The sequence below is a fragment of the Amblyomma mixtum genome, chromosome 2, assembly GCF_055824585.1.
Source record: "Amblyomma mixtum isolate Tamu chromosome 2, ASM5582458v1, whole genome shotgun sequence".
In the NCBI taxonomy this organism is placed as follows: Eukaryota; Metazoa; Arthropoda; class Arachnida; order Ixodida; family Ixodidae; genus Amblyomma; species Amblyomma mixtum.
This window is the reverse complement of record NC_143013.1, coordinates 236,290,749-236,410,106: the sequence shown is the minus strand read 5'-3', so window position 1 is coordinate 236,410,106 and position 119,358 is coordinate 236,290,749. Positions and strand designations below refer to the sequence as shown.

General features: G+C 47.2%; 4 protein-coding genes and 1 long non-coding RNA gene across 9 annotated transcripts; 3 read left to right on the top strand and 2 right to left on the bottom strand.

Moving 5' to 3' along the window:
* Nucleotides 1–17,934: 17,934 nt before the first annotated feature.
* Nucleotides 17,935–19,212, bottom strand: LOC149363023 (TNF receptor-associated factor 6-like). Its single transcript, XM_089569864.1, has one exon. The coding sequence runs from the start codon at nt 19,210–19,212 to the stop codon at nt 17,935–17,937; it is 1,278 nt and encodes a 425-aa protein (XP_089425990.1).
* A 3,666-nt stretch (nt 19,213–22,878) lies between these two features.
* LOC149363022 (tumor protein p63-regulated gene 1-like protein) lies at nt 22,879–49,523 on the top strand. 4 transcript variants are annotated; one of them, XM_089569860.1, is made up of 8 exons: nt 22,879–23,124; nt 27,895–28,025; nt 36,849–36,940; nt 41,064–41,240; nt 42,523–42,741; nt 45,441–45,504; nt 48,675–48,956; nt 49,381–49,523. In XM_089569860.1, exons 1-8 carry the CDS (start codon nt 22,899–22,901, stop codon nt 49,462–49,464), a joined length of 1,275 nt encoding a protein of 424 aa, XP_089425986.1. In that variant the 5' UTR covers nt 22,879–22,898; the 3' UTR covers nt 49,465–49,523. The 4 variants fall into 4 exon arrangements, with proteins under 4 accessions (XP_089425986.1, XP_089425987.1, XP_089425989.1 ...); XM_089569861.1 differs by lacking the exon at nt 49,381–49,523 and adding an exon at nt 49,122–49,296; XM_089569863.1 differs by lacking the exon at nt 42,523–42,741.
* Nucleotides 49,524–52,784: 3,261 nt separating this feature from the next.
* LOC149363021 (uncharacterized) lies at nt 52,785–55,709 on the top strand. Its single transcript, XR_016289068.1, has 2 exons — nt 52,785–54,835; nt 54,881–55,709. It is a non-coding gene; the product is annotated as an uncharacterized LOC149363021 (long non-coding RNA).
* Nucleotides 55,710–75,140: 19,431 nt separating this feature from the next.
* On the bottom strand, nt 75,141–82,828 carry LOC149363020 (uncharacterized). The gene is made up of 2 exons (XM_089569859.1): nt 82,694–82,828; nt 75,141–77,174 (listed from the first exon to the last, which is right to left on the bottom strand). Exons 1-2 carry the CDS (start codon nt 82,826–82,828, stop codon nt 75,141–75,143), a joined length of 2,169 nt encoding a protein of 722 aa, XP_089425985.1.
* A 17,024-nt stretch (nt 82,829–99,852) lies between these two features.
* On the top strand, nt 99,853–110,967 carry LOC149363019 (techylectin-5A-like). 2 transcript variants are annotated; one of them, XM_089569858.1, is made up of 5 exons: nt 99,853–100,015; nt 101,979–102,121; nt 105,496–105,601; nt 108,343–108,504; nt 110,639–110,967. In XM_089569858.1, exons 1-5 carry the CDS (start codon nt 99,868–99,870, stop codon nt 110,932–110,934), a joined length of 855 nt encoding a protein of 284 aa, XP_089425984.1. In that variant the 5' UTR covers nt 99,853–99,867; the 3' UTR covers nt 110,935–110,967. The 2 variants fall into 2 exon arrangements, with proteins under 2 accessions (XP_089425984.1, XP_089425983.1); XM_089569857.1 differs by lacking the exon at nt 108,343–108,504 and having other exon boundaries at nt 99,857–100,015.
* The last annotated feature ends 8,391 nt before the right edge of the window (nt 110,968–119,358 follow it).

Below are 119,358 nucleotides of genomic sequence, written 5' to 3'. Positions count from 1 at the left end.
ACTTCTGCTAGTCTCTGCTATACGTAGGGCACACCCTGAGAAAAAGCTTCTAGTGTTCAAAGTTGCGTACAAAGCGCCTTAGACGGTTAACTATATATATCAGGACTTTGCGATACAGAGAACATTCGGAAGACATCGATGCACACGTGTGCAGCCTTCGTAAAAAACATGTACAGCCCACAGGGTTTGCTACTGGGCAGTGCTGCTTGGCTCATTGCGCATTGTTTGCGCTCCAAATGTCTCGACAGGCAAGGAAGCTCCAGGCCTCAGCCCCCCGAAGCCTACGGCTTCCACGTACGCTCAAGAGCACGGCGACACGCAAATCCTTAGAGGTGTGTAATTTTGATATTCGCACTTTCGTTACGTTCGCTGCATGCCGCTGTGCTCTAGTATGCAGTCAGGCTGATCACTTTAAACGCGCAATCGCATTCCCCTTATAAAAGCCGTATCTCTGGGCACTAAAAACGTAAGCGCTTTCTTGTGCTGTAGACTGGCATTGCTTTATGCTAGGCCTCCATGGAGGCCCCATAAGCCTCCATGGCTCAAACCCTGTTATGGAAGTGGCTGAAATCATGCTATTTCGTCTAAAGCTCTCCTCTCTCTTTTTGCCTGCCATCTGGGATCACAAAAGCTATGATGGCTTCTTCTGCCGGGACAGATTCGGCAGTTGTCTTTTGTTGCCGCGTTGTATTTGTTAATCGCTTCGGCCTGGGTCGGGGCATGCACTATTAACTTTCACGCGCACGCACGCACGCACGCGCGCGCACGCACGCACGCACACATGCACGCACACACACACACACACGCACACACACGCACGCACACGCACATACGCACGCACGCACGCACACACGCGCACATACACACACACACACACACACACACGCACCTTGCCCCTCTGGTGCGCATCAGGCCATTGGCCAAAACGAAGGAACAGGAAAACTCGGTACGCCTACAGGTAGCGGGACACCCGCCTCTGCCACGATGTGCGCATCTTGAAGCACACAAGGCTGGTCTTAACAAGATAAGCTTGCATGAGGTTTCTGAAACGTTCACTGGGTTGCGCGCGCATGGCTTTTCAATGCGTATACTATTCATGGCAGGGGAAAATTTAAGGACAGCCGAAGGCTTTTCGCGTCGGAAAAGAAAATAGTAGTCAATGCCGACACGGTTTTCCTACGAAAAGTGTCGAAAGTGTCCGTTTCCGGGTATGTATAGGAGAAGGGCTATTTTGATTCTTTTCAAGACCAAAATCCCAATCTTCGTACCAGGGCAGAGAAGACCCAGCTGAGGAAAAGTTAACCCCAACAGCGGGACGGGGATTTACCGCAAGATTCTTAAGGGTTTGATGGCGTGAACTGGTACGCTACGTGGGTTTTAACGCCCCGGAACTACATATGGGTGGAATGCTTTAGTGAAGGGCCTCACATAAATTTCGACCACATTGTGTTCCAGTTAACACGCACTTAGTTCTAAATAACTGAAAATGTAAGTGCGGAAACCTATATCGCAAAACTTTCACAGACACGGGGGTAACAAAGAGTGGTAAATCGCCATAGCAGGGGGCTCATGGCTGCGGTCGCCATGCCCTTAGTGACTCGGAAACCAAGCCATTCCCAGTAGAATAAGGAAATAGTTTGGTTTAGTTTTAGTTTATGGGGTTTAACGTCCCAAAGCGACTCAGGCTATGAGAGACGCCGTAGTGAAGGGCTCCGGAAATTTCGACCACCTGGGGTTCTTTAACGTGCACTGACATCGCAACAGTACACGGGCCTCTACAATTTCTCCTCCAAAGAAATTTTGCCGCCGCGGCCGGGATCGAACCCGAGTCTAGAATAATGAAATAAGGCAATAGATCAATAAGGCTCAAACTCGCCATGAGTTGAGCAGCCTTGTTTAGTGTTGACGCCACACTGCCCTGGTGCGCAAGGGACCTGCACTTTCATCACATGTAGGCTGTTGTGACTCTACCCCCCCCCCCTAACTCTCTTTGTGTGTTCCCGTCACACCTGTATCCACTTAGGCCATGCCCAGAGGCAGTGCGTGGTTCTGCGAAAGTGGTCTTTCTCCGTGCACGCGCTCCCATGCGACCTGAAAAGACAGGTGGAACCGAACACGAGGGACGCATACGGCTCCTGGACTCCACGTACCTCCACTTCTGCCTAACTGCCACGACGTGTTTTTCCCGAGTTCCCCTTAAACGGCACCCAACGCGGCAGTATTGACCCTGCGACCTGGTGTGTGGAACCGTCAGGGTGACATGACTCAACACCTGCTGTCACGTGAGGAGACGAACGTCTGCCATTCAACCGCGCTTTTGTCAACTGCGCGGGTGACGCCGCTGCAGGTGTTCGCCTTTGGACGTTTCCTTGAAACAAGATATGGGATCCACCTGGCCCGAAAGGACACTTCCGGGAAACTTTATCCAAGTGGCTCAGCCGAGGAAGACGATGGAGCGGGGAACTCCGAGTACCCGATTTCGAGAAGATGACAAAGCCAGCCTTTGAGCGTCGTTAGCTCCACTCAAAGGTGGCGCTCAACACGAACTCCTACGATTGGTCGAAAAAGGCGGGAAGACCTCGGCAGGGTCTATTTAAAGCGCTCGACACGTTCATCGAAGAGCGATTCCCTGAGCGATTCCCTCAGCGTTTCCCTGAGACTTCTCAGCTTTTACCTTGTTTGTCATTGCTTGTAAATAACTTTGTAAATATGTGAATACAGTTTTTCCTCCACTTCCGCTACTCCCCGTCTCCGGCCCATGTTCCTTCCTCCGTCGGCACAGCGGCGGTGCTCCTGGACCCGATGCCTGGTGGAACACGCTACTAGCCCGGCAAAACATATCAAGGGGGATAAAACATGACAAGTTGGCTCAGAAGTGGGTTCCTTGACCTTTCCAGTGATGTCTGAAAAAAGCCGGTTGTCATTATGATAACGCGTGTTACATTGCAAGATATTCTGTGAAGGGTCATGACAAGAGCCAAAGTGAGAGAGACTGTATTAGTGTTTAAGCACTAATCCGATGGATACCAACTCAAAGCAAAATCATCCGTTGTCTGTTTGTCTAGCGTGAACGCTCCGTCCCGCTGCACTGCCCCACTCTTCGTCTTCTTCTGCGTGGCACTAATCTGGTGGTTCTGACCCGAAAAAAATCGTATCCTGCGTGTCCGCAGCTGGCCTAGCGCGAGCGCTCCGTCCCGTGGCTCTGCCCGCTCCTCATCGTCTTCTATGTAGCAAAAATCCGTGCTTTCGTGCTCATTCGAATGTAGTAAACATTATCTGCATACCGTAACTCTTGTCCTAGCCGCTTTTTGTGTTTGTGGCGTATTCAGCTTGACATTCGTGACTTATGTAAGATGCCATGTGTATGTGCAGCAAGACGGGGACACAGCGGTTTGCAGTTCCGGAGGCGGAGTGGTCCAGCTCTGCCACATGTGAGCGATAAATTTGGCGGCGAGTACTGATATGTAGTTAAGGAGTGAAAAGAAGGTGAGGGTAGCGCATGTACTGAGTAGGGAAGAGGACCTGAATTAATTTTCATCCTATTTGGATCTGCACCAAACCCTGGCCAATCCCCCACCGTGGGGGTATGTACCATCGCTTCAGAGGCAACAACAACAGAAGAGGACCGATGGTCCCATAGGGTACCCGCCGCAAATCAGCTCTCTGGGGGGAAGTCTCAGTCTACAACGCGTCCATTACAGTAATGAACTGAATTCCAAAAGAAGGCAAGCTCAGCCGAGGACTGCGGGGTGTCAAGTCAGCGGATGAGGCGATGAAGTTTGCGGGGCTAAAGCGGCAGCATTTGGCACAGGACAGGATTAATTGGATGCCAGCGGCCGTTCTCCTAGAGTAGACGTAGTTAGCCTTCATGAAAATTACTGGAAGCAAATCCCGGTCGCCTTCTCACTGCAGAGAGGTGCATATAAGGATGGCAGATAAATTTTATCACGTGTACGTCGCTTAGGTCGTTTTACACGTTAGGAAGCGCCTGCATGCTTTTCTTTGGCTGTGAAAATGTGATCGTAATGTAACTCAGTACCTACCCTTTCAGAACTTACACCTTTAATGAACTGAGAGGGAAAAGTTTTAACCTCTCATCTTATTTCTTTTTTCTTTCATTTATTGGAAGACAGCGCAGGGCTTTCCTTTAACCAAGCTGACCGAACGTTCCTCAGTGGTCGAGGGATGTCGCTCCCGACTGACGACACAGGGGGCAGCTGATTGATTCTCGGCTCGACCATTTCGAATGACGTCACAACCGGTAGACCAGTGAGGAATTGTGTAGTGCCTCCATCACTGATAGCGGGTGTGATCGTTGTGGGGTGTTTGAATTATCCGCGCGAAGTCATGGGGTTGTCTCATCGCGACCCTCTCGATCAAGGCCATATTAACGCAGATGCCTACACCAACAACTACGCCGGTTTCTCCGATGAGTGGGACCCTTTACGCCTTCGCGTTAAAACGTTTATTCGTGATTTTGGTCTCTGTGGCTAATAGGTACATTAGTCCAAGTATCTATTGGTTTCGTCTGTAGTCCTGGCCCTGCACACCAGCCGTAGCTATATCTCAGGGTCGGAGTACAGCGCCGCCTCCAAGTCCTGCGTCATTGTATTAAAGCGAAAGCCTTTAATGCCTCATACTGTAGTGACCAAGGAATGTTAGCAAATGAGTCCGCGTTTAGGCGTCACTACTTAAAAAAAAAAGTGTGTCGAGGCTGGGAATCGAACCAGAGCCTTTGGCATTCGAAGTGGAGACGCTACCGCTGCGCCCCGAAGGCTCTGGGTTTGAGCATAAATAAAGGCGCATCTAGTGAATGCATGGGTTTCATAAATAAAATAAAGAAGATAAAAAAATACAAATAAGAAAAGAAACAAAAAATATGGGAAATAAAAAAAACAGTGCGCCAGGAAACACTTTCGCCTTGCAGCACGTTAGAGATCCAAAGTGCCCCCTGAATTTTTTTTATTGTTTTCAATTTTAAGTTACCCTGGCACTCCCATGCCATGTGGGAAAGGATGATCATTCTTCCACAGAATATACTGTGCGGTTATGTGTCTCCTGGGTACATATAGTCTAGTCTAGCGGGGCATGTGTTTGATTTCAGGTATCTTAATCTCATTTCTTGTTTCCTGCCGAGGTAAGGGTCCGGTGGAGTGTATCTCCTTCTACCTAATCTGTGATGCTGGAGAATGTCTCTGTACCCAATCACTGCATCCAGTGTGGTATCCTCAGAGTGGTAGGATGCGCGAAGAGTGATGCGTGGGCTGAGGCGTGAGCACCTTCGTTCCCTCCGTATGAAGAATGTCCTGGAGTCCATATGATGGCAGAGGGCTTGTCTGTATACTGCAATGTTTGCAAGATTCGGAACGTCTGTTTTCCAGGGCGTCCTCTCCTGCAAGGACTGTTTAAAAAAGACTGACAGATGATCAGTGTGATTCACGGGGCAGAATATTATATAGCATTAGTGTTCCCCTCGAACGGAGCAGCCGCTGCTGCTGACATGTTCAGACCGTGGAAGCGGGTGGTGAATCCAGTCCACCAATCGTAGTGTGCAGCGCCGTACCCCCTCTCCAATCACCTCACACCTCTGCTCTGAATGGCGAGTCACTCTCGCCATCCGTTGCCTCCCACCCTCTCCCCTGAGAGCGGGGAGAGGACTTCCGGCTCGCCATTTTGCAGCCTGCCAACCAGGGCTTCAAACGTCATGCCGGACACTTCTTGCAAGAGAGAGAAAAATTTATTTCAACGCAACATTAAAGGGAAGCTGAAGAGATTTTCGAATTAAGATGCTCACGTATGGATGTGGGAACCTTAAAAATCATGGGGGTGAAATTTTTTTGCAGATTAATCACTTAGGAGCGACGTAATCGCCGTTTAACTCTTTCGTTACCACGCCACTGTGCTTCGATCACCGGTGATCGAAAAATTCGAAGCGCTACGGCAGCGCGACCGCGGCCGCTACGGACTTGCTGAGTCATTCGGTTTGTTGTTCACACATTAAACTTCAACTTCCTGTTTAGTTTATGTTTTTGCCAAAAAGCGACAATTTTTGAGACGCGCTTGAAGTTGGGTGTGCGGCGTCGGGCGCTCCGAACAAGCCGTCATCATCGGGAATGGCGCTCGCTCGAAAAAACCCCGTTCCACTCAATTCCGCTGCGTTTGCACCACATATTTTTGATGTATCGATTAGCACGGACCCTGACGACGATGCTGTATCGTCAGGTATTGTTTCGAAGCCCAAACTGGGCAACGAGAGCCCAGAACGCTCGCCTGTGCGTTCAGATTCCTCGTTCCGGTCTGTTTGTGCGAACCGAAGCTCCTCATTGTAGCCGTTACGGTGATGTGGCGCCATCTAAGTTGTTCTCCAGAGACTACAGTTTCGGTTTCTGCGTAGAGAGCAATTTTCCCACGACGCGCGAATTTTTGAAACGCCCTTGAAGCGGAGGGTACGGCGCGGACGCTCCGTGCATGGCGTCGGGTGCGCAGACGGCGCGCGCTCGGAAAAACCTTGCTGCGCGCAATTCTACTGCGTTAACTGCAATTATTATCTATGCTACGAGTAGTAGAGTCTCTGGTGACGATGTTGCATTGTCGGATTTTGGTTCAGACGCTGTAACTGCGCAAACCGATCCCGGAACGTTGGCCTGATAGTTTCGCTTTCTTTTTCCTGTCCGCTTGTGCGGGCGCATCTGGTTTGTTGTTCAGACGGTTAGTTCCATTTTCGGCCTAGTTCGTAATTTCCCCGCCAGTCGTGCATTTTTGAAGTGCCCTTGGAGCATAGGCTTATTGCGACATAATACGCGGTGAGGATGGCGTCGCGTCGAGGTCGGGCGCTTCGCGCGCCCGGAAGAGTCCCGCTGCACGTGATTCTCCAGCCTCTGCAGCTGATTTTCAAGATCCTCCGAGCAGCAGTGACTCGGACGAAGATGTTGTAACGTCGGATTTCGATTCTGCAGCTACATCGCAGCTATACTTATCGCATACTATATATCGCAATATCACACCTATACTTGTTGTGTTTTATATTTTTTTTTTGAATTTTTGACGTAAATTAAATAAGTTTTGATTTGTATTTTTTAAACCGCGCTTACCAAGCTTTCGTTTGGCGCATAACATTACACTTCCAATTTTTTTTTGTTGGACTGTAAAAATCATATAAAGGGCACTCTCAAACGAGCCTTTTCAAGAGGCATGAAGAAAAAAAATTCTAGCTCGAAAACTATTCAAGTTATAATTTTCAAACTTTAATGCCATGTTTTAGAAAGAATTTGAATTGTTTTGTAGTTTCTGGAATTTTTTTAGTACAAGTGTTTGGAAAGTTATTGTCATATAAACACAAAACTTTTCTTCTTTTTTACTTTTTGTTGTGTTTACTGATTTTTTTTCACAGCATTTCAAGCAGAATATGTGTTCAAATAAATTTCATTAAAAGTGCATTCTATCTGAATTATTGTTATGCATTTTATATAATTTTATCTATCACAGCTTTTCTAAAAAAAAATTTTGTCTGAGACATGTGAAAAATGGTCGTTTTTCCCGTGGTAAGGAAAGAGTTAAAATTGCGCAGTAGCTCCGCCCCCCGCTGTCCGCCGAGCGCTGCTGATGACACTGACGATGCGAGCCGAAACCGGAAACCGTGGGGTGGTGACGTAAACATTGGTGTTCCGTCGCTTCGCAGCCTCCGCGACCGTGCTTGTTTCTACGTGCGTGCCATCGTAAGCTGCTTCGATCTGCCGTGTGTTCCTGTATTTGTGCGTTTTTTATGTTTGTGGTGACGTACAGAAACGTGTGCAGCATCGAGTGAAGCGGTGGACCACCATGCCGGCGTTCTGCGCAGCCTTCGGCTGCACTAACACCAGCGGCCGCGACGATGTGGTCTTTCATTATTTCCCGCAAAATAAGGAGCTTTCCGCGAGGTGGGTCGCTGCTGTGAAGCGAAGGGATTTCAAGCCGTCAAAGACTACAGTGCTATGCTCTGACCACTTTCGTGATGAAGACTATAACCAGAGCCTGTCGATAATGCGTTCATTGGGCCTGTCAACAAAGTCAGCTCGACTGAAACCCGGCGCAATACTGCCTGTCTTCGCGCACAGGAGCTCGTCACCGCCACCGAGGCCAGCTTTCGCGAAAAGGAGGAAGCTCGAGATAAGAATTTGTGTATTAACTCTATGAGAATTTGACTGCGCGAACCGGTGTTCTGTGTAGTGTATGGCGCGCAATTTCGTGAATTACGTGGCGCGTAATTTCGTGGCGCGTAATTTCGGAAGTAGTGAGATGAACGGCGCTGGAATGAGAACGTCAGCACGGCAGCAAACTGCAGCTTACAAAATAAGTACTTTGCTGTTATGCTTGCAGGCATGCATCATGCATCTCGTACAGCATTACTCATATCAGAGCTCGGCCCTAAATTTTTTGGCTGTATAAAAGTCTTAAACTGCTACTAATACTGCAAGAGGTGGAGCGACGCGAAGTGCGCCTCACAACCGGAGACTGCGCGCCGCGTGTGAACAGAGAACTTCGTTCGGTAAGCGAGCACGTGAAAAGGCGTTATATGCAGCCTCTTTAATCAGTTATGTTGGAGCTCAGATATTCTAGGATTCATGCGTAGCCCTCAGTGGCGAGCACATAGGGAGTAGTACGCGGCACATTTTTCTTCGGGCTCGGAGCGCCGAGAAACCTCTTTGCAGATGTTTCTGGTATACGGGCCCGCGGCGTTTTGTTTTCAATTTGATTTCGCCTGGGGCCTGGCTGATAGCCGCCTCGTCAGCGCCAAATGTGCGCAGTCATGGCGCTTGCAGTCCGGCCCCAATGCGTACACTTTTTTTTTTTGAGCGATCTACGTCGGACGCGCCCGCTGGCGCTGTGTTAGCGCGGGAAGTTGCCTGTCAGGGTGGAAGTTTTTAAAAAGATCTTTTTTGCTTGGCTATAGTGTTTGCAGGAGGTGCTCCAAATCTGCAAATACAACATAATATGAAAATAAAAATTTAATTAAGATATGCAGTTTAGTGAGCTAATGTAAACCTTCTGCCTATTACTGGTGTCTGCCATATCCCTCAATATAGCCCCAGGGATAAAATTAATACAAGGTTAGTTACCCATTTTTTAAAATAAATTTTGGACCTTCTAAAGAAACGCCTGGTATATAATAAACGATCTCACTTTCCACAGAGCTCGCCAATCAACAAAATGGTTTATGAAATAAACCAGAAGATTTTACTCATACTGAAGCACACTCTTTTTCTGTTTGCAACAATAACATCATATGGCTTATGCCTTTCAGGTTCTTGCCGAACTGCTGCAAGATCAACACTGCACACCAGACGATAGTGCACATCAAGAGTGCATGGAAAATGACATCACACCTAGAGGCTGCACACCAGACAGTCAAGAATGCACACCAAACAGCAATACAAATCAGGACTGTGCAACAAGTCGAATGCCACTGGCAGATGCTGCTGAGGACCCTGCATCGAGCTTTTCTAAAAGTGATGATAAGGCTGACAAGTCTGTTCAAGTTCTAATGCAGCCAATACCAGTAAAGTGTTCTGCCAGGAATACATTTATGATAACACATGTAGTCGTAAAAAATTGCCGAGTGCAGCATGGCTTCATACATTAATAATAATATTATATAATTGCGCGCCACGTGTGCTACAGGAAGCCTTGCGATTCGGCCTGCTCGGTTGCAGCACGAGGCCATCGAGTTAGTGAAAAAAATCACTGGCCGCTTGATCTGAGAACAGCACGATGAAGGTGGCCGCAAACGGATGGAGATATTCCTACAAGGGCTTGCAGTATGAAGCAACTCGCCTAAACAAGGATTTCAATTTACTGCCAGATCCCATCTTGGCACGCAGAACGGAAGGCGCACGTCTGTCACCTCGACAAAGTCTGCCGCAAAGCGCCGCGAAAATCTGTTTTACGCGTGTTATGAACCGAGCCGCCATGCAGCGGCCATGAAGCGATGCCAGCATAAAATTTGCGTGCACAAAGAGCCTGATAACTTCTTGCGCATGTCAGTGGTCTGTTAGGATTACAAGCAGATTTGCGGCAGCACCGACAAGCGGCAAGACAGCAATGCCGACGATCGCATCCCGCTTACATTGCATTAGGAAAATTTCGTGGAGCAGTGCTATACTACATTTGCTCGCTTCAAAATTAATTTATTGTATCTCTGAATGAAGTTTCGCTAGAAAAGTATGCTTACTAAAGGACATTTTCAACACGTGGAGAAGCTGACACTTCGCTTTCGTTCAAGCCAAAAGCACCGCTTGCGCCAGCATCGTTGCTTTCTTGGAGCGGTTTGCTCTTTGCGATTGGTTCGTACATGTAAGGGATGACGCCAAGATCCTCCTGGTAATCTTCGATGTGTTCCATCGTTATATAAACATCAAACCAACAGCCCGAACAACCGCGCGCCGCGCTTCATGTATACTTCATCGGCGGCGACCGAGCCGCGATCACCGAGCCAACGCCAGTGTTCACGTCACGAGGCGCCCAACCAATCACAGGCGGCAACGCGGCTGCTGCTGCACTTTTCGCCAAAATAAAATAGGTTTGCGCTTTCCTTTGCCTAATTTCGATGAGAAATTCGAATTCCGAGGGTGGAAAACTGTAAAGTGCATCTCTTCACTCAATTTTTTTGGGAAACCTTTCAGCATCCCTTTAAGGTTTGGGTAAGAGCTTGGAAATGGTTTTCAAGAGTCGACTGTACACCATTTGTCAGTTGTAATAAAAGCTGTGGCTATAAAACTTGTAAGGAGTCTTAAAGATAGACGCAGCTTGCATTAGAGCTCAAAACAAGATTTTAATTTTGTTTATTTTTATCTTTGCTTTCATAGTTTTCTACTACTGTAACTTTTTCTTAAAATCCACTATATGCACAGTGTTCAAATTCTGCACAAGAGTAGCATCTTAAAGGGTCAGTGAGGAGAGCTCTATTAATATTTTTTTACAGCAAAATCCGATAGTTCGGCCTTTCATGGCTTTGTTGCCACTTGGCCGGCAGTGAAAGATGCCTTTGTTTCTAAGAAATTTGGATTCGAAGTTGAAAATTTGATTCAAACTTGGGACTCTCTGTGACGACACAGGACTAAGTGACGTGAAACATGACGTGCACATGACGTAACGCAAACTCTGTGATTTCTGACGGCTAGCAGTGCGGCCTAGCAGCAGCCGAAATGAAAGCTACCGCCGGCCGCACGTTGAAGGCATCTGTCGGCTATTGCGGCCGTCGCTACCGTCGCTTCGTTTACGTTTGCACCGGCGTTTTGCCAGCGTTACGATGGATCCCATTCTCGAAGTCGTCAACGAAGTTCTCGCAAATAGCCACCTTTAGCATACCGTGTACCTTGTTACCGTTAGCGGAATACCGGGAGCCCGCCTACCGCCGGTGAGCAGGCGCTGATTCGCCCCGATGCTGCAGGCGCGCGTGTAGCTGTCGGGTACGTGGCGCCATCTGGACACGTCAAGGAGATTTGCGCATGCATTGGCTGCACCTCAGTGATTTGTGGCGTCTCGTGTCCCAGTGTTGCTAGGACCAGTGGTTCTAGCAACACTGTCTTGTCCTATGACGTCATCACACTTGTACTTGCGAGTTTGGCCTGTGGCGGCGATACCTGTATTTTGGTTCTTGCTCTTTTCTACGTTACAAGAACTTTGTTGTCAATATGAGTGGCGTCTTTGTAATCAGGAGCTGGTATTCTGTCGATACATGCAAACTTAAGTTTCTCCTCAGTGTCCCTTTAAGCTTTTCACAACTGGTGCTAAAATTCTGCACTTCAAACAAAAACGAGATTTATTATGTTATTTTTTTGTAAATTTAATAAAAATTCCACCCATGAGGGTTTTCCAGTAAGAAAAATACGCATAAATTTAACATATTGATCCGGTACCAGTTATGCAAATGTCATTGCTTAACATCTCCGAAAAAATTTGTTAGCTTCCGTCTAATAGTTCCTGAGCAAAAGGTACATGAACTTCCAGAAATGTTGTTTTGAGAAAAATGCGGATGAAGCATCTGAAAATTCGCACATTTCCGCTTGACGCGGCAACGAAAAAAGATGAAAAAGCACTTCTGAAGTGAGAATAGCCACGTGCAATATATTTCTGAAAGCTAAAAACATGCTCCGTTAGAAGGTTCCCAAACCTAAAAGACGCAACCAAATAGCGGTGTGAAAAATTCCAAATAAAGCCTCTAAAAACTACGACATTTCCGCAAGGCGCCACCACAAAAGAAGGTAAAAAAGCATCACTGCGGCCGCGAATAACTAAGTGTATTATATTTTCTGAAAGCTAAAGAATGATCTATAAACACGGTGCTAAATTTAAAATTTAATTTTTGACAAAACACTCTCACCCCACCTTAGTGTCAAGGCTGTACAGGGCCAGGGGGACTGAAGCCAGCTTGTCCGCAACTGGTGCGAGGCTAACCAAACCCCTAAACTGAGAAGGGTACGAAAAATTAAGGGACTGAATGGCAACCAGGCAGAAGAAAAGGCAAAGTTCCAAATTAGCAGGGACGATTGGGGCATGCGGGGGAGTGTGGGACACGGCAAAGAAAAAAACGGGCTGGAGTAAGGAGTGTACACAGGTGTATGCGTCGAAGAATGCGTAGTTGTGTCGTGGTGAGACTAAAGCGAAAGCATCAAAAGGCCCCGGTCACCAGGAAATCCGATGTCGACGTTGTGAGCGATTTATCAAGGGCGTGACTGGGGCAGGTGGTCCCCACCTGCCCTGAGAAAAACGTAGAAGGCAGGCGGCTCATCTAGGTCACGTGACCTTGCGGCGTCATCACAGCCTGCCCACCGGACTGTGAGCAAACTGCTTACCATGGCAGGTAGCAGTTAATTAGTGATTGGTCGCTCGGGAAGAGCAACTTGGGCCCCACAAGTTCTCCCGCTGGTTGCACCTGCGATCGCAGGCAGTGACGCATCGCTTAACCGCTGCACCACAGCTCCAGGAGCGGTACGAGGACTCCTAGGGATCTATGGATGTAAAGCAGAGAATAATCTTCTGCATATATCGTCTGCAAAACGCTATCGCAGCATACCTTAAGTCGGAGCTTAAGTGTCCCCTTTCTGATGTTGTCATCTGGTGCTATCAGGGTTATCTCTGATTTCGTCATAGTGAATATTTGTTTCTTGTTAGTAGTGTAATTAGTGTCCCAAGTGAGTGTATAAGGCCATGAGATCCCAGGTGGCCGGTGTTGAAGTTCGAGGGCGAGGCGATGTATCACATTACCTGAGGTTCCAGCGTCACCAGGGACTAATCCACCTGAGTGTGACAGCGTTGCAACGTAGTTTGGTGAGAGCTTCTTGAAGGTCATCCAGTAGTTGTGGAGGAGTCCTACCCTATTACTTGCGCGTTTAGCCTGTATGGAATCGGCCTGCAGTCGATCTCTTGAAGTAGGCATGGCAGATTGTGCCAGAAAAACTAGCCGCCATCTATACGCAGTGCTTTATGACGTCGAGCGTACCAGAAGATTGGAATAACGCTAACATTATCTTAATTCATAAGAAAGGAGACGTCAAGCACTTCAAAAATTACAGACCGATCAGCTTACTGTCCGTTGCCTACAAGGTATTTACTAAGGTAATCGCAAATAGAATAAGGACAACCTTAATCTTCAATCAACCAAATGATTAGGCAGGCTTTTGCAAAAGATATTCAACGATAGACCGTATTCGCACTATAGATCAGATGAAAGAGAAATGCGCAGAATACAACCCAACCCCTATAAATAGTGTTCATTGATTACGCGAAAGCATTCAGTGGAAGCCTGAACAGTCATGTTGGCATTGCGGAATCAGGGTGTAGAAGAGTCTTATACGAAAATACTGGAAGCTATCCATAACGACTGGACAGCTACCATGGCCCTCATAAAGACAGCAATAAAATTCCAATAAGGAAGGTTGTCAGGCAGGGAGGCATTATCTCGCCAATGCTATTCACCGCCTGTTTACAGGAGGTGTTCCGAGGCCTCCATGGATTGGAAACAGCTGAGGGTAAGAGTTAATGGAGAATACCTGAGTAATTTGCGACTCGCTGATGACAATGCCTTCCTAAGTCACTCTGGACATGAACTGCAAAGTGTGATCAATGAATTAGACGGGCAGAGCAGAACGGTACGTCTTAAAATTGACATGCAGAAAACCAAAGTATTGTTCAACAGTCTCGCAAGGAAACAGCAGTTCACAGTTGGTAGTGAGGAGCTCGAAGTGGTAAGGGAATACGTCTGTTTAGGGCAGGTAGTGGCCGCTGAGCCAGATCGTGAGAGGAAACAACTGGAAGAATAAGAATAGGGTGGAGTGCATTTGGCAGGTTCTCTGAGATCATGAATCACAGTTTACGAGTATCCCTCAAGAGAAAAGCATACAACAGCTGTATCTTACCGGTACTCATCTATGGGGGCAGAAACCTTGAGGCTAACGAAAAGGGTTCAGGTCAAGTTAAGGACAAGGGAGCGAGCTATAGAGAGAAAATGATTGGTGTAACGTTAAGAGACCGGAAGCGGGCAGAGTGTGTGAGGGGACAAACGCGGGATAAAGGAATATAGCCTCCTAACTTGTGTGTGCGCGTTTTCATCTTTGCAAGGACGCGTAAGGTATTATAGATGTATTACCAACTGGTATTCTCCTACGACCGCTAAATAATTTATAATCGAATTTCTTTCTCGTGCTGTTTCGGTTTCTGTTTCAACAACCGAACGATGACTGACGTCAGAGGGAGGTTACAGGTCACTTCAGGCATGAAAAAACTGCAATATAGTAGCTGCTTCCACATTCGTTGTCATTCAGGCTCTTGAGGAAGGCTGGCTTCAGCCCTGTAGTGAATTAGAACGATGAAACAGTGATTATAGCGACGGTTTTAGATGTCTAACGTGACATAAACCACACTCTACGATCAAGGCGTACAGCCGAACGAGCGATGGCGTTCTCTGGACTCCCTGGCAGCGTTGCAAGACGCTGTCGCATTCCACTCGCGAAACTTAACATCTTAACCTGACGTACGTCAGAGCCACCGTTCGGCTGTTAAACCGAAAGCAAGATAGCATGACCGAAAAATACGATTATAAATTATTTAGTGGCCGTAGGTGAATACCACACCGTGATTCATGCGTAATGGTGTCTTCCGCATCATTGTAGAGAAGAAAACATGACAGCAAAATTAGGTATCTATACGTCTCGAATGACATCCTAGTCGAAATCAAGAGGAAGAAATGGGCTTGGACAAGGCATGTAATGCGAAGGCAAGGCAACAGCTGGTTTTTAAGGGTAACGGAGTGGATTCCAAGAGAAGGCAAACATAGCAGGGGGTGGCAGAAAGTTAGACGAGCAGATGAGATTAAGAAATAAAGAATTGCAGGGATACGGTGGCCACAGCTGACAAATCACAGGGTTAATGGAGAGACATGGGAGAGCCTTTGCTCTGCAGTGGGCGTAGTCAGGCTGAAATGATGATGATGCTATTGAAGCAATGGCTTGAAGAATTTCATAGGGTCTCACCTGGACGATGTCGAACGAGTTTGGCAGCCTGATTACGACGGTTTTCAGTGTTGCGACAGGCGTCGTCGGAGTCTTTGGCTTGCCCTTACTCAGGGGGGGGGTAATCAACTCAGTCGCATCAATTTCTTCTTCGGCGGTATGGGCGTGCGCTTTAGCTGGAGATGCATCGGCAGCAACTGCATCGTTTCAATGCAACAAGCTCCGTGGTTCTTCCCGTCCTCGTTTTTTCTTTTTGTGTGCTGTTTCCCACCTAAGTCATGCACTATCTAGCCGAACAAGCTTTATTACAGATTTAAAACCCCATAACGCTCAGTTCGGAAAAGTGCGGCGAGTGACCTAATGAAATAATCTTCTACGGCTTTGAGCCATACGTCTAACGTTCATTTTTGAACTGATTCAATTGTCACGGTTTTTTGATATTAGCTCTATTTCATCCTGACAAGGAAGCTCTGCTCGTGCTCCTCGCTGAAGATTCGTCCATGTGCAAATGTTCTCTATAGATCTAAAATGATTTCTTTTCTGGCTTCAAAGTCATTTAAGGACGAGTTTGGTTGCTTTTTTAAGGGATGCATGAATGTAGTTGCATCTCCCTTGCTAACTTGGAGACGAGCACATACCCACACGCCAGCCTCTTAAACGACACTCACCCTACATTTACCCAAGTACATGACCGCTATGCGCAGAACACCCTACACTGTATCACACTACATGGGCTTGCCAAAGCATGCAGGCCGCGCCGAAAAGTGAGAGGCCGTGCTGTCCAGCTCAAATCTAGAAGCGGGCGCAGCAAACTGCTAAGGTCGTAGGAGCCATCGACTAAAGGCCCCTTCCAGTTCTAGGGGCCCAAAGCTCTTTACTGATTAAGATTTTCACCACCACCACTGCTCTTAGGGATCAATTTGTCGCATAACCTGGCATGCCCATCAATCCCCTTCTGTTCGCTCTCTCTCCGGCCGTGTCGACGCCCTAGATCGTTCCGGGAAGGGTGATGTCAGCATCCTAAGGGAGTCAGTGAGAGCGTTTATTTCGAGATTTCAGCGCGATGAGGCTCGCCTGACCAGGTGCCAAGCAACCCTGGTTCCCTGGCGACTAACTACGCTCGTGCAATGGCCTTCGTTTGGACACCCAGGTCCGAGCTGAGCAGCATGGACTCCCATTGCTTAACTGTAGGTTTTTCTGTGTCTGTATTCGCTTCCTCCAGGCAGTCCAGAGGATGCGATATAAATTTGCTGCCTGGTTATAAAGTGTATAAAGTATTGGCGTGGGAACATGTAGCCTGGAGAATTCATTTCCAAACCCGACTTTGCTGCCCTATACATGCTCTCATCATCGCAAACGCCATCTTGTTATACCCGTCTACCAGACCTCCAAGGTTCACCACTACTTTCTGGTCATCGGCGCCGGTGATGGGGTGGCTAAACAAGGTACACATTTGTTGCCTGCTCTACACACGCCGTTAACGAGCCTCACACACTGCCTTTCTTATCTATACGAAGCAGTCGTCGTCCTCAGCGTCATTTCACCTCCTAGCATGAGTAAATCTTCTCGGCTTTCTAGAAGAAAATAATTTCGTGTTTGACAGGGAGCGGTCACCCCTTCCAGCGTCCAGGACGAAGTGCTTGTGATATACCGATAGAACTAGAAACATCACGGCAATAACGATGAAACGGTGGTCTGAGAATATAGGCTCCCCGCATGTCCTCTAATTCAGCTCGAGCTGCAAATTACAATTTCGGATGGTAAAATTATGGCCTGCGGGCGCAACTCAGCACGACCAGTACTGGAAATTTCGTGAAGGTAACATGCGGAAAGTTACACCTGAAAAGCGGCAATTTGAAGACGAAGTGTCAGCCACCTCCTCTAGAGCTATACGCGCAAAATCATGTTTTCTTTCCCAGCAATATTTCAGCAATACGTTTCGCCTTCCGGAAAAAATCAGGCGAGCAGTCAGGGTCGGGGTGCATGTCTTGGCGCATACATACCAAGCTGCACTGCACGGGCTAAACACATGGATTAAGGTGACTGGAAAGCCTAAAGGGGGTGAGTGAGGCGGTGAGTGAGGCGAGAGAAAATTGAGGGCAGTAGCCTATCTTAATTTGGCTGAGAGAAACCTTGTTTATTGCCTCCACAAGTCATACATGACAGCTGCAGAAAAAAAGGCAAAAGCCTCTGTCCTGGTATGACTGAAAAAAAAAAAGAAGTCGACTGACGCGCACGACAGTGCACAGTTCTGCTTCAGATCACAGCACCGACACGCGTTTGCAATCGCGAATGCAACCCGCAAGCAGCAAGCTTCGTGAAGACACCCGCGCCGTTGAATAGTCTTCGCGAAACTTGATGCCTGCAGCTAGCATGCGTGCTTGCACGCGCCATTAGAGAGAGTGTCTCGGTGCTTCGTGCAATGCATCAGTCGTGATCCTTGCAGGCCTCACACCTCGCACGTGATGAAGTTGATGACGAAGGAGTCGTTGACAACGTACCCGTTTTCCGGGTTCTCGATGTCCTCGAGACTCATGATGGCGGTGTAGCCGATGCCCTCGTTCTCGCCGTCCTTGGGCCGCTGAAAGCAGTGCTCCAGGTCTGGGCCAAGTTCCTCAGGCACGATCTCGGCAATCTTGTGGTACGTGTTGTTCTTCTGGTCGACGATGACGAATGTGCTGCGCCTCTTGTAGGGCCACTCCAGCGTCGGGTCGTATGGGCCCTTAGTGATGTAGACATACAGGCTCAGGCAGGTCTTGCCCTTGTCGTCCTTCTCGGCGAAGTGACCGCCCAGGTACATCTTGTAGCCCTGGATGCCTACATAGAAGTCGTCGCTGAAAAATGACTTGGCCTTGCCCTCGATCACCTGCTCCTTGAGCTTGGAGAAGTTCTTCACGTGCCAGACAAACTTGCTTGAGCGAAAGCGGTCCTCGATGCTGTCTATGCGGCCCTTCAAGTAGCTCTGGATCTTTTCAATCTTGGTGACGATCCGCTTGTTGGCCACCGCAGAGTCTTCACGCATCTTCTTCATCTCATTCTTGACAGTTTCCTGGACGGCGTTAACTGTGCTGCGGATAGCTTCGAACTCGGCGAAATTCTCCTTGAGCGACTTGACCTCGCGACACACGTCATCCAGCTTCTCGCGCACCTCCCTGATCTGGCAGGCCTCGGCGTTGGTGTAGAGGAGGCCGCCGTCGTCCGCGCGGACGAAGCTGGCCATGGCCGACCCTTCTCCGGCTTCTTGCTGCGGAACTGTCCCCGGCTGCTGCTGTGGCTGCATGTTGCGCGGGCAGTCAGTCTTGAGGTGCGCCGCCAGGTCCTGGCGCTTGAGCTCCTTCATGCAAGCGACGCATTGCACTCCGTGGTGGCCGCACACACTCACGTGCTCCTTGAGGCCGCTGAGTGGCCCCACGTGGTCGCAGCCCTTGGTCTTATTCGGGCAGGCGACGCGGAAGCTCTGCAGGATGTCCGCGGATGTCGTGTCGTGGTATACCTGATCCTGGAGACTACGCGCATTGTCGATCGGGCAAACGAAGGTGTCCTCTTCGCGCAGCTTTCCGAAGCACTTGGGGCAGAAGAAGTGCGAGCACTTGGTCAGGTAGAGCTCCGAAGGCACGGCGCCGCACAGCGAACAGATGCGGTAGATGGGTACTTCTTGCTGGAACTCGATGCTCGTGTACTCCCCGATGAAAGGGAAGCCCGTCAAGTAGCGCTGGCTGGTGGTCATAACTGCGTGGTGTCCCGCGGACGTGCGCCTGCCTTCTGCTTTTCAAGACACGGCTCGACTAGTCGCCGATGGAACTGCGAACGTCGCTCAGGCTTACAGGGCGCGTTCGAACGTCGCGAGCAGGGCACGCTCTCGAGCGCCACCACGACAGGCTTCGTCTTCGTCTAAGCGCGTGCTTCGGCGGGTGCGCCTTCTTCGTCATCGTTGAGACTCAACCTTCTTTCTTGCCTGCATATGCGAATTGAATCTGGGGTGCTCAGCTTTTATCGTATATGATATCTCCCGCTAAAATTCAGGCCACACGCGCTCTGTGACCCTGATTCGTGCTCTTTAGACCGCTAATGTTGTTAACCTCGTACAATGGCGCATGCCCACACAGGGAATCGGCCGAGAAGTGGGGTGCACCATGCCTCCATGTATGCATCATCATCATCATCATCAGCCTGACTACGCCCACTGCAGGGCAAAGGCCTCTCCCATGTGTCTCCAATTAACTCTGTCCTTCGCCAGCCGCGGCCACCATATTCCCGCAAATTTCTTAATCTCATCCGCCCACCTAATTTTCTGCCGCCCCCTGCTACGCTTGCCTTCTCTTGGAATCACTCCGTTACCCTTAAGGACCATCGGTTATCTTGCCTTCGCATTACATGCCCTGCCCAAGCCCACTTCTTCCTCTTGATTTCAACTAGGATATCATTAACGCGCGTTTGATCTCTCACCCACTCCGCCCGCTTCCGATCTCTTAACGTTACACCTATCATTTTTCTTTCCATAGCTCGCTGCGTTGTCCTAAACTTAAGCTGAACCCTCTTTGTTAACCTCCACGTTTCTGCCCCATAGGTGAGTACCGGTAAGATACACCTGTTGTATACTTTTCTCTTGAGGGATATTGGTAAACTGCCATTCATGATCTGAGATAACCTGCCATATGCGCTCCGCCCCATTCTTATTCTCCTAGTTATTTCCCTCTAATGATCTGGATCAGCTGTCACTACCTGCCCTACTTCCAGACATATTCTTCTACTACTTCCAGGACCTGGCTACCAATTGCGAACATCAGTTCCCTTGCTAGGCTGTTGAACATTACTTTGGTTTTCTGCATGTTAATTTTTAGCCCCACCGGTCTGCTCTGCCTGTCTAATTCTTTGATCATGCTTTGCAGTTCATGTCCTGAGTGACTACAGCAAGGCAATGTCATCAGCGAATCGGAAATTACTTAGGTATTCTCCATTACCTCTTATCCCCAACTGTACCCATTTCAGGCCCCGGAATACCTCCTGTAAACAGGCAGTGAATAGCACAGGCGAGATCGTGTCTCCCTGCCTGAAACCTTTCCTTATTGGACTTTTATTACTGAATTTTATTACCGCTCTTCGAATGTTAGGGCCATTTTTTTTACCTACACTAGTGTAGCCAGTGTATCATGATTTTATGATACACTTGCTACACCAATGTGCCAGATTAGGTCTTTGGGACGTTAACCCCATAAACCAAACCAAGCCAGATTAGGTAAAAAAAATGGCCCTGTTATCTTCGCTTACGTGCAGTTCGTCTTCTTCCTATAGTAGGATACAACTTATGGTGAATTCCAATGGCAGATCGGGATCAAGTTTTTCTGCTCGGTTTGGATCAGTCGTATTCCAATGGTAAAATGGGAGCGCGAGTTGTATGTTCCAATGGCAGATCGGGATCAGGCGTAAATCCCGGATCGCTCCGTGGAGCAGCGATTCTTGATCTGCCGAAATCGGCGGATTTGACCGGAACCTCGCGTGACGTTTTCTTTTCCGCCGCGTCTGCTTCCGGTCGCGACCGGCAGCAGCCGCTTCGTTCCTGTCGTCGCTACGTGGTGAGCCGGGCGAGCCGGGACAGACGGGCACTTTCCAGTCAACAGTGGACGGCAATGATCTTGCTTCGAGCCGTGCGGCACTAATTTTGCTTCATGGAAGTGACAGTTCCGACTCGGGCACTGAAAGCTCAGAGTCCAGCAGTGAAGATTCGTCTGAAACGGACAGCGAGTGTGAAACTGCCGGCCTGTATATGCCTGCCGCCGGCGTCAGAAAAATGCGCTAATATTCTTTGTTCGCGTTCATAACAAGCCCTGGAGTAGAGGAATGTAACAAATGAATCATTTTTGAGGATCGTTGGCCAATACCGAGTTGCTGGTAGAAGTGATAACTGCGATACAAGCAAATTTCTTCCTGATGCCCAGTGCGGCTGGCCTGCTGTCTGCTAGCTCCGCTGTTGGAGGCGTCGCAGAAATCGATCATGTCTTTATTTTATTATGAGACGAGGAGCACAGTAAAACGGTGACGCGAGTAGCACCTTTACTACAGCGCTGGCCAATTCCGAAGCGCCCTCAGCTGCGGCATCGATGAAAAACAGTTAGGCTTAGCGACGACTACGGCAGCCAGGGAGAAACGTTGGCCGGGGGGCAGCGCAGTTAGTCGCTCGGCGTGTCCGCGGGCGGCGTCGTTGCCGAAAGCTCGACTGTCTCGCTGATTGGTTCAGCGGCTTGCGTCTCGCAGTCGCAAGGCTGGAAAATCGAGCAGCGAGCAAATTGCCTGCGCGTCGTCCGCCACTTCTTTCGTGAACGGTAGGGACAGGCTCACCGGCTCTCAGAAGACCGCGGCCGCATACTCGCGTGTTCACGGAGAGTGGACCATCCTGTACATACGCTTTGGTTTTGGTTTTACATTACGGCCTTCGTACTACCTCCTTTTTGTTTCGCCGAGACGGCGTCTGTCAACGCGGAGATCGCGCCTCGCGCAACTCCTGTCGCACTCGAACACGAAGCTAGCAGGGCGTCCGCTCCGGCGGCGCGCCTAGTTTCCGCGGTCGCCGCTGCGGCGCTGGCGTCGCGCTCCCGAGGGATCACTGGCATTCCAATCGCAAACTGGGAGGTGGCAAATCTACGCGCTCCGACGCGCTCCGTACGCGATCCGACGGAGCGGTCTCGATCTGCCATTGGAATTCAGCATTAAAAAACAGCAGTTGCTAACACTGGGCCGCGGTCCGTGGCTTCTTGTATTACTCCGCTAGCCAATTGCAACTGTAAACGAAATCAGCTTTTTAATGTTTGACTATATCAAACAATCCACGTATCAGAATAATAGAGCTCATAATTCTTTTTCTTGTGATAAGCTTCTTGTTTAGGTAATAAAAAACGTTTAAGCAGTGGACTACTTTTTTGTCGTGGAGGAATTCTGTGCGCAGAGGCTGAATGTGGGCGGAGCTTCACTGCGCGTGAGCAAGCGCCGCCGCGGTAGGGTGGCTACCTCCCTAGCCGCGGCTAGCGGAGGTCGGTGGCGCGGCAATCTGTAGCGACTGTTAGTATATTAAAATTATTTTTACAACGCTTCAGTTTTAATTTAGTTCATGTAAAAATTAGCATATTTTTCGCTCAATGAAATAAATACGAGTAAAGGAATGTGCTTCCAAAACAAAAAGAGAAACCTTGAATAAGCCAAAACCGAAAGTAATGTTTTAATGCCTAGAGTGTTTAACATTTCAGCGCTTATTTTACTTCACTAAAAACACCGGATAGCAAATTATTTTAACAATAAAAGAAAAGCTTTTAACACTGAAACACGAAGACGTTCATATTTGATGAAATCCGTATATAGCCAATCCAAACTGACTCCGGCCGACTTCTCGACAAACATTTCGGGCCCGTCCGTCTGCACGCAATGGCTGGTCTAGGATTGCCGAAATTTAGCGGAAATGCAAATACCGTTCCAAGTCCGAGCGACCTGAGCGACGTGGAGCGTCTCGAAGACTACCCTGAAGCCGACTTCAGAGGCATGACGCTTTCGCTCAGTCAGGAGACGACAGAGGCTACCTCTCCGAGCCAGCCAGCGGCTCAGCAGTGCGGCGCCGACGTTTCGTGCCTGGTTTCCAATCGCTGCCTCGGAGGTCTGTGCAGTTTCGCTGCTTTACGTCCGTTAAGCTCTCACCAATTCACGGAGCTCTTTACCAGCACTTTCAATAGATGTGTTATAAGCACTCTTGCTTTGAGTTCTAAACCGCGCATTGCCGACTGCAGTTACGAGCGTGTAATATGCGTGTAGCATTTTGTTTTGTTATGCAGCGTGTAGTTGTTTGCTTGGGTGGATAAATGAGCTGTGCCTTTTGACTGGCTGTTTGAAGAATCTCTTGATTGCAATGGTGGATTGTGCGTGGAGTAAACTGTTTTACACTGCTGATCGCGCATTAGCAGTTTCAGTACGCCGCAAGCGCGCCTTGGCCGTTATTAGTTCCACTGTCTCCTCCCGCTTCAAACATTAATCGTTCCCAGATTTTCCAGAAAACTGGTATCAACCCTCCCAACGCCTCACTCCACTACCTTTTTGGTTGACCGTTGCCGTTCGCGACCAACTGGTGACGAAAACGAAACCTCAAGTGTCGTGGTTTTCAGCTAGGCACTGTATTTCCAGCCTTTCCAGCGTCCTATGACGTCCATTGTTTCCAGCTTCGCTCCTGCTTTTATTTCTCTCGTTGTATAAGTTGTCAGCGAGTTCTTCGCCGCCTCGTTATTCGCACTATCAGCTTCTCCGGTTTCCTGTCGCTGTAATTCGCACCGTGCGCTGAGGCGGCTGTTCGCGCAGATGTTTGGTCGAGACGCCGAGTCGACGTGAACGCACCGCGCGTGGCTATTCTTACCTGTGGACCTCGATCGCTGCGCGTTGTACTCCGCATTGCTTGCACCTGCACCTCTTTGTACCCAGTAGTGCAGCTGTTTTGTTTTTTTTGTCTTCTTTCAAGGCCACCGGGCGAGCATGTGCAGCCAAATAATCGGAACGTTTTTTTTTTTCCTTTTGTGTGTCCGAAACTGTTCTTCGCATTATTTATTGCGTGTTCTGTTGTCAGTGTTGCATTTCACGACAGTCAACACCCGTCGTTTCACATGTCAGCTTCATCTTGTGAAGTTGTCCATCATAAAGCTTAAAATATGTGCGTTGTGAAATGGACATAGACATACGGAGAAAACATGCGAACACATATGAGCTAGTACTTGTGTTTCCCCTGTCTGCATCCGTTCGTTTTGCACTGCAAGTATTTGAAGCCTTCTAATGGACAAACTAGCCTGCTAGCAAGTACTTTCGGTCGATTATTCCATTATGTAGTTCTGTGAGATGAAAGTAACACGCAATGTATACTTACCTGTACGTCATTCATCAAACTGTCTGTGGTACTTCGAAGAGAGGTTGTGAATGAGGTGTAAGTCTGTGTGGTGCCTCACAAAACGGTGTCTCAGTCGTAAGCGGTAAAGATACTTGCTAGAGTGGGCTGAGAGGAATGAAAGAAAATAATAAACACGAGGGGTTCGTCACTAAAGGTCTTCGTTAGGGTGGCGCTGTCTAAAAAGATTGAAAAATAGTAAGATAGCCAGTTGCGCGTAAGTGGTACAGGTAGTGGCTTATTACTTTTCAAACACTGAAGACAGAAGGAGCTGAATTTGAAGGGATTTGCTGGACTGCTTTGTTGTGAACACTGTATCACATTGTACTTGAACACTAAAAAAGCATTGGCAGAGGTTGAACTTCAGTTTTGTTTTCCCTACACAACACTTTTGGTGGAGAATGGTTTGCACAGCTCAGGTTACAGAATTGAACGGACTCCATAGTCCTTTGTAACGATCTTCTTGCTCGCTTTGCAGTGTTGTTTGCATTGGTGTTACTAATCTTCTTATGTATGCTGCATGCAACATCTGAACCTGTTATTTCTTGTAGCTAACATAATATGTAAATAAGTACCCTTGGCCATCAAGACTATGCAGTAGAGTGTGCATATTATTACAAGAAAACTTCATCCAGTGTCAGTGCATTCTTTTTCAGTAAAATATAAGTGGCAGTAACCTGCGTTTTAACTGCAGCATGTTACAGAAATTAAAGCTGCGCTTTTTACCATTTTTTAGGCTGCGAGAAGTATTTGTGGGACCATCTAACAAGTTGGCCAAAGGTTAAACTGCTGGCTGTGATTACTTGTGAAAATTAGTTTATTCTATGAAAGCATTTGACAAGGGATAACTTTTGCCACTAGGCATTCATGAGGAATAATGTTAGAGCATGTTTTATTGTGGCGTTCACTGTAACTGCAGCAATTATGGCATGTATCCTGATCATGTATAAGCTTCAGAAACAAAGGCTTCTTGGTACTCTCAGCTAAGTGAGAAACGCACACTACAATTCCTAAAAGTGTTGACATACTTTATAGAACACTTGCTGTCTTGGTTTTATACCTGACAAGGCAGTCTACAGCAGCTTCCACAGTGTTGGGAACTAAGAGTGAGGCAGTGTAGTAGCAAGCGGTTGTTCACGCTCAATCTGAAATGAGGTACATTAGTTCGGAGTAGCTTGCTACATACGCATCATGATATGGCCTTTGGTTGAATATGCAAGGTTGGAAGAAGTTAGCAAGGTGTGCGCGGAGTTGGCGCTTGTTTTGTGCAAAGCCTGTGTACTAATCCTTTTACGTACTAAGGAACGAGGCAAAAAAGAAGCATTCAAGAGCACAAAAATGTCTTGCTCTATGCCACCTTGTTGTTTGATTGAACACAGAACTCGGTGTCAGTGACAGGAAGTACTGCTGTACTCAGAAGTCAAGCCTCTAAGATAGTTCGCACCAGTTGTGGCTGAAAGATCTGCGGCGAACCATTGATACCTCTGTGGTGATAAAAAATAGGTGGATTGCCTGCACAGTTGATCCAGGTCTGCAGTGAAATAGTGGGCGGTGCATCTTGTGCTTTAATACAAGATGTAAAAAAAGAAAAAAATGCCTTTGCACTCTACTGCCCTGTGGCTGAGGATGCCCTTGGGCAGCAGTCTGGCTAGGAAGCTTTCACTCGCTTTTAGTTGTGCCGCAAAGTGTGAGGAAAGCTGTGTGCGGAAGCGGTGCTTTTGTGCGCATTTACAACGTGGCGTGATTCACTAAAGGGCACTGTAAAAGAAGGCATGGTTTGGGCTAGTTGGTAACGGTACATTCTTTCCCCATGAGCTGAGTGAAATGGACAAGGACATCAATGCTTTTTGCATCTTTAAGTTCTTGTCTTTTGCATTTTCATAACATGTAGACTTAGCCAGCACATAAGGAGACACAAAAAACAAAAGAGCATCGGACACAGAAAAAGGTGTTCTGTGAAGTAGTGCATTTTTTTTTTTTATGCGTTGTCTCCATCTTGGGGCTTTAGGGGTTAAAACATGACATTCTTGTTACTTAGTGCCCTGTAACTTCTGAATTAGCAATCAAATTAGCCTCGTATTTCGGCGATCTAATTCCACACATATCCTTTAGAAGTGGCTTTAAGGTTGACCGGATTGGTTGCACCTAAGCAGAGAAAAAGCTTTCTAAGCGGGCCATGTTGAATGAGAAATTAGTTCAAAAGACGTGAAATTCTGCACACCTCATTTTTCAAAACTGCACAGCTCAATCTACCTGGCATCCTAGATCACTGCAGGTATTTAGGCAAGGTGATTGTTTATTGCTCATATTGTATGCAAAGTTTAGGAGTTCTAGCGCTTCATGTAATTAAGAAAAAATTATTTGAATAGCTGGTTACTTGTGGGTCAAAACGCCGTGTTGTGCTGTTCTGCAGGGATCACTGTAAGTGCAACCACATTTCCATTCAACACATCTGAGCGAGTGAGCAACAACTGTGGCATTAAAACAGAAAAAGCTACGAAGAAGGCAAGAAACTCAAGAACATCACGTAACGAGGCTGTACACAGAGCCCGACTATAGTGGGACATAGAACAAAACAGTACCGTGTTCGGTTTGAGTACACTGTCTGCCATTCAAATAGGCTCACAAAGATTGTCTAGATGTCTTTGAAGCCAAATTGGAGTGCATTTATTGCAAGGATGAGGGATGCCTTGATTTTGGAAGGGCGTCTTCTTTTGTCTCATGCACTGTCTCATTTTGCTTATGGGTCGGAGCAAAATGCGTCGTTTTGAAGTTTTGTGTTTAAATTTCAGTGTGTTGCTATTCAGTTGTACTTTTCATATTTAGTGATCGTGCGGTCAGGACAGTAGGGAACAATTAGGTAGCACTTGTTTTCCTGTAATAAATAATAAAGGCGACGCTTTGCAAATTTGTGTCGCGTTTTGCCCCAGTCTCCCCTGTGTCTCAATGAGGCGGGCAGCAAATAGTTTATTCTTACACTATTTTTGGTGCGCTGTTATTGCTCTCTTGCCTCAGGTCTCATTGGGTGCTCACATAGTAGCAGTTTAGGAGAATCTAGGAGAAGTCAAAAATGAAAAGCTTGGGCCTAGTATTCAGGTGACATTAGGGGGATAGCCCCTAGCTAGCATAGTGCTCTAATGTTCTGTTTGCCCAAATGTGATTGCTTGCAAGGCTTCATATGAATTGCTTGAAGTTGTTGTTGTTGTTATTCTTTCTGTTAGTGGTGTATCTGTGCAAATTCAAGAATATTTTCCAATTCATAACCTTTCTTGGCTATAATAAAGACTAATTGAGGTACATCTTTTCTTTTCAATGAAATACATCCATGAAACTTAGGGGACACCGATAATCACTGCACTGTTGAATTTCCATTCTTCTTGGATGTGTTACTTGTAGCAGTTCAATTCCTCTTTGCACTGTTAGACTACTCAGTCTGCTCTCTGACTTGCACAACACTTGCACAAATTTGGGCACGAAAACTTACACAGTTTCTGTCTTGAGCAGATGCAAGCAGCCTGGATGGGAACACTGGTAGCCCTGCTGAAAATGCGTCCACTGCGTCAACATCGAGCATTGTGCGGCAGTTCTCGCGGGAGCTATCGGTGGAGGAGACGAAGGAGTACTTCTCAGTGCGGGTGAGCCCAGACTACTTGTTGGTTGGATTATATAGTGCACGGAATTTTTCGGCTTGCCTCTTCTGGAGGGAACCAGAGGCCCCAGGGTTCCGTATTTTTGCAATTCTTTAACTTCGGGATTTATCATGCATCCACGCACTGAAGGTTTCATAATTTGTGCCTTACCATTCACTTCACTCCTTGAAGCTCTAGTAGTTGCAGACTGGTTTTGGTTCAAGGAGTGAAGAACATGCATGTTGACTGTGCCTCGAAATCAGAATCTGCCAAAATCTATCCTAAATAGATTTAAAAAGGGAAGTTTAATATAAATTGGTGATATTTTGAAAATAAAAGGCTAATTTTGCTGCCGTGTAGCCATGTTGCCTATAGAGACATTCTATGCCCCCTTGGCAGGGGTCCATTCCATGCTTCCGCAAAGTGTTCTCGAGTAAAAAGTTTTGCTTCTACATTTCAGTGTTTTGTCATTCACCATCATCTTATGTGTGTGTGCTGGGAATCAGGTGTTAACTTTGCTGGGTGCATTTAACAATCTTGTGCCAAAAAAACAGGTTGTCTTGTCCTGTCCGACTCATTGAGAGAGGGTTACATGCATGAGATTGCACATGCTCTAAATGCCTGATTTTGCTTACCTGATTTCTACCAGAACTGACATTTGTCATTTTTTTTTCTATCACGGAGCTTCAAAACCTTTTGAAATTCTTGACATCTTGAGAGCCGACATGGGCAGGGAAGTGAGGAGCGCATAGTGACATATATATGTGGAAAGCCAACAGCTACTGAAACTGAGGAGCGCAGCGGAACGTTTCTATTTTTTTTTAAATTTGTAGTGTTGATCAATAGGAGATTAATAGTCTGGTTATTTTATCGCATAAAGATAATTGATTAGAAAGTAGAAGAAAAAAAACAACCACATGGAGCTGATGGGATCCGAAGCCACAATCTCCGAATTACACGTCCGGTGCTCTACCAACTGAGCTACGGCAACGGCTGTCCAACCTTCTGCTTTCGGCAATGTTTAACTTGCATTTAAACCAATCTTGAGAGTGTTCACCAGTGCCACCCTCGTCCATAGTGGCGGACGTAGTATATCCTGTATAAATGTGACATAGAATTTCATCGAACAGTGGGGGCGGAAGCTGTGAAAGATCCCTCTTATGCTACCTGTGGCATCAAGACCGCCAGAGCTGAGGCCCTTGTTAAGCTATTCACTTTCTTTTTGCTTTCTAATCAGTTATTTTTATGCGATAATATAGTTCAAGTATTAATATCCCATTGATCGACACCAAAAAGAGTAAAAAAAAAACATTCCTGTATGCTCCTTGGTTTCAGTGGCTGTTGGCTTCCGTCATACATTTATGTCTTTAAGGCACTTTGAGAGAGAGACTGTACGCTGTAACTTTAGTATGGACTAACACCATCAAATGAAACCCAAGCGAGGCCACTGAAATCAGAACAGCAAAATGCGAAGATTTCAGTGGAGGGCAACTGAGTATTAGTGCACGTGATTTTTACTTGAATGGGGAGAGGATGGGTACATGGAAGTGTTAATGGACCTTGCATGTAATGCTTCCCTGGCAGGTAGTTATTTTTGCCTTCAGTTTGCATTGCTGTTATCCTGTTCGCATTTCATTCGGCACTGACAGTACACCGTAATGTACAGCCCAGCTTGGAAGCAAGAAAAGCAGGTTCTGTTCACACGCAAATTTGGAAAGTCACCTCTTTCTTGGCCAGTGCGTTCTGCAGTAGTTGTTTAAAACATCACTGCTGCTCCCTCTGCCATACTTGCGCTTCAGGCAAGGGCGTCCGCAGAATTTTTTGCAGGGGGGGGCCCCATTGGCTGTTGGCGCCGGAGGGGGGGGGGGGGTTATGTTCGTAGCAAAAAGGCACTATTTGCGGAGTAAATTTATTTATTTATAAATAAATAAAATAAATAAGTAAAATACACACATGAAAGAAAAATTACAAACAGCAAATTAAAGCGTGGCTAGGAGAGATACATTGGAGTTTATCAACGAAGAAACAATTAAAATTAATAAAAATGCAAAAAGATACTATCACTTCGTGGAGAAGAGTGCTCAGTCTTGCTGCATACGGGTTCTCGACACACCCGGATTGATGACCAGCACACAGCACAATATGTTCACAAACACGCAACGACAGTCAGTCAGTAAACAGCAACTGTAGACGCCTCGGATTTTTCTGGGCGAATTGCGTGATGACACGGGTGATAAATTCATTCCTGTGCTTCATTACACGCTCTCGGTGCACACTCATCATACAAAGGCCGTCCAGTCTGTCGTTTGTCATCGTTGAGCGTAGCCACGTTTTCACTCTCCTCATTGTACTGAAGGAGCGTTCGACCGTACAGGTAGTAACTGGCAAAGCCAGAGCCACCTCAATGGCTTTTGCAACACCAGGGAAGAATGTCTTGGCCTGATGTAGAAGCTCGCAGTAAGTTATTTCTGATGGGTCCCCAGTTTTGTTGCACCACATCTCGTACCAAGAGATGGCCTCTTCCTTGAAGTTGTCGATGCCGTAAAAGCACTGGAGTTCTTCGGCGAGAACAGCGAACTCAACACGGCTCAAGTGCTTCATTTTTGATGGATGCAGCTGGAGAAGTTTGAAGCTCCTCTCATTGCTTTCAGAAAAGCGCCGAGCTAAAGAAGCAGTGAGGGAGTCCAAGTACGGCACATATATTGCCACACGGTAGTATTCCTCCGGCGACTGAATCCCGTAGTTGTCTCGGTGGGCCTGACGAGAGACTTGTCTTGGCATAGATATCACCACATTTAAGTGATTGGCTGCCTCCCTTGCTGCATTCATGATGTTAGAGAACTCCTCTACAGCGTTCGTCCGGTGGCCGCAAAAAATACGTTGCAGCTCAGTGATGTGGTCATGCACAGAATGGAAGTCCATGGATACACCTTGCAGAATGTTCGTAACTGGTTCGAGCCGAGCGCTGTACTTCGCTACAATATGCAAGCAGACGATGAAAGATGAGCTTGTTGTTGCGCAGTAGAGGATGTGAGCTCGTTGTCTAGTTGCAGCGTTCGAGCATGATTCCGTGGACGCGAGCTCCTCGAGTGCTTCGACTATGGCCACGTAATGCTGAGAGAAGATCCTAATAGACTTATATTTTGCAGACCATCTTGTCTCACACAGCATCGGAATGTTCGGCACCAATTTTCTCCGGAGTACGCTCTCGCGGAAGAAGTTTATGGTTTGTTTGATTATGCCAATTGTGTTTCGAATTTCAGAGACGTCGTTCAGATCGTTGATGACGAGATTTAGTTTGTGACTTGCACAGTGGAAAAATAGTGCCTTCGGGAACTGTTTTTGTATAATTTTGTTCACTCCAGCTTCTTTTCCAGCCATTGTAGAGCATCCATCGTACCCCTGTCCAACGAGGTTCGAAAGAATCAGCCCGACATTCGTCAAAAACTTCAAGATTGCCGCGGCGATGCAAGCGGAGTTTAATTGCTCCAGCTCTACAAATCCCAAAAACTGCTCTCGAACGCACACTTCGGCTCCCGCCTTGTCAATAAAGCGAACGCCTATAGACATCTGCTCTTTTCCTGAAATATCTGCAGTTTCGTCAGCAAGAACGGAAAAAGCAAACGCTTTGTTAGCTTCGGTAACTATCTGCTCTTTCAGGATGTCGCCACAGATTGTGATGATCTCGTTCTGGACGCGGACAGAAGTGTACTTGGCATTGCCAGCAGAAGAAGCGAAGTGCTCCTGAAGTAGAGTATCTCCAGCTTCTACACGAAAGTCAAGCAGATCATTGAAGACTCCACTATCGGACTGCTTGCCGCGAATTGGCAAGTCATGCGTCGCGCAAAAGACAATGGTGGAAACTATTGGAAATAGTTTCTCACGCTTCCTTTCAACTTGCGCGTGGAGTGCTCTGTTCAGCTGCTCTACAATGGGTAGCTGCTTGCCTTTCATCACATCCATAAAGTTCTGTGAGGCCGTCATTGCCTCCTGGTGCCATTGGGATTTTACGTGATCCCTGCACGCCTCGTGCATTTTTCTGTAGTTACTGAAAGCGCGCACGATAAAACTTCCTTGAGTACCCCGGTGAACACGTGGAGGAAAAATGACGCAAAAACGACAAATAGCGCCTTTCGCTGTCGCTGAGTACGCAAGCCAGGGGGCGTAATCTCCCAGCCATTGATGTCGAAAAGGCCTCTTTCCAGGTGTTACATCCTTCTTAAAATCGTATGTAACATTTGGTGACCATGGCTTAGTAAGAAGACGTAACTTCAAAAAGTCCGGTATGCCAGTGAGTTTAGCTTTGCCTAGAAACTCTCCTAAGTCATATTCTTGAGGCAAGTTATTTGTTTTCTTGATGTTGTCTCCGGACTTCGATCCCAAGCAAGGAGAAAGGGAATCGTCTCGGCTTACTGCGTGACCGGAGCTCGCTGGTGAAGTTCCTTCCATGGAGACGACGACGTCGGCTACTGTCCGGTGATGAAAGGTTGCATCGCTCTGGTCAAATCCGGACTTAAATCCCAAGAAAGGAGAAATGGAATCATCTCGGCCTGCTGCATTACCTGAACTCACTGTTGACAGAGTCCCTTCCATGGAGTCGACGACATCAGCTACTGTCCGGTGATAAAAGCTTGCATCACTCTGTTCAAATGCTACACCGTTGTCACATATCACACCAGAATCTGCAGGGGCGCATTTGGATAACGCTTCGTCAGACAACCGCTGACGCTTGAAGAAGCGCCGAATGTCCATCATTCGGAACCGCGCGAGACAAAGCTGGCTATGGAGTTCTTCGGGGTTGGTAGTGTTAAAAATATATACACATTGATTGAAAAAACGGTTGAATGCGTACGTTGAAAACAAAAAATGACTATATATACAACGAAAACTTATTTACAAGATAAATGCACGCTCGCAGCTTCATACACCTCGCTCCATCTTGCTCGCGCAACCGCACAGTCGAGTATTTGCACACACACTACTCGCCGCTCGTCGTTTTCTCGTCCGCTGTCTTGATTGTTCTCAGCTTCGTTGACAACCGGCCACTAAAAATACCGAAGCACAAACACAGAGGCGCGCACACATGCAAGGGCCTACTTGCCGCAGTATCCCCGAATACGCACTGTTGGAGTTGAGGGTTCAGGACAGGAGTGCCGCTGAGCGAAGAGGTAGATGGCGAAAGGAGAATAGGTTTATTTACATTTTACATTGGTGGTTAGAAGTGAGACGATTCTGCCGCATCCGTTGTCGAGTTTTATATCCTTCTTGTTCCCTAAAGTCCCTAGGTTGAGGACGCCCTTGCCGGAGTTAGAGGGGCCTAGAGCTTTCACCTGTGCGCACACACACGACACTGCACTCATGGTCACGCCCCCTTCACATGTGGAGTCTGAGGGAAAGAAGGTTGTCGTCGAGGTAGCGTTGACGGCGGTAGGTGATGGCCTCCGGCCAGCCGAAGGTTTCTGCGGGTCACCGACATCTGTTGATCATCAAATGCCACCCGCCGCTCGAGGCCAGACGCGAGGTCACGAAAACGCCGAAAGTGGTTCCTCGTGCTTGGGTCGGAGATGAGGCCCGCCAGCTTGTCGCGGTGCTTGGGCACGCCAAAGAGCAACCGGAGACGAGGCCCTTTGTTCCCTGGCACGGTCACGGCAAATGGGGAAGATAACGTTCGTCTCCCCGAGGCGGCGGCGGCGTTCTACACGTGCAGGCACTTTGTGAAGGGGGTCTGGTTTTGTTCCTGCACTCCAACCGGGCAAACTCCGTAATTGAAGTCAGCTGGCACCTGGGTCCTCTCGGTGCTTGTGGTCCATGGCGGCAGGCCCGAAAGCAATCACCCTCAAGTCGCTAGCAGCCATACACAGTAGAAACAGGCGTGCTGGCGGCCACCCGGCGAGACTTGTTGTCGTCGTTCCTAATAGCACTTTGGGGGTGAAAGGAACGCCTCGCGACTTCCGAGGGGAAGGGACACTCGCCACTCCGGTCGGAAAATTTGTTTTGTGTGTTTTTATGGGGTTCAGAGCCCCAAAACGACTCAGGCTATGAGGGACGGAGTAGTACAGAGTTCCGGATAATGTCGACCACCTGGGTCTCTTTACCATGCACTGACATCGCACAGTACATGGGCGCTGTTGGGATTTGAGGCCCAGCCAGAGGTGACAGGCGAGCCAGGCGAGCCAGGCAGGCGCCATCGGGCTGCCTTGACCAAAGGCGCTGGCTTCCGGAGAAGATGCAAGGAACGCTGGTGTGGGGGCGCCTCTGGAGACTGCGTCGCCGTGAACAAAAGCAACTGCTAATCCCCTTTGCCGAAGATTCTGAAAGCGGCGCTTCTACCGAACTGCGCTCTCCCGTGGATCGGAGGAGACAGCGAGCGGCGGCGGCGCCAACTCATCGCCTGCTTGCCCTTGAGCAGCCCGACAAAGCGGGGGTGGACACGGCTGATTTGTCCCTCCCTCCTGAAGAATTCATCGGTGGCCGGATTGTGCACTGTCTGCCTCCGTGTGGCTATCTCTCTAGAGATCAAAGAAACAGGCACCCATCTCAAGACGCCTCGAAACACATGCTCGCCGGTGCCGCTGTATGTCTGCAACGACGCGTCCCCGGACGCGGCACTTCGCAGATGTGACCCAAAGCTGGAAGCGGGGCCGCTTTTACTCTTTCTGCTGAGCGCACCGCCGCCCCTGGTGTGCGGCCATCACTCACGGTTAGAGTGAGTGATTTTCCAGGGGGGTGCAGCCGCCCCCCCTTGCCCCCCCCTCCGGACGCCCATGGCTTCAGGTAATAGTTATAATAAGTAATGATGGCGTGCTTAGAGAGCCAAACCAAGTTTTGAAGGTATAAAATTTACTAGTCGACTCTCACTAGTTTGTACTCAATTTCAATTCAACCTTCCGGTTTATTCAAACTAATGCTTTCATTCTGTCAACAGCAAGGATGTCAAAAGGATTCCCATTGATTCAAATTCTATAAATTCGAACAAATATTAACAAATTTCAACTCCCTTTTGAGTTGGAATTGTTGAGAACTGAGTGTGGCACAGCAGAAGTGATTACCCACAAAAACAAAAGGCTGCAGCTGTAGTGAAACTGGGTGCTTGCAGGTAGGAGCTATCAGGTGAAATTAGGCACCTTTGGCATGCCGTGTACCGGGTCACCGTTACCGGTACCAGAGTACCGGGAGCCCGCGCGCAGCCAATGAGCATGCACAAATCATGTTGACGGTGCCAGATGGCGCCACATATGCGGCAGCTGCACGCGCGCCAGCAGCATCAGGACCAATCAGCGCCTGTTCACCACCGGTGAGCGGTCTCCCGGTACTCCGGTAATGGTAACACGGTAAACGGTATTGCTAAAGGTGTCTATTAGCAGGCAAAGCAAGAGCACTGCTTGGAAGGTATGTTTTCTTGGTAGCGACTGGCGAGGCATTGAAAAATAATTTTAAGAAGGCCCAAAGGAAAAACAAGGCGTTGATGTGGGACATAAGCAGCAGCTCCACAACGCAGGATACCTTGTTGTGCTGCCTCTTCTTGTGTCCTAATGTCAGTGCCCCGTTTAAGGGCAACTGAAGAGGTTTCCGAACTCGATGAGTTTAAGGGCACCAAGGGGTGAAACTTGCTAGTAAAGCATTCGAGGTCTCTTTGTGCTAGCATTTGAAACGTTGAAGTAATCGCCGAATAAAGCTGCGTCGGCATTCAGGCTTCTCTGCAGTGTCCACGATGGTCAAAGGTTGCAATGACAATGTCATGTATGGCAGTGCTACGTTTTCAGCGAAGAAACGGTTGCTTGAAGGGAGAAAACCGGTGCCACTAATGGCGGAGCCCACGAAGCATTGTTTGGCGGCAGCGTACAATGCATGACGGCTAATGCTTGAAGACAGTGTACATCTGATATTTCGGCTATAATGACGTCATCACAAGTTTCCCCACACTTTTCCGATGCTGTGAGGAGAAACCTGAACATCGTCGCGGTTTTAATCGGCGATTAGTCACCATTTTAAATGATAGCGCAGAACTACTTGGCGTGCTTTACCTAGCAGCTTCGTACATTTCAATTATTGAATCACCTCAAATTCTAGGAGAAAAAAAAACATTTCAGCTTTCCTTTAGGCTGCTTTTCGATGACACATTAGCTAAAATTTGGATGAGGGTATGAACCAGAGCAGGATAGTGATGCACAGAACACACATACAGGTGTATTTTAAAGCGACACTCAGGACAAGTCCATGTGATTGTTGCTCTGAGAAAAAATTTATTGTGTGGCTATTTGTGGACATGTTAACATTTGTCTGGCAGCAAATGACACATTTATAGCTAAGAAAATTAAGTTTGAAAATTTTTCCTCCACGCAGTTCTAACTTGTGACATCTACACTGATATGGTCTGGTTACTGCTGTATTGAAGGGAAATCGCAGTGCAGCAAGCCTCTGGGATCTGCTCTCGAAATCTATCTCCTTGCAAAAGGGGCTGGCGAGGGCAACACTTGTTTTTTTTTTCTTTTAAAATTTTTTTTCCCCGCTTATAAAAGCTTTGTTTTTTGATGAGAGTGGCCCTTTTGTTGTTAGAATGGTGTAGTCTCTCGATATAGGTGAATTAAAATTTGTTGTCGGTATTCCTTTAAGGCAGCAGAATTGGTACCCAAAAAACGATATGCAGTGGAGGTTAGTGGAGTGGCACAGGTGCCAAATTATCTTGGTCATGTGGCTGCAGTTTGCGCTGGGCACGGCTAAGAGGTCACTGAGAATGTAGACCTTTGTGCTGTGGTGAACTTGTTGAGGTGATGGTGATGCTTTGTTGTGTTGGTAACATTGCTTCTGGCGTGCCCCTGAACCGGACAGGAAGGCGCTGTGGAGAAGGCGGCGGAGCAGTGCAGCCCGGTGCTCATGAAACATCTGGATGGCGAACTGAGGGGTGTCTGGCTGCTCACAGAGTAAGTGGCAGCTGCATGCTGGTACTTACCATGTCTTCATGGGTGGCAAGGTATTTGGATTAAAGCTAGTGCACTCTTGTCACACGAGGGCCTTTCCAGCAAAGCTGCCTCTTTTCACGAAAAGAGAAAAACCTACAAGGTTTGGTTTATTCGGATTTAACGTCCCCAAGCGACTCAGGCTATGAGGGACACCGTAGTGAAGGGCTCTGGAAATTTCAACCACCTGGGGTTCTTTAACGTGCCCTGACATCGCACAGCACACGGGCCTCTAGAATTTAAAGGGGCTGCGAAACACTGCTTGGGGGCATACCGGCAATACTTCAGGTGGATTCTTTATGTCACACAGATGCTGACTTAAAAAGAATTACAGGAATCGATGCACAGGAACGGGAGTTATTCAGTGAAGAAATTTCAAAATACAAGCAAGTAACTCGATTTTGGCGGGGCTTCCCACTCCTATTTCGCTCTCCCAATGACGGCACCTGGCGCAACCGATCAAAACAGCCAGCCAGAGCATGTCGCGGAAGTTTGTACTCCATGGTTGCCTGCTCTCTGTAACTCGTTCTTGCTGAGACTGGCAGCGTCGTTTCCATGCCAGAGTGCCCCTGGTGGTGTATTTTTATTTTACTCGCTTTGCAGGGCTTTTATCTAAGACAAACAAGTTGTTTTTGTTGATATAATATAAAACGCAGACAGGTGACAAAATGTGTCTCTATTTTTCACACAATTTGCAGTATATTTACTGTTTGTCCGATCATCAGGCTCGCGCCAGGTGATGTCATATCCGCTGCTAAAAACCCGCCACTGTGTGGCGACACCATCAGAGCCATGAAGTTGTTTTTGGGAGGACATTAAAATATTAAAAAAACGGAATATGGTTGGTTGGTTTAAGGGGTTTAACGTCCCAAAGCGACTAAGGCTATGAGAGACGCCGTAGTGGAGGGCTCCGGAAATTTCGACCACCTGGGGTTCTTTAACGTGCACTGACATCGCACAATACACGGGCCTCGAATTTCTCCTCCAAAGAAATTCAGCCGCCGCGGCCGGGATCGAACCCATGTCTTTCGGGCCAGCAGCCGAAAAAAAAACAAACAAAAAAAACGGAATATACGAAAAAAGGGATATACGCGGTATTACCGACGCTAATAGCACCATTATAACTCACTGTATGCAATCAACAGGCAAAACAGTTAACTAAGATTGTGTTTCTGGGCCCCTTTAATAATTGGTAAATTGGTTTTTGAGGAAAGGAAATGGCGCGGTATCTGTCTTACATATATCGGTGGACACCTGAACTACACCCTAAGGGAAGGGAGGAAAGTAGGAGTGAACGAAGAAAGAGAGAAAGAGGCGCCGAATTATTTCGCCTTCATCAGCCACCGCGGCCGGGATCAACCTGTGTCTTTCGGGTCAGCAGCTGAGCACTGTAACCACTGAGCCACCGTGGCGGAACCTGCAAGGATTAGTGGTGCAGCTATGTGGTGCAGCTCAGAGGTGAAACAGTAGTTGAGCCTTCGATCCCTGACAGTCGTCAAAGAAAGAACAAAGAGGAAAGGAAAAATTGTTTCCCTCAAAGCAACCCTATTGGCTGTGGTTACAATGTAGACAATCCAGCGTGGCGATGGCAGATTTACTGAGCACCTCGGAAAAAGTACACAAATGCCTTTTACTCTCATTTTATTTTTCTTTCCACATACTCATTGCTGTCACTGCCTTTCAAGATACAAGCAAGGAGGTGACAAAGCACCCTCGAAAATACCCTGTTCCTGCATGCAGTGAGAATGTTTCGCTATTTGGGAATGGCTAGGAGAGTGTTCCACTGTCTGCATCAGTGGCCTGATTTGTGGATCACTGGTCTTCCTTGGTAGCAATCTAATGTCTTGCCAACACTTCAGCCGTTAAATCTGTTTCTGTGCAACTTTTAACGTCAGTGTGGCTGTTTTAAGTGGTTTAATATGCTTACTGTAGATTGTCCATTTCTGCGCATCTACCATCTATGCAATTTTAAAATACGAATTGGTCCTGCAGCCTCAGTGATATTGTATGTCAGAGGTTACTGGCTGTGCCCCCACGTAATCAGCTCTCTCCTCTCAGTGGCCAAATGGGGGCCGAAAAACTGCCCGCTGAAACGGCACGCTGAGCTTATTTGTGATTGCTTATTTGTTTTGCTGATGTTTTAACTTCATTGGCCTAAAGGTGAAGCGCTGGTGTTGGGCCCGTTGAGAAGTGCGAGGTGCCGGTGAGGTCCATTGTCCCCCTCCCTCCGTTGCTGCCTTCTTGGGTGGAGCCCTAACTAACAAGGCCCCAGTGGCGCTCCCTACAAGTCGGGCCTGAATGGGGCGCCATTGACGAATGGAATAACTTGACTCTTTTCGCCATTTATCACTACGTGCTAGCCATTGTCTTCTACTTCTACTTCTACACTGACCACTGGGGAAGTGCACGGTTTTCCTGAACTAGACCTGTGCGAAATCTGCACTTTTTTTTGAAACGAATGGTGAAGTGCAGCACCGCGAGAACCAATTCACGTGGTGCAGGTGAATCGAACGGACCTTTAGTCGGATACAACTTAAGTCTACAGTGAAGCTCCGCCCACATTCAGCCTCCGCGCACAAAATTCCTCCACGACAAAAAAGTAGTCCGCTGCTTAAACGTTTCTTCTAAGCTAAACAAGAAGCTTATCGCAAGAAAAAAAATTATGAGCTCTAGAATTTTCATACTTGGATTGTGTGACATAGTCAAACATTAAAAAGCTGATTTCGTTTACTGTTGCGATTGGCCAGTGGATTTATACAGAACGCCATGGACCGCGACCCGGTGCTAGCAACTGCTGTTTTTATAAAGTGTATCCTACTATAGCGTGTTACTCACAGTAACAAAAATGGCTACGAATAAATAGCGGAATTAACAAAAAAGCGTATGAAAAGCGAACACCTGAAAAATTGATTGTTTGCTTTGGTAGCGTAAACGAAACAGACTAAGTTATTTTTTTATGAGCGAGAAAATGGAAGAATAGCCGTAAGCAGCCAAGACTAGTTTCCAGCCTATCCAGAATTTTGACAAGAAACAAGATGGCGGCGTGCGGAGGAGTTCCACCTGACCTCGTTTCTTCCTTCTATGGTTTGTCTTGTTCTAAAAAAAGAAATCTTTCTTTTGAAAAAAGTGTTAGAACTAGTAAAATCAACACTTGAGTGCTTTCTTTATGCATTACATTTTGTGCCTTCGAAGTCACTGTTGGCAATGCCACCCACTGGCTCCTTGAAGTGTGTTCGGTAAACACACTCCAACTGTGCACTGTCTAGCTTTGCCAGAGTGCCCTTATTGCAAGCAACATTCCCCGTAAACACACTTGCATGCTTGACAGGGGAACCACATCATGAAGTATGCTGTGTTTATAGATTAATGTGATTTGGTTTGGTTTAGTTTACGGGGGTTTGACATCCCAAAGCGACTCAAGCTATGAGAGGCGCCGTAGTGAAGGGCTCCGGAAATTTCCGCCACCTGGGGTTCTTTAACGTGCACTGACATTGCACAGCACACGGGCCTCTAGAACTTCGCCTCCATCGAGATTCGGCCGCCGCGGTTGGGATCGAACCCGCGTCTTTCGGGTCAGCAGCCGAGCGCCGTAACCACTGAGCCACCGCGGCGGCGGATGTGATTTAGCAAGTAACTTCATCTAGCGGACTATTGCGTTTGCTTCTGCTAGAGAACACGGAACAGTTACATTCTTTGCACAAACTGTGCAGTAACGAAGTTTGTCAGCTGCTCACTCTCGCAGTGATGTAGTGGTCGCCCCTGACCCTCACAGTGTGCTACCGGTCAGGTGTGTGCTGTTACTAAATATTGTTAGTAATGCTGTCTTTAGCATCTAGCGGTTTTTTTTATGTGCTTTGTGTGGTTCAATATCAAGATCATCAGTACTTCTATATATATATATATATATAAATTTAGTGATTAGAAGGCAAAGAGGTTGGCCACAAAAGAGGGATATCTGAAGACCTGTTACTCTCTACTGGGAAAGATGAGCAGAAAGAGGGGCCGATGTGGTGGTACGAGAATGGGAGTTTGGCAGTGTATGTAAACGAGTGGACAGAAAAAGAACGTACTACGTGCGCGCGTGCAGGATCGACCACTGGGACACGGAGAAGGAGCGGCTGGTGTTCCTGACCGACTACAGCCTCATTGTGCTCAAGTACGACTTCATCACCCTGCGGCTGCTCGAGTACCGGCGGCTGCACCTCAAGGCATTCGACGTGGTCCAAGTGGGCCTGCTCACCTACCCCAACAAGTCCTTCATGCCGTGAGTGGGGCCACCGTGAGCAAAACGGGCCTGTGCTGTCGTGCGGGGAAAAGGTTTGAAACTGTGTTCGTGTAATGCAGCTTTAGTTAAGGAGTCAGCTGTCAGGGGAATCATGCTATGTGTGCGCTGATCAGTCATATCACCAGTGGGATGCGAGACCTTGCTTTGGATTACGTAATTTCATGTGGATAACCATGATATGTCGTAGGGGGTCTGGGTGGGATAGCTGACACTGTTAACTACAGCAACTATGCTGCCCTTAAATGTGTTAGCGAGTCTACGGTTGTGTTGTGATGCATCTCCTCAGTACTGCAGTAGCCCCTGCAGGTCCGCAGTACACGTAACTAAATAAAATAAATAAATAGAAGAATACACTTGTTGCACCTTACCAATACAGTGGAAGCTAGATGTGCTGAACTCAAAGGGGATCGGAATGTTCCATGTAGTAATAACTCAGTATATAAAAATGGCAGTAGATGCATTATCCAAATAGTTGAAGGAAATGGCTGTATGGTAAAGGCATATTAAGATTGCCGATTGCCTGTAGTTTGCTTTTTATGGCTAGGTTTGTGTATGACTGCAAGTGGTTTAAGAAAATTCTATGCCTTACCTTACAAAGTGAGTTTGCTCCGTAATGACTGCTGTGATTTCTGCTTGGATACAGTCCTTGCAGTTCTCTCTTTCATACTGTACTATCTTGTCATAGTGTTCTAGCAAACTATACCATATCGTGCCATTCCAAAGATGAATGTGGGAGGTGTAGATTGATTTTAAAGCCTCAGAACTACTTAGGTTTACTTGAGCTGCCCTCTGGTGAAGTGTTTGTGCGCTCTTCAGGTAGTTCATTCATAGGAGAGGTCCGGAACGAAGCACATGCGAGAGTTTATGATGAACACACCTAACAATTCATCGTTTTTAAACTTTTGCTCACACTGCCTGCCAAGAGCTGGATCTACAGTTTGGAACCGGCTTCTTGGCTTGGACTCATACCTGTCTGCAAGTTAGCTAGCAGTAATGCAGAGATTGGCTGTCGATGCTGCGATAGTTCACTTAGGTTAACAGCAAAAAAGTTTGGTGGTGCGAAAGGCCAGTCGCGTGATGCATGTTGTTCGAAGGTTTCAGCCGTTATCATACTGGGTGCCGGAAGCCATGTTGGGCTGTTTGCTCTTCTGAAGAGTTCTGTGTCAGTGTGTGCTGCTGAGACATTTTTGCCTGGTTTGTTGACAACCAACTTCTTGTGCCAGAAGGCAACCGCTTGAGCGTGCTGGTCATCGCTGTGTAGGAAGCTGAGCTCTGTCATGGACACGGTGCGTGACCGGCTGGTCTCCCCAAGACGCCGGGGTGGTGGCAGTGGGGGTGGTGGTGGTGGCATGACTCACTCTGCTGCTGCTGCTGCTGCTGCTGTCCCTCCCAGCCGAGACGTTCTCACGGGCTGTGGGGACTTTGAGACCGAGGAGGTCGCTCCTCTCTTTCCTGCTTCCTGCTCTTCTCCTGACAACAGGTCTACGCTCTCTCTCTCTCTGTCTTGCTCTTCTGCGGTACTCTTCTCACCCTGTGTCTTTCCTCTTCTTGTTGTTTTGCTGCACAAGCAGTACTAAGCTCAAAATATGAGAAATGGCAGCATCTGCCCAGCCACCCACCCACTCTCACTTTTGACTCACCTCCCCACCCTACCCCCACCCACCAAACTCTACTCTCAGGAAGTTTCACCCTCCACCAGTCCACCTGCTCTTCCGCCATTCATAAGGTCTCCACCCACTAGGCACCCACTTTTTCATTAATGTCCACTGTGATCACCTCTCTACTGTAGTTACTTAGTAAGCAAATAACATTTGACCAGCATAGTTTTTTTTAAAGCCGTACTAAATGTTATTTTTATTTTTTTTATTAACCCCTTCACCGTTTTGTTATGTCAACGAATTTCTTAACAAAACTGCTTATTTTTTTTAGTCCTGATTTCAATTAATATTGCAATAAAAACCATGCATTCGATCTTTAAAAAATATTTGAAGCAAACATGAAGTCAAATTAGCATATTGAAGTTTATTATTTCTCGCAATACTGAAAACCAACTTCCTGCAGGTAATAAGTGATAAATATATTCAAGCAAGTCATCTGGTGGTCTAACCGGGAGCTGCGAAAAAAGGAATCCGAGGGAGTCGCGTAGGGATGTTGCTGACGTCGATCTACATCCACTGACGTGCGCTCGCGATGTTGCATCAGAGCTGTCCTCTTCTTCATCGGAAGAGCTGATCAGCACAACGTCATCACTATCGTCCTCGCTCCCTGAAACAATGTACACTTCGGTGTCTGAGTCACCATCGTTTGAAGAAGGTGACGAGGAAGAAAAGCGTCTTTTCCGAGAAGACGGCTCAACAAAACACGCATCGCCTCCGCCGGACGCCATTTTTAAAACCCAAGTTGCCATACGAAAAAACGTTTATGCGGTAGAAGAAAACGAAATTATCAGGTCAGTGCTGCCATCTGTCGAGTAAAATCCCATCTAAGCCCCACACGAGCGCTGCTCGTCCGAAGCGCTGAAAGGAAGAACCTATTCAGCGAGGACGAGCTACAGTCGTCCAAAACGGTTTGGGGACGGGTTGGCAAGGACGAGCGCAGCTCGTCCAAAACGGTTAAGGGGTTAATACTGTTGATCCTCGCTTGAGGGTCATTACAGGGAGGGAATACAATGCAATGTACAACATACAAAATTCATATATCATAACATCAAGTTGGGTGCCCCTGACACAAAATGTCGATAGAACGTTCGAACGTGTGCACATCCGATTGCTCGACAACTTCAACAGGCAAACCATTCCAAATTTCGATTACATCAGGAAAAAAAGAGTAACGAAAAACATCAACACGTGACTCGTAAGGCTTGATTGATCGTGTGTGGTTTGTTCTCGCGCTCCGTCTTCCCGGAGGCTGAACATATCTATCTGATTTTGTCTTAAAGTGCCCTTGAATTATTTGAAATAAAAGCTTTAGTCTTGATTTTTTCCTTCGATATTCAAGTGACTCGAGCCCACATGAGTTCAGCATTTCCGTCACTGAATCCCTTCTTCTGTATCTTGACGAAATAACAGATCTAACAGATCTCAGTTTTAGCACCTTTTGGCCTTGAGTTTCCTTGCTGCGATTAGTAACCCCAAATTTATTCATTCATTTCTTTTTTGTAACGTGGTAGCATTAGGAGGGCCATGAAGGGGTAACCTGCCCAGTGGCGGTGTTGGGTGTCTGAGGTGATGTTTAGAGGGATTTGCCTCCCTTCACCTGCCTCTGCTCAGCCGTCTATCTTTCCCCCATCAGTCTCCTCTCCTCCACCTCTTCACCTGTAGGGGAGAGGAGAGATAGATGCCAAAAAAGGGGTGGACAAAAATGAAAATGGCTAAGAAGAAAATGACTCGTATAACAGCAGGCCTGCAGGCAAAATGTACAGCTTCCCAAACTGCTATGTGTGCAAAACTGAGGCTTGCGGGAGCTACTATTCCTTGTCGCATTGCTTGGGAAGAACAGCCTGGACCTCAAATGTCCCATCAGTGGCTGTGTTTGAAACAGCCATCTGCCTCTGCCACAGAGTTCAAGCGATGTGACATATTTCGTGTAGTTGCATAGTCGGAATTTGAATAGGATCAGAATTGGAGTAGATTAGTGTCTGAAAGAAGAATGCTATTACATTTCCTCCTCATCAATCCAGTTGATCGCCAGTAAATTTTTTTCCTTCCTTATTTCTTTCTTTCTACATGCTTTGCTTTCTTTCTTATCTCCTTTTCTTCTTTCTGTCTCTTTTTGTTTCTCTCTCTCCTCCTTCCCTCTTTTTCTCTTTTTCCGTGTTCCTTTGATTGCTTCCTTTTTCTTCCTTTCTTTCTCTGTTTCTTTTTCATGTCCATTTCAGTTATCCGCTATCTCTGACTTGCCTTTTCCCTTCTGCTGGTGTTGCTTGGAGACAGTGGGGCGGGGGCAGTGAAGAAAGCTCGGCAAGTTATAGAAGGTGATCCCTGTATGGAGTCAGCCCATATAAAAAGCGAAACAGGCTCACAGTGCCAGATCTACGTCTGTTGGGTATCAGACACGAATGACTCCAGTGGGGTGCCAGTGGAGTTCAGTACTCAAGTTAGGCTTTGTTCCCTGCTTGAAGTTTGTTCCAACACAATTCCCCCCCCCCCCCCCCCCCCCAACCTCTGCTCTTCTCTGCAGTCCTCGAAACCAGGAAGGTGTGCGCTGCATCTGGGACCGGGGCACCCACTTGCCACTCCTCAAGGTGCGTCATCACCCTCTCTTTTGTATATTGCACCTGGGCAGAGAAAACTCGTTAGTGGTCATTCTCCTCGGAGGACAAAGAAGGGACTGGACAGGTGCACAATAGTATGTGCATCCAGGGTGCAGGAATGAAACTTTTATATCAGTTGGTGTTTTCTGGTATGTTTTGTTGTGAAGTAGTGCTTGAGAAGATTCGGTCTCTCAGTTGTACGGTAAAGGCGAGACTACCTCTGCTTTGTGTTAAGTGGAAGTTTACTTCAAAGAACTAGGTTGGCGTATTATCATTGGGTTGTCACACTATGTTGAGTGGGAGGGCGGACCATCATGTGGTCTGTGCGTAGATGACAGCAATGGAACTGCCGCTCAACCTTCATGGTAGCCAAAACATACTTTTTCGGCATCCCCTTTCATGGTTTCATTTCAATGTCTCACGTGCATTTGATTAACCTAATGCCGCGTAACTGCTCTAACCAGTTCAATTCTGCTAACCCTAGAGATTTTTCCCTGGATCTAGGGAATTTGGATGTCGTTTAGGGGAAAAGGGATTTTTGGTATAATCTAGGGAAATTTCATTTGATCGGATAATTATTTTTTTTTCTCCCTCAAGTTGGGAAGACATTACAAGCATTTCGTTGTTTTTTCTCTACAACTGATGGAGGCACTCACAACAGCGCCGTACGCTCAAGTAAAGCCTGTTTCACATGCAGGTGAAAACGCTTTGTTGCTGCAGCGCAAAAGCTGTTTAGAGCCATCGTGGCGGCTCCAGTCAGAGCGGCGGTGCTCCAACAAGTTACAAATTTTTCTCAGCGCTGCGCTGCTCAATTTTCAGTCGCTGGCGTGCATGTGAACCAGCGTTTACATGGACGTAGTCGGACGTGTATAATCCCTGACGTGGCCAGTGGCACCCGCTGATGTGATCTGGCCTGCCACCGTCTTCCCTCAACACGCGTGCCCCTTCCTCATGCTGTATTTGGAGCTCGCTGCATGACGTGAAATTCCTATTTAGTAAGCATATCTGCATATTTATTTTGGTAACTAGGAAAGAACAAGGGCGTCACTTTTGTTTGAGAAAGGAGCGCCTTGCTGGAAGTCTGAGCTAGTCTAACTAAAGCAACAATTCCCAGTTCACCGGCCGCGGTGGCTCGGTGGTTATGGCGCTCGGCTGCTGACCCGAAAGACGCGGGTTCCATCCCGGCCTCGGCGGTTGAATTTCGATGGAGGCGAAATTCTAGCGGCCCGTGTACCGTGCAATGTGAGCGCACGTTAAAGAACCCCAGGTGATCGAAATTTCCGGAGCCCTTCACTATTTCTTCCCTCATAGCCTGGGTCGCTTTGGGACGTTAGACCCTCCAAAATCATAAACCATAATTTCCAGTTCCACCATGACGAACAAAGTAAGTTGAAGTCACAAGAGGCATACAAAAGCCAATCACTGCTTCATTGTTTTAATTGACTCAAACTGTTACGTCAGCCACCCTCTAGAGCAATCGCAGCAAATAGACGAGCAGCTTTTGTATCGCAGTTTCCGTACACTCCTCAAGCGACCTCCAGGCATTTTGTACATGGTATCCTTCGGCTGAAGTCTAAACGGACACAACATGAGGGAAAAAAATTCAGTTAATTCCACATGCCGATGCATGTTTACTAATATCTTGCGTACAGTGAAAAAAAAAAAGACATATACGATATAGAGCCTTTAATTTGCAATTTCCAAAGAGTGCTACGGTTAATCTTGTAGCTTCATGTAAAAGTTCTTCATTTTACATCTTACATCCTTCATTTCGAATTTGCAGCTACTTTGGTTACAACGTCAGGTAATAGGGTAGCTGCATGATAAAACTTGCTACTGAACTATGCATACATATACAATTTTACAATATACAACTGAACACTATTTTTCATATCTAGGGAAATATAGGGAATTTTTGGTTGCAAATTGAGGGAAAAGCGGCTCTGGAGGTTGTCAGCACTGAACCAGTTGATGATAGTGAATAATAAACAGTACTTAACTAGAAGCCATCAAGGAGATGCTTCCTGGTCTGCAGAGGCATGCAACCTTGTGGAGCAGTACCTCAAATCATGCAACTGCACTGCTTATGCTACAATACCATCATCGTATCATACACCTGGCTTCTCTACTTAGCGTTGTTCCAACGTACGCTCCGTGGTTTCCTCGATGCAGCGACAAAACATGGGTGCACGCTCGCAGACGTCCACTCACTTCACCTGCTCACAGCCATTTAAGTTTGCCGCATTGTGAAGCTGAAGGCTTCCCCTCCTTCCCCCAAAAGTGCATGCGCGCGTCACGCTGTGACTTGTCTCATCACTTTCAGGACAGCCCCTGTACAAATATAAATTCAAGTAAAGTAGCACCTGGCAACAGTTTGAAGCAGCTGAGCGCATCTTGTCATTACAAAGTACAGGAACGGATGCTTGAAAGCACTGCTTCACTTGACAGCATAGGACGCCTGCCTTACGGTGATGGCAAGTGAGCTGTGATGGCTGGTAGCAGAGGGAAAACGACAATAGTTAAAAGCAAAAGCAGACCACAGCCTTAATACTGAGGTTATAGGAAAAATGCATGAGCAAACGGGGTTCCACCACTCGTCACTCTACTGCAAAAACCTTTAAGCTAGCTTTATTGACACCGAAGATATCAGGAATTAAAAAATGCTCCTCCTGTCCCCTCTCCTCTCCTCAACTCGTACACGCCGGCCTGCCAGGAATGAAAATTGGGAAACAAATTGGGACTGCACGCACCCACTGCACCTATATTGTATTCCTCACCCTGCATCAGTTCTGCTTCAGCAGTGCCGGCAATGCACACAGTAAACCATTTATGAAACTGTGAAAAACAGCCCTTTCTGGGCATTTCTCATCAGGCGACTGTTGAAGAGTCTTACATTTAATAAATTTGTCTTGACGCAAACGGTTTTTGGTAGTGTTCAGTTGGGTTGGGGGGATGTGGAGGCTCATTTGATCATGCAGATTTTGATAACTCAGTTGTTTTTCTTTCGGACCCATTTAAGCCCGAATCGACAAGCTTTTAGTGTGTTTTAGAATGAAGAAACAGGTGGCAGGCTATTTATTAACTTGTAATGTCACATGCCTTTGCGGTACTCCACAGAGAGGCGCTTATGTGTGCATCCCACATTTGGGGTGCTGCTGCAGGACTGGAACCCCTGGTGCCGCGAGATCCCCTGGGTGACCTTCACGTCGCACCACCTGCGTGCCACCTCAGTTGGGGGCGCTCACCATGACGTGGCACTCTTTTCGCGTGCGCTGGTGGAGGCGGTCTTGCAGCTGGACGCGTCGCAGGCTCCTCCGCCGTCGCTGGTGCGTTGCGCCCCCTGCCGCGTGCTCTACGAACCGATCGTCGTGTGCAGCTACGTGGGCGTGGCGGCCGCCTTCCACAACACCACCCAGCTGGGCTTCTTCAAGGCACGCGGCAAGGTCAGCTTCTGAGCCCCCGCCTTCGGCCCTGCCGCGCTCCCGCTTGTGTGTGTGGTCGGCTGCATCGTTGTGCTGCGCATCCTGCATCGTTGTGCTGCGCACCCTGGACTCCGTCTCTGGCTTTGTTCGTCTGCCTGGTTGTGAGCTTTGGCTTCTTCTCCGTAGAGTTCGGCCGACGCTGGGACACAGTGTGCTTAGTGCTTCGCCAAGCATTGCAGACGGAGACGGATCAGACGGGGCTTAAGTGCACTACATGGTCATGGCACATGCGGAAGAAGCACTGGGCTGGAGGTACATAGAGCACGCCATGGGAGCAAGAAGACGCACGTCATGTTTTTTTTTTCTTGCTTTGATCCGCAATCGGTTTGTAGATGTCTGCCTGCGAGAGAAGTGAGAACTTGCTGGTGATGTGGTGATATTGCAGAGAACTTGCAGGCGTCCACGCGGAAGTGCAGGAGCCATGGCTGACAGTTCAGAAAGCCATCAAAAGTGTCACCAAACTTTGTGAATTGCCAGTAGCCTGTGCCGTGGTGCCGGAATGCTGGTGTGCATGAGTGAGGAGGACTGAGAAGGAAAAAAAAAATGAACTGATCAAGTTCTTTAGTAACAGGAGCAGTGCTGTGGTTAACGGGAGCAGTCCTATAGTAGAAAGCATCAGATGCGTTGTGCTGGTTACCATGTGAACTGCATTTTCATTGCGGGACTCCAGTAAGCTCTGTTAGTGCTAGGACATATGGCAAACAGTGCACTGAGCTGCGATGCAGCTGGCATGTGTACACAAGTGTAGACAACTTCAGTCGTGACACTGCTTTCTGAATCGAATCCATGGAGTCAACAGCACTGTACGAGGTACTGCGTTCTCTCTAATTAGTGTGGGCACAACATCCACAGGCTTCTCACCAGCTGCATCATCTACCCTTGGCTGTCAGGTGTCGCTGAGGAAAAAGATTCTGTTCCCACAACTTCTGGGTGTCCTCCGCTAAGGGGAGCCAAGCAACAGGAGGGACTTTTGCAATGCGAAAAAACCGCAAAGGTTTGCTTGTTGCGGGGCGCCAAAAAGAAGGATGTGTCCTTGACTGGCTTGACTTCAGCTGTTTAGCACTGGGCGTGCAGTGCTGTGCGTGTGCTGAGCCATTTTGGAGGTTGCATGCTTTTGCAGTTCCCTCTTCTATGAGCTGGTTGTACTGATTTTCAATGCGGGTGTAATTGTGCAAATGCACACCTTTTATTCAGAGTGCCCGTGTTGTACATAGGTTGTAAGAAAGGATGAAGATTGATGTCAGTCCCCAGTTACTCTGAGAAGACACTAGCTGAAAGACGAAGAAATTTGTTGAATCCACTTTGTGTACTGCATTGAAAGGTCTGAAGATGCTTACCGGGCGGGCTGTGTGGTAGCTGCAGCAAGGCATGTTTGTGATTGCTGCTGAAAACGAACCTGTGCCCAGGTGAGGAATGAATACAAGAGACCGTGTACATAGGCTGTGCCACTTTCTTTCAATGTTTTCTTTTTGCACAAGGCTGCATTGGCAGCGCAACTGCGTAATTGTGAGCTACGGTTTTTCTTATCTTGAGGCCAGTAACAGTGCTCTAAGGAATTCCAAGTTTTCCCAAAGACAAGAGTTGTGCATTTAAGCCATTCCTTTCTCTGTGCACTAGGCCTATGTAGCCGTGTCTGTAAGTGTGCAGTCATCTGCGGAGCTACTTCTCAACGTAGATGTTTTAAGTCTCTTCCTTTCCTGAAACAAGCAGAAGCCCAGGATCCAGTGGTTGAACGAAAAAGCTGGCATTTCAGGCGCCCGTCTAGTGTGTCGCTGTTCATGCTGTGATGCACTTTATATACGTGCTCTGTACACATATTCTGCGGTGCACGTGGGCAGGCCTCTCGTGTACAGGCCTGTCTTTGCAAAAAGTTCAAGCATCATCTTCGTATTGCGTGGTGTCGTTGTTGAATCAAAACCTGCCCAGGATGTAGGGAAGGGCATCAGGTTCCTTGATTCAGGGTTGTCTTAAAGTGCCTGTGGTGCATTTGATCTCTGATACATGCGATAACTGGTCAGACTCTTGGTCTCCTGGTTACAGATGGATTATGTCGCAGGTGGAGATGGTAACAGGTCTTGTCATTTTCTCCTGAAGGGTTTCGAAAGCCTGTTGGTTCAGGAATGTGATTTCTGTAACAGCGGTGGCAATCACTATTTTGAGCCCGAAGGCAAACTGATTGCCTGCAGCGTTTTTAATGTGTCGTTTTCCACACGGTTTACCAATTTTTTTTTTTTTGTGCCAGTATTGATGTACTGATGAAAATCGGTGAAGCTTTACTCTCATATCTATCATTTCAAGACTCCCCTATGAAACGTGTTGGTAGTTTTACTGTCTGACATCATGCCCTTAAGAAGGTAGTACATGCCTACACTAACTGCTGTCTTGGAAAAGCACCCTTACGAAATGGCTGTATTAGATGCCTCTCCTTGACTGTGCTGCCCATCCCTTAATAACTGTTCTGTAGCTTTAATATACCAGCGATACTGCACATGCTTGATCGACATGAACCATTCTTCTCTCAGGTGTACTAAGCAGGTTGGGTCGTAGTTTACTCTTTGGGGTGATTTTGGCCAAGAATCTGACTGTTTTATTCCTATTTTGTAAAGATATGTTGGGGACCTGATATTTAGTATATGCTTATTTTATGTACATTTTCATTACTTTCCCGTTATATTGATGCCTATCAAGAGAAAACAGACCCACAAGCAAGATTTTCTTACTTGGAAGCATTGCACAGGGTTTGGAAGCCTAATAATATGTGCCCTGTGTAAGACCAAGAAAAGATTGGAATCGTGATTTTCTTGTGATCTCTATTTTTTTTTATCAGTTGATCTTTACTTTTGTGGACCAGGCATGGCAATGGTCTAGGGTGGTTTTGAACCTTGAAAGGCACTAGTCTTTAATCTGTGGATAGATATTTCATTGTTTGTTTTTGCTCTAGTCACTAGTCACAAATGAGCGGTGCTTGAAACACAAGGCATGTTTGCAGCTGGACCTTTGCAGCTTGAGCGGCTGTGTGTGTGCAATTAACCAACCGTGAGCTGTTCTTCAAGTGTTCATACTTGCTTGCTGTGCGTAATGCTGCACGTCAAGTGGGCCACGTGCGACTTACACCGTGTTTGTTGTGTCTTGGCGCTGGAGGGAACAAGAGAGCTACTACTGTGAGCTGAGTTGTGCTGCCGTCTTCTCTTGAGAGGCAGCTGGAAACATATCACGCTGTTGCATTCCCGACGAGAGTTCCTGTCGTGGTGAATAGAAGGTAGGCACGTCTTTTGTGAATTTCGACTTGGTCTGGGAATGGATCTTAACATTGTGCTATATGATCATGTCTTATTTCTGTGAGTTGATGTAGCGTAGAACAGGCTTGTTTGGGAAACGTAGCTTGAGTTATCTTGCTCTGATTTTCTGCATGCATACGACGTAGTTGTGAAAATTTTATTGCATGAGCAGCTTGCACCTGTTGGTATTGATTGATGGTGACAATGGCTGCATGTTAACAACACTTGAATTGGCTAGGTGGCAATTGAGTTCTTTGAACCTGACCGCGGTGGCTGCATTTAGATGGAGGCAAAACGCAAAAGGTGCCTGTGTGCTGTGCAATGTCAGTACATGTTAAAGATCCCCAGGTGGTCGAAATTATTTCGAAGGCCTCCACTATGGCACCTCTTTCTTCCTTTCTTCTTTCCCTTCCTTCCTTCCCTTATGGCGCAGTTCAGGTGTCCACCGAGATATGTGAGACAGTTACTGCATCATTTCCTTTCTTCAAAAACCAATATTTTGGAGGGGTTATTTGAGTAGTTTGTAGGCTGAGTATATGGGTTCAATGTGTTCACTCGTGCATTAGGAATGGGCAGTATTGGGTGTCTTTGTCATAGCCATGCATATAAATGCACTGTGGAGTGGGAATGTTCAACATCTGGCGCAGATTAGTGCGTAATTAGAATCTCAACCATTTTAGTGTCATTGAGGTCTCTACAAAAAGTGATAAACTAAAGGAGGGCCCATAGTCAATGACTGTGAGGGGACCTTCTGTACAGATTGACCACGAAAAGAATCAGAGTTCTGCACATTAACTAACAAGGGTCAAGCAAAATTAGATATAAATGCACCACATAAACTTATTAACCTATAGTCGGCTACAACTCAAGAGTGCAATGGCAAGTGCCCCTTAGAGGAGGCCCTCCAGCCAGTGCTGTTGACCGGATACCCGAACCACGCCCTTATGGTGTGGTTTAGGTGTCCACCGAGGTTGGCTAAAGGATGTGAGACAGTTACTGCGCCATTTCTTTTCCTGGAATCCAGTTTTCATTTTTTTTTCTCCTTTGAGGGGCATTAGCTGAGGCATTCTTGGCTTGTATCTGACTGCAGTTAACACCTACATAAATACATGAGAATGTAAGTTGAGAACATAGCAAAGGTTTCACTAATAAGAATGCAAGAATAGTGCAAAAGAAACAAAAACTGACAGTAATCATGTTGAGAACATGAACCATGTTAATAGTGCTGACTGTTGTCTCGTCACACTGCACGTAATTAAAACAGTGTAATAAGCTCATTGTGGTTCATTTTCGTTTGGAAAACAGAGGGTACTCGCATGGTTTGTCTTCGGAAAGGGTTGTGGCAGTGATTTTTCACACTTGGCAGAGGTAGGGTTTCACAGGCTTTTGACTGAAACAGTCATTTCGTCTGAGGTGGTTGGCAGCTGTGCTGTGTCTGCTGATGTTATGTTCCCTTGCCTTTGACCCTAGTTGGTCTTCGTCGTTCGGAAATTTTTATTGACAAATGGCTCTTTACATGTTTAGACTGTTAGCTAGCCTCCAAGTTTCCTGTCTACTATCAAGCCTACATGCACTTGTTAATATGCATGATATTGCGTGTTTGTAGCATAATAAGCATACCCATCATTCTCTGTGATGGTCCTAGTAATAGTCACTTTCGTAGGCATCGAAGCAACCAGGCCCCTTGAATGTTTGTTCACTTTAAGTGTCATTTAAGTGTCAATAATGCCAGCTATGAGTAAATGGAGTTTTTGATGCACCAGTAGCTTTATAATATATGTGCAAATCATTATGCCCTGGCTGTAGCGGTGGCTCAGTGCTTATGGTGCTCATTTGCTGACGTGAAAGACGCCTGTTAACCCCTTCACCGTTTTGTTATATCAATGAATTTCTTAACAAAACTGCTTATTTTTTTTATTCTTGATTTCGAATATTATTGCAATAAAAAGCACGAATTCGATCTTTAAAAAATATCTGAAGCAAATACGAAGTCAAATTAGTATTGAAGTTTATTATTTCTGACATTACGGAAAACCAACTTCCTGCTGGTAATGAGCGATAAATATATTCAAGCAAGTCATCAGGCAAGCTTATAGTGAACATCTTACCGGGAACTGCCAGAAAAGGAAACTGAGGGGGTCATGTAGGGATGTTACTGTCGTTGACCTTCATGCACTGACGCGAGCTCGCAAAGTTCGCTTCTGAGCTGTCCACTTCTTCATCGGAAGAACTGATAAGCACAACGTCAGCACTGTCGTCCTCTCTCCCTGAAACAATGTACACTTCGGTGTCTCAGTCACCATCGTCTGAAGAAGATTACGACGAAGAAGAGCATCTTTCCGAGAAGACGGGCCAGCAAAACACGCGTCGCCTCCGCCGGATGCCATTTTTAAAACCCAGGTTGCCATACGAAAAAAAAAAAAAACGTTTATGCGATAGAAGAAAACGAAATTAACAGGTCAGTGCTGCCATCTGTCGAGCAAAATGTCATCTAAGCCACACACGAGCACTGGTCGTCCGAAACGAGGAAGAGAAGAACGTATTCAGAGAGGACGAGCTACAGTCGTCCAAAACGGTTTGGGGACGGCTTGGCAAGGACGAGCACAGCTCGTCCAAAACGGTTAAGGGGTTAAAGAAGCCAGACGGTCGAAATTATCCAGACCTTTCCAGTACGGCATCTTTCACAGCCTGAGTCACTTTGGGTCATTAAAACGCCTTAAACAAGCAAACATTATGCCTTGGTAAGCTGAATGTTATAGAGCGTGTGAAGTTCAATGCTGCATATTACCAAAAAACTTCCAAGGCATATTTATTGTGATTGTTTGTGTGTATGTTTGATATTTGAAAGCGCTGTGCATACAGTGGTTATACACAAGGCATTTTTGTTAAGGGTTTACTGAGAAATGTGCATCTGATATACGACATAATCTCAGAGCATTCATTTATGCGCTTTGAGTATATCTCAAGCTGCTAGTCATTTTGCTGTAACCAAATTTTTTTACGGATGCCATACTAAAGGACGATATCATTTAATGCAACAAGGTCTTAACTTGTGTTGTTCCTACTCTAATGGTGCACCTGGGCTAGGGGGCATCATCTTGCGGCAGTTAGGCTGCATTTTTTTTTATTTGCTGTGATTTGGTATGCATAATGTTTATTAATATAATTGCACTCCATCACCATTCGTGTGTACCTCTTGTAGTACCACTTCTGGGTAACATAACGAAAGCAACTTCCGCCACAAAGAGAAGCTTGCAGGTGCTGAATCTTGTGCAGTCTTGCCCGTCGGTTCCTGCAAAAAATTAAAAAGCATTCAGTTTTGGAGCCTTAAAATAATAAGCCACAGTGTGTTGTCCTGTGGCATACACTCCAGATTACTGTTTCACATTTTGTACCGTCACTTTGTTCTATTAAAAAATTTATATTGTTTACTGGCCCATCCTGAGTTTGAGCGGGTCCGAAGATGGGACTTCTTTTGTGTTCATGGAGCATTTCAAAAATCACATGGCACTGCAAAGCATTCTGGGAATCTCAAGCTATCGGTATGGTCCTTCTCCAGGCCATCATTGGTTGTACTTGCAATGTCAGTGGCGCAAGGTAGTTTCTGAAGCTAAGCTTTGCACAAAATTGTAAAATAGCTTTATTGAGGCCATTTCAAGTAGTTTTGAAGCCCTTAAACAGCAGAAAAGGAAGTGAGGTGCCTCACTCTGAGCCGCTTTTTGACGGAGTTAACGGGGTAGAAGAGAGAAGGAAAAAAAGGGTAGATGGAGAATTCCCATGGACTGGGAGTGATCGTGGGTAAATCGGTACCACTTGTGCCAAGGGCTGGCGTTGCCATACTTACCGCACACCTGCAAACTGTAGGTCCCTTTCCGGACACTTGGGTCGTAGCATTTGTAAGTGCCATGGTGTATGCATTTTCTTCTATTTTGATACGTAGCCAACAGCTCTGTCTGCAGGCTTGATTTTGGACAGTTGTTTTGTGGTTTGCAGCAGAAACGACCAAAAAACTAGGCCTAGTTCAGCAGTGCTACTAGGGCATCAGTTGTACCCATGGTGGTCACGCAGCGGAAGTGGTAGACGAGACGCGGCTCCAAGAATGTTTTGTGCTGGCGTACGAATTCTCGAAAAGGCTGACTGGTTGCTAGCTAAGTGTTATGTGGCGTGCACAGTGCCAGCAAAGCTGGAGAGTGGGCTACTTGGGGAAAATTAATTTCTTTTTGTGCTGAATGAACTTTTCTGAAAGTAGGGGACAGTAAAAAGAGTATGCAGAACTGTTTCCACAGCACTGCAAAGTGTTTAACCTGTGCCCTGCTTTTGCTGTGTCCTTGTTTCATTCATGTAAGCATGGTATAACAAGAAAGTGCACAACATATAATGCATGGTATTGGCTTTTAAATGCAGGTAATGAGCATAATGTGGACTTTTCAATCTCATGTTGCACCTGTTTCTTCAATATTAGTCAAGTGTAACACTTTTTAATGTAGTCCTTTGGCTACTCTCTGTTTATCGTCATTTTGTTCTTTGGGCTTAGAGTGCTAATGCCCAAGCATGACATTTTGTTCACCTACTATGTATCTTCCATCTAAGGTATTATAAGATTCCAGTGCTGGAATCTTTCTTCCTTTTTCTCCAGTCTCCAGTTTACTCAAGAAAGGCAGTGTTCTTGTGCTGTCATGTAACGAATTTTATTCTTTACGTTAACCCATTTTTTCATGTACTCAGCATGCACTAGTATGCTGACTGTTTATTTCCCTCTGTGCAGCTTTGGAGCATTTGCATTTTCTTATATGTTTTGTCTTAACTTGCTGGTAGTGTGCAGAGCTGTTTTTCACTAGTTAGACAGTTCTGTCATAGTACCATGACAGATGTTACCAAGTATGTAACTACCTGCCGTGGTCGCTCAGTGGCTTTGGTGCTCAACTGATCCGAAAGTTCTGAGATCAATACTCCCATGTGCTGTGCTTTGTCAGTGAACACTGGTGAACACCAGGCGGTTTAAATTTAATCCAGAGTCCTCTACTACGGTGTCCTGTGTAGCAACGTTAAAACCCACAATTTGCAATTTACCAAGAATAGCTGGTTATGAGACATCGACATGTTCATGTTGCATTGCAGAAATTCTGACTTTACTGCTGAAGTGTATCTACATAGACTAAAAAATTGATAAATTGGTTTTTAAGAAAAGGAAATGACGTGGTATCTGTCTCACATATCTTGGTGGACACCTGAACCGCGCTGGAAGGGAAGGGAGGAAGGTGGGAGTGAAAGGAGAAAGAGGTGTGGTAGTGGAGGTTCCAGAATCCAGCTGGGGATCTTTAACGTGACACCGCACAGCACACGGGCGCCTTTTGCGTCCCACCTCCACTGAAACGCAGCCGCCACTGTCGGGTTCCAACCCAGGTACTCCGGATCGGTAGACGAGCACCTTAACCACTGAGCCACCGCGGCAGGTACCCAGAGTAGTTCAAATAACGAAATGTTGTTTTGAAGCGTCTGAGCGCTGCATTTTAAAATTAGTGGTTTGCTCATTTGCAATATCTAACACAGCCTGAAGCGGTACCCGGTGATTTAATGCGTTTTATTCAATGCCATAGTTTGCATGAAATGCAAAGGATCACTTCAAAGAAAGGACAAAAATGTCAGCACCTTATGTGTATCCTGTCTTTCATTCAGTGTTACAAGTAGTTTCGCATTGCTGTGTCATCAGGGGCAGTTCCTGGCAGAGTGTAGCTTTGAAGTGCTGACTCAGCTGAAGGTTCGAACATGAAATATGCGAGTGTTACACTATAGGCTATTGATTCTGTTTTCTGCTTACCGCTTAGCATTATGGGAAATAGAAAGGAATGGGAATGGAGAGCTAAGAAACTAGAGAGAGAGAGAAAGAGGTCTTTTTTTTTGCCGAGAAGCGCGGAGAAGCTTGCTATGGTCCTTGTCTGGTATTTCCCCGACTTTCTCTCGTGTACTCCTGGTGTGTGGTATGGAAGTGGTGTGCTATTGGTGTGTGCATCGCAGCATGCTCAGTTGTGTGTGCTTGCGTTGATGGCTTTCCATGTGGCACTGCTGTTGTTCCTAAGTCATGGTGTTTGCGGCACCACTGAAGCTGAATAAGGGGAGCTGTGGGGCTGTCTTGAATTCGAATGGTTGAAACGTGCTTATTGCCTTCTTGTGGACATTAGCTACCACAATCCATGGTTATTTCGTTGCTCTATGGATATGAGTTGTGGATATGCTGTCATAGTTTTGGTATTAACTCATGCTTTCCATTGTTTTTTTTTTCTGTTACGCTCGTTACTTGCACTGTTATTTGAGACGTGAAGGTCTTGAAGACATATAAGCCGCTTTGACGAACATGAAATTTGCGTTGCATGTCCAGAACTACAGGCGCGATTTTATTTTATTTTACTATTTTGTTTTGCTTTAAATCATGTGTTTTTTTTTCTCATTCATTTGATAAACGAAGCTGTCATGTGTGTGATGTTTTCCTTTTGATTGCCTGTCGCTGCTGCTTGCTATATGGGGGCTGCAGCCTAGTCGAGCTGTTCGTGACAGCCTTTTCTGCGGCTCCTCTGTCACCGTAATTTCGGAGGCAGAAATGAAGTTATTATTATTATTGCATAGACTGGACAACCGGGCATCATTTTCATATGTGACATAAATAATGAGGGGAATTGCTTTCGTGCTCCGAATTACATTTTTTTTTCCTTTTCATCTTGTAACGGGTATCCTTGCATTCATGCTCTTCTCTCATGATAGACGAGCGCATCACATTTTGAGGCACTCATGATGGTGACCTTTGAACTCGGCCCAAGGTGTGTGCTCCTGTGCTTAAGTGTTACCTGCAACACTGGCTGTGGCTGAAAGCTCGCGCACTGCACATTGTACGGGTTGGCTGGCTGTTCTCAAAATGTGCTCATTTAGCTGCCATTTGATGGTGTAGAATTCGCTGAGTGGCCAGCATGTTCGAAGCCCTGTGATGATGCATTCCTGAGAGAGTTTTAGCACCGGAGAGACATACTACATGACAGACAGACATGAGAGACATGGACTAGTCAGGTGCCTGCTGTACTTGAGCAGTGGCAGGTGCGCTTACCCACCTGACCACTGTGCATGTGCTGCAGGTTAGTTTAATGCGGCTGTAGTAGAGTGAACTAGAATACATTAAGTGTACATAATGTGGAGCTACATAACGTGGCTGCATGTTGGGTCGGCGGTGTTCTCCCCCTTTTCATTTTGCCAAGCTCTCTGCTGGCTTCTCTTTCATCTGTGGAACAGACGAAGTTTCCAATAGTGGAGGGCCATGTACAGTTGCTGGCAGTAGTTTACGGGACACGTACGCTCAGGAACGAATTTTCTGTAGTATCTCCTCATACTTGTGCTCATTTCAGGAGGTTTGGTTTGCATGACGGCGCCAAATAAATTTTCGCCTTTTTTTTTACAAGTGCCCGCATCCCGTAAACTTTTGCCGCTGGCTCTTCACCACTTTTCCCCTTGGAAAAGTCTTTGGCAGTCACTATTTTGCTCCTTTCACAGGGTTTGTTTTGTTACTCAGTTGCTGTTGTATATTGTATGGTGTTGTGTAGAGATGGCATTTTTGATGAGTGTCTACTCTAGTCTGCATTTCCATGACATGAAAGCTAGTCACTGTTGACCTGACCCAGGTAACTGGGTTCCAACGGGCCAATCGGGTATGAGTACAGGTTTGCAGATATGAGAGCAGTCGGCTGACAAGTGCGGTGAAAGGTCAGGAAGCCTCAGTGTTCTGCAGTGCGTTTGCAACTATCTTGTTGATGTTGAAAAAGGGAGGACTGGTAATTTGGCGGCCCAACTGTATGCCACCGACAGAGATGTGTACACTTCCTGTGCAGAGTTGTGGTGCATGAGAGTTAGGGTGCGTGGTCTTGTTTCGACAAACAGTTAAGTTGTACGACGTGTAAAAATGGGCATTCATTCTGTTTGAAGGCACCGCAGTTAAGCTGTGCAATACGTGACAATGCCTTCGACAAAGTGGTTTACTGCTGATCTCTTTGGTATTTTTTAGTTTGTTTGAACAGATCTACGATGTCATGAGGGCGAAAAAAAAAATGAAAGGTTTATGGCATCATTAAACATAATGGCCTGATCTGCGCAGTCTACTGTACTGTCGTCCTGTCTTGATTTTTATTTGGGTGTCGTGTACACAACAAGGTGTGCAGGTTCATGCTGATGCCATTGTTTGCTTACTGCTGTATGTGCTGTTACCAAGTGTAGGTGTGTTTGTTTTTTTTTTTTTTAGCCAGCTTGTACCATCTTTCTGTGTTGGTGCTGGCGCTAGCCGGCATCCCTTGTTGATTATCTCTGTGGCGTGTTATTGTCTTGGCTGATGTGTTACGTGGTATATCATATACGCAGGAACACAAATGCCTTAAGCTTGGTACCCCTACGGCTGGCTAAGTGCGTAGCCCTTTTTTCCAGTGCCTGCATGCGTACGCATCCCCACGATTCCCTGACCGAGCATATATCTAAATAATCGAATCAAATAATCTAACTCTGAGGAATCGTTGCCTCTTCTTGTTACGTGGGCGTACAGGAATGTCTGTTTCACACTTGTTGTTGCTCCCTCTATTATTTTCATTATACTTGAAAGCAAATAAAGTTATTTTGAATGGACCATGACACGTGGCTTACGCACAATATTTACTTTTTTTTTTCACTTGCACATAAACTATGCGGGTTTCTGATGTTGCATTGCCTCGTACTCATGTTGAGTTCACTGTTCTTGGTGGCAATAGTATGAGCATTAGAATATGCGTTGAAGTTTGTGGTACTAGTGGGTTGTGGTTCACTTATCGCAAACAGTTGAAGTTGAATTACCAATCACAAATCGTAAATACTGGTCGCGATAAAGAGCAATACCACCACGGTCAAGGGGCAATGAGGGCAACTTCATCCAGTTATTGTTGTAGGTAAAAATTGATTCTGTGGATCTTTCTGGCACTTTTGGCCTACAAAATTGAAGTAAATTTTCCCGCCACTCGATTCAATGTTGTGATGTCTACTCCAAAAATGACTCTGTGGTCACTGTTTTAAAGTCAATGGCAGCATGGCATAGAGCCTCTGGGATACTCGCCACAAATTGGTGTTGACGCGCGGAGTTTATCTGCAAATTGGCTGGTAATGGTGACACCATGTACATCGTTTCTTGGTATTTTCTTGCTCATAAAAGCTCTGTTTTCGTTGAGAGTGATTTTTTTGTAATTAGAATGTGATACTAATAGATACAGTCCAACTTCAATTTGTCCTCGGCATACCTTTAAGAACTTGGCCACGGTGGCTCACTTGTTTGGCGCTGGGCAGCCAGGGTGCATGACCAGGCAGGAACTCAGCATAGGCGCTGATTGTGCAGTTATCACCAGATGCCAATAAAAGGGCCAGAAGGGACACCTGGAAGGTAAGAAGACTGCAGGCATGAGACAACAGTGACTTCGTGATGGGATGAGAGGCGTTTTTAAGCAGCTCAGACATGTAGAAAGGAAAGAATTCAGGAGTGGCCGTTGTGTCACATTTTGTGAAGCCGGACGTGAAGTCTTTTTCCCACCTCCCAGGACTGTCTAGAATTGATGTTTAGCGCCCTTCCAGGAGAATTTAGGCATTCCCAATTGTATGGTCGAGGGACCTTCTCAACTCGCAGTGTGTACACTCATCTGATCTTACCTCCGGGAACATATGGTTTGCCAGGGTCTGGTGTGGGTGCGTGTACGTTTGGAGTCACCACGACCCTGCTGCATAGTCCAGACCCTGAGCTCCAGCTCTGCCTTGTCTGACTGGCTGAAGAGGTACACTAGACCCCCCGGCCAGCATCTAAAGCGGTGCCTCCTACCTCCCCGGCCTAGTTCCGAAGGGGGTGGGGGAATGCCATTTCTGTTGGATAAGTTCTTTCCTCCTACCTCTACATACTTGGCCGCAGTTTCAGCTCAGTTGCGCATGCGCCGCCGAGAATGCAGCAGACGACACCGCTGCATCCACAATGGATGAAGGAGAGGTGCTCCGACTGTGCGGCCGCGCTGTGGCGAGCGGGCTGCGCCGTCGACCAAAGACCGCCGTAGTCCTTGGGAAAGCACGTGATTTTCGGCACAATTTTGGCGTGCAGCTCAGATAGCGAGGGCCTCTCCTGAGCTACGGTAGCTTTATAGTGCCTAGAGTATATTCTAAGCACTATATATATATATATATATATATATATATATATATATATATATATATATATATATATATATATATATATATATATACTACTTCTGCAACTGCAACTACTTCTACTACAATGGCTGCCAGCGCTCACACAACCGAGCGATTATCTATTCACCTCCCACGGAACCCCATCACCACTGCTATAATTGGCGACGAACTTTTCAAACACGTGTACGAGTATTTCGACCCGGCGCAACAAAACACCCCTGGCTTCGTGGTATACAGATCAGCCAAGTTCGTGGATATTCCGGCACTCTTGGAGTACCTGCCTGCCACCATCCGTAGAGTGATCCTTCACGTTGGGACAGCCGACATCGCGGCCACGGGCGCCGCTGCCGCTCTGTCAAGCCTGAGGGAGATCGTGGGGAGAATCGGCCGTGAGCATCCCTCGTTGAAGGTGTGCCTGAGTCTTCCTGTTCCACGCGCCCTGAACCGCCGACGCCGAGGAGCCAACAGAAGGTTCGTCCACTGGTTCAACGCTCAGGCGAAAGTCTTTGTGGAACAGGTGCGGAGGCTATGTCACCAACGGCGGCTTGGCAGGGACGTGGTATATATCAATCACGCACTTGAAGAGTTGCCACCATGGAGAGTGCTCGCGGCCGATGGACATCATCTGAGCTTCGAGGGCGTGGCTATCGTGTGCGAGCACCTGAAACGCGCCCTCGGTGCCAGACCCCCCGCTACGGGATGGAGCGTTCGTGGACAATCGCTGGCGACGACCCAGGGATGCAGCGGCGCAAGAACAGCGCCATCACTGGCTCGTCCGAGAACCCAAGAGGCCGAGACACCCCCCGTACCGCCACGCCGCCGCTACATGACGAGACAGGCCTGCACCGAGGCGGCACGACACAACCCAACACAGCGCAGCGACTGACTTGCTGCCGCCACAGGTACGGCCCGCTCCCCAGAAACTCACTCACCGTCATTTCTAAAAATCCGGAAAACTATCGAAAAACGAATTAGATATGAATCCCACGCGACCACTCTCTTAGTTTCAAACGCTTCTTATGGCTCCAGGAAGCATGATGCACACTCAAATATTCATATATTCACAGTGAATAATTTATTATCGCATTTTTAGGTGAACGATTTTCAGTTTCGGTTTCGGAACGCCGAGTTGTACAGTGACGTCACAGAGGGGGAAGATCAACTACTTCGCTTGGTCACGTGGGCCCACAAAAGTTGTGACGCACCTACTGCTGCATCGTCTGCTTTCTCACACACGTGCTGACCAGCGCATGAAAAAAAAAACAACGGCATGGCTATAGCAGCTCGGATTCTGACGGATCTGATTCCAATGAGTGAGGACATCGACTTTTTTTTTTATCACACGCTAATATCGCCTTCGCGTATCGCGTGAGGATGCGAAACACTTTGCAAAATGCCAGTGCGCATCGCTGCGCCGCTCTACCCAAGCAGCGCCCACAACCGGTGTCACACTTCGCCTCCGTGCAGCAGTACCTGAGCGCTGCTTGGGATGGTGTACAAATATCACAAGAAAAGACAAGATCGCCTTGTTATCAGAACTGCCAGCTATACTCGAGCAGCGACAAAGCATATACCTGCTTATGTTGGGAGCTTTCGGCAACGGCACCGCTCGTGGGCGCTCCGGGCGACGAGCTATAGCTGCTGCTGCCTGGCTGCCTGGCTGCCGTGGTCGTCGCTAGGCCTATAGCCTGTTTCGCAAGCGGCCGGCGCTTCGGAAGTCGCCTGCGCTATAATAAAAGGCCTACTTTTCACAAATAGCTTTAGTGTCAACAGCATCATCTCACAATAAAATAATAGTATGGTCAATCTCCTCGACGCCTTCGGCAGCGGAGCTTGCGGGCGCCAGGCGAGCCGGACCCGAACGTCGGGCCAGCGGCAGCTGCGAGGCGGTTGTGGCAAGAAATTTGCTCATATCACAGTTGTTACCTCTACCAGCAGCTCAGTATTAGTCAGCGATCCTCAAAAATGACAATTTTTTCACATTTCTTGTCCCATGGTTTATTATTTACGTCAAGAACACTCTCCAGCTCGCTTTTATGACGTCGGCAGACGGTATCCAGGCGGGCCGACCGGCCGGCAGGCTCGGCGTACTTCACGTCCGCACAAGAAAATACAAAACAGCCATGCTACCAGAAAGGATATGCTTCCTAGATTCGAGATACGACAGCATGACTGTGCTAAAAGTGGATCTTTCGGCAACGACACTGCCTGCGGCAACGCCGGGCGACGACCTGCGCGCTGGTCCCAGACTGCCCTAGTCGTCGCTAGGCCTAGCTGGTTTCGTATCGACTTCGCAGCTGAGGGCGCTTCGGGACTGGCCAGCGCTCAGAAACGTGCTCCGCTCGGCACCCCTTTACTGTGAGCTCGTCCCATAATAAGAGATATGTTCGATTTCCACGACGTCTTCAGCAACGGAACTAGCAGACGGCAGGCGAACCGCACCAGGTAGCAGCCGCACAAAACCGGCTATGGGATGAAATTTGCTTGCTTCGCAGTCATCACTTCTACCAGGAACTCGGTATTTGCCAACGATCGTCAAAAACGATGCATTTTTGATATTCATATATCCCAGGGTTTGCTATGAACGTGAACAAACAATACTATCGCGTTCTTCAGATGCCGGCGGTCGGCACAAAGACTGGCGCAGGCCGCCCGGCTCCAAGGAGTGCGCCCTATGTCATCATGACGCTGCCGCTCTCCGCGTTCGCATTGGCTGCCGCTTCCCGTCGTTGCGTTTGCCGCGAGCGGCCCGCCGTTGACATCTAACAGGCCGGACGCAGGCGGCGAGCTGCAATCGGACGGTGCGACGCTGCTCGCAACGGCGCGCCGCAAACCGAGCGACGGGCGGTTAGCAGCAAATGCGGCTCGCTGGTGCGTCGACTGCGCTCACGCGGCTGTGCCCCGCTCATCGTACGTCACTGTATTTTGGCATGACGTCACTAAAACTTTAATTTTTCTTCCCACCTTGTGACGTCAGGGTTGATGGCGCTAGCGATAGCTCTAGATCGTGAGAGTGAGCATTTAGGTAATCTTTGGAACCGAATTAAAATATTTTTTTAAGCGTTTGTTGTGTCCAACACCTGGCTGTCAGTGCCCTTGCATACAGAGGAATCCCATAGCAGGCTTTTTATAGCTTCAAAATTTGGTGTCTCCACCCCTTTAACGCAGATGAGGACGCGGAATGGAAACAGATTCTACATGACAGTTCATTACGTCTTGTGGACCTAATTATACGGCACAGCCAACGAAAAGCTCTCGAATTCGAGCATGTCGAACAATCCTTACGTCGTGAACCGGACCTTACGCCGAGAGAAATAACTCAGCTAAAAGAATTCGAAGAACGAAAGAAAAAAGACACAAATATGCAGAAACTTAGCAAACTCCGGCGAGACGGTGTGACCCCGGCGCCACGTTCACCAATTCCGCCTTCTACTAAAAGCACGCTAGGCCCTGAGCAACCTAATACTAGCCGGTCTTCCATCGAGGCTGACAACGTTGTGAACGTATCGAGCCATCCACTCTCTCCTTCGGAACGAAAGTTGCTCTCCAAGGGTTTAACTTTCTGCCCGACAACGGGAAAATTCAACGAATTCCAATTATATCAGGATCTGGATAACTTTGCAAGGAATCTACGTCTGCGCGAGTACTTCCGAAACCGCGAAAGCAACCGTGAAATCAACATACCCGGGACATCAAACCAATCATGGACTCCAAACGAACACAGAGATAAACATCTGGATATGTACATCGCCGCCGTTCAAAAGGATATCATCGCCTCATATTCAAAATCAAAATCAAAAAAAGTCCCGAACAACCTCTCATCCGAGGAACGGCGAGCCCTCGACTCTTTAAATCAGCGATCTGACATTGTCATCAAGCCGGCGGACAAAGGCGGTGCTGTTGTTGTTATGGACAAGTCCGAATACATAACAGAAGGTTTCCGGCAATTGGAAAACGAACAATTTTACACGGAGCTAACCAGTGATCCCACAGGTCAATTCGAAATCGAAATTAACAATAAGTTAAAATCACTTCATCAAGATCAAAAGATATCCGGGGAAATTCTTAAAGCAATGACTCCAGTCAGACCAGTCCCTGGACGGTTCTACCTACTCCCGAAAATACACAAACCCAACCGTCCGGGCTGTCCCATTGTGTCGAGCAACGGCACACTCACCGAAAAAATATCTAGCGTCCTCGACTTCCTTTTGAAGGACATTATACCAACTATCCCGGCCTACATTAAGGACACAAATCACTTTCTCAGAGTGATATCTAACCTCAAAATTCCCAACCGAAGCTTCTTGGTTACAATGGATGTGACATCTTTATATACAAATATCCCCCACCCAGACGGCATACGCGCGACAGTGGATGCATACTTAAGGACAGATCCCCCCGTTCATCTTGATGAGGAAACTCTTTCTGCAATCCTAGGCTTAGTACTGAACTACAACAACTTTGAATTTGAGGGAAGACACTATCTTCAGGTCAACGGCACGGCGATGGGAACAAAGATGGCTCCGGCCTACGCTAACTTATTCATGGCAGCACTGGAAACAGAATTCCTTGACACTCAGTCCTTGAAACCACTCCTTTATAAACGTTTCCTGGACGATATTTTTTTCATTTGGCCGCACGACGAAGCCAGCCTCTTGGCATTCATAGCGAGGTATAACGCATTTCATCCTTCCATATCGTTCACCCACAGCATCTCCACAAAATTTATAAACTTTTTGGACGTTCAAATAGAGAAAAAAGGCAGCGTGCTTAGGACAACCCTCTACAAAAAACCCACTGACCGCCAGCAGTACCTACATTTTAAGAGCAGCCACCCACGGCACTGCAAGACTGGCATACCCTACTCACAGGCTCACAGATACCGACGGATTTGCTCTGAGCTCGAAGACTTTGACCACCACGCTGAGCAGCTAAAAACAAATCTTTTACTTAAGGAATATCCAGCGTCCATCGTCGATGACGCTATCCTGAAAGCTCGTGGTTTAGACAGGAATAAAATAATAAATTCCCCACAATCGCGGGATAGTGAAAGGCCAAGCAACCTTATTCTCACGCATTCATCTAACATTCCACGTGTTAATAGTATCCTATCAAAACATTTTAATATTATCCAGCAAAGCAGTCACTTGTCTCTCATTTTTAAACAACCACCAAGAGCAGTATACCGGCGCAGTAGGAACCTGAGGGACATTTTAGTTAAGTCCAAAACAACGCCCAACTCCAACCCGAGTCCTGGATGTCAACCGTGCCGTAAGCCACGTTGCAAGGTTTGCAGTCATATGCAGACTACAACCATCGCTAAAGGAACATTCTCCGATTTCACCTTCAGGATTAGGGAAACCCTGAATTGCGACAGCGCGAACGTAGTGTATATGCTACACTGCAGTGTGTGTGGCATGGAATACATCGGTCAAACGGAAACACCGTTCAGGTTGCGTTTTAACAACCACAAGGCCCATACTCACGCGCTGCCAAATCTTCCTTTTTCTAAGCACCTGTGCCTGCGCCAGCATGCTTTCGAAAACATTCACGTCATCCTTCTCCAATCGGGTTTCCAAACAAGTCGCCAAAGAGAACAAAGAGAGTCGTATTTCATACACAAATTTCGGACACTAACACATGGAATTAATGAAAACTTGGGCAATTTTACCTTCCTCAAAAGCCTAACTAGCTAGAACAATTTGAACGTCTGGAATCCCTCCTCTTCCATGAAGCCTGCACTCTGCGGGGTCCCACGTCCCCATTCTTACTTTTCTTAATTTTTTTTTTCTGAACGTACTTACTCTTTAGGTTCCTTCTCACCCGTCCTTTCGGCCCCTTCTTTTGAAAAACCAGTCTGTGCTCGAATGCCTTCGCGACGAAAAGCACGAAGGGAATGGCCTACTGTGGGTCGGACGCCGCGGCACTCGGCTGCGGGATCGGGTTCCCGCACGGCGTCTGGCCGGCCGCCCTGCCTCCCTCGACCGCGGCGCCGCGCTTCCGCCGTGGCGATAACGGGCTTGTCTTAAACAGCTCTAAATGTTGTGGCTGACTCGTAACTCACGTTACAACGGTCCAAAACACCTGCACCGCTGGGGAGCGGTCCGTTCTGTGATGTTATACACTGTACACATGCATGCGTGCGCTTGTTTGTTTCTTTCTTCTTTTTGTGTTTCTTTTTTTGTTTTATTTGTGGTTTTGCTTTGTACTTTCCTTGTTAGAATATTGTTTGTGTTAATTCTGCTGGGTTCACCACCCACACCGAAGGGAGCTTCTCTCGAAACATTCCTTCTGAGAAGCAACTAGTTCCCTCCCTATCTATTTCTATAGCTTTGTTACCCAAGCCTCCGCCGTTGCCTTCCTATATTTATTTTTATTTTTTAATGTTACTTTTGCTTCCTTTATTTTTATATTTTTGTGCATATATGTTTTTCCCCCTTCCCTGTCCTTCGCAACCGTCACCCTCTTCCCCCTAAATGGACTGGAGCACTTGCGGCTTATACTGACTTTGCGTCCCTTTCCACTAACGGGAGAGAGAGTGGTTTCACCTCACCCTTTGCGCACGCTGCGTAGAAAATGAGAAACTGTGTTCATTCTTGTGTATACCCTGAGGAAGGACGGTCCTCCGTCCGAAACTGTCGGTATTAAATCAAGATAATTGCAAGGTTGTGACCCCTTCTTCTACAAGTCTTCCTGGCCCATTGAACGACAAGACCTCCTGCAACTATATATATATATATATATATATATCTACCTGAGCTTTCCATCGTGCCTTCCTCGATGGGTCCGAATGGTGTCGCTCTTGGTACGGTGCCGGTTTTCGGGAGGCGGATGGCGACTAGCGCAGCGCCGAGAGAGCGAGACATAACTTTAATGACCAAGGGATCAGGGACACGGTCCCTGGGTCCCCGCACGGCCCTGCACTCTATACGTTGATATAAGTTGAGTTCCGTGACAATGGGCGGCCCAGACAGTGGCGATCTTCTGCCTGGCCGGGTCCGTCGAGCTCAGTAGGATCTCCCATTCCTCCCACGTGGTCAGGAGCTCCGTGCCCCGCGGGGGAGGGTCCGCAGCGCCGATGTGTCTACGGGCGCCACGGGGCAACGGTGCAAAGAGCTCGCCGAATCGTGGCCTCCGCGATCAGTTCGGGCTGCGCGCCGTTGCTTAAACGGCGCACTTGATCGCGGAGGCCACGGCTGGATGGTCCAGATGACGGGCTGCCTGACCAGCAAGGGCGTCCGCAGAATTTTTTGCAGGGGGGGGGCCCGTTGGTGCCCCGGGGGGGGGGGGGGGGTATGTTCGTAGCAGAAAGGCGCTATTTGCGGAGTAAATTTATTTATTTATATATAAATAAAAATTAAACAAAATGCACACATGAAAGAAAAATTACAAACAGCAAATTAAAGCGCGGCTAGGAGAGGTACATTGGAGTTTATCAACGAAGAAACAACTAAAATTAATAAAAATGCAAAAAGATGCTATATCACTTCTTGGAGAAGAGTGCTCAGTCTTGCTGCATACGGGTTCTCGACTCACCCGGATTGATGACCAGCACACAGCACAATATGTTCACAAACACGCAACTACAGTCACTCAGTCAGTCTTCCTTGAACAGCAACTGTAGGCGCCTCGGATTTTTCTGGGCGAATTGCGTAATTACACGTGTGATAAATTCACTTCTGTGCTTCATTACACGCTCTCGGTGCACACTCATCATACACATTGATTGGAAAAACTGTTGAACGCGTACGTTGAAAACAAAAGATGACTATATATACAACGAAAACTTACTTACAAGATAAATGCACGCTCGCAGCTTCATACACCTCGCTCCATCTTGCTTGCGCATCCGCACAGTCGAGCAACCGCACACACACTGCTCTCCGCTCGTCGTTTTCTCGTCCGCTGTCTTGGTTGTTCTCAGCTTCGCTGACAACCGGCCACTAAAAACACCCAAGCACAAACACAGAGGCGCGCACACGTGCAAGGGCTTACTTGCCGCAGTATCCCCGAATGCGCACTTTGGGGGTGAAAGGAACGCCGCGCAACTTCCGAGGGGAAGGGACACTCGCCACTCCAGTCGGAAAATTTGTTTTTGTGTTTTTATGGGGTTCAGAGCCCCAAAACGACTCAGGCTATGAGGGACGGAGTAGTACAGAGTTCCGGGTAATGTCGACCACCTGGGTCTCTTTACCATGCACTGACACTCACAGTACATGGGCGCTGTTGTGATTTGAGGCCCAGCCAGAGGTGACAGGCGAGCCAGGCAGGCGCCATCGGGCTGCGTTGACCAAAGGCGCTGGTTTTCGCAGAAGACGCAAAGAACGCTGGTGTGGGGGCGCCTCGGGAGACTGCGTCGCCGTGAACAAAAGCAGCTAATCCCCTTTGCCGGAGATTCTGAAAGCGGCGCTTCTACCGAACTGCGCTACCCGTGGATCGGAGGAGACAGCGAGCGGCGGCGGCGCCAACTCATCGCCCGCTTGCCCCTGAGCAGCCCGACAAAGCGGGGGTGGACACGGCTGATTTTACCTTCCCTCCTTAAGAATTCATCGGTGACCGGCGTAACGATAGGCGAAAACAAGATGCCCCGTGCACTGTCTGCCTCCGTGTCGCTATCTCTCTAGAGATCAACGAAACAGACACCCATCTCAAGGCGGCTCGAAACACATGCTCGCCGGTGCCGCTGTATGTCTGGAACAGGTCGCCCTTCAGTAGAGCTAACGATGGCGTGGTTTGAAAACGGCGGAACGACGCACGCCCGGACGCGGCATTTCGCAGATGTGACCATGCGGGGCTGCTTTTACCCTTTTGACTGAGCGCACCACCGCCCCTGGCGTGCGGCCATCACTCACGGTTCGAGTGAGTGATTTTCCAGGGGGGTGCAGCCGCCCCCCCTTGCCCCCCCCTCCGGACGCCCATGCTGACCAGGCAGCTGTAACGTCCGCATAGGCACCGCTCACATCGGCTGTCAGGTGCCGGTAAAAGGTCCTGAAAGAACACATGGAAGGTGAGAATATTGCGTGCGTGACTCCAGATAGCTGCTGTGCTGCCGAGCTCGCTCTATTCAACTACTCCTTACTATAATATACAGGCTGCTTCGTGAGTATAGTTTCTGTTTAAAGAACGGATGTGGCCTAAACGCAGTCAAGAGTCACAGGCAAAACTCTGATATACGAACTGAGAGGCAAGGCGGGCAGTATGTCATTACAAATATTACAAATTAGTCGAGGAGCTCTGCACATTTCTGTGCAGCAGTCGAAATAATCAAAGTGATAATGACAGAGGCAGTAATACTAGACACCATAGTAATACGGAGGAGTCGAACAATCCGCCGGTAACCAAATAGGAACTAAAGGAAGCCTTAAAGGAACCCTGAAATGATTAGATGGCCATGTTGCAGTGCAACAGACCTGTAGAGGAGGTCTTTGTGGTTATTCGAGTCAAATTTGAAAGCTCTGGGTGCACCTTATACGGAGCCCTCCACTATACGGCGTCTCTCATAGCCTTAGTCGCTTTGGGACGTTAAACCCCATAAACCAGACCAAACCAAATTGGAAATAATTTTTTAAAAACGCTGCTCGCAAACGATTAGGGCGACACCTCACAGCCGCGTGTCCCCTACCACAATGACGTCAGTGGGCAGACGGGGCCTAGAAGGTAAGCTAGCGCCTCGTCGATGGAAGTTATCATGGGCTTCCTCAGGAGTCAGGACCACATTAGCCACCATGGATGCCGTAAGCATCATGGGCCGGTGCGCTACCGACTGCAGAACCACAACTTTTGGGGCGAAAATCATGTAAAAATGTAAAGTTTGCACAAAATAAGTGACGGCTTGCTCTCCTATTGGCCAAGTATTGCACACTACAGAAACTACCTTTAAAAAGAAATAAATAAAAAAATGTTGCTAAAACGCTTTAAGAGGTTTCTTAATTGCATTTCGGAAAATAGAAATTTTTTATTGGCGTCGTGTGCTGTTGCGTTTTCGCTACTATGACTTTTGCGCATTACGTTCGTCTGCGTGCGAGGTGCGTGATTTGACGGCCCTTTTCTGAAGCAGCACGTATGCGCGCACACACGGAGAATGGCGTTTTCGGAATGGTACGTGTCAGTAACGCCACTCTGTTCCCGAAAAAACCCGGCTGTAGATTAAGTGCAGCGCCGTCAGCTTACCCTCTAGTTGAAAGCAATGAACTCTATGAGACGGGGTGACCTTGAAGGCTGGCCCGTCTGCTTACTGACGTCATCGAGGTAGGGCATGCACGGTTGGGTGTCGCCCTAATCGGTGCAAGCTACTGCGAGCAGCGATTTTTAAATATAATATATATTTCTGAATTATAGGGTCCACGCATAACTTTCAGATTTGACTCGAATACCCACAAAGACCTCCTCTACAGATCTGTTGCACTAGAATATGCTATCAAAATCATTTCAGGGTCCCTTTAAGTAGTGCGAATGGAAAAACAACTGTTAAGTATCTGATAGCTGCATATCTTTGGAAAGACGATGAGGAGGTCGTGGTAGCAAAACTTTCTACCTTCTATACGCAATGGCTGCCGACCTCGAACGTACCGGAATCTTGGAAGAAGGCTAAAGGTTATCCTAATACATAGGAAAGGGTACGCAAAACACTTGAAAAACTATAGACCGATCAGCTTAATACTGTCCGTTGGCTACAAAGCGTTCACTGAGGTAATAGCTAATAGAATTAGAGCAACCCTATATATACACACACAGCCTACATAGATTAAGAATCTTACTCATTGTAATAAACCGCAGCAGTCGTGCTGCCATTGCGTAGCCGGGGTGTAGAAGAGGCATAGACACTGGCAAATATCTGTCTTGCCTGTAAATCCAGGGCGGTCCCTCATAGGGAAAGTGATACAATACCAATCAGGAAAGGTATCAAGCTGGGACACACGATATCTCTCGAGTACTACTCATCGCTTGTTTGGGGGTGATATTCAGAGAACTGGATTGAGAAAATATCGAAGTTAATTCGTTGATGAGATGATTGCTTTGCTAGGGAAGACGTTCAGCACGTACAGTTAGGCGCCCACTACCAAAAGCGTTATTCTTGCTAAGTGGAGAAACCACGCTGCCAAGAGACGGCGACTGCCTGATATGCGCATCAAGTTGCCTAGCATTTACAAGTGTCCTGTTCTACATGTAACACGGGTACGAGCCCGACAATATATGGCCTTTTGTGGAAGTGCGTCGGACTACAGCGAATCCATGCCCTGCACATTACCCCGGTCGGTTGCTTATAGGATTGGATTATGCCCTAGAACTCTGTTGGCGCCAGAGACAGGCTCCTATCCTAGTGGGCCTTTGTGCGCGCTATTTGCATCGACCGCCGAATGTGACCTCCCTGCCAACTTCCTCTTTCAATAACTAGGCCACTGAGCCATCCTACTTAAAAACGTTTTCTTTTTCTTCGTGGCGGCCAAGAATAAACATTCAGGGAGTAGTGTGCGCCCGACAGTGTTGAACGTTTTTGCTGGCTTTTGTTCTTTTTAGGTTAAACTGTGCAGCGCCTACGATTAACTCCAGGGTGGACGAGGATTAAATTTGATGGATAAGAGGGCCACGGCTGGCACAGGACAGGGTTAATAAAAAAAATGTAGTGGGCGTAGTTAGGCTGATAATGATACTGATATTTGTTTTGTATGTTTGCGTGCCGGGAGCGTGAAGTTGAGGCCGAGTTACGCAATTAGTATGGCGTTTGTGGGCGAACACGCCGCGTGCCCGCGCACGCCATGCACCACATCCCAGAGCGGCTTAAGACTATCTTCACGAGTTTTGTAGCAACTAACGACTGCGCTTAGAGTTTCGTGCGAAATGAGACCGGATGCTAGTTGAAGCTAAACATTTTTTTTCCACGAAAATGGAATTCTTTGCACATTTGTTGTAGAGGAACAGACTTTTTTTAACCAGTGAACTTTTTGAATGCCCCGAAAAAAGTGACCCCTTTATTCCTCATCCTGGCTAAAGTTTCTCAAGCCACGAGCGCGGTAGACATCCAACGCCTGCACGCACACAGATGCGTACAAAAGAGCCAACAATTCTTTACCCGATTTTCAAGTGCATTTGAACAATGTCCTGCTTACCTAGGAGCCACGCAGTTGAGAGAGAATTGCGGAAAGAAACAGTAAGAACTTGTGGCCGCAGTTAAAAATCTGCGAACAATTTCCTTCCACTTCTTGTCTTCGAATAGAAAGCTTCTTTAAACCAGACTCATTTCAATTTCACTGGCCATGCACACTTTCATCTGCGGTAGTGCGAACAGTCTGCGCACATAGTCGATTATGCGGAGAAAGGTATGCGAGGAAGCGGTTCCTGGCATTGAAAAAAATATTGCATGCGCAAAACCATTCTCAATATCATACGTATTATATGGAATACGCCCACAGACAGTGCTCACAAGAAAGTAATGCTCATGTGTCACTTCGTAAAGGATAAAACATAAGCGGCACACAGTACGTCTTCCGGACCATGCAGCTTACATCCCACGCATTTGACTGCCCAGCATACGCAGATTCTAAGGAAAGTAATTACAACAAAACGTCAATGGCGCTGAAATAGCACTGCACGTGCGAACATAACTTAGGGTCAATGCAATCACGCTGCATAATGTACGCAGCGTCGTACGCTACACAACGAGACACTCAGGTTCGGCTTTCAAGTACCTAGGCCAAGTAGAATGGCAGCTGAAGGCATGCCGATAGCCGTCTTCGTGCATGGCGAGGTTGCACCAGTTTTCACCATCCACACGGTGGCAGAATCGGCTACAAAAGCTGATGTAAAACGTCTGTCTTCCTGTTAATTCTTCCAGGGACCGCAGCGGCAAAAACGCTTTGTCATCGCCGGAGGCGCTTTGCAACGCTTTGACGGCTAGTTTCAGGGCGAACAGCTCCCTGATGAACCGCTCGTCGGCATCCGTGTTGGCTTCGTCCCAGCGGCACGTCCTCAAGGACGACCACCAGAAGCGCTTGGAGAGCTTGTCGTCAATGTTTCGACCGCGTCCCACTATGGCCTTCACAATACTCCGGGCCATCTGGAAGCCCAGTCCGCTGTAGGAAATCGTAGGCGAGCCGTGAATGTAAAAAGAGGGAGGGTAGAAGGCGAACATTCGGACTTGCAGAAAATTAGTAGAGAACAGGTAGTGAATATCTTGGGTTCGCCATTTGAAACGAGCGGTCATAGCCGGATGGGATTGGCCTGTTTTCAATACGGCGGCGAGCGCTTGTCGAGTCTCAAGCCAGGATTCGAAGTAGCTTGAAGACCTATTCGGAAAGCTTCTGTAAAGCCACTCGAGGCGACGCGTGTTGGACACTCTCACGGTACACCGTTCTTGGCACAAGTTCTTTATCTTTTCAACGGCGGTTCTCTTTGATGGCTCCGTTATGACGTCAGTTTCTCGAACGAGCCGTACGAGCGTCTCAGTGGTGGTTTGCAGGACTTCTGAGGTCATTTGGATGTCGCCGTGCTCAAAGCGCTTGACAAAATCGTGCAGTATCTGCAGAAGACCGAACGATTCGTGAACGCCTAGGAAGCAAAGCGTCCTGTTCATCTGCAGTCCAGGGTCATCGTAAGGGTGCAGTGAGTCGTAGCTGGGGTCGACTGTCCAGATGTAAGTGTAGGCAAACATCCACCCAACTACGTTCAGACTTCTTGCTCGTGGAAGTGAGGTAAGCGCTTCGGTTAGAATTCGAAGGCGGCGCTCGTCGTAAGCGAAAAACGTTGTCTCTGCAGTCAACAAATCGTCGTTCATGTGCCGTTTTAGGAGTGTCAGCCAGGTGGGAGACGTTACGTTAGGATTCATGTCCTGGATCTGCTGTAGCGTGACAATAACGTCATTTCCTTCGTCGTCGCTGCACGCGGTTAACTTTGACGTCAGCGTGATCTCGTCACGACGCAATATATCGATTTCTTCTCTGGACATGTTACGTCCGCTGAGGAACTCTGCTATTCCTCGTACCAGAGAGTCCGCCGCCATTCCGCTCTTGTACACCCGCTCAACCTGCCGCCGTCTGAGATCAATCAAGGGCCCGGGCTCCTGGAATACGAAGCTAGCAGTGTGGAACTTCCTCGTGCTTCGTCTCAGGTCAAAAAGCAGTGCGACTCTCCAGTTGATTACTAGGTCCAAAAGGACGTCCAGAAGGGTAACGTCTTCGGGTGGATCGCTTGGCCACGGTATTCTTCGCTCTCTCATGAAGCTGATAAAAGGACCCGGAGTTCCGGTCCGTGGCCGCTCCAGGCACAGTTTGTAAGCAAATAGGGCCTTCAGATCCGCGCTGGATGCGTTGTGGCTGCAATTCCCCGCCGTCTGGTACTTCTGCGAGTCGTAGGCCATGACCTCGTTGTAGATTCTGATCTCTCGCTGTTCCTGCTCTCTCGGCGAAGCCTTGGAACCGCAGACAAAGGCGTGGAGGCTGTGGCAGGGGTCGGCCCCGACGTTCATTCGGGCGCGCAGTTCGCTGGCGTGCAGCATGCAGTCGTCGGTGCCACAGACGTCGGCGGCCTGGTGCGTGACCATGACGGCCTTGATCTGGCGCAAGAAGAACAGGATGACGAAGCTGGACAGCACGAGCAGCGACAGTAGCACAGAGCTATAGAAGAAGACTTTGGAAGAGTGCTTGCGGCTCTGGTAGAGCAGCGAAGAAATGCGGCGAGTCGAGTGTTCCTGCGCGAGAGAAATCACGCAGTGGCGTGTTAGTTGTCGGTCTCCGTGAGTTAGCCTTCCGCTAATGAAGAGGCACCCCTGAAGTCCCCAGGTAAGCGCAGTTCGTGTGTGAGAATGGTTAGAACTTTAGTGCATGCCGCTTTTATGCTCCAACTACACTATGTGGATTTTCATATTGGGCGCTGCGTAAAAGGTTCCTAGATACGGTTTATGGTTTATTGGGGTTTAACGTCTCAACGCGACTGGGGCTATGAGAGACGCCGTACTGGAGGGCTCCGGAAATTTCGACCGCCTGGGGTTCTTTAGCGTGCGCTGACATCGCACAGTACACGGGCCCCTAGAATTTCGCCTCCATCAAAATTCGACCGCCGTGGCCGGGATCAAACCCGCGTCTTTCTGCTCAGCAGCCGAGCGCCATAACCGCTAAGCCACCGCGGCGTGGTTCCCAGATACTATTATACATATACTGGATTCAGTTTAAGCCTTCCAGCTAATAAGCTGTCCATTCATAAACTTATTCAGTGAAACTGTGGTGGTTTCTAAACTTGAATTGTAATATGGCTGGCATCTTAGCATGATGCGCTTCTAAAGTGAGCCATTCGAATCATGCGTCAAGGCCAGCTAAGTCACTGAAGGAAGTCAGCAGAAATACGCCGCTACGTGCAGCTGCTGAATCATACCGCTGCGCTAAAACTTGGCTCTGAAGCGGCTGCCTTAACAACGATGTACAGCCTTTGACAAAAATGTACACCTCACGCGGTTTGGTCCCGGGCCATGCAGTGTGGCTAGTTTCGCATCGGCAGCGTTTCAAATCTCACAATGGTGACAGTGGTCCTAAACCTAGGACTTTCAAGGGTGTTCGAGAGACCTACTTCGCGCCTTACAAGCAACCGTTGGCTGCATATTTTTGCCAAATACTGCAGCTTGTGCTTCGAAAGACGGTCTACAACTTCCGAATTGACCCTTCGTTCCTGAAGCCATAATCAAGAATTATAATTAGAATTCAGTAATTAACTATGGAGAACCAAACATACTGCAGACTAGGCCGCGCGACTCTCAATAGCCCCAAGTTCGTTTCACGGGGCCACACCACTCCGTCTATTTTAAAAGCTTGGATATCTTTAGCTGGGGCACCCGGTATATTCCGTTGGTCTTGGTTTTGAGGTTTAGTTTTGGTTAAAGGAAAGACGCAGCAACGGTCTCAAAACTCGCCGGCTACCTCAACTACGCTGTGATGGAATTGATGGAGGAGGGATTGAAAAAGAGAAGAGAGGAAGAGGCACTGTAGTGGAGGGCTGCGAAGAAATTAGACCACTCGGGAATATTTACCGTGCACTGACATCGCACAGCATATGGCGTCTTTTGCATTTCACTTGCATTACAACATGACCGCGTAGTTCACTTGACCATCCGGTGGGACAGCTCCTACGAATTCTTTTTTTTCGTAACCAGCTGCTGGCAGTGAAGTGGTACCTACATTTCGGCCGCGTCTCACTCTGAGTGGCCGCCTAAAAAACTGTTTTTTGAAGGAATGAAACCCACAATAGCTGTCCTACTTCTCGGCGGACACCTTAATCGCGCCCTAAGGGGAGAGAGAAAGGCGGGAGTGAAAAAAGAAAAAAAAAACGACGGACGATTTGGGGTGGCTAGGCCAAATAAGAATTAGGTCCGCGAGCACTTCAGTTTCGGTTCAAACCTCGTTTTTCAAGGTCGAGCAGGCTTCTGGAATTAAGCTTCTCCTTAAGGGTATGACGCCATAGCGTTCATGTGTTAATCCCTATATACAGAATTGGTCATTTTCGGCGTTAAGTTCACAGATCCCTGAGAGCCTTCATACCACTCCTGGCACAGTGGTGCAGCGGTTAAAGGGAAGCTGAAGAGATTTTCGAATTCATTAAGATGCTCACGTATGGATGTGGAAACCTTAAAAATCATGCGGGTGAAATTTTTTTGCAGATTAATCACTTAGGAGCGACGTAATCGCCGTTTAAAATTGCGCGGTAGCTCCGCCCCCCGCTGTCCGCCGAGCGCTGCTGATGACCCTGACGATGCGAGCCGAAACCGGAAACCGTGGGGTGGTGACGTAAACATTGGTGTTCCGTCGCCTCGCAGCCTCCGCGACCGTGCTTGTTTCTGCGTGCGTGCCATCGTATGCTGCTTCGATCTGTCGTATGTTCCTGTATTTGTGCGTTTTTATGTTTGTGGTGACGTACAGAAACGTGTGCAGCATCGAGTGAAGCTGGGGACCATCATGCCGGCGTTTTGCGCAGACTTCGGCTGCACTAACACCAGCGGCCGCGACGATGTGGTCTTTCATTATTTCCCGCAAAATAAGATTTCCGCGAGGTGGATCGCTGCTGTGAAGCGAAGGGATTTCAAGCCCTCAAAGACTACAATGCTATGCTTTGACCACTTTCGTGATGAAGACTATAACCAGAGCCTGTCGATAATGCGTTCATTGGGCCTGTCAACAAAGTCGGCTCGATTGAAACCCGGCGCAATACAGTCTGTCTTCGCGCACAGGAGCTCGTCATCGCCACTGAGGCCAGCTTTCGCGAAAAGGAGGAAGCTCGAGGTAAGAATTTGTGTGTTAACGCTATGAGAATTTGACTGCGCGAACCGGTGTTCTATGTAGTGTAGGCGCGTAATTTCGTGGATGCAAGACTTTCGGTAGTAGTGAGATGAACGGCGCTGGAATGAGAACGTCAGGACGGCAGCAAACTGCAGCTTACAAAATAAGTGCTTAGCTGTTATGCTCGCAGGCATGCATCCTGCATCTCGTACAGCATTGCTCATATCAGAGCTCGGCGCTAAAGTTTTTGGCTGAATAAAAATCTTAAACTGCTACTATAATACTGCAAGAGCTGGAGCGACGCGAAGTGCGCCTCACAACCGGAGACTGCGCACCGCGCGTGAGCTGAGAACTTCGTTCGGTAAGCGAGCACGTGAAAAGACGTTATATGCAGCCTCTTTACTCAATTATGCTCGAGCTCAAATATTCTAGGATTAATGCGTAGCCCTCAGTGGCGAGAACATAGGGAGTAATACGCGGCACATTTTTCTTCGTGCTCGGAGCGCCCAGAAAACTCTTTGCAGATGTTTCTGGTATACGGGCGCGCGGCGGTTCGTTTTCAATTTGGTTTCGCCTGGGGCCTGGCTGATAGCCGCCTCGTCAGCGCCCAATGTGCGCAGTCATGGCGCTTGCAGTCCGGCCCCAATGCGTACACTTTTTTTTTTGAGCGATCTACGTCGGACGCGCCCTCTGGCGCTGTGTTAGCGTGTGAAGTTGCCTGTCAGGGTGTAAGTTTTTAAAGAGATCTTTTTTGCTTGGCTATAATTTGCAGGATGTGCTCCAAATCTGCAAATACAACATGATATGAAAATAAAAATTTAATTAAGATATGCAATTTAGTGAGCGAATGGAAGCCTTCTGCCTATTACTGGTGTCTGCCATATCCCCCATTATAGCCCCAGGGATAAAATTAATACAAGGTTAGTTACCCATTTTTTAAAATAAATTTTGGACCTTCTAAAGAAACACCTGGTATATAATAAATGACCTCACTTTGCACGGAGCTCGCCAATCAACAAAACAGTTTATGAAATAAACCAGAAGATTTTACTCATACTGAAGCACACTTTTGTTCTGTTTGCAACAATAACATCATATTGCTTATGCCTTTCAGGTTCTTGCCGAACTGCTGCAAGATCAAGACTGCACACCAGACGATAGTGCAAATCAAGACTGCATGGAAAACGACATCATACCTGGAGGCTCCACACCAGACAGTCAAGAATACACACCAAACAGCAATACAAATCAGGACTGTGCAACAAGTCGAATTCCACTGGCAGATGCTGCTGAGGACCCTGCATCGAACTTTTCTAAAATTGATGACAAGGCTGACAAGTCTGTTCACGTTCTAATGCAGCCAATACCAGTAAAGTGTTCTGCCAGGAATACATTTATAATAACACATGTAGTCGTAAAAAATTGCCGAGTGCAGCATGGCTTCATACATTTATAATAATATATAATTGTGCGCTACGTGTTCTACAGCAAGCCTTGCGATTCGGCCTGCTCGGTTGCAGCACGAGGCCATCGAGTTAGTGAAAAAAATCACTTGTCGCTTGATCTGAGAGAAAGGCGACCGCAAACGGATGGAGATATTCCTACAAAGGCTTGCAGTATGAGGCAACTCGCCTAAACAAGGATTTTAATTTACTTCCAGATCCCATCTTGGCACGCAGAACGAAAGGCGCACGTTTGTCACCTCGACGAGTTCTGCCGCAAAGCGCCGCAAATTTCTGTTTTACGCGTGTGTTATGAACCGAGCCGGCACGCAGCGACCGTGAAGCGATGCCAGCATAAAATTTGCGTGCAAAAAGAGCCTTATAACTTCTTGCGCATGTCAGTGGTCTGTGTGGATTACAAGCAGATTTGCGGCAGCACCGACAAGCGGCAAGACAACAATGCCGACGATCGCATTCCGCTTACATTGCATTAGGAAAATTTCGTGCAGCAGTGCTATACAACAATTGCTCGCTTCAAAATTAATGTATTGTATCTCTGAATGAAGTTTGGCTAGAAAAGTATGCTTACGAAAGAACATTTCCAACACGTGGAGATGCTGACACTTCGCTTTCGTTCAAGCCAAAAGCACCGCTTGCGCCAGCATCGTTGCTTCCTTGGAGCGGTTTGCTCTTAGCGATTGTTTCGTACATGTAGGGGATGACGCCAAGATCCTTCGATGTGTTCCATCGTGATATAAGCATCAAACCAACAGCCCGAACCACCGCGCGCCGCGCTTCATTTACTACATCGGCGGCGACCGAGCCGGGCTCACCGAGCCAACGCCAGTGTTTACGTCACGAGGCGCCCAACCAATCACAGGCGGCAACGAGGCGCGCGCGCTGGCCCGAGGCGCTGCTGCACTTTTCGCCAAAATAAAATAGGTTTGCGCTTTCTTCTGCCTAATTTCGATGAGAAATTCGAATTCCAAGGGTGGAAAACTGTAAAGTGCATCTCTTCACTCAATTTTTTCGGGAAACCTTTCAGCTTCCCTTTAAGCGACAGTGTATAGGCATTTTGAGTCCACGGGCCGAGGTCCAGTGATTGGAGCTATCTATGGTCTATGGGAGTTTTAACGTCCCAAACCGACTCAGGATATGAGCGGCGCCGTAGTGAAGGGCTCCGGAAATTTCGACCACATGGGGTTCTTTAACGTGCACTGACAACGCACATTAGACGGGCCTCTAGGATTTCGCCATCATCTAAATTCTACCGCCGCAGCCGGGATCGAACCCGCGTCTTTCGGGTCAGCTGCCGATCGCCATAGCCACTGAGCCAACGCGGCGGCTGAGCTGAGATGTTCTTGAGTGCCAAGCTTTCCTACTGAGTCTAAAGTTTAAGGACAAGGGCTAAGCCTACAGCAGGGTCAACTATTAAGCTCTGCTTTTACTGGAACAAATGTGCAGGCGACGCGGTGATAGCGCGCTCTGTGGAACATCCCACTTACGCTGTACCGCCTGGACTGGGACAGCGGAACCACGCCCTCGGCGTCCGCCGAGTCGGGGCTCTCCGTCACGTTGACGACCTTCAGCGGAGGAGTTGTGTCAAGCGCTGTCCACAACGTCTCGTCGTCCTGTGACATGGCCCAGAGCTCGGTGCCGCCGTATCGCCTGCAGCACTGCGTCGTTGGCCGGAACTTTGAAGGGAACCGGTGCGGTGACGTCTTCTAGGTCGGCGCGTTCTTCTTCTTTGTCTTCTTCTGTGTCGTCCACGCGCTCGCGTGGCTAGGTGCGAACGTTTGTGTTCTTTCTTGTGCCGTAAAAGTTGTGAGGCAGCTATACAAGTGTGGTGCGAATAATACACATCTGCCACTTATTCGTTCACGATTGATAAATTCATCGAGAAAACCTAATTAGTCTATCGAAGAAACCAAAGTAGGAAGAACAGCCGTGGTCGCATGCTCCTAACCGGCACCAACTGAAAGACGTAGCATTCCATCCGCCAGATATATGGTGCAAAAATCAAGTGTACTCTACGACCTCCTGCTCTCCGATGATTCAAATCCAGTTTGTTTAGCCACCTTCAGTGCATCAAGAATTGAGGAAGCAAAAACTATGAACGGGGGTCTTGAACCGCACAGCTGTAGGATACTCTGCAGTTTATCATCAGTATCATCATCAGCCTTACTACGTTCACTGTGGAACAAAGGTGTCTACCATATTCCCTCAATTAACCTTGTGTTCATGCAAACTTCCTAATCTCATTTACTGCCTGACCCTCTGACACCACCTGATAAGATTGCTTGCGTTCGTATTACATGCCTTGCCCAAGTCCATTTCTACTTCTTGATTTCGACTAGACTGTCATAATTAACTCGCGTTTGTTCCTCGACCTGTTCTTCTTTCTTCCTGCATCTTAATGTTACACGTATCATCTTCCTTTCCGTAGCTTGCCGCGTTAGAGGGAAGTATCTGTGCCATAGGTTAGTATACCTGTAACATACAGCCGTTGCACACTTTCTGCTGGCAAACTGCTATTCATACCTGAGAATGCGTGCCGCATGCAGTCCATCGCATTCTTAGGCTCCTAGTTTTATCATTCTCGTGGTCGGGACCTGCGGTCACTACCTGCTCTAAGTATATCTGCTCATTGACAACTTCCAGTGCTCCGCTGTCTGTAGTAAACTGTAGCGCCCATCCGAGACTGTTGTCACGACGGCAGTATGGCGGTCAGTAACACAGCGAAAATGGCTTCAAAAACAAACTGTTTATTAGGCGGACCTGCGCCCATGAAGAACCGAATGACACCGGCAGCGGCCGTCTAGCGGCCGTCGTGCACGCTATCTAAAGATTTGGCCGGCTGTACATAATTTATGAAAACTGAGATTAACTGAGACTGGCGCTTACGGAGAGTTATCAAAGATGCTTCGCACATTCTTTAAACGACTTGTTCCCCTTGACGAAAACGTAAGGTAAACGCAGTACAATACCCCGTGGACTAAAAACAAGAGAGGCAGTGGGTATACTAATGAAAAGAGCGCAAAAATGACGATGGCACAGAGAAGAAAGGGATATAAATAGCTCTAGTTTGAATTTGAATTTTTATTGCGAAGAAAGCTTCGTTTATATCATAGCCTATAGCTAACCTGAATAGCGCTCAAGTAAGAACACGAACCGGAGAAAAAGAAAGTAAAGACCGTCTGTCGCCGAGAAACGACTGAGGCGCTTGAAATTGAGAAAAAAAAAAGAGGGCTACACGTTGTATGGATAAAATCTGCATGGTCTGCGATGGCTAAAGCAATCTGGCTTTTTTCGTTGACAATACGCGCTTGAGGTGTCTTAAGGCAATATTCCCCTCTTAAATAATTAGGGTTTTGGGGTTTTTCTGGACGCATTTATTCGGATAGCAGAGTGTTTCGGGTGATTTTAACAGGTTTTTTCTTTTCTTTGTTTTGCTACGATTAGAAAGCTGCAGCATAAATATATATTTTCCTTATTTAAAATTCAGTTTGACTTAAGCGTTCGTCATGTCTATTTATTTCAAGCGCAGCATTTTATTCAGGCTGTCTTATCTTTACCCAGCCAGCGTCATTTAAAACATGGTGAAATTTCCTTCTTCTGCTTCATATTTTCATCAGTCATCCTGCCTTGAAGCGAGCGGATTATGGCGGACTCCATAGTGGTCTACTGAATGGAATGCTTTATTCACTGAAGACAAGGTGCAATCAGCACGAGAGAATTTTCACTGCTTCCCGCATCTTAGCAGTTGTTTAGCACACTAAAACAAGTACACTTTAAACACGAATTAGTCTGGCAGTAAAAAGAGAGTGAGCTGTTCTCTAGAGCACACCATTTTAGGAGCGGGGTATGGTGCCCAAGTCGCCGGGTAGATTTCGATCACAAAATACCAGAATGCTTACTCTTGGCAATGGAGCTATATTCCCACCGCAAAGCATAGTAACTTGATATAGTCAACAATGGAAAGAGGCTTTTAAACGCGGCGCCGGAGGCGTCCAGGTTAGTAATTAGAGGGGATTGAAACCTCACTTAAAATTTTCGTAACTACTAGACCTTCAGATGTTTTGAAGATGGAATTTGTCTCTGCTAGCGAGTGTAAGTATTCTGTATTTTTAGTGTTGAAATCTACCCTAGGGCATGGGCAGAATCATCATCATCATCATCGCCATGACTACGTCCATTGCAGGGCAAAGGCCTCTCACATCTCTGTCCAATTAACCCCGACCCGCCGCGGTGGCTCAGTGATTATGATAATCGGCTGCAGACCCGAAAGACGCGGGTTCGATCCCGGCCGCGGTGGTCGAATTTCGATGGAGGCGAAATTCTAGAGGCCCGTCTACTGTGCGTTGTTAGTGCACGTTAAAGAACCCCAGGTGGTCGAAATTCCCGGAGCCCTTCATTACGGTGCCCCTCATAGCCTGATTCGCTTTGGGACGTTAAACCCCAATAAACCAAACCAAACCAAACCAATTAACCCCGTCCTGTGTCAGCTGCGGCCACCCCATCCCCGCAAAATTCTCAATCTCATCTGGCCAACTAACTTTCTGCCGCCCTATGCTAGGCTTCCCTTGCCTTGCAATCCAGTCCGTTGCCCTTAAGCACCATCGGCTATCTTGCCTTCGCATATTGCATGCTGTGCAAAAGCCCATTTCTTCCTCTTTATTTCGACTAGGAAGCCATTAATCAGTGTTTGATCCCTGCCCCACTATGCCCGCATCCTGTCTCTTAACGTTACACCTATCATTTTTCTTTCCATGGCTCGTTGCGCTGTCCTTAACTTACGTTGAACCCTCTTTGTTAGCCTCGACTTTTCTTCCCCATAGGTGGTAAGATACAGCTGCTGTAGACTTTTCTCTGGAGGGATATTGGTAAACAGCCATTCATAATCTGAAAGACCATGCCAAATGCGCTCCAACCCATTCTTATTCTTTCAGTTATATCACATTTGTGATCCGGATCTGCGGTCACTACCTGCCCTAAGTAGACGCATTCCATTTCAATTTCTAGCACCTCGCTACAGATTGTGAACTGCTGTTCCATTCCGGGACTGTCGAACTTTACTTTTGGTTTCCTGTGTATCAATTCTTAGCCCCACCGTTCTGCTCTGCCTGTCTAACTTATTGATCACATTTTATAGTTCATCTCCTGAGTGACTTAGCGAGGCAATGTTATCAGCGAATCGCAGATTACTTAGGTATTTTCCATTAACTCTTATTCCTAACTGTTCATAATCCGGGCCTCCGAATACTTTCTGTAAACAAGCGGTAGATAGCACTGGCGAGATCGTGTCTCCCTGCCCGGCGTACTTTCTTATTGGAATTTTATTGCTTACTTTAAAGAGAACTCTGGTAGCTGTGCATACGCTGTAGATATCTTCAAGTATTTTGATATTTTTAATTAAGGCTATTCTATACCCTGATTCCGCAATGCCTGCATGACTGCTGAACTTTCGACTGAGTCAAATGCTTTCGCGTAATATAAATATAGGCTATATATAAGGGTTGGCTTTGCTCTGCGCACCTCTCTATCACCTTATTGATAGTGTGAATATAGTCCATTGTCGAGTACCATTTAAGAAAGCCTGACTGATCACTTGGTTCATTGAAATCTTCGTATTAGCTCTATTAGCGATTACCTTAGCAAGTACCTTATAGGCAACGCACAGTAAGCTGATCGGTTTGCAATTTTTCAAGTCCTTGACCTCTCTTTTCTTATGAATTAAGGTGATGTTAGCGTTTTTTCCAGCTTGTGGTATGCTCGACGTCATAAGGCATTGCGTTTATAGGCTGGCAACTTTTTCTAGCACATTCCCCCCCCTGCGTACATCCACAGATCTCCTGTTGCCTGATCCTCGCCAACTGCTTTCCCCCTTGGCATTGCTCCTGAGGCTTTCTTTGCTTCCTCCTTCGTTACTGACGCAATGTCTCAATGCTGTGCTACTGCCTCTCTCATTAACGTCCAGATTATACTGGCTTCTGTATAGAATTGTGTGAAACTCTTCGGCTACTTTAACTTATTCATATTGTTAATGATGTTGCCCTCTTTGTCTCTTAAACAAAACAACTGGTTTTCCCTTATGCCTAGTTTCCCTTCACCCCTTTTAGGCTACCTCCGGGCCCAATACCCTATCGCTAAAATTTAGTCCATTAGAGGTCAGTTTACTCATTTCTTACGCACCTATAGGCTGATTTATGTTTAGACTGCAGACACAAAATGTTTAGGTAAACTAATTGGTTGGTAGCAGCGGATAGTTGAAAACTGGCGCTATTAACGTGATAATGTTGAAGGCCCTGTTCTCCAGAAAATCCGGTGTCGACGTTGGCGTTCTGATTGAAGAATCGCGGGCATGGATCTGGTAGGCGGGACACCTAGGTCACGTGAAATTGCGGCCTCATCCCAACATGCTGACCGGATAGGAGCAAATTTTCCACCGTCGAAGGTGGCAGTTAAAATAATGATTGGTCACTAGGGAAGAGCAAACTAGGCCGCATAAGGCCCACCTCTGGTAGCACCTGCCATCGCGGAGCAGTGGCGCAACGTTAAACCGCTGTGCCACTGCACCAGGAGGTGTGTAAAGACTTCCACGGATCTATGAATGTAAATTAGAGAAGGAGCATTTGCACATACAGGAATTAACCCATTACACTATCGCGTAATACCCTTGTGACACGGAGCTTAATTGTCCCCTTGAATTTTAATTTTTGAAAACTTGAACTGAACCAATTCTTTGTGTTAGATGTACTTTCGAGCTTTATCGACGTTAAGAAAGCTAACAAAGTGTTAACCTGCCAGGTATAAAAATCACCCTCATTACCTGCGAGTCTACCGTTCCCATTAAATTTCTGGGCACATGAGAGACCACAGTATGATGGGCCGACATGTGACCAGCATTGCCATTAAAATGCAATATTTAGACGCGCTGAAAATGAGCCATATATTCATCAGCCGTACGCTCTCACTTGTAAAGATGCAGCAGCTGAAGATAAGCTGAAATACCAAGTATAAATGCTTGCAAGGTTCCCAAATGCTCACAAAATGGCAAACTATGTACCTTGCACATGCAATAAATAAAAACGGTGTAGTTATATAAAAGAGGAAGATGACATAGGTCATAATAAACTACCACAACTGGAAGAAGCGATGGTGTAGAGGTAGATAAACCGCCACACGTGCAAGAGGACCGCGATTCGCATCCGGATGCCGCGCAATCCGTCTTTTTCACAAGGCCGCTTTGCGCATTCGCTCTCTTCTCCTCCAGCTCCACTGTTTGAAAGTCAAACCGCTAGCTCCTACTGAGCATGCGCAGTTCATGTCAAGCTACTCATAGCACCTTTTTTTTGGTTCCTGTCCTAGCATTTATTTTGTTGTATGCGGAAGAATGCTGAATTAAGATTGATTGATTGATAGATATGCTAGTGACAGGCGCATACGACAGGTGGCGGCAGCTGTCAAGCACACACACACACGCCACTTCGCAGGTGCAGCTGACTCATCGTAGATCCAGATGGCGCCTGCGTCTCCCACGTGCTTTTACTTTCAACCACTAGCAGACGAATTTTTGTCACTCCCCAGAGGGCACAAAATCTTGTGAAAAAGGCGGATTCTTCTTCGGATAAATATATCCGCGTGTCGATGAAATTGCATTACCAGACCTGATGTACGGCTTGATATCGATGACCAGAGCCGAGAATGCATTCCCTCACCAGAACAAAATTTGGGCACCCTGGTGTACTACTTGGCCACAACCTCGTGTATGAATAAACCAATTAACCATCGGCCTTCGACTACAGTGGTTGCTGAGGAAGTGTCCAAGGCGGCGGTTAGACCTGTGACGCAGCGGAGGGTGCAGGAATCTTTGGCTCCGGGCAGGCCGTTATTGGAAAGTGAACCTGGCAACGTGTAACACTGCAACCTTATTAAGTGACGCTTGTCAGCGCTGTTTGAGGAAGAAGCGAGCTTCAGATGGGATGTCATAGGGTTTAGTGAGGTTTAGAGGGAGAGAGAAAGGAATTTTAATGAGGAAAAGGTGGAGAGGTCGGCCGGTGGTAACATGGCCCTGGCCTGCCACTCCACACAGGGGAAAGGGAAGAGGAGGAAAAGGAAAGTGCGAATGAAGGTTGATGATGGAATAATACAATGAGTTTCACGGGGGATGTCTACACACACACACACACACACACACACACACACACACACACACACACACACACACACACACACACACACACACACACACACACACACACACACACACACACACACACACACACACACACACACACACACACACACACACACACACACACACACACACACACACACACACACACACACACAACACTGGCTGGCACTCGCATCACGGTTAGTAGACGCACATAAAACTAATAAAACTGGTGTCTGCAACACAAACACCGACACATGTCATTAACCATGTAGGTAGTGCACAGGCGGTCACAGACGAGTATCCAGGCCTGTTTCACACAAAAAGTTGAGCACGGCCTTTATCACACGCCACCAATCAGAACATCTCGTCCTGGCGCCCAGAGGAGTTTCCTCATAGAGAGGGCGACAGTCCAGTTGTTTCACGGTCGCCTCCAATTTTCTTCTTTCAGCAGCATACTTCGGGCACTCGCAAAGAAGGTGTCCGATAGTCTCTGGTGTGTGGAACTGTACGCAATTTGGGTTACTTTCGATGCCGATCTTGTGAAGATAGTGTTTGGTGTAGGCAACGCCAAGCCGTAACCGATGGAGTAAAGTCCCATGACGTCGCACCACCATAGATGACAAATGCAATCGTGAGCCAGCGTCAAGCTTACAGACGCGGTCCTGTTGATGACTGGAATCATGCCAGTGCGACTGCATTGCGGCTTGCATTAAATGCGCCAACAAGGCTCCAATGTCTCGATCTAGAAAAGGCTATCTCAATGAAAGCACCATCACTATGTGCCATCCGGGCCTCGGCGTCAGCACGCTCGTTTCCCGCTATGCCGCAATGGCTCGGTATCCGTTGAAACTTTACGATATGGCCGCGGTGGAAAGCTTCGGCTAACAAAAGCACAATCTGTTGAACCAGCTGCTCGCATGCCCTTGGTTTTACATAAGTTTGTACAACCTGCAATGCCGATCTCGAGTCGCTGAATATAGTCCATTGCTGCGCTGGCTGGTGACCAATATAACGGACGGCTTCTCTTATGGCTGCCAATTCGGTTGCCGTAGAGGACGTTTTGTGCATGAGCCTGAAACGGTGACATGAGGCATTTCCTGGCACTATCATCGCTGCAGCTGAAGAAGTGGTCGTCACGGATCCGTCCACGAAAACATGCTGGGTGTTAGTATACATAGATGTAATGTATGGCAGCGCCAGCTGTTTCAGACCGACTGTTGGGATGTGCATCTTCTTTGTTATCTCTGGGATTGTTGTATGTATAGATGGTTTTAGTACTGCCCAAAGTGGCACCTCCACAATCTGGTGTGGCGCGTAGTTCGAAGGCACCGCATTGAGCTGCATTCAGAGGGCCCTGGAAAAGGCTGCATCTGGACGCACAGCACTAATGTTGGTCAGGAGGTGATGACGATGCCTGGTCAGATGCCGCAAATGCACACGCAGTGGCTCCTGTTGAAAATAAATTCGTGCTGGGCAGGCGCGGGCCTCATAAAATGTGCACCATGTAGATGTTTTACGTGGCAAACCCAAGCATACTCTTAAAGCACGAGCCTGCGCGCTTTCAAGCGCACGCAGGCCTGTTAGTCTGACCCCGGAGAGAACGGGCGCACTGTATCTGAGAAGACCGACTACCAGCGCCTGGTACACGTGAAGTAAAGATCGCTCAGAGGGACCCCAACATTTCCCTGCCATACACCGCACAATGGTTGCAAAGCTGTCGAGCTTTTTCTTGAGCACAGAAATGTGCTTCGTCCAGGAGAGGTCACGGTCTATCGTAACACCTAAGAATTTGTGATGTGTTACGTATGGAACAATTTGCCTGTCGATTTTTACCGGATACCACGCCATTAACTTGCGTGTGAAAGCCAATGTTACGCTTTTAGTTGGCGAAAGTTCAAGCCCCCGACGGCGCAAGTACGCAGACGTAATGAAAACCGAACGCTGCAACCTTGCATGCACTTGGGGACGCGTGACACTTGATGTCCATATGCAAATATCGTCTGCGTAGGCGGATATCGAAACAGTCTTCGGTAGTTGTTTGAAAAGGCCAATGAGCACGAGATTGAACGAGACGTTGGCCTGAGCACTCCTCCCTAAGGAACACCACAAGCAACATGATGATCTGCTGTGTCTCCTTCAAGAGTCTCCATGTAGACTGTCCGGTTTGTAAAATAGCTTGCAATCAAATTGTGTAGACGTCCGCCTATACCACATTTATCGAGTGCATTTAATAATACATCATGCTGGACATTATCGAATGCGCCCTTGATGTCGAGGAAAAGAGCAGCAGTCAACCCGTGACGGCGTTTTTCATGTTCTACCGTTGACACGAGATCAATTACACTGTCGATGGCAGACCGGCCTTTGAGGAAACCCGTCATTGTGGAAGGGTATATTCCACGTTTTTCAAGGAACCATTCTAGACGGGTTAGCACCATACGCTCCATCGTCTTGCCAATACACTTGCCAGAGCTACTGGTCTGTAGGATGTTAAGTCGAGTGGCGATTTCCCTGGTTTGAGCAAGGCCACAATGGGGCTTCTTTTCCACTGCCGTGGAACAGTGGCAGATGCTCAAGAGTGGTTGAACAATATTAGGAGGGCTTCCATTACCTGTGGGCCTAGATGACGAAGCGCATTGTATGTTATTCCATCAGGTCCTGGGGACGAAGGATGCGTACAAGCAGAAAGAGCTGTTTAGAGGGCAGATCAGGCGTTAATAGTGCTAAAAGGTGGACACGTTCTGTGCTGTCTAGTATTAGCGGACAGACCGCTACTATGTGGCGTATTCCTCAACAGTAAGCATATAGCTGGTGAGATAGAGAAATTCTACAGTATTAACGAGAGGGTGGAAGTATTCCCAATTAAGCCTGATAAAAAGTACAAACTGAGGGTAGTATAGGCCTGCGCGCCTACATCCAGCTACAATGACCAGACCGTCGAAAGCTTTATGAAGACGTAGAAACTGCAATGCTCAAAGTAAACATACCGTGCGTAGTACTGATGCGCGACTTCAATGCCACATGACCAGGCGGGCTTTCGTAAGGGCTACTTCACAATATACCATATTCACACCATGAATAAGGTGATAGATAAACGAGCGAAATATAACTAACCCCTCTGTAAAGCCTTCATAGATTACGAGAAAACGTTTGACGTCAAAACCTCAGCAGTCATGCAGGCATTGTGTAATCAGGGTGTAGAGGAGCCTTACATAAAAAAAATACTTGAAGATACCTATAAAGGCCGCATAGCCACACTAGTTCTCCATAAAGCCAGCAATAAAACTGCAACAGCAAATGGTGTCAGGCAGGGAGGCACGATCTCTCCAGAGCTATTCACCGCCTATTTGCAGCTGTATGGCAAATGAATCAGAGAATATAGCTTTTTGCAGAATAATAGCTCACGGACGATATAACAGCTGTTCTCATAGGCGAGCCGCCATATAAACACGTAGCGTTTACTATATCCATCTTTTGGATTCTGCAAAGCACAATGCAGACACGTGTAGGCTAAATAAGTGCAGAGCACGTGACAAGAAAGCAGGGAGCTTCGTTGTTCTTTCGCTATGCGGCTCTAGTGCAAGTGATGAATGACCTATTTAAGCGGGTCGAAGAAGGAATTGCTGTCTGTGCATGCCTGGTGGTACAGCTTGTAACCGTGCTTTTCTGCGCTGCTAAATAGATTTGGCCCTGATGTGGAAGCTTAATTTGCTGTGAGGCCTTATGGCGTATTTATGAGCCAAACTTGGTGTATGTGCTCGTGAGTGGGAGAGCTAAAAACAGCTGAAGGCTACCAAAGATCAGGGGTTATGCCTGCATCAATAAATAAAAATACAACCTTATTGTTTCCCACTCATTAGCAGTGTGGTCTATCCTTTTTATATTCCCTATTTCAGACCTGTTCTTCATTTCATGATTCAGGGAAAGTTGCGGTGTAGGCCAGCGACACGTCGTTCAATCGTAAACTTGAATCGGAACGCGGGAGCAAGTGTGCTATTGTTTTCACTCAGGCAGCAAAGCGCATTAGCACAAAGGCGTTAACATCGACCCCGGAAATCCATTGTTAATTCATTGATTTCCCTCGGTCTTCACAAATCACATTGTTTATAGATGTTTTAGCCTCGTGTTAACCAATTCTTCCAGATGCACTTTCTTCTTCTTCTCCCTTATTAAAAATGCATCTGCTATCACGATGCCCACAAAGCGGAATTCCCTTCGTGACGGTAACCGCCTTTGCTTTCTTTCATTTACTTTTTTCCGCTTAGGACAAAGCCTTTGCGTAACATATCAGGCTGCCTTCTGTTCCTGATATATTCGGTCCCAATTATCGCCATCATCCTCATCAGTGACGTACCACCTCCGCTGCTACCTATGCAGTCGAGAATCTACAAAGTTTTCAGTTTCATGCCAACAGCACATAGCGGACTCTTCCAGGAAATTGAGTGGCTGGAAACTGACTATTCAAGATGCGCCTCCTTTTCCCGGTAGTTCTGTGAAATTGACATTGAAATAATACCTCCGCAATGCTATAGCAACAAGAAGACCGCTGGGCATCAAAATACGGTTCAGGTGCTGATAAAGCTCAATTTAAAGGGCTTATAACGGGCCAAGAGAGCAATGCATTAGTGATGCATCTTTCAGCCTGCCTTGATATGCATAAGTGACCCCGCGAGCGTCATTGGCCATCCCTTAATTAGGGAGTGCCTGCCAACAGCCCTAAAGAAAACTCTCATTCTACCTGTACCTCTTCTGTCATGGCGCGTATGCGATAAGACCAGTTGGCATAAAGAGACGTCCTGCTCGCCAGTTCGGTAACCGTAGTACGAGTCGCTCACGTCGTTTCGCGATGCTCTTGTGTGGATGCTGATATTTCCGCGATACCAAATTATTTTTTCGTAATCTCTAGAGGCCTTACCCTCCTGAGACCCGGCAATAAAAAATTTTCCCAGTCGTATCGCGAACGCAATAAAAAAATGTTTAATGACGCAAAAAGCTTCTTCTCGGATAGTCTTTGAACCTGTACAGCGATCTAATGATGATGATGATGATGATGATGATGATGATTTCCTCGTGGTGCTCAGGCTCTCTTTGCTGATCAGAAAATTATAAACGTCTTCCACAATTCCTTTTAGGAGATGCAGCGATCTAATGAATATGGTTAAAGTAGCATCGTCTTCCTTCTTTTCAAGAGCGCTCAAAAAGGGTGGAGTTAGTGCCAAAACACTTCCCTGTCAAAAACATAACGGTTGAAAATTCGCGTGCATCTCCACAGGAGATAGCGCACTTTTAAGCATTTATTAACACTTGTAACAGCTGAACCAGCACACAGAAGTGCATATTTGTGCCACGAAGGGGAAGGGGTGCGGGACTGTTATTTTGTGTTTTTCCGAAATGTCACAATTTTCTCCACTTTGGCCATTTCACAACTCACAGCGAAAAGTTCGAAACGCGGCAGAGATACTACAATCGTGTTTTGGAACCAAAATTATCATAACCTAAGAGTTTAGAGATATCGGTAACGCAGTTTAGAAATCGGGCCCAAGGAGATTATATTGTGACCAATTGTGTTCTTCGCATTACAGCCTTATTGATAACAGGAATTTAGGCTACCTTCGCGAACCACTCATGAAAGGCAGCGTATTTGCTAAGCTTTATTTGAGCAAAAGGTGCATAGACAGTTCTGTCGTACCGCAGCGACACCAACTATTACATCACATAAAATCATCTTCATCATCATAATCCTAACTGTGCCCACTGCAGGACAAAGGCCTCTCTCATACTTCTCCAGTTAATCCTTTCCCGTGCCAGCTACAGTCGCCTTATCCCACAAGCTTGTTAATCCCATACGCCCACCTGCCTTTCGGCCGCCTTTTGCTAATCTTTCCTTCTCGTGGAAGACCTTCGATTATCTTGCCCTCGCATTACTTGCCTGGTCTGTACTCATTTCTTCTCCTCAGTTTAGACTCAAAGATCGTTAACTCGCCCTTTTTCCCTGGCCCACTATGCTCTCTTCCTGTCCTTTAACGCTACACGTACTATTTTCTTCTCCGTTGTTCGCTGCGTTGTCCAATTTGAGCTCTACCCTTTGTACTAGCCTCCACGTTTCCGCCCCATAGGTGAGTACTGTTGAGGTAGAGCTATTTTCTACTTTCAGCTCTAAAGCTGCTGGTAAACGGCAATTCATGATCTGACAGTATCTGTCAGATACACTCTACCCTATTCTTATTGTCCTTGTTATTTCCTTACCGTGGTCTGGATCTGCGGTCACTGTCCTGCTCTGTGTTGCAGCACTCTGAACGCCTCGCTATCAATTCTAACCTGCTGTTCCCTTCCGAGACTGTTGAAAAGTACTTTAGTATTCTGCATTTTCTGGCGGAACGTACCGCTTTACTTGTCTAAGGTCGCGATCACGCTTTTCAATAAGATTTGCCGGAGTAGTCGGCTCATATTCAAATAGGGGTTAATCTACGCGAAAGTGTATAATACAACACGAAGGAACACACACGACGCTCATAAACGCAGACTGAAAACTTTATTTTTCAAGGGAACGCAAGGCGTGTTTAAGCGTTTGCGTCTCCTTGATAAATAAAGTTGACGCTCTGCGCTTGTAAGCGTGGTATGTGTTTCTTCCTGTTGACTTACCGTTTCATGCAGTTAGCCTTCATTTCAAGCTTTGCAGTTCATCCCCTGAGCTGCTTAGCAAGGTAATGCCAACAGCCAATCTCAGGTTACTAACGGTTTCTCCCCTAAATTTATCCGACACTATTCCCAGTGCAGACCTTTGAATATCCCTCCGTGACGCCATATAGTGAGACGTTAAATTTGTCCGATAGTTAGCTAACGTTTTGACTCCTTCTTTTGTCTTCCTCGATGCAAACTCTTGTTCTTGAAATACTTGTCACAGTGGACGGCTTCTACCGCAGTGTGTATGAGAAAGCCATACAAAAAAAAAGTCTTACCGCGTTTTGCGAAAGGAGTGATTGTCTGTGGACAGATGTGAGCGGTAGCATCCCTGGTTCAGAGCACAGTGCGAAGCGTTCCGAATTCTTGCATTTTTTTGCGAAAGATGCCACGTTCAAGCTGGGCGTTAGTGCTTCGTAGGCCTTGCTGTGTGCGTCACGGTGAAAGCTATACGCTGGGGCGTCGCGCTGTATTCAAATTTATTCTTCTTCGTGACAGGTAAGCTTAATCTTTTGGATCGCACTTGGCTTTTAGAAGGCTGTTAACCTACTTTTTCCGGGAATCTTGGCCATCGAAAGGGCAAAAAAATAATAAATGGAAAGCCATTTCACGAAAGCCACGAGATAATTAACTGAGGATGTCAGATGCATGGTTGACGGTAGGAAATAATAAAATGAGCCAAAACCGGAGCCAAAAGTAGCCCAAAATGGTCTTTTCAGGTATTTATGGCCCCATAAAAGCAAGGCTTTAAAGCTGCACCCTCACTCGCTTGGAGTAACCATTTACAAAGCGAGTTTCATTTATTGCCATGTTTTTGCAGGAGGTCGGAAGGCACGTAATTATAATAATGATCTATTTTCTCTGAAGGGCACACCGCATTTTAGTCGTAGAACTGCTACATGGTGATCCAGCTCAACTTGTGGTGTAGTTCTTTTTGTGTTGGAGGCTTAAAAAGCGCGCGCTTAAGACCAGCGTTTGAAATTAAAAATGGCAGTACCTTTACGCTGCCATCTACAAGGCGAAGGAAGAAACGTCGGCAGGAAATGTCCTTTTAAGCAGCCGCTACTTTCCAGAAACTTAAGCGAGCTAATACTGTGAGTAGTTTTGGTATATCTGAGTGGATCTGCATTTCGTATTGTTTCTTTTGTTTACGATGTTCAATGCGCAGAGCTTCGGAAAAGGCGAATAAGAAGTTAAGGAGAAAATCAGGAGTTCATTCAATGATTAGCGTTGTAAGAGAATCTATGAACAGGACAATCTGTACTGATACTTTTAGTCCTTGTGTTGTAAGGCTTGTTTTAGGTGGTTAATCAAAATTAACTGGAAAGCCGAATTTTATCGCTCTGTAGGCAGCCACAAGAGATAGAAGGCACGGAGAATGAATGCAAAACGTTTATTGACTTGCGCGAAGCCTTGTCTCTATGTCCTCTATGTAGACTGCAGCAGCTCTTGCCTGGTCCACCAGGTGTCACTGGTTGTTCAGATTTAAGCTGGACAAAGCCGCCTCCCAGTGCTCTTGAGATTAGTTTTTTATGCTAATGCGAGAGCATTTAGGTTGTCCGCTCACAAATAAATTACGGTATCTCTGTCATGAAATTCTTGATTGGTCGAGAGAGGTTGCGTAACCTTGTGACGTCATCACAACCTGCGCACCGCGGCAGTTGGCAACCGGCTCACCTGACTGTGAGCAACCTGCCGATAATGGCAGGTAGAGATGAAATTGATGACTGGTCGAGAGAGATCACGTGACCCTGTGATGTCATCACAACGGGCTCACGGTGGAAGATGCAACATCTGGAAGGTACATCGCGTCGAGCATGGTCGTGGCTTCGCGACCGTACACCAAATAAAATGGCGTGAAGCGCGTCTTCACTTGAAGAGCAGTGTTATAGGCGAACCTTACGTGAGGCAGTATCTGGTCCCATTTCATATGGTCAGCGTCGATGTACGTACATAGAAATCATATCGGCAGTGGTCTTACTGAGCCGCTCAGGGAGTCCATTTGTTCGGCAAATTAAGGCAGTGGTTTGGCGGTTACTGGTGCCACTGAGCCGTATAACGTCCTCAGTAAGTGCTGATGTAAATGCCGTGCCTCTGTCAATTAAAACCACTGCAGGGGCACGTTGACATAGGGCTATGCTAAAGGTGAAGAAGTTAGCAACTTCAGCTGCGACGCTCCGGGGGAGGGGTTTCGTCTCACAATTTCTTGTCAGGTAGTTGGTGGCGACTACAATATGCCTGTTACCCAATGATGACGTCGTAAATGGGCCCGGCAAGTCCACGCCGACCTTATGAAAAATAGCTGGATCGATGGGCTTCAGCAATTCGGCGGCGTGGACAGGTATACGTGTTTCGACGTTGGCATTCGCGGCAAGTCTTAACAAAGCGCTGGACAACTGCAGGAAGCATAGGCTAATAGTGCTTCGGACGTACCCGTGCCAGTGTACCAGAAAAGTTGAGATGCCCGGAAGGAACTCACGGCCGGCTGCAGATCGCTAATTGTAATCAGGTAATCAGGTGCCTATTGGTAATAGCTAAAAGTTCAGTATTAACATTTATTTAATCATTTTACTATTTAGCATGATTCGCCTGTTTGCTTCTTTTTACTCAAAAACCATATATTCAAAATGAGTGGTTAGTTTCCCAGAAACGCCTGGAGTTTGTACATATATATATATATAAACGAAAGCCACGGCACCCTAACCTCTCTCCCGCGGTCAGAGACGAAAATACACAAAGCACCCCTGAGTGTGTCGTCGGAGGTCATACCTTCAGCATGCTACGTTTAGATAGTTACTTTCTACCCCCGTTTGTCTCATCGTCTGGTCTCGCTAAGGCCACATAGCTCTCTTTTCTTTTCCTTTTTTCTCATTAGCAATTTCTACCGTTTGTACTGGTAACATTCCTTCGAGTACCTCCATTCCGTTTTTTTCCGCTCTGTCTGATTATTCACCCTCATCGGCTAAACCGGCGACGGGTCCACTATTGCCGAATGCTGAGAAAAACACTACTTCAGTTTTGTTTTCCTTTTTTTCTCATTCTCCCTCTGTTGTTGGGTCAAGAGCTTTTCCCCCCTGCCCTCGCGGCCAGGAGGAGCAACAAGCTCCGGCATTCTTCCACGAAGGTAGCTGCACGGCCACGCACCGTGTCGACCATCTCGGCTCAGCCCGACACGCCTGTCAATAAGCGAACATGATCTGCTTAACAGAGGTCGCATCTGGATACTGTATTTCCTTAATCCTTACATGTTCTGCGCACTCTCCTTTTTTTTTTTGCGCGGACTCACTCCCCCTTTTTCCTATGCATGTTTATTTCTTTATTTTCACTCGTATTTTCTTTCTTCTATCTACTCATTAATGCGTTTTCTATCCGTTTCTCGCTCACCTGTTCTGAGTCCATCCCCTATAAAAGTGGAAACACTAGCGAAGAAAAATCACTCTTGAAAAAGATCGATCCTCCGATCGAAACGTCGAGTCAAATAAAGATGTTTCCTTTAACGAAGTTTATACTCCTCTCTTTCTCTCTGTATATATATTCAGACAACACAGTGGCTTGGTATAGAGGACAAAAGGTGAAACTAGAATTCACCTGACTTGGCCCTAAGTCCCAGTTGAACACAAGAGCTAGGTGCACCTCCATATGCAAACACATTTTGAAGCATTTGGTGCATGGAGTCCTGAATAACTTTGTGCTTTACTCATATTAAAAAAAGCACTGGATCACAAAAATCTGTTTCAGGTGGCGTTATCTTCTGGGTTATTTCAGCTCCAGAGGCAGCCTTCTAGGAATCGCCCTAGGAGTCCTCTGCCTTCAGCGACAATGACTTCGAATTTCAGCGCATACATCAGCGTTGTCTGTGTGGCACTGTGGGCAAGCATCATGGCAAGCCCAGCGGCAGGCACGCCCTCTATTGCAAATGCTCAGAACCGCGTTCAAGAACTGGCGAAAGAGCTGGCAAATATTAAGAGTAAGTTCTGGTGTCTTGTACTGATTTTCTCTCTGCATTACAAGTCGCACAGAGATGAAAATTCTTACAGCGAGAAATTTTACCAAGTGACACTGCTCTGGCTAGTCCCTAAAATCTTTCCCAAAGAATAGAAAACCAAAATTTTGAATACATGGTGTTAAAAACAACTATTACAACATTTAGCGATTCCGTAAGTGCTCCTGCGTGCAGTGTCTGCAGACACTGTAATACCTAGACATGAAATGGATAAAGCTGGACAGGTAAAACATAAAAGCCAGTTTGTTGACTGTCGTAATCCTTTCAGAAGTCCTGCAATGTGCTCTTGTTTTCTTTAGAACAAACTCTCGCGAAACCAGCGTGGAGAAAATTATCCTGATGAAGCGTTAGGAATGCTTCGGGGAAACGGTCTAGGACGTTAAAAAAAACAAACAAAAACGCGTGTCCGTTCTACTATGACTTGCAGAGAGCAAAACATAATGGTGCTCACGTAGTAGGCTGCAGCTTACGGTCATTCAGAAACAGCTAACTAACGAGCCTAAATACCGTGGGCCAAATACCGTTGACGGCAAAAGTGCTCAAGGAGACGCATTGGCTGCTGGCTTTGCATCCCCATCGCTTTGGATCACGCTGCTGACGTCAAATGAGGCCCAGACTTCGGTTCGCTGTACGGTCTCGTGGTTTCCCACCGCGTTGCATATTAATGCATTTTGTCTTCAAGCTGGCATTCCTGCCTCCAAACAATTTTGGGGTCATTGTCTTCTGTTGGAGTGGCAAAAAGGAAGACACGTTATTTTCAATGGATGAGTGCACGACGTGAACTGCTTTTGCGCTGGCAAAGCCGGCAGTGTGGGCCACAAGTGACCCCAGCAGTTTGTGCAAAGCGCAGGGCGAACCGATCCACGTCAAAGGAGCTCACCACCGCTCAGTTAGTGCGTGCGAAGATGCCTCACAGGCTGACTTTTTTCACCTCCTGACGAGCGCTAAAAATTTTTTAAGGAAGCTTGTTTTTCTTCGCTAGACTGCTTGGAGGATGATCTCCAAATCTGCTAATGCAACATACCCCCTGCAATAAAAACTAGAACAGCTAATTATATATTAATTTTTTTAATGGGCTTATAAAGCATTATGCCTCTTAACTGGTGCCCTCTGCAGCCCCCAATAAAGCCCCAGGGCTAAAAAAAATCAATCTTTTCTTAAGCGTTTCGGACCTTTAAAAAAAAACAGGATATTTTCTGTCTAGGAACGAGACGACATTTTAGCGAGTGAAAACAAGCATGAACGTTTTGTTTAGGAGTTCAGCGCCTTCGAATAATGATGAGCCAAAGTGGCCACTGACCAATACTTCGAAAGATGCAACAAAAATGTCCTCTTGTCAGGGATTAGAAGACTTAGAAACCAATATGTCGAGCGCATTTTGCGTTATAAAATGTGTCAATTGCGTTGACGACTAGTGAAGAAGGTTCTCTGGGTTCGGAATTCTTATTTCTCTATAACGCTTAGACATTTTGAACAGCTTCGTATTGGACAATATGCACTTTTACAGACACTACGAACATGGCATTTTTTTTTGCAGAGGTTGGCACTTTTATTCATTTACCCTAAAGGCTCGTGTGGGCATTACATAGGGGGGGGGGTATAATAAAAGTTTAGAACGCGGAGAAAATACACGAACAGGCGAATGCACACAAAATTCGAACATGAAGCAAATACGTCATTGCAGGTAGATATATGGGGCTCATCAGTGACAGTGACGCACGTGCAGTAGTAATTTACTGCCGTTTTGATGGCACCATGTCAGACAGCTACGCCTTTTCCTTCATGGCTATATTATTCCGTTCAAAATTTACCCACCTGTTCAGTTTTTGAAAAATCTCGTAAAACTGTCACGATTATTTTGATTTAGAGACAGAAAAGATGACGCAACCTGCTATTCCTCTCGTACACAACACGATGCCTTGCGCAGAGACCGTACGTCCACGGCACTGCACCGACCTACTGCGTGCCGGACAGACGACGAGCGGCGTCTACACCATCTTTCCGAATCCGAAGGAAGCCAAGGGGTCTGTTGTGTACTGCGACATGCAGATGGACGGTGGAGGCTGGACGGTAGGTGGAGCTCGGTGGCGAACTTGCGCCTGAATCAGGAATGTAGTTTGAATAACGTCGCTTACTGCCTGCGATCAAGTGCAGGAAAAAGTGGACGGAGTTCGCGGTTAGCTGAGCCTGCATTGATTAAATCCGTTTTTTTAAAGGATTTGTGATGACATCCCTAGTTGTGTTAAGAAGAAATATTCGCATGCGTAGGATCTTAAGAAAGTACTGCGTAAGGTCTCAAAATGTGCAATGCCCGCTGGAAAATACATTTTGTTCCAGTAATTATTCTTTGGTACGTAACAGGACGCCTGCTGTATATCTTAAACGAATGATAATGCACTTATCCGGGCGTAATGCCGTCGTTGTTGAGAATGCAAAACAAAAAATGAACAGAGACAAAAAAAAATTGTGCGTTAAGACGCTAAACGCTCACTGAGAAAAATGAGGGGAGTGGGAGCATTCAAACAGCGAGTACGGCTTCAAAAGCTTTTGGCTGATATCCTCTGGGTATTATACATTGCATGTCCGGCGAATACGAAGAAGAAAATTTCTTCTATATCAATTCGTATTTGCTTGAAAATAAGCGGGAGTTCTTCACTTTAGATTGAAACAGGTATTAGTAATCTTGGCGTGCTGGCACATTAAAACTATTCGACCAAGCTGGACCGATTCACCATTTGGAACACACCATGGAATGCACGATATTTTTAATGCTTTAACATTGAACTGCGCATTCCGCAAAAAATGGCCGCCTGTGTCACGAAATTCGCTGATTAGTCGAGAGAAAGATCACGTGTCTTTTGCATCGTCATCAGAGCCAGCCCACCTAGGCAGGTGGCAATCTCCCACCAGACTGAGTCCTGTCACCTTATGACATCATCACACCCTGCCCACTAGGGCAGGAGGCAACCGCTCGAACGGATCGTTAGCAACCTTGCCACTGCGACAGGTGATAATTAAATTAATGATTGGCAGAGAGAGGTTGGATGAACTGGTGATGTCATCACAACGTACCAGGGAAGAAAGAAGAAAGAGAACCAAGAAAGAAAAGGCAGACAGAGCTAGAAAGAGAAGAGTAGAAAGAGAAGCTTGGAAAATTCGGTTACAGCCAGTTTTTGCCTTAATCTATAACAAAGTAGCAACAATGAGGCTCTTTAATGCGCATTCGAATCTTAAGATGCATCATGTGTGCCCCCTAGTATCTTCATTCTTGGTTTCGGAAACGTGGTACTCGAACACAAAAAGTCGATGACTTTGTGGGGGGTAACCAGATTTTGATCCCCTCCTTGTCGTGGCAAAAATCTCATATTTTTCGCTTAATTTGGCCGCAAGATGGCGGAGCTTCGCCACCTTGCGGCGCAGAAGAGAGATCTCCTTTACGTGGCCTGCTTGCGTCGTCTGGTATCCAGCAATGCTTACTTGCATGCACGTGTACACACTCCTGGTGACTGTTGTTTGTTCCATGGTTTCAGGGCACATTTTTTTACTTGTCTGCCTTTTATTGAAGAAATATGAACACGCTATCATGCTACGCTGCAATTAAGGCAATTATAGTCCATATCGGCGATGTTAAACAGGATCATGACTCCCTCTGTAGAGCATCGTCACTTCAAGATCCTGTCGCGCGGCGTGACAAGCACATCTACGACAGTGTTGGGGGCTGTGTCAGAGCAAAAAGGAACAAGCAAGTTGTCGCCGTCATGAACACTGAAGGTATCCGCCCAGCGATTGTATATTTCATGTCAATTAGGTTTGGGATCCGACAGGTATTGACGCAACAGTAGGCTTGAAAACTGCTGCCAAGCAGATTGTAGTTTGAACAAGCCATTTTGTGCAATTTATATACACGATCAAGTTGTTCTAGTATTTTCTTCCGGCTATTTTAATCGATTTTAAAAGTACTACCACGCTCGATATGAGCTATAGCACGGGAGCTCAGGCAAGAGGTGAGTTCTTGAAGCCGTGTCAGCCCAGCACCGCCCCAAATTTGTGGACTTTGCCGTTGATCCAAAGAACGATGTACATTCAATGTTTGTGCAATTTCGGTCCACTGGATAAGAGCTCGTTAGTTTGCTCGAACACACTCATCTCGGCAGAATCACTCTTCAGACAGGAACAGTCAGCTTTCTTGAGCGCCGAAAATTCCTGTGCAATGCCCGGGCGATAGTGCATTGGGGGAATAGTGTGGATAAGATTGTCGTCTAGCCAGAATAGACGCGAGTTCAATGCCTGTGACAAACCTGCCAGGCAGTACGCTGTCAGCGCGGAATTTAATCCACTAAATTCTCGACTGAAAGACGCCAGAGAAACCAGACCATGTTCAGCTTTTCAATGAAGGTCAGCGCGGAAAGTATCTGCATTGGCTTTGAAGATGGTACCGCATCAGGTAATATATCGTCCCGCCGTTCGTCGTCTGTCCAAGGAAAAGCGTTTTGTGGAAGATAGGCAGAGAGGCTTGGCCTTATATAAATAGAACAGGTGGGAAGCAAATAGGCAGCACGTTGCTGGAAAAAAATAGGTTTGGAATGGCATTTTCCTGCCTAGTGCATTACTAAGTCACCAAAGTGAAACTTCCCCAAGCGAAATCCAATCGATGAAGTTGGAGTTGGAATTTGCCTTCCTGACGCCCATATAAACCAGTTCTGCGGAGACAGGGAGCGGCGAGCAGAGTGGTGAAAAGGCGAACAAAAAACGAAGCTGCCATTACGCAAATGTTAGGCTACAAAAATATCAGAACCGCGAGTGCGGGACCAAGTAACCGCATGCAAAACCACGTGATGAAGTCACAAAACACAGGGTATGTGGTCGCGTGCCTTCAATCATTTTTTTAGGAAAATATTCTCTTCGTTCACGTAGAGTTTGCCGAAATATAGAACATTTTAAGCGGAACAGCACACATCCATTCCAGAGGGCAAGTTTTCGTCGAAAAAAAGAAGAAATAAAACCATTCTTTAAACTTGCGAGCTAGTCGCCGCCGCGTACTATCAGCGCCAAAATAAAACGCGAACAAGATAATTGAAACGCAAACAGCACAACTCGCAGATATCATTCTAGGGAGGCAAAATACAAGAGCACTTGATTTTCCCACCGAAGGCGAAAGCACCGCTCTTCTGAAGTGTTAATAGGCCACGCCTGTATTTCATCTTCAGCAGCTAATATGCTTGATTGTTTGTGCTCGCGTTTCAGGTGTTTTGTTCGCGTTTCATTTGGCGCTGATAGTACCACATTTGTGCGAGCGCCGCCAGCTACCTATCCGCATTAGTAAAGCGATAGGGCCGCCACCTATAGGTGGATCACAAAGCTATTAGAAGTGACATTTACTTTGCGGGTTCAGTGGTAGCAGGGCTTTGCGTTCAACAATTGTGTACCCCTTCACTGTGACGCAGGTATTCCAGAAGAGGGGCCAGTACGGCAACACTGCCTATTTCTTCTACCGGAACTGGAACGAGTACGCCAAGGGCTTCGGGGATCCAGCCAAAGAATACTGGATAGGTACGTAGTTTGCACCAGACTTATGATGCTGTTGGCATATATTATGTGCCACTACAATTCGGCGCGGCATGTCGGTGAGCCGTCTTGAGAAAAAAAAAAGGAAATAGAGAAATGACGAGAAGTGTGCAACTCTACTAAGTGAAGAAGAAAAAAAATGGCACCGACAGCCGTTTATTTGAATTCGGAAGGTAATTCTTATGTAATTCGACAATGGGTATGCGTAGCCCCCGAATGGTGCCAGCGAAGAAAATAACTTCCGAGCGCCGAATTATTCGCACAAGTAACTGCCGGCGGCTTAGCTGTACACCTGCCGCGCGGATGCTGACGATTTTGAGCGGAATTTTGCAATGCTGATGGGATGTGCAATGCGCGCTTCAAGCATCCGTCAGACCGTGACCTCTGATGGGCACATAGAAAAGTGTCAGCAAGGTTTAGGAGAATACTGAAGTATGAAGCAGCTAGTCGGTGGACATAACTGGGAAGTTGATAAACACAGGAAAAATACTACCAGGTTGTGGCTTTGCCAGGCTATGATGCAGTCTCTGTGACACAGGCAAATCCACAGCTTGTGACAGGCTGTGACTTTGCCGATTTACCTTGCCGACGCCTTTATACCTTCTGCCTTTTCTTATCTCTTTTCTCCCTCACACTATTAAAGATTTATTGCGAAGATTATGGTGCCTCCCGCGGCAGTGTGACGTCATCGCGTTGGCTTGAAATGCGCAAGAGAGAATATTGAGTGCATACTTGAGAATTAAGGGTGCACTAAAGATGAATCGGAATTCGTCGTTTTAGCGCGGGAACTCTACCTAGAAGTTCCGAGCATTTTTAGAAACTTCGAATTATTGTCCTGTGCGGCCGATTTCCCTAATTTAAGTCTGGTTAATGTCCCGGTTCCCACCTTTTCCTTGAACTTGCCGCTGACGGTAGGAGGAGTCAACTGACGCGTGGAGTGTCTTTCAGGCAGTGGCGTGTCGGCTTCGCTTTCGCTTTTATTTTGCTTTTTAGGCTTTCGTGAATAAACAGAGTCATTCAGAAACTACACAAGCTGATAATTAGGCTCATGGAAATAAAAATATGCCAGGGCTGTTTGCTTTCGCCGATCGCTACGTATCACTCTGCCGGTGTCAGAGCGGCAAGCCGCCACGGGACTGGCTGAAAGGTTTGTTTGACTCCTCCTACCGTCAGCTGTGAGTTCGAAAAAGGGCCGAAGCCGAGACGTATAACCCGATTTAAGTGAGAAAATCGGCCGCACAGGACAATAATTCGAAGTTTCTAAGAATGCTCGGAACGTGTAGATTGAGTTCCTGCGGTAACAAGATCAGTTCAGATTCCTCTTTAGTATACCTTTAATGTTCCATGCGGAGAATTGTCCGTTTATAAGCGAACTGACGGTGTAAGATCTGGCGAAACGGAAGCATGCACGAGTTTTGTAGGATTTTTAACACATCGAACGTTTTAGCCATTTACAAACCTCTGCAGGGAAAATAGGCCAGAAATAAGGATTTTCAGGTGTACCTAAAACAAATTTTTTTGTACCAATACGTACCACCACTTCAACTGAGGCTGTATTTTAAAGGAATTCTTTGGTGATTGATTCCTTTGGTTTAGTTTTTATGTTGACCTGCGCCATTGAAATGGGAGGTGGACAATGGCATTTCTTGACAGATGACACCACTGAATACACATTAGTTAGCTATTAGTGGCTGACGGACAGAACAATTTACCTGATAAGAATTCTTGCATAATTTGGTCCTTTTCGTATGGAAACATGCAATCGTATATCCTATTTGTCTTTTCAGTGCAAAATAAGAATTCTTAATAGAACCATGTCAAACATGCCAGGAAGCCAACATCAGTAGAGTGGCTTCAACTAAAAACAAATCTCGTTATTGGTATTCTTTGTAGAGACACAAAACCATGGAGACGCCAATAAAGTGGCCTGAATGAAAAGCGAGGATCGTTATTTTCACCACTGGACGAGTAAACCAGCAAGCTAAGACAAATAATAGTAAAGAAAAAAATCTGGCTTGTTTGGGCAGAAGAATGCTAAACGCACTCGTCATGAAGAAAACATGCCTTCTTATTCTGCCAGCTGTTCTTCGTAAGGTCTCCTACCGTGTCAATGCTAACCTTGTGTATGTGCCAAAAAGGGGAGCAGCACAGAAGCATCGCTGATTGCACGTATGGCTCGAACGCGATGTCGCCCCCTTGCGGTGCATTCGCGGAGCTGGGCACTCGCACGCGAATACACATGGTTTTTATGAAGTAGTCATTGCATACATGAACGCACACACCACCGAGATAACTAGTATTAATTTCACATCTCTGCAGTTATCACTCGATGTCTGCCGAAAGTGTTATGCAAGAGTGCGATCAGCATTGTCTACACCGAAGAACGACGGCAAACTTTCTACCTCTGATGACTCCCGTGTTGCAACTTAGGCTAATTTGAGTGACGTCTACCTCGTAAGCAGAACGGCTCCGGAACATGCAACCCTCTAACGCCGTTAAAGAATGGAATGGCCGAAAAATGGAACTAATACGTCAGCACGGGGTACCTTCTTTTGCAAGGTGGCGTCCCCTTGGCTAAAACTGTGTTTCATTTTTTTCCAGAGTGATGCAGATCACACAGTCTGAAATCAGTGCGTTCCAATTATGGTCGTATCTTTTCTGCCCTAGTTTTCGCTCCTTTCTGTGGAACTACCATGGAATTTATTCCTTCGTTTTGATTCTTGCAGGCAACAGGGTTTTACATGCTCTGACGTCGCTTCCGGAAAAGATGCAGCTGAGGGTGGTTCTAAAGGGTAATGTCACCACCGTTGTTGACTACGACAGCATAAAGGTTGGAAATGAGGCCCAGCGCTTCGTGATGAGGCTTGGAAGGTTCCTGCGTCCGAGTGGTACGTAGTGAAACACTGACATCTTTTCGCGTGCAAAAAGTAAAGTGTACCTTTAGAAGGAATTTCGGGCCAGTTGGGCGCACATGTTGTGTATACGAATGGCAACTGACAGCATGCGAAGAAATGGGTGCAGGCAGGATGAGCGCTGCTAATAGCTCTAGCTGTTTTTTTTTTGAAAAACGAGCCCCAGGATAGCAGAGCACTCCTGCGCGCTGTCCCTAACAAGTGAATAGACCAGAAATGTGAAAAAGGCAACCCATCTATGCAGTTGCCACGTGAAAATCACGATAAGAAACGATGCAAGTGATTGCACTTGTATGTTACAAGTTGAATACAATAAAAATCTGTTTATACTCGGCTGCTAAGGCACAGAACTCTGAGAAAGCGGTTGGCGTGCTGACGCGTGCCTTTTCCTAATGCCTCGAGGATGTGCAAGTTTTTCGGCAACCTGGGTTAACATGTGATGACACGTGACCATCTCATGACCGGCCACATGACTGTATGTTCGCAGTGTGCGCCGCTGCGGACGAATACTTACCGTACGTTTATCGGGGAGGTAGCGTCAGCTGTAGTAGCGCTGCAGGTCGGTGCCACTCGTAGAGAGGCATCGGCAAAGTTTATTGCCAGGAAAGGTGGGAAGGACTGCGGCGGTAACGTGACCCTGGTCCGCTGCACCACACACGGAAAAGAGAAAGGAAAGGGAGAGTGCGAGAGGAGAGTATGAAGCTAAATTACTGGCTGGTACTCGTCACCTACACAGATTCGACGCCTAGCAGTCGCCGTCGATGTCATGCACACACACATATATGACGCACATCACTTATACCTGCTTCAGAGTGGGGGCCTTAAGCTAGCACAAAACTTTGCACACTCAAATAAGGTTGTTAAGCTTTAGGCGCGGCACATGGAGTGTTTAGTAACTGTTGGTAGCGGTGTCTTCTGCCAGGAGAGATGGAGTAGTCGGACGCAGTAACTTGGGGGTGGGGAATGCAGGCTAGGTATACATCAATCCCGACATTTATTTTTTGCACACCGCCGGTTCTGCATCCAATGGTTCTATTCACAGTAGAGCGTCCGGTGTCACACAGCAGCGAGAATGAGCAGTGGAAGGAGCAGGAACTCTAGACATCACGAATGCCGGCATTGGCACTTGGGCGAACCACCGTGGCCTGCTGTTAAGTCGTCACGCGTTATGCCGCCGGGCGCGTTACGAAGAAAATGTTGTGGCATAAACAAAAATCATGGGTTTAACAGCTGCCACAGTTAAACATACAGGGGGGGTTGCAGGTGTAAGACACTTCGCCGCGATGGCAAACAGTAGGTCGACTGTTTGGATCACTTCCTTTTGTGTTTCTTATGTGAGATCCGGCTCTGTGTGGTATGAGGACATACCGGGATCTATAAATGTAAAGGAGAGAATGACCGATTTCGTATATATGTGCATATAGGTAGAATCTAGGCGACAGAGAACGAGCGCTTGCGCGGAAGAGATTTCTAATCCTGTCGCATTGTACTCTTATAGCTTGGTTAAGCGCTATGTGAGGGTGAAAGAAAAACCATTGTTAGTGTCTGCTAAGAGATACGCTAAGAGGACTCAAGGACACTGAAGGGACCCATTAAAGATATCCGCTGATGCCCAAAGGCGGAGCCTAATTGTCTCCCAGTTTTTTTTTGTTCTGTGTACCCGTCGGTATCTTAATCTTTGGATGAAAGTTCTTCCATCGCTGCCAACGAACACCTTGAGATCGGAAGTTCAACTGACAAACGCGTCACTGCGACAACCAATACGCTGCACTTCTGCCTCATTTAAGTAACTGTGGCCAGCTTTCAAGGAATCGGAGAGAGCTTGGTGTACAAAAAGGCCAAATGACGTGATAAGTTTGTGCAGTTATGTATGCGAGAACCTATTCGCGATTACTTTTTTAAATGGTACCACTGACCTCCGGAGGTTTTGTAGATAAGGGAAAGTTAATTTCAACGGCACAAAGGGGCGAAATCCCTGCGTTCGAAAGCCCGCTGCATAACTAAACGGACACATTTCATTGCTGTTTGCGATTAAGTTAGTTTATATGATCTGCTTAATTTATTGTTTCGTCGCTCTGACGCTGAGCCCAATGTGCCACGCAATACGCAGGTTGGGACTCGATGTACGACACCAACGGCATGAAATTCTCGACTTTCGACCGAGACAATGACTGGGACAAGAGAAACTGCGCCGTCACGTATCGTGGCGCCTGGTGGTACAAGCACTGCCACTTTTCCAACTTGAATGGCTTGAACATGAATGGCCCGCACGCAAGCTTCGCGGATGGCATCGTGTGGGAAGTGCAAGGAGCGTCCAATCGTAGGCAGAACAACTTCTACTCCTTTCCCAGCGTCCAGATGATGATACGACCGGCCAACGCTGGCAAGCTCGGTAAAAGTGGCTAGTGAACCATGGCCAGTGGCCATGCCGGCGTGCCGAGGGTCTGCGCTCCCGACCCGCTACTCCCGGAATGTTGTTGGCCTGATACTATAGCAATGAATAAATATTTTGCTGAGATGACTTGAATGGTACTGTGATGACTGATTACATGTTTACCACCTCTAATAACAAATAGGTTAATGTAATCACAACAGCCACTACATACAACGAGACCATTGCATTAGGTGTTTCTACTTGTGGGCCTTTGACAAATAAACGTTGAATACTAAAAACCAACTAAAATATACTAAGAAATGTTGAGTACTGATGACAATGCCCTGCCAAGGGACTCAGGCGATGAATTGCAAAGCATGATCTAGGACCTAGGCAGGAGAAGCAGAACGGTCGCTTTAAAAAATTAATATGCGAAAAGCTAAACTGACGTACAACAGTACAACAGTACTTGGCGATTTGTGTACGTGCCGAAATGCAACATTCCTATTCATTGTGAGTTCCAAAACTGAGTGGTTAGTTTCTAAGCAGACTCACCATGTATTACATTCATGCAGGGATATAATATTTCTTACATGTTATTTTCTGCCTATGTTGAATAATGGCAATGTAACAATCTTAATGTGCACACTGAGCGTACCGGCTATCAACACAACACACTTTGTACTTTTTTTTTAACGCGATAGGCTTAAGTGCTCGCCGCAGTGCTCGCCGTAGTCTTCGTCTCCAGTGTGTGCAGGACAGCCGGATTCTTCGAGAGGGTCATGACGTCTTAACTGGAGCTGTGGATTGAAAGTGATTAAAACATCAAACACCTGCTGATTAGATTTTCTCAACATGACTGAAGCGTCACTGGCACACGTGAGTAATAAAGTAAATGACGAACGCTGAAACACTGAAGCAGTTAGGCGGGAATTGAACCCTTGACCTATGGGTTTCGAGTCAAACACGCGATTCCTAGGCCCCTCGTCCTGGCGCCCGGCCCTTCGTGTGGGGCTGCAGTGCTCGGAACCCTTTCAAGCACATACCATTGGAGGTCCGCAAATCTCGGAGCATCTGGCCTGCTTTGTGAGAGTGCACAAAGTGCCACAGGCGGGCACCGACTGGCATAATTGGGTATAGTTGGCCTCCGACAAGGTGCTAGGCCACTTGGAGGGCTTCATCTGTATGGGGGCCTATGGCGCTCCCTCTTTCGGCATTTGGCGGTCCCCCCTTCAAACCACGGTTCACCTTGTGGTTCAGCCTTCGCCAAGGCTATGGGAGGCACTTGAATTCGGTGTCGCCGGATACCTACCGATGAAATAGGTACAAGGGCGCTGCCGGTCTGTGTTCGGCCATTTTGGGGCCCCAACCCTCGGCGGAAAGTGGACTCAGCTCGTTCCGGGAAATCACTCTCTTGGCAGAGAGATGGTGGAGCATCCGATTCGCATTCGGGAGGTACTGGCCTGGATCCCCAATGCCGCCGGGTACCCAACGGTTTTCTGATAAATACAGGATTTTTCCGGCCTAGTACTCGGCTTTTCTGGGGTGAAATACTTGGGAAAAGGGTCGTGGACCAAACCGTTGAGTTGACGGGCCAGTGATTAGTTCCGCCGTCATAACAATCCTATATCTGCCTCGTGTGGTAAAAGCCCATTTGCGCGCTTTTTCTTTAGAATTGTCTGTTCAAGCTCCGAGTGGCGGGATTTGAAGACGCAGGCTCCTTTTCCAAGCCATCCACCCTGGAAAGACGATCACCGTGCTAGGGGATAGTGCTGTACCCATTTGAAGAAACTGGTGGGTAGCCGGCCGGAAGTGGGAGCCCAACCCACTTCCTCCCGAGGCCAAGGCTGGTGCTGTACTTATATTTTATACCAGCACAGATGAAATTGGCTGAACTGCCATGGTGTGGACAAACGCGGTGAAGCACTCGAAAAAATCAGACGGAAAACAGTATAGTTTTTACTGGAATCACAGAGCCAAGTCCTCCAAAAAAGCGAGGAACCGTATGGCAGCAGAAATATAACGGGAGTCGAAATTCTTCATAATTTTTTCTCTAGGCTGCGCGCACTGACAATGTTTAGAGACCGCAACTAAAAGCCTTACATAGCAAAATATTTTAGCGCGAAAAACACGGACAGCAAGAGTAGACGACACGAGCGCAGCGCTCGTGTCGTCTACTCTTTCTGTCCGTGTTTTTCGCGCTAAAATATTTTGCAAGACGTGTGTGAACCAACTCGCCCAATATGCAGTACTGTTACCTTACATAGCATTCTGCGCCGATGCAGGAGTGACACGCCGCCCATTCACATCTGCTGGCCGTTTCGTTCCCACGCGCACGTCTAGACTAACTCCAAGCGCATTCAATTTTATTGACTCGGATGACTCACTTTCATCGCAGTGTTTTTCTGAAGGTCGTTCCTGCTAACAGCATTCTACTGCCTCACAAGGAATTCTTGCGGCTACAGCGGCCCCTCATTTAAAGCAGCATGGAAAATTTCTTTGCGTCCCTCTTCAAGAATGCTCAATGATTGCGCAAGCGTTTCGCTGCTAATGACTGTGAATGGTGCCAAATTTCGGAGGTATTTTATGCCAGATGGGCCTTTAAGCAAGTGCTCACCATAAAACTACGAATAATCGGATATGACGCATAAAAGTGTCAAATAGGTACCTACAGGTGCAGCCAAATGACAGCTGAATGGCTACTAACCCGTATTTTGCACTGAATACTGAAAATGACACAGCTAGGATGCGAAGAAGCTGGTGTCAGCGGTGTCGGCTGACTGCACGCAAAGAGGGCGCTGTTTCGCGAAGCTTGCAGCTTGTATGGGAAAGGGATGGGAGTATATAGCGCTTCGGAGCAGAACAGCTGACGGGATGGTCGAAAGGATTTTGTGATAGACGAGCCAATGTACAAGCACCTGCCGTTTACTACATCCATCTTTTTATAGCATAAAGACATTCGCTGTTCGTTTTTACGAACTGAGCGTTGTGAAAAAAAGAAGAGTGCAGGGACGTCTGGGCTAAAGAAATGCAGTGTTCGAGGGAAGAAAGCAGGGAGTTTCGGTGTACTTTCGGCCCCCATCTATGATGAAACTGTTGAATGAGCCATTTAACAGAGTCGATGAAGAAACAGATATGTCTGCTGCCTGATGGCACGAGATATTATTGGCCCTTTCTTCGCTACAAAAGTCGTTAGAAAGGTTATCTGCTTAGAAGCATTATAGTGTAGATATGAGCCAAACTTGGTGTACGAGTGTATAGGCGGAGAACAACGCAAATATTGTTAGCGGAGAGCTCAGAACAACTGAAACCTACAAAAGATCATGTGTTGTATAAGCGTGAGTGCAAAATGAATAAAAACCTTATTGTTTGCAACTCATGAGCGGTGTGGTCTATCCTCTTCATTGTCCCCACTTCAGTGCTATTCAGCATCTCAAGTTTCATGCCAACTTGTATTGTAGACTTACGACACGTCGTTCAGTGGGAAACACAGGAGTAAGTGCTACTGTTTTCACTCAGGCAGCAATAGCCATTAGCGCAAAGGCGTTAACATTGGTTCTCAAAAGCCATTATTAATTCATTGGATTTTCATCGAGATTCTTGAATTACATTATTTTGCGATGCTTTAGTTTCATTGTAACCAACTCTTGCGGAAGCAGCGGCTATCGCGATGCCAGCAGTGTGGATCACTTTTGTGCCTTTTATTTGGAACTACTTTTTCCGCTTGTCATTTCGTTCCGTTCATAACAGTAACCACTTCTGCTTTCCTAATTTCCTTTTTTACTGCGATAATTTTAAGGATGACGTGTTGCAGAAAAGCCGCCTTTGTCGTCGTGTTTGGCGGCGGAGTCTTGGCTGTGTGTGAAAAATGTACGAAAAATCCCAAGTGGAGCAACATAGAGGGCCACTGGCCCACCTGTGCCACGTGACCATGCGACGTCATTACAACCTGCCCACCATATTGTGCGCAAACTACCGACCGCGCAGGGGACCGTTATATTAATGATTGGTCGCGAAACTTGCTCCGGAAGAGCAACCTGAGTCACGCCAGCCCCACCAGTGGCTGTGTTTGAAACAGCCGCTAGACGGGGCAGTGGCGAATCGCACGAGTGAGCCAGAGGGCTCCCAGCGATCTAAGAACGTGAAGTAGAGAATGACCACTTCAGCACATATGTTCATTAGCGCATTAACGCTATCGTGTTATGCCCTTAAAACGGAAGCTAAGTCCCCCACCATTTAACCCCGTAGTGCGCCAATCGCGATCGCCTTATTCCCGCAATATTCCTTATCTAATTCACCCATCTCACATCCTGCTGCTCGCTGCAACGCTTGCCCAGCCAGTCCCAATTCATTAGCTGTAATTGCGACTAGAATATCATTAAATGGCGTTTGTTCTCTGACCCGCCCCGCTCTCTTCATATCTACTAACGTTAGACCTATCATTTTCCTTCCCATAGCTCGCTGAGGTCTTCTAAATTTAACTTCTAACCTTTTCCTTAGCCGCTATGTTTCCGCCCCGTCGCCGAATGCCGTTAAGATACAGCTCTTTTACGCTTTCCTCTTGAGGGCCACTGGCGAACTGCCATTCGTGATGTGAGTGTACCTTTAAAATGCACTTCACCTCATTCTTATTCTGCAGTTATTTCACTTCCATGGCCTAAATCAGCGGTTAGTACGTGCCCTAAAAAGATGCACTCCCTTATTACACCCAGCGCTTAGTTAAGTAACGTAAACTGCTGTTCGCTTCCGTGGCTGTGGAGAAGTGCTTTAGTTTTCAGCATATTAATTTCTGACCTACCGTTCCGATATCCTGTCCAAGTCCTCAGTCATGCTTTGCAATTCGCTCCCTGTGTTGTTTACCAAGGAAAGGTCAACAACAAGTCGCTGATTACTAAGGTAGTCTCCATTAACCTTTCTCCCCACCTGTTCCCAGATCAGATTTTTGAGTATACCCGTGAGTGATGCCACGTAGCGAGCAGTAAAAGTTGTCCGATAGTTAGAGAACGGTTTGACTCATTCTTTTGTCTTCCTCGACGCTAACTTTTTTTGAACTACTAGTCTTAGTGCGCGCGGCTTCTATAAGAGTGGGCGCGAGAAAGCCATACAAAAACAAAAATTATCCGTATTTTGCGACGCGAGTGATTGTCTGTGAACAGATGTGAGCTATAGCATTCCTGGTCCACTGCACAGTGCGAAGCGTTCCGTGTTCTTGCATTTTATGGGAAGGCTGTCAACTTCAAGCGGTCCGCTAGTGCTCCGTAGGCCCTGCTCTGTCCGCCGCGGTAAAGGCGGCGCTGGAGAGTAGCGTTGTATTCGGATTCCTTTCTCCTCATTACACGTAAGCTTAATCTTTCGAATGATACTTCGCTTTCAGTGGGCTGTTTTATATCCACTTTTTGTCACGTATTTTGGTCAACGGAGCGGCAAGGAAAGGAAAAAAATGGAAAGCCGTGACATTGCGCAAGAGGCATGAGATAGCGAAACGAGGACGCGAGATGAGGGTGTGATGTTGGGCAGTTTATAAAAAGAAGTAAAAGTAACCAAATATAGCCTTGTCGGGTATGCGTGGCTTCATATTTGCCGCCAGTTTGAAATACGCGCAAAAAGCGAGCGTCTGCGGCGGCACCCTCACTCGCTTGAAATGAGCGCTTATTGCAATGTTTTTACAGCAGCTCGGAAGGTACATGGATATCATTATGTCAATTTTTGCCCGCACACACCGCATTTTGAAAGTATAACTACTATACGCAGGTCAAGCTCCATTTGTTTTGTAGTTCTTGCTGTGTTGGCCGCTGAAAAAGCACGCGCTCAGGACTAGCGTTCGAAATTGGCAGTAGCAGAATGTTCAGGCTGTCATACGAAAGGGTAAGGAAGACTCGTTCACAGGAAATGTCCTTGCCAGCATACGCTGCTTTCCAGAAACTTTAGCCAGTTGTTATGCCTGAGGGGCTGCTGGCTGCAAGTGAGGATTATTTGACTTACGCAAAATGAAGGCTCATTATAAGTATTGGGATGACAATTTCATTCTGTCTGAGCGGCTCTTCGAGTTTCATATTACGTTTCCTTGGCTTATGGCGATTGCGTGAAGCATTGGAGAAGACGAAAGAGTACTGACGAAGAAAAGCAGGATTAGCCGTAGTTAGCCTTATGAAAGATTCTATAAACCATGTATTTGTTCTGTTGTCTTTAGTCCTGGTGTAGTTATGAGGCTTGGTTTAGGTGGTTAACTAAAATCAGCTCTAGGGCCTCTACGAAGACTTGGGCAGTTCTTTCCTGGTCCACCAGGTATCACTGGTCTTCCAGGTTTGAGTTGCACGAAGCCTCCTCCCTGTGCTCATGTGATGAGTTTTTTGGTGATTGGTGATTGCCGTGTTGAGATGGAAGCCTCATAAGACGGGATATGGTGTGGCCGCTCCTTCGCACAGCTTATAGGCGACCCTATAACCTGTTGGGTGAATTTCGCTTAGTGTGTTTAAACTAGCCTAAGCGTTTGTCTGGAGCCTTCCATGAACGGTTGTCTGTCCTGTTGTCAACTTGCTCTGATTTGGAGGTTGGACTGTCCACCACAGTAGAGGGCGTTCCAAGATACCACTATAAGTCGGAAACACCGGCCTGGAGTCTAGCGGGTCCTCCGAAGCTCGGTTACTGTATCATAGAGCAACGGTATCTACGCACAGTTCTCAGCCAGGCAGCCGTGTCTTTTTTTGCTCATATAACTTGGTGCTCGCAAACGTTGGCCGTGGGGCCTTGTCGTAGGATTTTGAGGTCTGATTCGCTGAACCTAACCGGTAGGTAATTCCTGCAGGCCGTGTGGAATCCGTGACTATTGTGTAGGGAGTGGCCAATGGTAACTCTCTTCTCTCCCTTTGGGTTGTCGTAGTTGACTGTGACGCTGGCGATTCCGCAGTGAGGGTGGTCGACCACCGAGGCTACTGTCGCTTTGATGCGAGGGCAGCTGGTGGCGTCTACATAAGAAGTGTCTTGGCTTGCCCTGGTGTTTGCTTCCCTGCGACCCCTTATGTAGTTCGGGGGTATGTTCGAAGGAAGCGACTTGACCGACAATGTCCTATGCAGATCACCTGTGATCATGCGCATTTCTTGGATATTTCTCATACTGCCACCATAGCCCGGCCAGCAGGGCCTTGCCCCTGGCGGATAGGAGTAGGCGCTCTTGGATGGATGAATGAATGGATGGATGGATGGATGGATGGATGGATGGATGGATGGATGGATGGATGGATAGGAGCGCCCCCTTTGAAACGGGGTGGTGGCAATTGCCACCATGCTCAGCTTTTCTTTCTTTATTATTTTTTTGTTTACTGTGTTGGCAATTCTCATTAAGATTCGCCATCATCTTTACCTACGGTTTCCTACAATTCTAACGTTATCATTTTTTAACCAAATCATTTTTTTAATGCGGGGCAACGCCATAGATTATATGGAGAAGAGGGCACATCATTGCAACAAGGAAAACCTGGAAATGATAGAAAGTAGAGATCACGTCTCCTCAGATACTGCGTTTACTCGTGCCTGCTTGTGTACTTAAATCGGGCATGCCTCACGCGCACTTTTTTTTATTTTTTTCACTGCAGTGTCCGCGAATACGGGAGTGGAAACGATATATGTGTGTCGGCCCGTTATCAAAGACTACTTTTGTGTCGGAACCATGATTTAAAAAACTAAAAACTACAAATGCAAAAAGTAATAAGAAGAAGAAACTTCAACCTCACCCTTTAGCCGGCAGTGTAGGCACCCTGCGCATCTAACTCCAACGCGACGCGCGCGCCGTTGGCGGTGGCGCGCGCGTCCCTGTCAGGAAGGCGGTGGCAGTCCGAGAGCTCCCGCTGTGTTCCGCGCGCTGTCGCGAAGCAGTTGTGCGCCTCCTTCCCAAGCACAAAATGGCACATAACAACAGCAGGGCCGATTGCTGTGGTGTGCGATGCAATAATACATATATAAATTCGCCTCATACAAGGTTTTATGGATTTACAACGCGACATTGGGAGACGGCCCACCCTTCGCGACGGGCAACACGCGCGCGGTTTCTGGCCAAACAATGGTCAAACCCGCGCGGAAGACGCTTACTTGACTCATGCATTACATCCTAGACAGGTTTTTGACTCATGGCAAATTCAGCACACTCGGAGGAATGCCAATGGCTCTCTGGGAACCCTTCCCTCTTCTTGCACCCACGATTTCCGGTCATTGACTTGGCTGTCAACGATATGTGGGCTTAAAAAGCCACGCCGAAACTCGCCCGCAGTCACACCTTAGGAAGGAGCCCAAATTTTGCCCTGCAAATAATCGTTTACCTTAGTTCCAGCTATGCGCAGAATACTTGCTCGCTTCCACTGCGCCTTGTCGTCCAGCGTCTTTATCGACCGTAAAGGCACGTTTTCGGGGGCAACGGCAACACACTCCTGATAAATCTTTGCCTCCACGGCTGAACGACTGGG

Bases quoted from the DNA above. Each gene is read 5' to 3' on its own strand.
- LOC149363023 (XM_089569864.1), bottom strand. From the start codon at position 19,212: ATGACCACCAGCCAGCGCTACTTGACGGGCTTCCCTTTCATCGGGGAG.
- LOC149363022 (XM_089569860.1), top strand. From the start codon at position 22,899: ATGGCTGGTCTAGGATTGCCGAAATTTAGCGGAAATGCAAATACCGTT. The intron at 41,241-42,522 runs GTGAGTGGGGCC...ATCGCTGTGTAG, and splicing joins CCCAACAAGTCCTTCATGCC to GAAGCTGAGCTCTGTCATGG. The intron at 42,742-45,440 runs GTCTACGCTCTC...TCTTCTCTGCAG, and splicing joins TGCTCTTCTCCTGACAACAG to TCCTCGAAACCAGGAAGGTG.
- LOC149363020 (XM_089569859.1), bottom strand. From the start codon at position 82,828: ATGTCACAGGACGACGAGACGTTGTGGACAGCGCTTGACACAACTCCT. The intron at 77,175-82,693 runs GTAAGTGGGATG...TCTCTCGCGCAG, and splicing joins CCCAGTCCAGGCGGTACAGC to GAACACTCGACTCGCCGCAT.
- LOC149363019 (XM_089569858.1), top strand. From the start codon at position 99,868: ATGACTTCGAATTTCAGCGCATACATCAGCGTTGTCTGTGTGGCACTG. The intron at 105,602-108,342 runs GTACGTAGTTTG...TGATTCTTGCAG, and splicing joins AGCCAAAGAATACTGGATAG to GCAACAGGGTTTTACATGCT. The intron at 108,505-110,638 runs GTACGTAGTGAA...CGCAATACGCAG, and splicing joins AAGGTTCCTGCGTCCGAGTG to GTTGGGACTCGATGTACGAC.